This window comes from Coloeus monedula (genome assembly GCF_965178545.1).
Source record: "Coloeus monedula genome assembly, chromosome: 6".
Lineage (NCBI taxonomy): Eukaryota > Metazoa > Chordata > Aves > Passeriformes > Corvidae > Coloeus > Coloeus monedula.
Window position 1 is genome coordinate 49,669,260 of NC_138786.1, and position 130,237 is coordinate 49,799,496.

At 42.6% G+C, this 130,237-nt stretch overlaps 3 protein-coding genes across 15 annotated transcripts; 1 reads left to right on the forward strand and 2 right to left on the reverse strand.

Moving 5' to 3' along the window:
* Positions 1-13,661: 13,661 nt before the first annotated feature.
* Positions 13,662-14,531, forward strand: FAM181A (family with sequence similarity 181 member A; the record flags this gene model as incomplete). Its single annotated transcript, XM_082283262.1, has 1 exon — positions 13,662-14,531. One exon carries the CDS (start codon positions 13,662-13,664, stop codon positions 14,529-14,531), a length of 870 nt encoding a protein of 289 aa, XP_082139388.1.
* Positions 14,532-16,573: 2,042 nt separating this feature from the next.
* Positions 16,574-64,834, reverse strand: ASB2 (ankyrin repeat and SOCS box containing 2). Of its 12 annotated transcripts, XM_082284228.1 has the most exons (16): positions 64,046-64,130; positions 60,247-60,301; positions 59,714-59,825; positions 58,983-59,105; positions 57,344-57,442; positions 56,585-56,696; positions 48,604-48,931; positions 42,465-42,729; positions 40,774-40,869; positions 36,303-36,469; positions 35,494-35,649; positions 33,344-33,589; positions 30,935-31,106; positions 25,630-26,191; positions 21,781-21,934; positions 16,574-21,041 (listed from the first exon to the last, which is right to left on the reverse strand). In XM_082284228.1, the coding sequence occupies exons 7-16, from the start codon at positions 48,746-48,748 to the stop codon at positions 20,905-20,907; spliced, it is 2,100 nt and encodes a 699-aa protein (XP_082140354.1). In that variant the 5' UTR covers positions 48,749-48,931; positions 56,585-56,696; positions 57,344-57,442; positions 58,983-59,105; positions 59,714-59,825; positions 60,247-60,301; positions 64,046-64,130; the 3' UTR covers positions 16,574-20,904. The 12 variants fall into 12 exon arrangements, 11 of the variants coding, with proteins under 11 accessions (XP_082140354.1, XP_082140355.1, XP_082140357.1 ...); XR_014226537.1 differs by lacking the exons at positions 57,344-57,442; positions 58,983-59,105 and having other exon boundaries at positions 16,574-18,824; positions 19,201-21,041; XM_082284229.1 differs by lacking the exon at positions 58,983-59,105.
* An 18,495-nt stretch (positions 64,835-83,329) lies between these two features.
* DDX24 (DEAD-box helicase 24) lies at positions 83,330-98,759 on the reverse strand. 2 transcript variants are annotated; one of them, XM_082283070.1, is made up of 10 exons: positions 98,665-98,759; positions 98,586-98,624; positions 97,437-98,173; positions 94,094-94,471; positions 92,272-92,425; positions 91,390-91,905; positions 89,210-89,285; positions 88,448-88,636; positions 85,924-86,053; positions 83,330-84,461 (listed from the first exon to the last, which is right to left on the reverse strand). In XM_082283070.1, the coding sequence occupies exons 3-10, from the start codon at positions 98,164-98,166 to the stop codon at positions 84,238-84,240; spliced, it is 2,397 nt and encodes a 798-aa protein (XP_082139196.1). In that variant the 5' UTR covers positions 98,167-98,173; positions 98,586-98,624; positions 98,665-98,759; the 3' UTR covers positions 83,330-84,237. The 2 variants fall into 2 exon arrangements, with proteins under 2 accessions (XP_082139196.1, XP_082139197.1); XM_082283071.1 differs by having other exon boundaries at positions 83,330-84,457; positions 85,920-86,053.
* Positions 98,760-130,237: the final 31,478 nt, after the last annotated feature.

Sequence of the window (130,237 nt, forward strand, 5' to 3'; positions counted from 1 at the left end):
GCAGGGGTACTACACAATAAGGAGATTTAAGAATCACACAGTTGCAGATACCTCCAGGTTTATTTTTTTTCCTCTCACTTGCTCAGGCTGTGGTTCCTGTGTTTACATGGTAGCTGTCAAGGACTACATGAGACAACATGCTGTGCAGCAACACTGCATGAGCACGGCCTGCATTTGATGTTTCTGTGAGGGCTCATGGCAGAGTCTGGATCTGAACATCTCCCAAATCAGTGGGTTTCTGAGCTGCTCCCTCAGGTCACATACAGGTTCCTGTGGACAGCTGTGGCATTGCTCCGGCTTGCAAAGCTCCTGCTTCAGGCACAGAGAGAACAGCCCCCTCAGCCACAGCTGGGCTGTCAGCATGAGTAAGGCAGGCTGGGTTTGAGCCTCCCGGGATAGAGAAAGGACCTCATGCTCACCTGCCCCAAATCTACTCTTTAAGCAGGAGTAAAGAAAAAAGATGACTTAGCCATTGTGGTGCTCTCCTTTTCCTGGGCCATTTTGGCATGAAAAGCTACTTAATTGGTTTACTTTGCACTGACTACAGCAATGTTGGTAGTTGCCAAAGAGCCTGCTGAGCAAATAATGATGGCTCCTAGCTCTTCCTTTCTCTGACAACCTCCCATTGGAAACAGGGCTGGCTGGCTGCAGTAGCAGCAACATTGCTGAGTCAAGACCCTGAAGTAATCCTTACTAAAGGGAATTCTAACATGAGGGCATCTATCCCTCTGTTTCTCCATGCTGAAGCAATATAAAACTACCCTCCACTCAGTCCCTTTTGTATGTGTACCTGTTGTGTTTGACTCACTAAGGCAGATGAAGTGACCCTACAGACAAATTTTGGGCTACACAATCAGTTCTCGCGAGTCTTATTGGCCATTGTTCCTTTGAGAGAGTTGCAGCACTGGGGCTGGGCTGTGGGCTAACTATGCTCTCAGGGCTTTTCAGGTCAGATGATGTAGGAATATACACCATTAACTTCCTTCCTCAACAATAAAGTTCCCTATTGTCTCCATATGGGATCAGCCTCCAGAGAGATGTGCAACAGGGAGAGTTGAAATGAGGTGTCTGGCTGAAGTTTGCATTAAACTGTCCCTGGTGCCCCACTGCCCCACGGTCTCCAGAGAGGCACCACTCAGTGGAGAGGAGACAGGTTAACGGCACATTTTGTATTTGTGACCATGTGAGATATATGGGAGGTAAAAAAGCTCTGTCTGGATTTATATGAACAAGACACCCATGGAAATGCTTCAGCATTTTCAAAAAATCCTGATTAAAAAGTTGGCTTCACTTCTAGCTTCAAGCAGGCAAGGACTGCAAATAAGACATCGCCTCTCTCCTCACACTCCTCTATTGAGATAATTTTGCATAAATTAAAATTAATGCATTTTTTCAACTAGGTCAGTGGAATGTAAATGTTCCATTCCAGGGAGGATTATATATGTAACTCAGTTAAGGGATGCACAGCACAGATCAATCCTGCTGCAGTTATCAAAGCTGAGCTGTTTGGAACAGAAAGCAACCAAAGTTTTTCTACCAAACACTTCATTGCAGTATCTGAAGGCTCACGGGGCTGAGGATGGGTATTTGTCTCACTCCTAGGAAATCCTCGTCTTTGACTTTTGTCTGGGTGTCAAATATGTCTTCAAATATGGTCATGAAGTCTGTGTGATAAAGTGGGACAGCAGAAACAGCTCCATCTCAGCGGTTTTAGCTCCACCGGGAACACGCCTCCTGTGTTTGCAAACCAAGCGGTGCAACATGAGACTCAGCAGCAAGTTGAACAAAACTGAATTTGTGCTGCCCCAGGAGCTTGTCTGCTCCAGCCATCAGGCCCGCATCTGGTTGCTGACAGCTGTGTGGTGCCCTTAACCACTGCCTACTTTAATGTCTTAGACCCCATATTCAGTCTGGATGCAGATACTGTGCTACTGAACTAGTGCATCTGAACCCCCTGATGAGGCCTTCAAACAAGCAAGTAAGAAAGAAAGAAAGAAATTTTGTCTCACTCTCTCTGGCTTGGATTTTCTCCTGTGCCACAAATCTGCAAGCACACACACACTCAAGTGTATGAAAATGAATGGCCACCCTGACTTCCAGAAGTGCTGGAGAGAGGCTTCAAAGGTAAGCAGGATGTTACTGCTTTCAGAACTGGACTGGGACTTTGTTTTGATGGGCTTAGTACTGTATATTCTGGTGTAAGGAAAGATGCTGTGACTGAGACCATAATACAACAGCAACTGAAACAAAATCTTCTCCAAAAAATAAAGGGGTTTTTTTCATGATGGATGACACTTGGAATTATGTTAGCTCCCCTTAGAACAATCTAAAGAAATAATAACTCAACCTTTCTGAGTTGCAAATGTCCTTTTATGAGGATCAAAACAAAATTGCTATCAATGCAGAATTGTCCCAAACAAACTTGTAAATAGTAGGTGAAGGGAAATGGGACTTTGTTTTTCATATGGTTTCAGTATATCCTTTCCTTGCCTCTCACTGTATTAAATATCCAGGATGTATTTTCCCATTCCTTCAAATGAAAATGCTCTGGTGATTGTGATTTAAGTCTCTATAGTCCAGAACCTGACCTCAAATGTCAGCCCATGTGGATATTTAAGGAAGTGCACAAGGACAGGGACAGTACACAGTGGTCTGTACTGTTCTGACTTTTGACGATTGATAGTTTCAGGAGTCTTTAAGCTACAGGTTGAAGGTGGATATTTCATCTTAATAATGGTCCTATATAACATGATTTTGTCTAAGTCTTTTTTAAACATATTTGTGCAAGAACAAGTTGCTGTTTTGGCAACAAGTCCCATGGTTTAATGGATCATGTGGAAAATTCCTTCCTTATGGTTTAGATCTACTGTAGGATAATTCAATTTATTACCCCTAATTCTCGCATTGGAGAAACACAAATTAACCTTGTCCTGCTTACCTTCTCCATGCCACTGGTGATTTTATACACGTACATCAAGTCCCCTCAGGTAGTTTTCTTTCAAAGCTGAAAAGGTCCAATTTAGTGTTTCCTGAAAAATACATTGTTACAAAACTCTGATCATCCTTGCTACCTGTTCTGTATCTTTTCAAAAGTTATTAGATCAGTGCTGTAATACTATTTTTGGTTCTACTTTATTGTGTTCCCTCATTCAGCAACTCCTGCTATCCAATTTGCTTTTTGACTGCTGCAGGGCAACAAGTGATGTTTTCAGAGACCTCATACCTTAATTTCAGTTACCCAAGATCTTTCCTAAGTGTTGCTTTCTAGAGACTGTCACTGCACATGTATAAGTAGAGTTATTTTTTTCACTAAGTGCCTTACTTTGTACTTGTCAATATTGAATTTCATCTGGCACTTCACTGTCAGTTGATACTATAAGCTCCTTCTGCAATAGTCAGCTTTAGCTTTGATTATTGTGAATAATTCTGTATCATCTGCAAACTTTGCCAGTATTCACCTGCTTTGTCATGCCACATATAGAGGTGGTGAACAGCACCAATCCCAACATAAACCATTGGACACTCCTTCTGTAAATTTACCACCAGTCCAGGGAAAATGTTGCTTTTTTTACAACTATGTATCACATTACTCACCTTTGTTCCTTGAGATGGTGGTTGGTGTAAGCTCTGCTTTGGTAGCTCAGCAGCTTCATATTTGAGCTCTTTTAGCACACTTAGTTGAATGCCATGTTGTCCTCATTGTTTGGCTCAGGTCAACTTATCCAAGAGGGTCTGCTTTCCAGAGACTGTGCTTCTCTTTGTCCACAGTTGTGCCACCTTGCCATCAAAGCTTCAGCTCTGGGAACAATGCAGGTGTAGTGACTTGTTTACCAGAAATGTCAACCTTTTGCATTTTCCAGCAAAACTAATCCTTAAAAGAAGGGTCCCATACACCTAGATTAAGCTCTTAGGCTGAGGGTGATTCCTCTACCAGCTCATGCATGGGGACTCTTTCAGTATCCAAGAATTAGCATTCTGTTGAGCATGGGAATGCAATGGAGTAGTCTTTTGTATTGTACCAAAGAAGTGGGTTAGGGAGAACTGACTGCTGCTAATCAAAGGTTCACTTATTAGAGTCCATGTGAATAAGTCTGTGTTGACATCTGTATAGTGCACAAAATCTGTGCCATGTGTTCCCCTGAACTGCGATCTGGAGCAACACACATATTATGCTTATACCTCTTCTTGTAAGTGAGAAAGAGACTTCTAGCAGGACAGCCAGTTGCATTTTCACCCTTCCTTTTCCCATTTATTTTCATCACAGGCAGGTCTATTGTCTACAGGTCCTTCTCTGACAAGCAAGTGCAGAGCTTGGCTTCAGTCAGGCTGGCAAACTGGTGAGTCTCTTCTAGTTTACTTTGTGTCATCCTTCTGTGCTGAGACAAACAGCAGTCACTAAGCTCAGGACTGCCAAAGCTGTGCCAAACTGTTGTTTGTATCACTCTCTGCTGTCCTTGAGTGTAGCTCCACAATATGCTTTCATGAAGAAAATAATACAAATTCTGATAAGTATTTAAGTATAAAAGCCTCCTCAGATATAAAAGTCTCATCAGATATACATTGCCAAGGTACAAATCACACTGCAAGTAATAGACATTTAAGCTACTCTCAGAAATAGCTACAAATCTTCTCATTCACCATGAGCTACTGATTATAGAATTTGGTGAGTGAAGCACTACTTAAAAGCACCATCCATCTGGATTCATTTCCCTGGCCCCCGTGATGGATCAGACGAGGTGCCCCAATATCACTATCTCTCATGTGAAGCTCTGCTCATGCCTGGCAGTTGTATGCACAGATCTAGGTTGTGCAACAGTGACACTTTCCTATGTACCAGATTCTTTGAGGGCAGAAAGAAAAAGAGAAAAATAACAAACTTAATATCAGACTTGAAAAAATTAGGTTTTGGACAATGTATTTTTATTGTTATTTGTCATAAACAATTAAACACTATTTTTTTCATTATTAGCATTCTCTGCAAAAGATGGTGGAAAAGATTGTGTTAAGGCCAATAAACATAATTCTTTTTTTGTTTTGGTGTTTTGTTTTTTTTTTTTTTTTACTTCAGCATATTGGTGTTCCAAGTCCTTTACATTCTGCAGGAGCACATACCAAACCCTGCTGCCTCCCATCAACACCCACTATAGGATCCCAGTGGATGTAAACACTGTTATATCCCAGGAAAACAGAGTGCTAATCTGCTCCAAGTACCCAGCTCTTGTATTTTTAATGGAAAACTCATGATGGAACCTAATTTGGTACCTGTAAAAATCCATGTTCATTTAAACTTTGGCTTCAGTTGTAGTAATGAGTCCAGAACACCTAGAGCAAATACTGAGCTCCAGCAGAGACTGATTCTGATCACCAATACTTTGATTAATATTGACTTTGTGATTTGCTCAATTTCTTCACCGCAATATGTTCTGAAGATCCCATTTTCCTCTGACAATCTTCCTGATGCTTTTTGCACGATTGGGCCCGAAGAACTGGACTCAAGCACCTGGACAATGCTGAGCATGCTCAGGCACCACTGAACTGAGGGGGCTCTGAGGCTGCCCAGGATTTTGCTCAGGCGTCTTTGAACCTTTTGCCCGGCAAGGACCTCCTGGACACAGAGGCTCGTTTTTTCACCCGCGGTGGCTTCTCCTACTCTCCTTAGCAGCAGCACCGTGTGGGGAGAGGAGAGCACCTCCCGACCGCAGACCGCATCGCGGTGTGAAAGGGGAGGAGAAGAGGAGAGGAGATTTGTTTTAAGTAACAATTAACCCCTGATGTTGGCTTTTCTGGCCGGAGCAAAGGCTGCTGCTGCCCGGGCCGAGAGCAGCACTGCGATGGAGGCAGGCAGGGAGGCAGGCAGGGAGGTAGGAAAGGAGGAAGGGAGGGAGCTCGGCAGGAGCTCGGCACAGAGCAGGAGCACCGCGCAAATTTGGGGCAGCGCGGCCGGGCCCAGCCGGGCTCCCGCAGCGCCCCCTCGCGGCAGCGCCGCCACACGGCCCCGGCTGGGGCTCCGCAGCGCACCCCGGGACAGGGCACACGGGCGGCCTGACCCGGCTGCTCCCGGCAGCAGCGGCGCACGGCGGACCTTTTCCACAGGTGATGGCCACTTACCTGTCTAAACACAGCTTAGGAATCAAACGCATCACGCTGAGAGGCAGAGCTGGCATACCCACTTAGCCTCAGCGTGCACTTCTGGCACTTGTTTGCATTTCCTGGCACTCACCTCCTATGGACCCTTCTAGGGATTCCCACGGTGACCCTCAGTAGCAGCTGCAGCCCTTGTCACCTTTGCACATTCATTTGAAGCATGAGGTCGATTTTAGAGAAGGACACTTCCAAAACTGGGATGGAGGGATGACATCGAATTTGGTACACGCTGGTTCTACTTCCTTGTGCAACTGCCTGCTGCAAAGGCAGCTGAATTCCCCAAACTATTAATATTGCTAAAGTTACCAATCAAGACAACAGGTAGTGTAGCGAAGATTTAGAGACCTTTAGAGTTTTTTCTAAGTCTTCTGCACGGATAGTTCAGCCCAGCTAGGCTGGATACTGGGTCTTCATCCTAGTATCCCTCCCGTAGGACACTTGGGACTGCAAGAGCTCCCCCGTAGCTTCTGTACTGCAGACCACCAAGAGAGTTTGAAGATCTGGTGAAAAAAGAGGGTCGTAGTTCATCAGCTATTTCTGTCATTACAGATAAGAAAGGAATTTTTATTTTGGTTTGACAATTATGACCCTTGTTATTTCTAACTGTTTATCAACAAAGAGAAACTGAAATAGTAGTTAGTGTTAGCTTTTATTGTCTCTATCAATCCTATGTATGAAATACCTCAAAAAAGTGTGGGTCCAAGGTAAATTTGTGCTGCAAAAACACAGTCTGAGATGGGACTGCTATGCCACAGAAACACAGCTTGTTGCAGCCTCAATGGCTCATTGATGGAAGGAAGAGAAAGAGATCAAAGACACCCTTTTTGCTCAGACATCTCCTGGCTCACCCTTTAGAGGGGATGGCAAAGGGGCTTCAAGCAAAGCTCATCCTCTCTGAACTCCCCCTGTGCTGAGCCAATGCCTGCACACAACTGTGGGTGATGCTCATGCACGAGCCAAACCAAGGCACTTGCTCTGCTCCACACTCCACAGGGTGATTCACCAGTTCTGGTGGGCAGATGCTATGTCTGGAATACAACAAGGGAGGCTGTCAGAAGGAAACGTTAGGGGTAGAACTACACTCTGTGCATTGCTAGATAGATCGCTGCCTGCCTGAAGCCTCATGGTCATCCTGACATGGGGGTCAGCTCAAGGAAGCACTGCCTGGGACTGCCTGCACCTTGTCCAAGTTCCGAGGGCTGCTCAAGAGCAAGTGCAGCCCCAGTTGGGCTGTGGGACAGGGTCGTGCCCTGCGGTAAGGGAATGCACGTGCAGGACGGTCAGGGGTGAGTTTCTGGGCTGAGGAGCCCAGCACTGATTCCAGTGCAGAAACACCCATGTGGAGAAGCCTTGCCCAAGAGAGTAGAGCAGGGAACATAGCTGTGAGCCTGGTCAAAATGTGGGCAGGAGGAGCACTACCCTTCTGATCTGGCATGGCTCTTCTGTGCTGTAAGCTCTAGATCCAGACTCCCTGTCCAGAGCCCATTGTGTATTTCTTATTTTGCAGCTTTTAAGAGTAGGTAGTCACCCTTTCATATGTTCATAATAATGTCTGTATTTTTAAAATTCTTTTTGCAGCACTGTTTCTCATCAACAGATGCACTCTGTAGCATTTGGCATGGAGCTAGTCCTGGTCTTGAAATACTTATTTACTCCAGAATTATGTAAAGAAACCTATATTTGGCCCTGTTGCTTTTTCTCAGTGCATACCTGCCATGTGGGGAGGTAGAATTTAAACCTTCAGAAGGACCAAACCAAGGCCATGCTTTTTTTTAAACATTATCTTATTTACCAGAAAGAGAGGTAGAGAAAGGCAGGAAGGGCTTTGATCATGCCTAATTATGGAGTGTAATATCGGATACATGGATACAATATTGTCACGGGTGCTTTTCCTTCTGCCCAGAAAAACAAAATTCTCCTTAAAGAAACAGCTGTGTCCTGCCTGCAGCCTGCAGAAGAATGGCATTAGTCACGTGCAGTCCAACACGTAGCACAATTGTAAAGTTCTCTCTATGAGACTGACAGGAGCTATTCACATCGGCCCCCTCCACCATCTGCCTGAATGGCAGGCTGTGGGGTAGCAGCAGCCCCCCCGCGCTGTCTCTGCATGGCCTCAACACTTACTGCCTGCTCAAAGTCTGTCCCCAAGTGCAGAAAATCAGGCACTGAAAGCAAAGAGAGGATGTCACTCAGGTCAAAGCAGACTGTCAAGAGGGGAAAAAAAAAGGAGGGTGGGGAAAGAGTCAAAGCTTCATCTGCTGGAGAGCCAGACTGCTGTTCTCCTGGGAGCAGAGGTGTTAGTTTCAACAAGAAGATGTGGAGGGTGAGAAAAGGGAACAACTGGATAGCACAAGAATGGGGAGACATCCCATATTCTCTTTCCATGAGCTTAGAGGACTCAGCTCTGGGGCAGGACCAGGCTGTGTGAGGGTCAGTGCCAGGCAAGAGACATCCCTGCTGCTGTCTGCAGTGCCTGTGTGCTGGAGTGCAGGAAGGGATGCTAAGGCCTTTGGCTGCACCCCTATGCCCACACTGCCAGACATCCCTTTCAAATGAACTTGCAGGTCCTGGAATGGACAAGCTCCTGTCCCAGGCTGGGGCCAGTGTCTAAGCCTGTTTGGGGTCCTGAGCACCATCAGCACCACACCACCTTTCTCCCTCACCCCTCTCCCCTCCACACACTTTGAAGGTCAGACTAGATGGAGGGAGATTCATTTTTAACCTGTGACCTGATTGCCCTTCTCATTTCCAGACAATGTCATTTTTCCTTATGACAGAAATTCCTGCTATCAGTTCCTGAGGTGCATGGCTCAGTTACTGCAATCCTTTCCTCTCCCATTGCATTCACCTTTAAGGTCACCCAGTTCTTGCACTATGATGTTAAATTCATTTTTATGCCATCAGTGCATCATTAACATCTTTCCTCTTCAGTCACTGTCAACATAAAATCTAAAATCAGGATCCCCCAAGGAAGAGCTTTAGTGGCCTTCCTCCATCCCAATACTACTCCTCTCTAGGCCAGTACTTCTGGTTTCACCATGAATCATCATCACCTCTCCTCAGGTTCTTGGCTCTCCTTTTCAAGTGTGAAGGCAAAGCAGAGGCTTAGGAGGCAGCAGGTGAGCGACAACAGATCACACAACTGAATTATCTTTGCTTTTAACTGCCCGCAGTGGACAGGACAAAGAAAAGGAACAATTCACACGTGGCCTATCTGAGATGTCCCAGCTAACTGTCTAACGTTCAAAACAGTTGGAGCTCCGTTTTTTCTTTGCTTCGAAGTGCACACCCATTAGGCTCAACATGGAGATACAGGACTGCAACCCAAATGGGGAAAAATAGTATAAAAAATTTATAAAACAATGGAAATTTATTTTTTGCCTTGCCTTGCCTCCCCTCCCCTTCCCTCAGCAAAACCTCTGTGGAATTTCTAAAGAAAATATTTTGATGTCTGTTAAGAAGCCGTATTTTTCAAATAAAAATCTGATAGATTTACTGGGTTTCTCTTTGTGATTAACAGAGATTGCCTAGTTTTGACACTCATGGGGAAGAGATGAGGATAATGGTGCTTGTCATTCAGATGTGTACTTCAGACAAGCAGATACAGCCACCAAGAGCTGATTTCAGTCCAGGCCTTCCCAGAAAGTACTACGTGATTTTCACAGCTCTGATCCTGATAGCGGGGTGAACCCTGCTGTAACATCTGTTGCTCAGGTTAGGATGGACAAAACCCTTCCTTTCAGTGAAGGAAAAAGAGTTTTGAGAAGTCAAAACAGTGACTTCTGTATCATCTCTGTGCTGCTCGGTTGTTCACTGAGCTGCCTTTTGTTTTACCAGCATGATTTAGGTATTCCTGCTATTTGAAATGCTTGTGTCACTTATGGAGGAGGGATCCTTGGCCCAGTTAATGTTGTGCATTTTGGTTAGTGGGTGTGCTCACATGGTCCAGGATAACCTAATGCTGGAATACTTTTGCTGAATGAGCCCCTCAGCCTGGAAATAAACTTCATGAAATTTTAGTGTAGAAATGACTAAAGATCAACATCGCTCACAATTAGTGACACTTTTAAAAAAACTTCGCAGGTATTTTTGTGCAAGAAAATCTTTCCTCACTTCTTAATTTAGTCTCAAAGGAAAACTTCATTTTAGGAGAGGCCTGGCTGCAATTTTCAAGTGAATGGATCTATTCTTGTGCTTTACTTAAAAAAAGGAGTTAGAAAACTTTACATACCAAAAATTCCCAAGAAGACAGCTGTCAGGAGGTGACATGTCGGATATGAAGTAGCTCTCCAGCTGGTCCCTGTCTGCATGCTGGGAAGGCATGTGGAGACATTTTTTCAATTGCTGTACTAGTTTGACATGTTCACAGTGGAAAATGATGTATCATTCTTGAGCCTTTGCTTGGTGGACACTTCAAAGTGCATTGGATCCTCGTAGAGGAGTGCCCTATTGTTAATTGTTCCTTTCACATGTACATTGGGATGAACATGGCGAGAGCAGCGAGGAACAAAAGGGCTCCGGTGGCCTCTTAGAGAAAACCCTGTGCAGCTCAACCTGAGTCTGACCTTGAAAGGGTGGGTTGCTCTGGTTTTTAAATCCCTCTTGCTGGTTCATTCCCCTCTGGCACCCCACTGTTACCAGCTGCAGGGGAATGGGATGCCGGAGCAGCGAGTGTAGCAAGGCATGGGGAGCTCCTCCATCCCTGCCATGTGTGTCCAAGGAGCCACATCCTGAACGAGTGTCCTTCTGGCAGAAGATGGGCATGGCTGTAGTGTAGGAACTTCAAAAGGGTTTCTGCAGTGACTGTGTTGGAGGTGTGCAGGGCTGTTATCCCCCAGTATGCAGGCAAGTCACATCCACCCTCTTCAATCTAACTGACCCACTAGCCCTCAGTCCCAGAGCACAGCCTAGGGTTCTGGAGCCCCCACGATTGGATGTAGGTCTCATAATACATGGCATGAGTTTCCCCGGCCTCTGAGGACATAGTTCAGTAACATCCTGAGATAATCTCTGACTCACAGGCACCTGTCACATGTCTCCCTATCTCTCCCTTTTTCCACCTTGGGAAACCAACTACCTCTAGTGGGAGCCTGCACCATGAAATGTGGTGTCCCAGGCTGGGTTTGAAAGCTCAAGCACAGAAGGCAGTTTGTTCCTGCAAAGAGAGACATGACCCCTTGGTGTGCATCTCTTTCAATGAGCTAGACAAAACCTCTCCCTGTAGCCTCAGCTGCACAGAAGTGTCTGTGTGGGCCACAAAGACACCAGGAGGAGAGAGGCACACCTGCAAGTAGCAAATCAGCCACTGTGTTACAGCCCACCGTGGTGCCAACAGCTCTGCAGCACATTCTGTTGCAGGACGTCCTGACCCCAGGCTCTCCCTAGACCTGAAACACCTCAGCCTGGGCACCACCACATGTGGCTCAGGCCAGACTGAGAGAAAAGGTGTGAACAGGGATGAGTGCACCAGTACAGTACTTGAGTGCACCAGTACAGGGATCCTGAAGAATCACCCCTGAGACCTCTGCCCAGACTTTCATATAATGGCACAATCTGGATCTTGGCTCCCTCTGATGAAAATTGGATAAATAGAAATAAAGTAACAGTCAGTAAAATACTTGTAAAATGTGGCTGTTTTCATCCGTCAGTGCTCAGGCCTTTGATGCCTCATGTCAGTAAGGTAGATTTTACTTGCAAAATGTCTTGGACTTCAGTCCCTGCTTTCCTCAGCACACATCTGTGTTTGATTCAGAGCTGGCAGCATCTCCTTGATGATGGGTACACAGGTCCTGTGCCCCTATCCAGTCTTCCCATCCCCAGGGTACTGGGGACTGGAGAGCAGGAGCAAAGCTTCTTCAGCTGTGGGAGGCAGCGGGTGCTGGCTGGCATACAGGCTGCTGCCAGCTCTGTGTCATCGGTGCACACCAAGGGCAGCTCTTCTCCTCTCCTCTCCTCTCCCTCCAGCTCTAGGTTTTACTGTGCTTTTAAGTAATCGTCACCCCTTAGGGAAAAGCCTTCGAGAAGGCAGAAGGCTCGCATAACTCTGGATCAGTAAAGGAAGCAGCTCAATTAGCATTTCACACGCCTTTTCTTCCCTCTCTTCTTACCTTCCCTGCAGCGGGCATGCTTTCCCCTTAAAGGATTGTCCTGTTTCTGCTCCTTGCCAGCGTTGGCAGGGTGACAGTAGTCGAGTGTGCAAACTTGTGCTATTGTCCCCAGGCCAGGGGGAGTCATGGAGACCCACTAATATGACACAGGAAAATGTTTGCTGATGGCAATTCTATGGGCTTTGTCTAACTCTTTCTCCATCATGACGACTCGATTTAAGTCTCTAACTGTTTGACTACAGATGCAAGAGTACTATCCAACTCCATCCTTTTGTTCGGGTAGTTTGAATGGGTAATTCAGCTTTTGTGTAACTCAATTGAGGGGGCAAACATAAAGACAAGATTCTTGAGCGCTCAAGCTCCCTTTCCATGGATATCTGCACATCTCTTTAGAGATTTGTTCCTTTCCTACCTTTTTCTGACATCATCCTCCCCTTAAAAAAAAAAAATGCTCTGGTGGGGAACGGTTAGAAGTAGGCTAGTCCAGTCCCCCGTATTATATTGTCCTGTGCCAATGAAGCATGTTTAGTATCAGTCCCCAGACAGCTTTGGAGAATGCAGAGAAAAGGGTGTCTAAACTTTCCTAACTCATCTTCAGCATTTTTGCTTCAGATTGTGTAATTTTTAAATGAAAGGTTTCCATCGAGGTGAAGGGGATAGGGAGAATGGTAGAAATAATGGGGAAATGATTGTATTTATTAGCTGTCTTTCTGCGGCTGTCCCCATGGAGACAATTTGTGATGGCAAAGAATGCAAGGAGGGGAGGCTGATGCCTGATTGGGATGCTTTGTATTTGGCAAAGTGGCTTCTGATTGGCCTGGGAGAGCCCCGAACTCGCTGGAGTCGATATTCATTCAGCTTGCTCAAGTGCTTGCTAAACTGCATCCAAACACTGGCGGGCCCTGGCTGCCTCCACCGAGGTTGGCGGTGTGTAACCTGCCTAACGAGATTAGCGGGGAAGGGGCTCTCCTCTGCAGCGACGCAGCCGCCAGCACCGGTGAGAAAAGCTGCCGCGCGCCGGGTGAGTGTCCGTGCTTGCTTACAGGGCGGCCACCCCGACTGCTGTCCACCTAAGTGCTCTCTAACAAGATTAGGCGCTGAGCTGGCTGGCACTTGTGAGCCGGTCCCCGTGCCGGTGTGTGCTGGGGCAGCAGTGCGGGGCGGTGGGCTGCGGGCACGCGTCCGCTCCGACGGGAGTTGCCCTGCATGGAAGCGAGCTGACGAACGACTTGTTTGCGCGCCTGAGAAGTTTGACATGTCTCCCTACCCTCCCTCCATTTGGTTAGTGCTATTTGAACCAAAGCTTCTTGCTCAAAAATCTGCCCGTCGTGTTTCGCAGGTTTGCCAAGGTTTGTCCGAAGAAGGATTATAAACTTTTAATGGGAAACTCTGCACAGTGCATTCAGTGAGATGGCATCAGACAGCGAGGTAAAAACTCTACTGAACTTCGTTAACCTGGCTTCGAGCGACATCAAAGCGGCTCTGGATAAATCAGCTCCTTGTCGCCGGTCAGTTGACCACAGAAAATACTTGCAGAAGCAGCTCAAGCGGTTTTCTCAGAAGTACTCACGAATCCCACGATGTCACCCCAGCAAACCCCCTGAGTGCGGCTGGCGCAGGGGGGCAGAGGACCGGGCCCGCGGCCCCCAGCCCGAGGCACCAGACTCCGGCCCCCACGGTGGGGTTGCCGCTGAAAAGGTGATGCAGACAGCCGAGGCAGAGGAGACCCTCACCGGGGAACGGGTTTTGCAGGAACAAAAACCCGAGGCTGCCCGACCTGACCAGGTGCCCATGAGGAAGCGCCAGCTCCCCGCCTCCTTCTGGGAAGAGCCACGGCCGGCCCAGAGCCTGACGGGCAGGGCCTTTCCTGCCAGCCCTGAGGGGTTCCAAGCTCCCAGAGACCCTCCTCCCTATGAGGGGAAGAAAAGCAAAAGGAGCCCAGATGCTGCTGGCCAGGAGAGCCCCCCTGACCCTGCGCCACATGCCGGGGAGAAGGACCTTGCCGGGGCCCTCTCAGGCCGGGTGGGTGCTTGGACCTGCTGCCCCTTTCCCTGCCCCGGCCCAGGCGTGTACCAGCCCCCGGGCGCGCTGCCCCCGTCGCCCTTCCCGGGGCTGGGGCTGTGGAGGAAAAGTGCGGCCGCGCTGCCGGCGGAGGTGCCGCATTTCTGCAAGGAGGCCGATGGCCCGGGGCAGAAACTCTACAGGCCCATGGTTCTGAAACCCATCCCCACCAAGCCCGCCATCCCCCCACCCATCTTCAATGTTTTCGGCTATCTTTAGCGGGGCGGGTGTCGGAGTCATGCCGAACACGACAGCTCCTGAGGGGGATTTGAAAGGCCCGGTCAGCCTCCGGGCATGAGCTGCTGGCAGCGCGGAGCGGCAGGAGAAGGAGGCCGGCGCTCGCACCCGTCTGCCTTGTGGGCGGGCTGGAGGGAATTAGTAACTGCTGGGAAGGTACTTGGGCTGCACTCTCCTCTCAGCACACGGGGGTAAATCGGGAATAAACCTTGCGAAGCCGGTGGCATGGAGCATGAGGCACACCAGGTCTCTCATCGAGGGGCATTGTCTGAGCCGCGGCGAGCGGGGCTGCGGGCCGTTCATAGCCGCACACCTCGGAGACCTTCTCCACGTGGGAACATCTTTCTGGGGCTGCCTTGAGGCAGCAGCAGTGAAATGGAATGAATTAAATGCATTCAAAGGGTTTTTGTACTTAAAAGTAATTCCAGAGAAGTCAAGATATTCAGGTCATTTCGTTTTGCATGCAAGAGACTGGAAGGATGGTATTTGAGATAGAAACCACTTGTGATTGATTTAAGCTCTTGTTGTATGTAAATACTGAGAGAATTAAAAGAAAAAAATAAGGAAAGAAAGGAGGTAATTTTATTTTGGTGATTCTGCAAATGCAGTCTGTTTAGTGTTTCCCCACTGGGTAGGCACAGGTTTGATTTGCAACTGGTGGGGGGATATGAGGGCTGAAATCTCTGCCTATTCAGATTGATATAAATCAGAAGTAATTCTTCTGGGGCTAGGATATTAGCTAGTGCTAAACTGGTGCAAATGGAAGTGGGATGAATTTTCACATCAGGAATTGCTCTGCATCAACAGAATAAATGAGGAATTGTATTAGTTTAATACAAAACCATTAGGTGCGATGGAAGAAAAAAGTAAAGAATAGACTGCCTTGATTTCTGGCTGAGAGACATCTTTTATTTTGGCTGATTTTAAGATGTTATCACAAGACCTGTCTGTGAATGTTTTGCCTAGTATTTTCCTATTTTTTTTAACAAATTGTCATTGGAGAATTTAATAGGACGTCTTTTTAAGTTAGGTTTCTCTTAAACCCATGGAGAAAGTGGTATTAAGACACAGAACATGGAATGTGAGAGGTTTAATATTGCAGTTGTATGTATCCATTTGGTTATACTGGAGTAAATCACTGAAGTCAAGAGAAGTATATTTTGGGAGGAAAAAGGGCCAGAGAATGGACACCTGTGATCTCCCAGGGCCTGAACCTGCTGTTGCTGAAGCTAATGGGGACTTCTCCCAGCATTCAATAAAAAGTGGCCTTGATTGATTTGGTCTCTGACTAGCATAGCTCTCTATGACTCCTGATTCTTCTTCAAGGCAAAAACAGAAAACACTTCATTTGAGTGCATTGCAGTCAGTAAAAAGGTTATAATCTGAAGCAATTGTAGAGTATCATTTTGTATCTTCTAATGGCCTTGGTATTATATAACCAGGTTGCACCTTTTATTAGGATATGAACTGCCACTGGGATTAGATCATTTGGTTAGAGTCTGGTGCTGATAATGCCAAGGTTGTGGATTTGATCCCTGTACAGGATTCACTTAAGACTTGGACTTGATGATCCTTGTGGGTGCCTTCCAACTTAGAATATTCTGTGATTTTACTCCCAGGCTACAAGTGGTTTGCTCTTTCCCCAAACCTCACACATCCCACCAGTGTTCACTTTTATGGAAATAATGTCTGTAAGGTGTTAGGAGTGCAAGTCAGAAGTGCAGATGGCTTTCACTGCTTTCACCCTGCTATACGCACTTAATGTATGTATCAAGCCAGTACAGACTATACCTATAGGACAGAGAGCAGGAAATATCTTTGGTAGCACATACCTGCAACTATGTGTGAGGTGTGAGGTGCTAAAGAGCTAATCTAGGGGTTAAAGATGTCAGGTTAGCTCTTGATCCAGAAGTGAAGATAGGAACATACTTAGACGCCTTTCCCTTTTTTTGGAAAAAATCCATGAGGAAACTGTCCCTCTCCAAAAGAAGAATAACAGAAACCAGAGCCATTGAAGTTAAAGGTAGGAGAACAAGGGCTTTTAATTTACAGACCTGTAGGCAAGGAAGTTTTTTTACATGGAAATGGGGGACTTTTCTCACATCAGTAGCTCTGTGTCACTGCTGTAATCCAGATGCAGCCAGATGCTGAACTCTGTCTCAGTACTATCAATGCAGAGTGGCCTCCTTGGTATTGGTCTGGATTTCCATCTGGGTGGCTAGACCACGTCTTGGAATGAATTAGTGGTATTGCAGTGGTTGCTGTCCTCAAGTGTTACTGCTTGATTTCAGAAGGGAATTTTCAAAGTGCTGTGGATCACACCAGAGTAAGTATTTCTATAAAAATTAAAATACTTGGCAAAGTGGATAGCCTCTGTATAAATTTTATTTCTGAAGAAGTCCAGAGAAAGAAGAGAATTAAAACCAAGTTTCTATCTTTTGAATATTAAATTCCTAGTTTTCTTTTTTTCCTTCTTTTAAAGTCTTTCTTATTTGAATGTATATTGCTGCACATTTTCCATGTAGTAGAATAGTGTGTTTTAAAGTTATGATGAAGGATTGAAACAGGCCATTCTAAATGACCTGACTCAAATATTTATGCTCCTACACTCAGATGTAAAGTAATGTTACTTTTTCAAAATCCTTTGTGACATGGAAGCTCCCCCTCCCCAGCCTTAGGCAGGCAGTGGCCCTTGCTGGGGCTTTGAACTGGAGCAGCAGTGAAGTAAAACACAAACGAACAGAAGACAATTGTTAAGTATATTCAAAATCCCTGAATGGGGATGTGTGAGACTTTCCAAAAGGTTTGCAAATAATAGCAACTCTGTCTCCTCTCTAGCAATACTCACTGTTCTCTCATCCCTGAGATTAACATCAGAATTATTAATTGTTCAAGCTTGGTTTGATTCAGAATTTTCCTGGATAGTTTTGTGTTTGGCTGGTCAATGTTTGATGTTGCTATTCAGGACAGCTGATAGTCCTTCAGAATCTACTTGTTTATTCATACTTTGTTTGAAAGATGGAAACATAACATTTGAGAGCTGCTATTTACTAGAACAATGCAGATTTAAACTTTTAAAAACACAATAGCTTTTATAAATAATGGGAAGGGAGAGGTAAATGAAAAAATTTTCATACAAAATGAAATAAAAAATTCAAAAAAGTGCACAAGAACATCAAGTGAATTGCACATGTTGCAGTAAAAAAAGTACAGTAACCTGGTCATGAAATATTCCTAGAACATTTCACATAAAGTCATCATCTCTGAAGGAGTCTATCTATCACACTCAGCAAAAGAAGCCATTTCACCTTGCGCTAGAATTACTGATCTGCTTACAAAGCCTGCCTTGCCTGGGTTTTGGAGTATTTTTCTTTTCACAGTAACTTCTAGATAGATGCATTAAAGGCACATTGAATTGGTGCAGATTCAGTATTGTGCACAAAATAGTATGTCAGTGACAGGAGTGGACAGGTAGTGGGCTCCATTTCAGTGCAAATAAAAGTAAACTGAGTGTGTGAAGGTTGGCTTTAAAGATCAAGCAGAAAGGACTTAATAACATTGTAATTACCAGATTCCCCCTTTAACAGGTACACTCTTCTCAGCTCAGTTTCTGTGCACAGCATGCACTTATCCTTCCCACAGCTGTCTTATGTTCCTATCAGATCAGTGCTCTCTGGCTCAGTGACTCCTGTTCAGGACAGATGGTTGACAGCAATCAGGACATGGGTCTCCCAATAGGAATGAAGCTCTCTTGGTTGAAAGGAGAAATGGGCTTTCCGTATTTGTCCCATTCAAACCCAGTTTCAGCTTCTCCAAGGACATAAGAAGAAATTGCTACTTGCCAGACTTTTGTGGACACAAGAATGTTGTCTCAGGGGAAATTCCCAGTTTGGGATAGCTTATGAAATCCCACTTCTGGAATTATATGCGTACTTGGTGATCATGAATCCTTCTACCTGCCAGGGCTGCCACTGCACACCAAACAAACACTGAAGTGGTCTCCACCAAGCTCTGTCCATCACCCTCTACAACTCTGCTTTGTTACACTTATTTGATTTCAAGGACTTGTGAATTACATCAATGTAAGACCCAGACCTTCGTTGTTCAGCCCCAGAAAGTGAGAGATGCATGAACTCCATGGTGATTTTCAATTTCTCCAGGTGCTGCTTACCAATACAGGGCCTTCACTGGCAGAGCTGATATAGCGATTTCCTGCTCCCCATCCTTTTCTCTCCATCCAGTGTTCTTCTAACCTGAACCAGTTCCCTGTTCACACTGCAGGAGACAAGGGAGTAGATCTTAAACTGGCAGTAAAGGAAGTTACTGGATGACTTCGACAGTGGAGGAATCTCACCTGACTTTCCAAAGCTTTACAAGAAGATCAGTGTTCAGTGTGAACTGAAACTGTGGTTTTTCAATTTTTGCATTTATAAAGGGGACAGCAGTGGACAGAGTAAGCAATCCTGTAACCAATCCTTTTTCTGCTCCCATCCTGTCCCACAAGTGATGAACACATTTCACACAAAGTCATCACAGTCTGTGTGCCCAGACAGATTGTATTACTTGTATTTGTGCAACACACTTTAGTCCTGTGTTAAGGTATAAAACTCCACACAAATAAAACTCAGTGCAATGTATTTTCCCTACTTACATTTCTATCATATTCCATGGATGGTATGCAGACCAACAAACAAAACCAGATTTGTAAGGTCTTTGGTGGGGACTCCAAGCAGACCATGGTGCACAGCTCCTCTGTCACCTAAGGCAAGGAGATACTTCTAGCATAAGATCTGCAAAGATGTAGTTCCAAGCTTAGTTTCTTCCATACTTTCTTAGGTGCCTAGTGAGGAACAAAGCACTCATCAAAGCAGTTCAGCAAGTCACACCTGTCAAGTGAGCTGTAGTCACTGCCAATAACTGTTCATGGGTTCCTTGGCCTCCCCAGCTGTGAGGGAATGTGACTTGTTAAAAACTTCAATAAAAGAATTTCACGGACAATTATAGTGGTTCAGCAGATAGATGGTGACTTGTTAAGCTGCCATAAATCAGTTGTGGATCTGAGCTGTAAATAGGTGACCTAATTTTCAAAGAAACAGAGATAATAACTTTCATCAGTGTCAAAGGAAGCTAACAGATACTTCAAACTTCCAGAGTCAGAATATTCAGGGCTAAATTCTGAGATTTATATTCTGCCTCAGTAATATCTGATACTGAATATGATCCCCCTGGTTTAAGCGGAACGACACCTGGTGCAAGCAACTTGGCATTGTTAGGCACATGAGCAAGGATTTGGAAACCTAAGTCTGGGTATTCATTTTCATAAATTTTGAAGTTTGACTTCCATAATTTTGAAATAATTTCTCTTACTTTCAATCATGGTATTGTTATAGCCACAGAGGTCCAAGGAGGTCGGAGAGGCTGGGTCTTGTAGCGATAAGATCTTCTGGGGGAGGAAGAGAATAAGTTGGTTCAGCAGTGTTGCCTCTCCACATCACTCTCCGTTCCTGCTCCTCTAGGGCTTTGTTCTGTTCTGACACCAGCTTCATGAAAGCATAAACCTACTGTTTACAGTGCAGCTACTTCTAATTTACACAAAAAAAAAAGAGCTCAGGGTTGCTTTCAAATCCCCAGTCTAGGAAATTCTCTCAAGCAGAATTTCACTTGCTTCCTATTGCAAATATAATACAGAATGAACTGCATTCACTATGTGCAAATAATTCTTCCATCCTCCTTAAATAAACCTTTTCTTGACTTTTAAAGGATTCAGCATTTCTGGACTTAATCTATTAAAGAGTTCTGAGATTTGCATATTCAGAAATCAAGTACTCAATAAGAAAGGTACAAAAAAAGAAGTAAAAGTGTTAGCAAGGTGATGTCAAAATATCAGGGAATTAGCAACCAACACACTTAGAAGAAATCCTAACAATAGAACAGAAACTACAATAAAAATCTCAGTCAGTGAAGGTAATGTGACTGTTTTCCCAAGTACGTTAATTCTTGACAAGTTCTGAATTGTGACCACAGCAAAGATGCTAAGCTTCAGGATGTTCCTCACTGATACTTGCTTCAGCACTACTCATTTGTCAGTGTTGGCTTTCATTTCTTCCTCTTTGCAGACTAAGGTCTGAGGTGGATTGTATGTCTTTTCTCCTGAAAAACCTAACAACAGTCTCCTATGTTAGCTGTCTGCTCCATTTTCTTCTCACTCATGCTTCAAAGGCACATTTCTCTTAGATTAGTCACGGGAGGGTGCTTGACCAAGCCAGCAGCAATTCCTCCCTGGTGTGCACCTGTGCCATGGTGGTGACGCCCGGTGCCACGCTGGGAAGCTGCTGCATATCCAGTGTGCTTGGGGTCACTGTGAGTAATCGTGCTGTAGGTACCGGATCAGTCTGTCTGGCAGAGGCAGGGTGTCAAGGAGTTTAATGCGGTTTCTTCCAACCAGGCTCCGTACCTTGATGCGGCAAAGATGGGAAAGAGGTCGTGGAGGTTCTGAAAGACAGGAGGGTCAGAAACATGAGCAGAAGAGGTTTTAACCTGAGGGACTTGAGCTCAGCTTGAGCAGGACAGTGTCAGGAAAATGGGAAAAGGAAGAATGAAGAAAGGGTTTTTTTTCTGTAATGAAGGGATAATGTGTCTGGGATTGGTGGCAGATCATCTGTTCTGAGGCATGCCATGGGGAAGGAAGTGGGGCTGGAAGATGGGGTGCTGTACCCCATATCAGCCATAGCAATGGGCTTTCTGGGAGGATTTAAACAAGCCACTTCAAAGTATTCAGCCTTCCCACTGGAAATAACTGCAATAGGTACCAAATATAGCTTGGTGGCAGAACACTGATTCTGATAATATCTATGAAAGACTTTTTCCTGAGGGAAAGGATATTAGGAGAGTGCAATATTAATAAAGGCTTTAAAGGCCACTGGTGCCTGCTAGGCTGCTGTGGAGATGGCTGGGCTTCCCACCTGTCCTGATCTGACTGCACCCCTGGTACATCCAAATGGGCCTTTCTGCACTGCAGTGCTCATTCCCAGTGGGTCAGATCTATGGCTGGTGTGCATTTCACACCACAGAGCCAGTGACACCCCAGAAATTTCTGACCCTCATACCTGGTCAGTCACAGCAGGGAAATCCTTTCAAGTTTATGGCATGAATACTAAGAGGAGATGGTGACTGAGGTTTTGAATCCAACAGTGGGACTATTTGTGCCAGATTCCCTTCTGAGAGACCATACCTGCTTTTTCTTTAATGACAGCCCAGTCCTCATAGCTGTCAATATGCTCCTTGAGCCGGGAACAGAGCTGCACATTACCCACATAATCCAGAAGAACATCGATGATCGGCCCAGCCCAGCGACTTATCTCTGGAGTAGACACCATTTCACAAAACTTCAAGGAAAAACAGATTGACAACCGTCAGTGGGACATAAATGCTGTTGTGGAAACGGCAACAATTGCAATAGCCCTGACAGCTATGATCCCTTCTACCAGCTGTGAGGACAATCACCAGTTTCCCTTCAGAAAACTTCAACTGAAGCCTGTTCTTTTCCAGCTGAGGTAGAACCCCCTCTTTGCAATTACAGGATGTCAAATCCCTGGTGAAGGCCTAGCTCTGGAACATGGAATAATGTTGAATTGTTTACAAGTCCAAAGATCCTACTTCCACAGAAATGCAGTGGCAGAGGAACTTTGCCCCAAGCCAGTCAGGGGCTGCTGAAAGGTCCATGCAGTCTAGGGCCCTGTGACCTAGCATGCTGAGTCCTTTCCCTTCCTCGGAGGGTCTCTGTGGGGCAAAAAGGAATCGTAGGGAAAGAGGGAGGTTCAGAAGGGCGCAGCACCTTCTGCTTCTTGTGAACCTGCTAGTATCTGCAGCTTTGGGGGACCAAACACTTAACTAGAAACAAGCCTGGAGAAATCTCTGCACAGATGAATCCCAGGCCATTTTACTCACTCATGTGAGAATTATCCTGGGCCTTATAGAGGGGCACGTTCCTTACTCAGTCCTGGATTGTGCAACTTTTCTATTGTCCCCAGTGCAAGCTGCAGAGTACCCAGATCCATTGCATGGAGGGTTGCTTGGAGATACTGAAGAACAGACTTAAGGACCTGACTTTGTGCAGTCCCATTTAAAAAAAATCTGCTCACTTTAATCTAAATATATATATAATACCAGTCAGTTTCATCTGTTTCTCTTAGAGTTCTGTATATGAGGAAGATATCTGTGGATGTAATCTGCATGTAAGCAGTCAGGAAGTTTAACAGGAATTAAATCATGCTCTGTGGATAAGAACTCAGGCCCATGGCTGAACCCTATTGAATGATGGTGGCTGGAGCACCATCCATCAACTTAGTCACTCACACTGTCTGCAAGCACCCTCCAAGTCCACACCAAACATGAAAGGAAATGCACCAGCTTAAAGCTCTCTCAGTTTAAGCTCCTGTAACTAGATCAAATTTGATTATACATGCAGGAGTCCTTACTCAAAATCATTCAACTCTTGTGTGGATACTCTTACTCAGAAGAAAAATTATATTAGTTCACTTAGTAAAGAATAGAGCTGTAGAATATAAGGTTATTTTGTTCAAGGTGAGAGCATTCACAGAGGTGTTTACGACTCTTCTGACTCTTATTTTTCACTGAACATCACCATGTAATGTTTCCCAGCACAACTAGAGACAGTAATGTCAGAAGGATCACAGTGAACAACCTACAGTTTCCTACCTGGGCTGCTTATAGGAAGTTCAGTTTTGTCTATCTGGCCGTCACTCTCCAGTGCATGTGTCACTGCCCTGCAGTTACCCGTGGGATGCACAGACTGGGCATCTGCACTACCACCTCCTTGCAGTAACTGCTTTATTAGAGTTGAAATGAAGACACGTGTAGGGCAATAAAACACTGGATCTTACTTGATCTCTTTTTGTCTCCACCAGAGCCCTTGCCTGCCTTTTTCTCTCTTCCTTGTTCACAAGCTCAGCTTACAAAAACAACTTCTGGAATAAACACGTTTCAAAACACATTGCAGGGAAATAAGCACAGCAAAATGAAAATAATGCAAAACTGCGACAACAGGCAGTGGGATTGACTCAGGGACAAGGTGGCTCTGAGCCTGCATTCTCGGCAGAAACCCGAATGCCCTCTCGTGGCAGCATGGTACTGCTGTCCCCACCTTCCTGGGATCAACAGCAGTTCTGGAAATGTTGAAGGAGTCAGCAACCATTTTTCTGTGTTCACTTTCTCCAGGACACATTAATTTTGTAGCATCAGTGATGATTTATATTTGTGCATTTTCCAAATCCAGTTACAGTAGTTCATAGTCTTTATAAAGACTTTATTCAGATTTATTATCCTTACGTAATCTTACACAAGAAAATAGAAAGTGAACATCCTTTGTGTGGAGAAGGCTGTAGTTTCATAACATCCTCTGTACTTCAGAATATAAACCTTATCATAAATACATATCATGAAGCTACCACACAAGTCTCACTTTTATTAGCCAAAACCCTAGCAGTAAAAGCAAATTAAAAACAATATTAGAGGGAAGAGATTACTTTTTTTTCTGTGTGCATCTGTCCTCACTGCTTTCTCTCTGGGCACAGATAAAATTTGATACAGCTTTTGCTATCTCTACCTCATGTGATGTGACCATTGAGGCACTGACCCTTTGCGAGTGACCTAATGTTTTCTTAGGCAATAGTTTCAGGTGAGATCCAGAAGGAACTGGTTTTGAGTGGCTAGGATACTGTAGAGGGCTACAGACAAACCCTCTCTACTTGTCTTGGAATTCCATCTCTCTGTTCACTCGATGTGCTACCATATCACAGATCAAGAACTAGAGATGATATATTTTATAAACTTTTCTTTGACAAAAAATATGGTATCCTGGAGGAATTTTGTTGTGACAAAGACTCTTGAGGGTAAAGCCCTCTTTAGGATAAGAGATTATTGTGATGGACTCTTAAAATTCTCTCTATAAGATTTTCTTTTTGGTTTTTTCCCCCAGGTATGTTACTGGAGAGTAAAGTCTTTTGGAAGACAGGACTGATAAAAAAAGGTCAAGATTTCCTAGGATCTTTTAATGTTTTCCTTTATTCTTTCCACCACCAAAGAACATATCTTGGTAACCACACCTTCGGGATTCTTCTAAATCCCTCAAAGCTACACTTAAACTAGATAGAAGCTGATTTATTTCTTCCCTGATTCTTTGCAAGATAGAAAGACTGCCATGCTGAGATTTCGTTTTTGTGTAGCTTGTTGAAAGGCAGCAGATTTTGAGTGGAGCATTAGGTTTTGAGATACACTGGAAGGAGAGAACATACAGAAATCAGAAAAAAAGTGTAATTTGAGATTCTGCAAAGTCCTTTAAGGGAGTCAGAGTCCAATTTCAGCCCAATGGAAGCTTAGCCCAGCTGCATTTTAGAAACGACTGCAAAGATATGTGTATAAAAAGCAGGTATCTAAAGACTGTAAGTGGCTTTGAAAATATGAAATCATGGACCTAAATCTCCTAATCTCTTGTGAAAACTTCAAATATAATTCAGTCCTGTAGCTAATGTAATAATTTATGCTCTCTTTCCATGACTGCTTATCCAGTAGACTCAGAAATTGCAGTTGTTTACATTCACTAGTTTACCCTCATAGAGTGAAGCACTAGACTGTTTTAATGTAACCAGTGGCTAACATTCTGTATCAGACAAACCAAATCCTAGAGGGCAAGTTACAAAAGAAGGTTTCTACCACCCGTATGCTATCATCCATATGTTTGTCAGGAAAATATGCCTCACTCCTGGCACCTCAGGTCCAGAGGAAAAGAGCATTGTAGAACTCTCAGTAAGTCTACCAGGATGGCTACAATTCACTGTACATTCAAGCTATGGCCACAGTGGCTGTTGCCTACATTCCTGCTATCATTGGACTCAAACTTGGAATGTTTGCAGACTCATACTGAGCCTTTTTTCTGTAAATAAAGTAGAGATAGTGGCATTTTCTCTCACAAAAAAGGTGGAAGAAAAAGTACACTTGTTGTCAAAATCCACTGGTAGGAGATGTCCTCAGAAGTCCTGTAGGTAGATTAGGCAGTGCTTACCTGTACTACAGTTGGCTCCCTGGTCAGCTGAGGATCATTAAGTCTTTCCCGCCTGTAATTTAATGCTGGGTGTGGGCCATTTCCGTACTGACACTCAAAGCAGGAACCTGCATCACAGCCCAGATCCAGAAGATACTTCAGCACAGAAAGGTACTTCATTGAAAACATGATGGTAGCTGGGAATGTGGTGGGATGACTTGATATATAGGCATCAATGTTTGCTCCATGGTCAAGAAGCAGTTTCATGGTCTTCAGGCAGCCATGGCGGATGGAGATGAGTAATGGGTTAATGAGGTCAACATTGGGGTTGGCTCCAGCTTGCAGCAGCAGCTCTGTGGCGTAGATATTGTTGTTAAAAACAGCAAAATAGAGCGGGGTGGTGCGTCTGTCCTCATAAAGGCAGGACCGTTCATCAGAGAGGGCTGTGTTGACCTCGTAGCCAGCATCTATCAGCTCTTCCAAGATGTCGTCATTGTTACGTTCGGCTGCTAAGTGCAGGGGGCTGATGCCACTACGCTTGACACGGGTGCGGCTGGTCACAGGGATCAGCATGGAGACAATCCTGCCAGGAGAAGACTCAGTGAGCAGCAGTGAGCTCTAGGGGATCTACAACCCTACAGCAAATCATAGCTTTATGATTGTACCTGTGAAGCAGAGCCCGCTAACTCGGGCACAGGAACAACTCAGGGAAAACAGAACACAAACCTCAAACCTGTCAGCAACTCCCTGTGCAACTACCTAGCCAAAAATGTGACTTGTGTGACCTTCCCCTTTCATGGAGGAACACATTTTTTTAAGATTATCACTCAGTTTCTATGATGTAATGGCAGCTACAGGGGCAGTTACAGTGGAAGAGACAACATGCTGGCACTCACCCACCCTGTTGTAACTTCTCTTAGGTTCCACAGCCCAAATGGCAGACAGCCAGCCAGGAACTACCAGATTTTCTGCACCTTCATCATCATGCTGTGGGTAGGACTGAAGGAAAAGGCTCACCACCTCCAGCCTGGGGTGCCAGCAGAGAGAATGTATCTCCCCACCTTCACAGGCTTTGCTTTACTGCTCAGCAGAGAAGGGTGCCAACACAAAGGCTGGCAGGTCCTGTGGGTCACAGCCACAGTAATAGGCTTGACATCAGATGGGGGTGAAACCCCATCTCTACAGGACTGAGCTAGGATAAACTACAGGTTTGGTTCCCAGGCTTTCCCTATTAGATTTTACAATTCAGTTATTACCCTGCATTGATCCCTGTCCTGAAGGCCTTCACTGTGTGGTGTTTGGCTGTGGCAAATCCATGGAGCTACCAGCGTCCATCCCAGATCATGGGGAGCCAAAAAGACAATTAGTAAAAGGGAGAAAAAGAAGTAAAAATATTTTCCAGGCTGGTTTCTATGTTTCAGCAGAGGGAGGAAAATATACAGGCAAGTCCTAAACCCCAGTAAATGAGGGATTGCTATTGGAAAGTGTGGTGTGGCCTTAAACACAACAACATAAATCAAGCTGCTCTAATTTGTAATATGAGTTTCAAATATATGATGCACAGGAGCCCTGCAGTCGCAAATCCATAATCACTTTTATGTCTGCATAGGTCTCTTTGGAGCTGCATGGCCAATCCCGTAGGTTAAACCTTGATTTCCTGCTCATAAAGTTGGGTGATTTAGCCAAGGCCCTAGGTCGATGCTGTAGATATAGACAAATCACCTTAAGCTACTTTCAGAAAGAGCCTAGAGACCATCCAACCTGAATTTGCCTGCTGTCTCAAGAGTTGCCTACACTCCCTGTGTAACATCTGTGGAGAGAGGGATATCTTAAATAGGAACTTGTGTGAGCTGGGAAGCCAAGCACACCCTCTCCTCTTCTTTCCCTCCCATGCAGACTACTCTACCTAGCAGTCAACAGCTCTGGTGACACAAAAACATGCAAAGCTCAGTTTCCTACCATGTAGTGTGTCTCCTTTAAAATGCTGCGTATCTTCAGCTTGACTGCAATGGCTGGTCCCAACACTGGGCCATCAGACGTATATTTACATAATGAACTAAGCCAGTAAAACGTTTGTCTGTGATGATCTTGTGATCCTGTGAAAGACTGAGCCTCCAACACTCCCAGGAGCTGAAATAAGGGTTGAAGATGCACAGCACTTTACAGGATTATGTTCCTATTTACATGATGGACTATTGATGTCTCCAAGTTACTTCTACATCTCATTTTTAAACAAAAAGGCTTTTTAAATTATGTAAATATGTTGGGAAATTAAGCACTTTTTTTTCTCCAAGCAGTTGCACTAATTTTCCAGCACTGTGACACTTGCCAGGGAGCAGGAGGTTTGGGTGCTGGTGAGCTGGCAACTTCCCACCCTCAGCAAATGTTCTGTAAGTGCCTAATAACAAAAAGGGCACAGAGCACTGTGAGGACACTACGCCAAGTACCAGCATTAGTCATCCCATGATCAAATGTTTTGAAGATTTAAGGGTCTGTTTTGTTCTTTCCCTCCAGCATATGTGTTTCAGCCAGCTTTTCACATCTGAGTTAAAGAGGCACTGCATCATTTCTGTCTGCAAGGGGAACCTGAACCTCACTGCAGGGGTGCTGCACTGAGGCTCTGCATTCAAATGCTGCAGTGTCCTAGAACTCAGTACAGTCCCTGTACCCCACATTTATTTTTGTATGACAAGCAGGAAGCATCAAGTTTTTATCAGTTTAATCAAGTGTAACTTGAACCTGTGTCTCTTTCTCGCCCTCCAAAGTGGGTCAGTTCAGTAATATGGTGCCTTTGGAGCCTTTCCTGTTTCTCTAGAGGTAGAATGCTACTACCTAGAGGTAGAATGCTACTCAAGTGAAGGCAGCCAAGGCCAGACAAGTCAGACCACGTCCCATGATGAGCTTCATGTACAGTTTTTAAATAGTGCCAAGATTCCCCTTATCCCTGACACCTGCTTCTGTGTTTTCTATTTGTTAGAGGTTATATGGAGGAGGCAGAGCATCCTTAGTGTGAGCATGCCAAGAGTTTACTGACTTGCATTTACTTAATAAATCTGCCCATGCTTCACAAAGTCTTCCCTTCTCAACATCTCAGTTCTAAGGGAGAAAGAGTTAAGTGACTGCTTGCGATTGTACTACAGCTTATGAGATGACCCTTATGAATTTCAGGTCAGTATTGACAAGGTGTCATTTAAAACAAACGAACACCAAGCAACAAGAGTTGACAGTTGAGCCCTGGGACCACATTCTTGGCTTTTTGATGGTAGGGAGCCTTCGTGCTCTGGCAAATAGTAGAAGTGTGGAATTCCTGCAGAGTTACGTACTAAATCTGCAGGAATACAGAGGTCACCGTGCAGGGTGTTATTTTACTGAATACCAAAGGAATTAAGAATGATCAGCCAAATGGCCTAAAGTTTTGTCATTTAGATAAACATTTATAAGAGAATATATTTTTCTTTTGTCTTTCTTTCCTACTTAGTTTGCAGCAGTTGTGCACAAAATTTGTGCTCAGTCTTTTACAAGTGAAGGAATGCAGAGTTTGAACTAAATTCTGCTCTCATTTGTGCTGCTGGCTGTTGGGAATAATAGATATGAGCCCTGAATCAGGCCCTTGCTTTCATAACCCAGGAGTGAACTCAGGTTGTGGAGTTTCCATGTAAATTTCTTTTCAGAGCGGAGTGTGGGACTACTGAGGGGAGGGAAAGATTCAGAGAGCTAGCCCGTACTCTATATACAAATTGGATTCAGATCAACTTACTGTAATTTCAGATGAACTTTTTAGAAAGTGAACGACTGGAGGTGAGTTCTGTTTCTTGCACAAGAAAATGACTTTATAACTCAAACCCTGGAGAAAATTTTGAGTCATACTTGTTAGTCAGTGCAAGGTATTCATGTACATGATATAAGTGTATAAAGCTGTTACATAAGTTGACACTGAGCTGCCCTCTAGAATACACAACTTGCACAAGGAATCAGGCCTACTCCAACTACAGAAAATTATATATCCTCAGGTCTATCAAAGTGATTTGAGAAGCTTAATTGGCATTCCCAAGCACATGTAAATGCTAGAATGAAAAACATTATGGGAAGGTGTAGTGATGTTAAAAACTTATTCCTCAGAAATATGTAGGAATCCACTTGAGCAGTTCTCTGCAAAGATAGCTGTACTGTCCAGAAACAGTCACTGCAGTTGGACAGACACTCTCATTTGCTATTGTAGAAGTATTTTGATGGAAACTGTGATAGTCAGAAGAGTCCTCTATAGTCACCAAAGGGGTCTGTTACTGCAGTGAAATATTAGTTGTGGGTCACTCACTCTTCCAGCAGTGAGGGGCTAAAAGCAGGAACTAAAACTTGCTCCAGGATCAGAAGTAAGTGTTGTGAAGTTCAGGCTCAGAAGCATGCTGCAATGTCCCGGGTTACTACTTACATGACAGTGCAACATCCCATCCCCAGACAGCAACTTCTAAATTGATATTCTTTATCACAAACTATAGTTTGTTGCTTTCCTAGAAAAACCTTAATTTCAGAGGACTGTGAATTCTACCCGATTCCTGCTTATTTTTTCCACTCTTTACTTTTCTCCCTCTTTAAAATATATGCTCAGCTCTATCCCAAACACATTTAACTTCGGAAAGAAAGCAGTGGGTCTGTTACAATTAAGAGTTATTTAATCACTCATTAATAAAATATATTTTCTAGACCATGAGAAATTCTTGTCCTACTTTTCTGAAGCCTTTCAATTTCCTGAAAGGCTTCTGAAAGGAGGGATAACAGAACTGGACACCATATTCTAGAAACGGTCTCACTAATGCCCTAGAGATTCACTTAACCACTTCCTGCTGTAAGCAACTGAATTATTGTTATTAAAACCTGAACACATTAGAGACAAATCCAACATCTGCTTGTGCGGAAGAATCACAATGGGCCCATGTAGGAAAATGATTGCTAACTGCTGCAAAAGCTATTAAGGACTAACACTCCCCACCAATACTTTTTCTATTATAATTCAAGGGTGTTTTAAGAACTTCAGTTTAATCCACTTCCAAGATACATGATGTTAGTTAGCTGTAATATGTGATGTCTTGGTAAAATTACAGGAATCTTTCGCCCCACATTCCTGCTCACCCCATCTCATCCCAACCTCCAAACGCTCTTTGGTGTATAGTTTCTAGCCTGAGCTCTGCAAGCAGAAAGCCCACCTCTCAGCTGGTATCTGCCTTGCTCACAATGCTCAGAATTAGATCTGGGACGTTATATTCTCCTTTTTTTAAGGACTTTGGATTCTTGTCTAAAAGATGAAAGCAGGAAGCTAACTAAAACTTACTCGCAAATCCCCTTTTTGGCTGCTATGTGAAGAGGTAACAGGCCGTCCTTATTGGCTTTGTTAGCATCTGCTCCTTGGGACAAAAGAAACTCCACAATAGGTACGTGTCCATTTTTACAGGCTTCATAAAGAGCAGAGGCATTATCACTGGCTTGTGTATTTATATCAGCACCTAGGAAGGAAGAAAACCTTTTAGCACCAAAAGGTTAAAATTAGATGGGAGGAACATACTTTGAATGAACACTTTTATTTCCATGACAATGGAGCTATGAAATGTGAATACAGTCATATCAGAGGTGGTACAGTCATGTCAGTTATACACCTTTATGTCATACATTTACATTGGCTTATAATATGATGGGAATTTTATGAGGGACAGTTTATCATGGGTCGCAACCATTAAGTCCCAGTCATGAATCCACACTCCATTCAGCTGCAGCTCAAAGGTAAAAAAATTTTAAAATGGGCTGTTCTTTATAGGGCATGGCCTTCCCTTCAAAAGCAGTAATGCCATTAATATTTATGTGTTTACACTGTGTATATATGCTATTCCTGAGAAGGAGTTTGGACTAGAGTATCTCAATAGGTGGTCTCCAAAATTCTATGGATATCTATTTATGCTATATATTTATTTGTATTTATCATTTATACTCTGTATATTCACACTGTAAGTACAGTTATAGTATTTATACTCTTTTTTAATTTTAGCATGTATCCAGGGTAAAATAATACTCTATAAAATAACATCTGCTTGGTGCTGATCAACAATTCTAAACAGGTTTTATTGGGGTGTGCCTTAATCAATGAATATTGCATTTCAAAACTCAGCACCTGAGGCCATATTTCTTTGTTTCATGAGGGCTGGAGTTGGGCTTCAAATGGTAAGTTTTACTACAAAAAAAGATAAATATTAACAATAAACTACTAGATTATTTAGGAATTTTTTTCTTGAACTCTAATGTGTGTTTGGCTTAATAAATAACATGCAAGTGGAAACCGAGACAATACTTTTTTGCCATAAACAATTTGGAATCTAGATTTTTCTGTTGTGGATATTTAAGGCCCTTAAGCCTGGGTTTTGACTGTCATATACCATGACATGGTGTCCTCAGGAAGGCTGATCTATGTGTATCCTAAATGGGAATGATAGTTCACTGGAGTTTTGCTTCTAAACTCCAGTGAAGAAACCAATCAGTCTTCTGTTTGATCATGAAATCTCCCTGCCAATGAGAACATTTCCCTGAGCTCTCACCCTCAGCTGAAACATCTGTGTTGTGTTTGGCCTTTTGAAGATGTTGTAGCTGCAAACATTAGGAGAATTACAGTGACAAAACATAACACAGGACTATGTTCCTAATGAGAAAGAAACCCTTTTTATAATGAATATTGCTCATTGTAAACAATGAATGATATCATTCCTGGGGTTCTAAGAAGAGCTTTTCAGGGCTTGAAACAATTGGACAGTTTTATTGGTTTTTTCCTTGTGTATTTTTCTCAAAATTGGACTTTAAGGAAATCTTAATATCTATCTAATTTGAAACACAAATCACATTCTGGCTTAGTTTCTTAAGTCGTAGGTGGCATGATGGACTAACTGGTCATACAAAACTCACTTGACAAGATTAGCTGGGCAGCAGAACACATTTTTTGTTTCCCAACTCTCATATCTTTCTTAATAATATTAATTTTTTCAAAAGTTTTTCTTATCTTCATCATTGGTAAGCTCTAGTTTTGCAAGTGCAGGACCCAGATCTTACCTACAGTGAAGATATTAGTCCATTGTGAAACTATAATATGCCTCAGAATAGTAGTGATATTGTGCTTATTGTAAAGCTGTTTTACATGAGTGGAGCAGTAAAAGATAGGTTTAGTGTAAATTAGATTCAAATTCACTCTATGTTTTACTCATAGGGAGAGTAAGTCTGCTTCTATTTGATATAAACCCATCAACTCTACAGTAGTACTTTATCTGTTTTCAGAGGACACATTATGAAGAGAACAGCTCACCTTGCCCATCACTGTGCATGTTCATGACCAGGTGGGGTTAGCTAAAGTTCGACTTCTGCCATCTATTGCACCTACAGCTGTCTTTTATGACTGACTGGATTTCAGGCAACATGTGTGCAGCAATATGGGTTTAGAAAGCTGTTAGGAGAGGCAGTCAGACAGCACTGCATTACTTCCCAAAGTAGGTGACTGTGAATGAATGCCGAAGAAGCACATGCCTCTGAACCATGTACTTCGTGCTCTGTGAAAGACCCTACCCAGTTCCACCATCAGGAGCAACAGACTTTTAGTGCCTCTGCAGGCTAGGCCTGGCCTCCAGAGACAGAAAAACTGTCAGGGAGAATTACTGGGAAACTGAATTATTAAGAATTAAATGAATAGAGGCATGTAAGCCGTACTCACCACATCTTGCAAGGTATCTCAAAGCTTCCAATTGCCCACTCTCAGCTGCCACAAATAAAGAAGTGATTCCGTAGGCATTTGCTGACTCAATCTTGGCACCCCCTTTCACAAGGATATCAATAATCTCCAGGTCATTTCGGGAGACAGCTTCATGGAGAGCGGTCCAGCCTCGATTGCAACGATGGTTGGTATCTGCATTGTACTGCACCAGGAGTCTTGCAGCCTCTGCATTCTTGCGCTCACAAGCTGTTTTGGAAAAAAGGGAAGAGACTAGGACAGGCTCTTGAAAATATTCTGGGTGTTGTGTATCAGTTTCATGTAGCCCAAAGCAATTTAATACAAGTAGGCCATAGCAAGACCAAAGATCCTTTTAGGTGTATATGAGGGCCAAGGCTGCTGCCAAGTGATGCTGTCTGAGACTCAGAAAGGATGTGGCAGTGAAGCCAGTCTTCAGCTGAGACCTGGCTAAGTGTCCTGTGCAGGGGTTGTGCCAAGTCTGGTACTGGGGGGAATCCGGCCCAGCACATGTGTACCAACAGAAAACCATGGAGATACAGTGAGGTGATAAGGTGCAGGAAATAATTTATGAAGAACAAATGTGTTACAGAAATCATGTGACCTGAACACTTTCTTTCCAAATTCTGTGCAAACTGACTCTTTATCTTGCCATGGACTGCAGATAAAGCTCCATACAGACAAGAAAATAAAAAAACTCAAACCAACAATTGTGTAAGTCAGTAACACTTTCTCAGCCTGAAAAAATTTATAGTTAAGGACCATCCTGAGCTAAAGATAGTTTCTTAATAGTTTTGTTGATTTTTATTCTACCAATTCATCCCATAGTTTTTTGAATCCCAAATCATGAGGCTTCCCACCTTAGTGGTGGGAGTCCAACCTAAAGGTACGTAGGATGAATAGCTACATTGAAAAACCCCAATTAGCATTTGTTGTATAATGTACAGAAGAGAGGTCAGCACATTTCATAGCAATTAGTTTTTTCTTTGAAATAATAGTGTCATTTTCTCACAGAGGTCACCTTTTGGTTTCAATTCTTCCCTTGTGATAGCTCCATGGTGTTCTCCCCCAGGAGGACAGGGGAGACATACACTCATATGTACTGAAAACAACTATGTAATTAGACCCTTCTGTAATTATCTATCCATAGCTCTGCAGAGTTCAATTTGCTTACATATGAAGGATGATTATTTTATGACAGGTTTTTTAACTCGTTTTTTTGTTGCTGTTGAGGATAGACTAGAAGATACTGCACCAAGGCTAGCCTGTTCTTACTAACAGATCTTGTCTGGCTAAAGGATGTTTTCATATCATTGTTGCTGTCATTATTATTACTATGAGCACTACTACTGCTGTGTGTTTACTGCACAGCTGAACAACTTTTCCCATGTCAACTAAAAACCAGAATTTTAAAGCAAAAGCATTTTAAAAGCAGCTCTAATGCTATGTATCCAAATCTTGCTGTTTTAACCAGTATTATGTGTTTTTAATGTTTTAGAGTGCTAAAAACTGTTATGGAAGGAGCGAAGGGGGTTGGACATGAATGTGTTAGAGATCATCTTCTCTGAATGTTTGTGATATCATGGATGTATTGCTAGTCTGCTAAAAGAAGAAAGTGTTCTCTCCAATGAGCAGCAAAGTAATAAGTCTGTGTTAAATACTTTATCTACCTCATTGAATTGTTTATAGTTTTATGACTCTCCCATACCACACAGCCTGGCCTGACCCCCACAGTATATGAATCACTGGCATGTCTACAGTTACTGTACTTGCACATCTAACACCTACTTAGGTCCTACTGTTTAGCAAAGCATACATAGTCCTTCACTGCCCAGCTTTCTGTAAGTTTGGGACATGGTGCAGACAGCCCATGCTTAGGGCCCCACTGAGTATCTCACCCCTCAGCACCCCATCAGAGCCTGCACCCTGCAGGACAGCCTCTGTTCCTGTCTGTGTTGCAGATGAGAAGAAAAGCCATGGCATAGCAGGTCAGACATAGGAGATAGAGGACTACCACAGGGAAGTAGAAAACAGGAGCTAATCACTGACTTTTAGCGCCTCATCACAAGTGATCCTGCAGTTCTGCCTTGGTGGTGCCAGAAGAGCTCGGCATCCCTGGAAAAGCAGCTACTGACCTTTGTAGAGTGGTGTTTCTCTGGCCTTGTTGGAGATGTCAGGCTCAGCCCCAGCCTGCAGCAGGGTGAGCAGGCAGTCCAGGTTGCCCCGGCTGGTGGCCAGGTAGAGAGCTGTCTCCTCATTGAGGGTGCGCTGGTCGATGGTGCCGGGGTATGCTGTGAAGGAATGGTGAGCTCAGAGTCATTGTGGCATGTAATGCACCATCACCCTTCTAAATCCTTGAGGGCTTAAGTAAGTTTTTGTTGTTTATTTCTTTTCCTTTTCCATAAGCAGTCTAAGTTAGGAATATACTATAATGTTACTTTAACTCAGACTGAGTATCTAAATCTGTCTTCAGTTTAGATTAAAATGCTCAGCTTTGGCCGCTAGTGATGCAGAAAGGCGTTGAGCAACTGCTCTTCAGCAGCAGTTTGAAAACAAACTACAGTAATTAACCACTTTCAAGCACCAGCAAAGAGATGCTGGGTTGGATCTTCCCCCAGGGGAAAGTGGCATTATTCCTGTCAGCTACAGCAGCTAAGCAGCCCACAACAGCAGAGAGCTCAGCTTCAAGGCCTTAGCATGAGAAAGCCAGGGCTTGGCAGGATCTAACCCGTGTCACTTTCTCCCAAATATCCTAACTTTTTAGAGGCTTCAGTCTGGAAACCTACTTTCCAAGAGAAGGTGAAATTAATATACAGGCAGGGAGGTTGGAAAGAAGCTTCATACACAGCCCCAGGCCAGGATTAAAATACTGCTAATTTGGCCTTTTAGTTTATTCATTTTCTTCTTTTCCCTTTTGTAATTAGTTAGTTTTAGCTTTACTGACCTTTTTGCAGCAGGCTCAGGCAGCCCACTTGGCCATAGTATGCAGCTTCATGGAGGGGTATCCAGCCATCCTTATTAGGTACAGAAAGGTTTTTTCCTGATTTCATCATGTTGCATACTGCTTTTTCATCTCCATTCTTGATTGCTGCCACTACAGGGTCAATTTCTCTTTAAAACAAGATTAAAACTTGGTTATTGTTTCCTTCATTACTGAGAAGCTTTCTGCAGCGACATCACTGTTTTATTTGGCCGAAATAGTGAACCCCTGCAGTCTGTATAGCAAATATTTGTACCGTGAGACACCGTAGGGCCTGTAAAGGTAAAATTTGTCTTCTCTGATTTTGTCATTGTCAGCAGATCAGAAGAATCACTGTCTGGAGGAACTGATCTCTCTCCTCAGAGTGTAAGGAAAGTGTAGGTGTAACTAATATCTGGCATAAATACTTATATTTTAGACATTGGAAGTTGTGGAAGACTGGCTCTGACATTGCTCTATACACTGTGGAGTGTCCATGACTGATAATTTCATCACCTTGCTGTTCCATGTTGCATGGTGCTTCCATATGAGATCTTTTAAATAAGATCAACTTTGAAGAAAATTACCCCTATTCATCCTTGAAGAAATTTTTAGATTTGATTTGCATGTGGCTTTAACAGAAACTATCAATAAATCTTACTCTTGTATTTTGAAGATACTTTATATTTCCTCTCACAATCCTGTTTTCAGAATTTAGCCAGTGCATTTATGAAGAAGGGAGAGCTCTGATTAGACCATGTGAACTGGGGTGTTGGTCTTGGCTCTCCTTTCTTCATCCAGGGAAGACTGAAAAAAATCCACCTACCCTCTGCCAAGCATGCATTCCTCACACTCTGGGCAGCAACCCACTTCTCCGAGCTCTCTGAGTGTTTGCAGAGCAGAGCTGACCTGGGCACACCAATCCTACTGCAGTGACAGCGACAGCTTCTGTGAGTCTCCCCACACAGCGGGAGTCCCAACACTGCCTGACAGTCACTGTGCCCTGTGCCAGCAGTACCTGAACAGGACCTGCCACCCTCCTTCCACCCATTCTGAGGCTGCTGGTAGCACGGCCGAGGTAGGGAGCTGGGGAGCTCGGACCCAGCAGCCAAAGCAGGCAGGACCCTTGCCCATGGTGGGCAGTAGCTCTGTGCATGTTGGTGGGCTGTGCCTTCCAGTGTTGGCATCTGCTTGGGCTCCAGCTGAGCTGTGCTGGGATAAGGCAGCCGCAGCTTTGTTATTGTGATGCACTAAATGACTAAGATTCAGCACAGCCAACACTGCAGAGGAAGAAGCACTTTACCAATTCTAGGGGCGACTTGCAAAAAATGAACGTGGGCTATAGTTTCAGAGACAGAAAACAAGAAGTTGCAGAAAACGCTGGAGCCTTTGTGGTTTGAACTAGCTCTACAGAGAAAAACTTGCAGTTGTGAAGTCAGAGACTGCAGGGTGCATGTTGAACTATTAGCACTGCCAGGGCAGGAATACAGCATGTGATGGAGGTCATGCAGGCCAGTGATGATGGGAACAACAAGAAACTTCAGTTATGACAGGAAGAAAGTCTAAAATACCACAACAGAGTGAGATCAGAGACAGAAAAATATGGACAGGTCAGCACAGGAGTCTTCAGAAAGCAGTATACTGGTGCAACCTGTGCATTTAGTGGGAGTTACAGGAGGAGCACTGAACTCCATTACCTTGTAGGGGCTGGACAGACCAACAGTCTGAAACTCACACAGGCCTCACTAATTTCTGTTTGCCAAAAGGTACACAATCTATGCCATAAACACTGATACTAGCAGTAAAAGAAGGCACCAAGCTGCTTTTCAGGACCTGGAGTGGAACAGGTGATCTCAACACTTGTGCCAGGGCATGGGAAAAGACACCATTTCCCAGGCGAAATAGTACTTGGTGCCACTTGCTCCTTCTCTATAGCTGGAAGCAGTGATTTCATGACAGTAGGGTCACAAAAATAGCAACACTGGAATGAGGAGTGATATGGGACACAAGGCCAGGCATTTTGCCTGAGAAGATAACAGCTAGAACAGGCAGCTGCTGTCCTGGCCACAGCCCTCCCAGGAGGAATCGACTGACATTGTGATAACTGCTGGCCAGATGTCCCAGGGACGCTGCTGTACCTCCATACTGCTTAGAGTACCCTGGGGACTAAAGCTGAGATTCCTAATTGTGTACATACAATAGATTTTTGTGCAGGTGTTTGAGCATTTTGTTGAAGTCTGCTGACAGCAACTATTGGCATTTTTGGCTGGGAGGGGAGGTGGAGGTGGGGGATCTTCATCTTTCAACACCTCTGGCACAAGGCTGCTGAAACCATCTGTTGTTTTGTGCAAAGACTCATGTTACACATGTAGGGCTGTGACCTCAGGATTTGGGCACATGATATAATTACTGGTGCTTAATGAATTACTGCATGCCAGGTGGGCCATGGCAGAAGTCTGCTCATGGGGCTGGCTCACAGCAAATGCAAGGTAAATCACATTATCTGAGACCTCAGGGAAAGCAGGAGGGTACCTTGGATCTGTGCTAGGGTTAAAAATGCGTGAAGAATCAGTTACTATTCTGCTTAAGCCCTCAGATGTTGAATGAAGCAAACTTCTGTTGGGTTCCTTGACCTTAAATGATTCCTGAGTAAGATGAGGGGGTTTGCTGGACCAGGCTGCAGATGCTTTAGCCAAGAAAATTCCAGATCAGAACAGAAAGTTTAATGAATGTCCATGTGAAATCCTTGTTTTCTGCCTGGCTTATAGTTGGCTGTTATAAAAACCCATCACATTCTGCTGCCTGGATTTCATCAGATATAGAAAATACAAGTATTAAAACTATGGAGGAAGTCTGAAGATATGATGAAAACCTTATAGGCAATTCAAAAGAATTACTGCATTTCAAAGACCAGTAGGCAAGATAATAAATACCCCTTGCAGATGAGATAGATGGTGAGGTCAATTCTGAGTGCTGAAGAATAGGTTCAGTGGAGCATAGAAATGTTCAAGAAGCTCCTTCTTTTCCTGGCAGCCTGGAGAGTTGCGGGCAGGATGAAGGAACAACACTTCCCCAGGTGAAGTCAAATACCATCCCTGCCTAGCTATGAGACTAGGGCTATAAAACAGTCATGCCATCATGCTCTCCTAGGACTTCCCAGCTATCTTTTTGCTCTACCTGACAGCTGAGGTGGGCTAGTTTATCAGCCTTCTTGTAGACTGAACTCTATTGAGCTACCTGGTGGAGAAGAACAGCCTGCCCTCAAGACTTCTGCTGCACCCAACACATCAGAGGCATGCAAGCTGTGCAGAGCACTTAAGTAAGAGGATGCAATTTCAGTGTGGTCAAGGAAAGCTGGCAGATGACAGGGATAAGGCAGGCTTCATGTTGTAGCAGGAAGAGGTTTTCACAATGGTAGGGAGTGCAATGCCAGTGGAGGGCCAGGTACAGAGCCTGGATCAGCCAGGATGCAGGGGGAAGTGGGGGAGATTGTAAAGCTGGGTGAGAGGTGAAAGGAAGAAGAGTGGTGGAAGGGTAGTCACTGTGCCTGTGCTTCCAGGGAGGGACTTGTAAGATGCATTAAACAAGATTTGAACTGGGTAGATAGAATAGGCGGGAAGTTTCTTTTCTGCAGGACACAGGGAAGTGCTGGCTGTAACGCTTTTCTCTTGTCATCTGGTAGCTAAGGGCAGGTGCATGTATCTATTCTGCCCTGCACAGAGGTGTAATAAACCCACCATGGTCCAGACATTTCCAATACACACAGGCACTGGGACAGAGCTTGGGCCACTGTCTGCTTTTCTCATCCATGGCTATGTTGAACTAAGCTTATTTGCAGCCTCTGCCAACAGCAAAACATGGCCAGGAGGACCAGTCAGTCAAGCCAGTTTCCTCCTTGGACAAGTAAGCCCTCCTCAGTGTGGCTGGACTGCACACGTATGGCTGGTAACAGGCATGGCATCTTGGGAGACATTTTTCCCCCTACTTTTTCGCGTTGCTGAGCCCTGAACTTAATACCAATGTAGTTACTATCAGCACCTGCCTCCCTCATCTATCCTGATCGTAAGTGAGCCAGCCTATATAAATTAACCACAGTGCAGTCATCTCTTTCTGTTGTCCTTGTCACCTCAAAGCTTCTGAGTGACCCAGAGTCCCCAGGACATGAGCACTGGGGGGACAGAGAGAGAAGAAGAAGGAGAAGAGAACAAGGGAGATTTGAGGTGTGTCACCTGCAAGAGCATGGGCATGGTCTGGGGCAGCGGGGAGGTTGGAAGGAAGAACAGGAGTGCAACGAGGGTGAGGTGCAGGTGTCAGCGAGACCTCCTCCAGATGAACACCACCATTTCCCCCCACCAGGCACCATCACCACCCAGAAGAGATGTCTCAAGGAGAGAGTGGGTAGCAAGGCTTGTTTTGACCGCAGGGGAAAGCAGGAGAGGGAGAGGGAGACACTTACACGGACTGGGACGTGCTGCTGTCGTGCCTTCGCCTGACCCCCCAGGCTGCCCCCGAGCTGGATGGCTGAGCACGGCCTGTCTGCTGGGCCGCCAATCTGGAGTGGCGATGACAAGAATGAAATAAGGAGAAATACTCCGAATAGGAGAAACAAGTCATGCTGAGGCAGAGACAGAGACACACATCCACAGAGACGGAGCGAGAAAGCCTGCCGGTCAGGGCTTTGAATAAAAGCAGATGGCCACGGCTTGCTCTGCACTGGATTCAGCTGCTCACTCAGCTCGAGTTTATTTTTGGCCCTCTGAGGAAGCGTCAGGGGATTCAAATGACCATATAAGACAACAGTGTGGTTAACCCTACCACCACCACCACACAGGAAGCAGGCACAAAGAGAGGTGAGGTTACATTCATCACCTCCAAAGTGCCAAGCAGGTGGGTCAGGGTGGGGGCAGCGGAGGACCCAGAGCCACTGGATGTCAGCTCCTTTTCCAGCTTGGCTCTCCCAGGTGGCAGAAGAGTTCAGCAATGCTACAGATTTGGTGCTACAAGCTTCAAAGGTTTTCCCTTTGGTGAGAGGTCATACACTCCTGGGCTGGGTTAATGCACAGAACTGCTAATGCTGCTTTTTACCAAAATAGCAGGTGTTGAAGGACCTCCAACAAGGTCGGGAAGCCCTTATTCTCCCCTACCAAATGGCCAGGGAAGCCCTTATTCTCCCCTACATCGGGTCTCTACAGGAGAGCTGACTGTACAAATGCACAGTAACCACACCGAGAAACCACAGCCTTTGGGAGCAGGACTGCTGGCAGCACAGCATCCCGATTCCACAGCTATGCTCATGCTTGCTGCTCATCAAATTGTCCCCAGCTTCCCAGCCTTGGAAACCAAACAGGTTTGTTTCATTACCACAGGCGGTAATGAGCAAGGCATCAGAGGGTGGTGGAGTTACGAAAAAGGAGGAGGAACAGAACTTTTGTAGCTCTCAGTTTATTAAAAAAGGGAAAATTAAAGTAACTTAAAAGATTAAAAGGATATTTTTCCTTGTTTTGGAGGTGACTTTGGAATCTATTCCCTTCCTCCTTGAGAAACCTCTCTAAAATGAAAGGGGAACAACATCTGGGTTTGAAGCTGTCGGCAGGTCTCTGTGACCACAGCTCAGCATTGCAGGGGAGGGGGATGCTGCCACGATTTGGTGTCTGGAGCTGCTCTTGGCTAAGAGTGGCATGCTTGAAGTCAGACTGATCTGAAATAACCACATCCTCTAAAAGCTGAAGTATTTAACAGGTAGTCAGCTCACACTGTTTTATATACATATTTTTTGTGCCTCTCTTATGTTTTCTCATAACAAATGCTTTGCTCCCTCTCTGGCAAAACTTGGCATACAGTGGGGGAAAGGAGCAGCTGGCCTTGGGAGGGCTTCTGTTGTTCAGGAAACCTTGTGGCTGTACCCCTTTATTTGTTTTATTTGTTGCTTAAAATGGACAACATGAAGCAAATTCTCCTCTTGCTGCGAGCACGTAAATTGTTGACGTCACTGGATTTATAGCAGACTCCGGCTTTGACACTAATGACAGACTCGCAGAGGAGCCGCCTGGCACAGCTAATTAGAGAGCACGTGCACTGACAGGGAGCCTGGTTTTCCTTCCTGGGCAGGGCTCTCTGGGGGAGCAGCTCAGGCTGGCACTCGCTTACCTTTGCCAGGGGTAGATGCGGTAGGGAGGGTTGTGGGGGCTGGCACAGCTCGGGGCAGCCACCTCACCAGCACGGGCCACCATTGACTTCTGGGGGCTCTGGGCCGCTGGCTGACCTGCTGCATCCTCTTCCAAGCTCTGCTGGATGGCCATCTTTATAAGCTCATCTTCACTCAGGCTGCTGTACAGACTGTACTCCTCGCAGCCTATTGTTTGTCTTTGAGTGTTTGCTGCCGTTGTAGCCATTTTTATAATTCTTTGCTTCCCTGTAAAAGGAAATTGTGGCCATCAAAATCTGGAAAAAAACTCAACTATTGTGTGCTGTCATTCAGGTGTGCCTCTTAACTAGACTGACCAGAAAATCCTTCAGAAATCCTTCACCAGGGAGAGAACATTATCAGCTAAAATCTGCATGTAAACTTAATGAACTAACTCCTTTCAATTACACAGAAATAACTGGTTTAGCTGGTGTTTAAAAAAGGGGGAGTTGCTGCAAGCAAGGCAAGTTTTTATCTGCTTATTCCGGTTACCACATCTCAAGAGAAAAATAGGTAAAGGAAATCCCCTTAAGATTAAAGAGATACATTTTTGAAATTTATTTGGGAGAACACCAATGGATGTCTCTTTTTACTGGTTTTCTTTCTTGCTGTAATTGCAGGAAATTAAGGGAAGAGGTTTGTCTCTTTGCTGGTTCTCTGTAAGGACAGGTTCTCCACCATGAAGTGCAGAGAGGCTTTGTAATTTTTTCCACCTTATCTGGTGATCTCTCAAGCAACATGCAAAGCTATGCTTTGAAGCGACTTTGTTTCACTCAGTGAGGAGAGCAACACCACACTGCTCTGTTTCACTTCTGATTTTTTGCTTTTTCACAGAACAAAGTTCAAGGTCATGAGCGAGATGGAAATGAGAGAAGGGGGAATTGGGCACACTCAGCAATCACAGAATGACTGTGAACCACCACTGCAGGACTCTAAAAGGCAAAGACAAGTCAAGATACTGCAGAATTTCCAGCAGTGTTAGGGGAAGTACTAATGCCATGAATGGTACAATGCTCTAGCAGGATCTCATTCGGATGCCAGAGAGCACTCTGGCCATCAGTATTCAAGAGCCAAGGGTTTCTTTTTGGGAGGAAGTGGAAAAGCTTGCCTCTCTTAAGAAGATAACAGCCAGCGCAGAATAGGTTTGATTTTATAAGCTCTGAGCGAGAGCTGTGTAAAATAACGGGGAGACTGGGATGAGGAGCAATGGGAACAAGCTGCTCAGGAGGACATGGACGTGACAGGGGAGGACAGGGACCTAGCAGGAGGGGACTGTGGAGGCATGTCCCCCAGGTGCAGAGAGGCGAGGGGCTGCCTGGGTGTACCAGTGGGGTTGCTGAAAAAGCTGCCTGCTCCCACCCTGTGGCTGCCAGTCCCTGTCCCATCAATGCCACAGCAAGGTTGGTCTCCAGCTCCACACAGCCCTGCTCTGCCCAGGATCAGGTCTTACTGATCTGGGCCAGCCGGTAGAGCCATGAGTATGAGGACAGCAGAACCACCCAGCTTCCCACTGCTCAGGATCTGCCTCCGCAGGAGCCTCAGGGGAGCTGTCAGCTCCCTTTCCCTGTACTGCTGCTCTCTCCTCCGAGTGCCCGGGTCAGCCTGGTTTCCTGGGCACTCACACTGACACCAATGGCAGAGGGGTCCAGCAGGCCACAAGCCTCACACCAGGAAAGCGCCCTGCTGTAGCAGCTCTTGCTGCTCTGTGCACAGCCAAGAGACAGTCCTGACCTGGAGGAAATGGCAGCTCCCCAAATACAATTTGAAGACATTGCAAGAGCTTGAATCAATCAAGTCACTTAAAATCTTGGATTTAGGGTTTTCACTTCAGACATGGTGATATCTCCCACATCAACAGCCACCTCAGGCTCTAAACCCACTCCAGAAGAAGTGGAAACACTTCAGGGTAAAGGGAAGCCCAGCAGATTTCAGATTGACATCATGACTTTTAACAACAAAGAATATATTTTACAGCCATGAAAAATGCCAAAATAAAACCTTCAATTGCTGTAAATAATACAACCCAGTTTTGGTGGGGTTTTTTTCTCTCTCTCTATTTTTTTCTTTATTTTCAGCCAGATGTCTCATGGCTGCTGTTGCTTCCCTTCTCCAGGGGGTGCCTCAGCTCCGCTGTGACCCTCACTATCCCGAAGATCCAAGCCCAGGCGTCACAGCGCTGATAGCTTCCCTGTGCCCCCGCTGCTCCGGTACCTGCCTTTGGCTGCTCTCCAGCCAGCAGCTGGCTGAGAACCATGACACAGCTTCGTTTGTCCAGCAGCTGCTGCTGCTCTCTGGCTTGCTCAGCCCCTGGCATGGTGGGCAGTACTTACATAGTCGCTCAGCCTAGGAACTCACGTAGTAGCTGCAGATGTGTGGAATCCACGGGCTGGAGCTGGAAGGCTCGTCTGCAGCATCCAGCACTGCAATGCCTGACTGTAGGGACCTGGCCCCAGTGGTGACTCAGAAACCTAAACAAACCCGTCAGCAGAGAGGGCAGGATCTGATCTTAAGCTCCTAATGGAGGTGATGCACAATGAATCCTTGGAGAAGGCAAGAATGGAGATGAAACTGCTCCTCTCTGAGGGCAACCCACACCAGTGCAGCCTGGGACACGGACCCATACTCTGCATCCTCCCCAGTCCCATTGCCAGCATCCTTATGGCAGTGAATCCATCGCCACTGTGCTTCTGAGCTGGGTGTTGCAGTGCCTTCTGTGGCAGCCTGGGCTTTAAGGACGGTACAGGAGACCTCTGCCAACGTGACTCCACACCCTGGCACAGAGGATCTAACTGATATCGCTCCTTCACCACATCCCAAATGGATCTAGGTATAAAGGCTGCTTCTGGACCTTCTTCCCCTCCCTCCTTTTGTTTCACACATTCTTAAGGCAAAGGGAGCAAAAGGGAAGATTTTAAATTTGTGGGGATAACTCCTATTTCATCCTCTTATCCTTTGTAGGGGTTAACTGGGTCCAACCCACTAACAGAGAAAAGGGAGAACCTCTCCTGCATGTTGGTGAGCCTCACTAATCTAAATATTTTGACAGGAATTCCACAGAGTGCAGAAACAACAGTGCTGGCTGCAGCTCCCATCACTGACTCATGCTGCAGGGAGAAACTTCATGGGGCTCAAAATAGAGAAAGCTTTCAGTTCTGCTCATGGCACTGCACAAACACTATGAAGGTGTGGGGGTCACATCCTGGGGCTGCAGGAGTTTTTGGGTCCTTACTGAGAGCCAGGGACAGCCTTGGCTGCCCTGAACCCCTGCAGAGAGTGTTCTAGTTGGGCTTGAAGCTCTTCCTGCATCCCCCTCTGGTCTCCACTTGCTCAGACAAGTGTGTATGTGCAGTTTGCCTGTGTGCTGTGACTGAGTGTGGCAGGAGGCAGGGCACGTGCCTTCTTCCCCACAGCCCCCTGCAGAACAGAGCACAGCAGAGCCACCACCCTCCCCTTCCACCTGAGGATGCTTTTGTTTGAAGCTGCAGGAGCACAGGACAGGGGCACTGGTCTGAGTTATGTCTGTAAGAAGCCACAGTGAGCCAGCTGAGCTGCAACAACAGGCTGAGCACATGCCCTTGGCTAGAGGCTAATGCAACACAGCCTGATTCAGTTTACCCTTCTTTCCCTGAGGCCAAGCTCAGTGGCATCACCTGGGAGTGCCCTTGCTCAGTTGATACAGCAGGGCTAAGTTTACCCCATCTGAGGCCATCAGTGAACTGCCAACCACAGACTTAAGAAAGTCACTAGGCTAATGTGCTATAAGCTAAATATTTTCCACCTTCTGTAATGAAGGTGTGAAAAAAAATCAATCTTTGTTGCTAGAAATGCTTGAACTAGTTTGGATTAGTAAGACCTGGCCAAAATGGTCTTTCTAAATGCAGCTTGAATCTGTTTCCTTGCTCTAAGCCAGTTTACTGTAGGTTTAAAATATTGGAATTAGATTTAAAAGTTAAATGCTGCTTTTATTCTTCATCCTAACTTTAAGTTTTGGGGGGATATTTTAACGTTTGGCTGTACTCTGCATTACTCCAGCAGCCCAAGAGCCCATCCTCACAGGCAGGTAGCGCACAGCATCTTCTAGAACAGCAGAACCTGATTTTTAAAGCTGTGGGTATAGTGCCTTTATTATTCCTTAGAGAGTGCTTTGCTTTCAGGTCTGGGTGGCTTCACTAGTGATCTCTCTTGGCAGAGACATGTCTTGGGATTCTGCTGTCTGTGCTGCCATTTAGTAGCTCAGTCTGACAAGATCTTCTGTAAACTAAACTTACCACCATTTCCACATAGAGTCTGGTCCTGATTTTAATTTTGTCATCCAGATTTGAGTGAGAGTTTTTTAATTCAGATGTAGTAATCAGGTCTGTGCCATACAGAGGCAACTTAGCTGCATCCAGTGACCAGAAGGTAAGGCTGGAAATAAAATACTTGTGCAAGGACCATGCTGCCACCTTCTAATCTGTGTTAAGGAGCAGCTGTACCTGGTAGATCTCTGAAACCAAAGGTACTGCTCACAAGGGGGAGGACTAGTAATCACCTACATGATGGCAAAAGCCAGAGACGAACACAATTAGGTTGCTATTACATTCGGACTACAAGCTCTGTCAATATACAGTGATTAGGAGAATGGGCTTTTGATCCCTGATGCAACATAAATAAACAAGGATTACGGCTGGCTTTGAACATGCAGAACCGTGCAATTCAATGCCATTAGCATCTGAAACAACTGGTCCCCGTTGATAGCACTTCTTTAAAGAAAAGCTTAGTGAGGCTGCCTGTCCCTCCTCAATAGACCCCAGGCAGCAGAATTAGCAGAATTACTTATTTCTGTCAGAGAAGGATGGCAGGTGAGTGACAAGGCCATTAAGGGAACAGAGCCAGACTTTGCCTGTCTTTGCGCTGAGTTTATCCCAGTCAGCTTGTAACTGAATACAGAACCATGTATAGCTCAGGGTGTTATAAACCACATTTGTAAAAACATAACCAGTCTTTGGAGGCTGCAAAAGAGAGAAAAGAGGAGCAGCTTCATCATTTTGCCTTTTGCAAGGAATGGTTGAGCCCCTGCTTCTGCAGATCCATGTTTGCCTTTCCATGTGTTTGTCTTTACTTCTGAAAGCAGCAGGAGCACACATGGGGGAAGGAATACACAGCTGGATGTCTTCACAGCAAACTGAGCCTCTTCTTCGGTTCTTACTGTGGCATCTTTCAGGACAGATCCTCTGCAGGCAATGGAAACCAGACCAACTTGCAGCACTTGAAGTGCTCACATTTTAGGTCAGTTTCCTGATAAACTTTTGCAGTTTTCCAAGGGTATTATATTGGATAACTACTGCAAGGAAGCAAGTGATTTTGCAAAACCAGAAAGATTTCAGTGCCCATCAGATCTGCCAGAGCTGAGACATCAGAAGGATGACACCTCATGCTGTCAGGCTGCGGCAACAGGCAAGGATCCTTTGTAGTGACAGCTTATGCAAACCACTCAAGTTCTAGCCCAGTGCTGAAGGAGCAAAGCCAGGCTTCTCGAAGGAATCCTCTGAGCAAACAAATCCCCTTGCTCAGACCCAGCTGTCAAAACAGGTCACCTATCAGTATGGCATATGCCCTGATGCCACCAAATCATGATTCTGTGCAAATTCTTTACTAGAAATCATACACCTGCAAGCTTTTATTTCTTCTCAGAACGTATTCATCCACACAGCAATCAGTGCAATATTAGCTTCATGTCAAACCAACTAGAAATTTAGAAATTAATGATTTGCTGATGTCATTTTTCTCCTTCACACTGTGCCTTGCATGCTACATTCTACCTTAGTATGTTGTAGCTATAGCATTGATTTCTGAGCAAGATACTCTAGGGACAAAGATACAAGCATCACCTGCAGGCAAAAGAAAAATGAGGAAATGACAGAGCTACTGTTCTGCTTATCACCAGACAGTGTTTTATGGCATATTTGAAAAAAACCCAAAGCCCAAAACAAACAAAAGCAAGTCTCAAGGCTGTGTTAGGGTGTTAGATTACAAACTGCTGTAGGAATAAATATTTGCATAGACATAATGAACAGAGAGATTGAAAGTACTATAAGTTCAAAACATGCATATTGGCATTACCTTTTTGTTCTGAAATAAAAGGGTAATAATAGTGCTGAAATGGGTTATCTTCTTGGTTAAGTCTTAATTCAGAAAATCCTCGCTGGTATTTGTCTCCCTGCTTTGCCGGGATGTTTCGATCAACTGCAGGACAGCTTTGAAACATGCTCGCTTTGAAGCCTGGAGTTTATTTCTGGATCACCCCATGATCAGCGAATACAAGCCAAAATATAAGTTGTTCCCAATCTCAGATTTCCTGTTTGAAGATGCACAGCAGAAACTTGTACCAATCCTAAAGTTCTTCTTTGTTGCATTATCTGAAGAACTTCACTTCATCAACATCCTGTAGCTAAATGACACAAAGTTGACCTTTCTATTACATCATTATTTATTGTCCCTGACAAGTAGACCATATATGGATATGTTTTTGGAACCTAAAGAAGAAAAAAAATTGCCATATAATTTTGAAGTAAAATATACTGGCCTGGAGAGTTTTATTTGCCTGGGGAGAAGTGATCTGCATTTACTTTTGTTTTAGCTGATACTTATTAAACAAAACAGCCAAACATTACATGGGTATTTACTGATGTGTTAGAGTTGTTCATACATTTTTAAGACTGCAAGTTTGAGACTTCAGGATTCCAAAAGATGACAACAGCACTTGTGAACCTGTTCCAAGTAGTATTTTTAAGAGCTTACTCGTGGAAAAGGACTGCTCCCATACCACCTAAATGTGAACAACAGATTCTCTCTCAGACTCCTCAAGGCCATAAATGTGAGATGGTACCCATCTTCCCCATCTTCTGGAAGAGGGCAAGCTGGCTGAGGAGTTAGCACTGATCCAGGGATGAGTTAGAAGAAAAGAGTTGGGCACATATAGAAGAACTGACTTGAACTTGAATTGTCTGGATCATGGGAATAATAATAATACTCACTTTGGGAAGGTTTACATGTGTTTATCCAGCTAATACAATGAATGAAGGAAAACTGTAATAGGATATCAAAATTATGCCTATGCATTTTCCTTCAGCTCCTGTTTAACTCATTCCCTTGGCAAAACATTGCATATATGGAGAATAAAGCCTAGATGGAAGTAGGTCTGGAATCCTTTCTGAATACCTTGTGGAGGCTCAGGTTCGCTGTAGGCACCCTGTCAATGCATGAACACCCCCATCTAAGGCTTAGCAAGAACAGTCTTGAAGCAAAAAAATGTAGCAAGACCATATCATCCACTAATACATGATTCCTTTCAGCTCAGCTGCTTTGGTTTTATTCTTTCAGGACCAGCATCATTCCCTCTCCATGCTTGCTCCTGAATCCATCTCGCTCCAGCATGACATGATGGTGAGTACATGGCACATCTTTCTTCCCTGCTGTCTGAAAAGCTATCTGCCCCTCATACCTAGTGCTATGACTGCTTTGTCCAAAGTTAAGGTCATTCAGCAGTAACTGTGACAGACAAAGGAGCCCTGGATGTCATCACCAGGAGTGTGAGAAACTCTTATGCCCTTGACAAGATGTCAGCCAAACCTCTGTGACTTTTAAACAACACCCAGCACTTTTTTCCTTGATACTATTTCAAGATTGTAACTAGCCTTGGCTTAAAACCAGGAGTATCTCCCACATTTAACCCTTCTGCTTGCTTTTTGGGAATCTCTCATCCTTGATCACTGAACTCAAGAAAAAATTGCTGATACTGTGATGCAGATTCATGCTTTGCAAAGGCAAAGGTGTCTAAGTCTTCCAGGATGGCCTGTTTGATTATGACAAAGACATTGGGGCTCAAGGTGCCATCGGCTCTGAGCATTGCAGGTGGCTCCCCATGCCATCATGGCAAGCACACTGCAATTCCCTTCCCTCCCATGTTCCTGGGCTTCCTTGCAGAGCTCTGTGTGCCCTTTATGTATTTGAAGCCGCTGTGAATGTTGATTCACCATTTTCCAATAAAAGCACAGGACTCTGCTTCAGAAGATCTATTTTCAGATACCATTAACTCTCCCTTTTGTCTTGAGTAAATCATTTAACTCCTCTGTGTATCATTTTCTACATTAGTGAAGTGGAAATAATCAAATGCATTAACTTTGAGAACAGTCCAAAATTCCTTGCAGATGGGAAGCCAACAGGACTACTTATATGGATAGAGACTGCTGAATAAGACCTTACTTAATTACTATCTGTGAAATCCTCAGAGGAAGACCTCATATAAGTTTGAATTTTAATTACAGAAATAATACTACTCAGAAATGAAATCATACATTTGGGGATTGATTTTTTTTCCCAATAAAACAATATTGTGGCTTTATTACAACATATCCAAAGCACAATAATAACAATCATGATTTATTAGCATTGCATCAGATTGCCTAATATTTCCCCTGGGGCATGCAAAGTTACAGATCTGCATTTTCAGCTTAACCCTGAGGCATTTCAATAGATTACAAATGTCACCTGCAAAAACAAATATGTAAATTTACACTATTTTCTGGGACATTTCAAACTCAGACACTGCATGTTAGATCCATTTGCTGTCTCTAAATAGAAGTGATGGAAATGGCCAACTCATGCTGATGGGGGAGTCAGCTAGGGTCTCTCAAACAGGACACAGTAAAAGAGATTTGAGTCTGGGAGGAGAAAAGAGGATGACCATGTGAAAACCAATGGCGAAATAATCAGCAAGATTGTTTTCTTCCTCATATTTCCTCAAAATAGCCAGCAGAAGCCAGGTTAGGAAAGCAAATTTAAAATTTCTTTCCTTTGTCTCTACTTCCATTATTTGAAGTAAGTAGCCCATCATCACTACTAAGCCCTTCAGCTCTACTAAACTACACAGCTGAATCTGGCAGCTGAGGCTGGAGGAAAAAACAAAGTTCATTTGTGCATCCCAGGCGACTGGTGAGCTTGTGACTGACTCATTCTGTGTGCAGAGCTGCCACAGATGTGCCTTCACGTGATGAAGTGCAGGTGAGAATGGACATTAGCACAAACTGTCTACCTGTATCTACCAATGGTGACTAACTCTACTGCATCCAAACACTTGGCATATATGTGGCTGTTCTGAAAGGAAGAAAATACTGACTAGTTCTGAACAGTTCCTGGACAGAAAATCCTCATAATACTTTGCCCCAGGACAGCATATCTCTTTGTGCACCAATTACCTGTAACTGTTGTCTTGTTACTTAGATCTGGTCTCAACTTTTTTACTGCAGAAAGACAGCAAGATATTTTGAGTGACATATTTCCCTGAGAGCACAGAGCTAGAGTACACATCCTTTACCATGATATTCAGTGAGCAGAGCTTTGCATTCAGTGTTGCCATGCTGTGCTTCCATCAGACTGTCCCAAAGATTAAATGTGAGCACAAGAACCACAAGCACCTCCCCTGTGCCTCCTGCTACTCAACCCACGTTAAAATAACAAGAATATAGAAACTCCCACAAGAGAAGATGGTTTCAATTTCCTTTGCAAGAACTAATGATTGCTTTGGCCACAATACCTTGAGAGAGGCAAGGAGCCAGAAGCACTTCTATGGGAAAAGGTGCAGGATGTCACACATGCCCAGGGGTAACGAATATGATATACATTACTCCTTACTAACTTTGCTGCCTAAATACTTCTTTGCTGGAAAGATGTAGCTGTTTTGAGATCACTCTACCAAGATTATAATTCCCCTTTCAGGAGGAATTTATCCCACTTCAATGGCTGCTGACACAGACCCTGAGTCAGGGTGGCCTTTGGCTCAGTGTATGACTTCCACCTCTGCACAGTGGCTCCTCACAGAAAATTTTTCCCTTTCAAACCAAATCAAAATGAAGTCCTCACTCCTCTGGAAATATGACATGATCCTAGTATCCAGGTCCTAAGACCCATTTCACATATCCGATGACTCAGCCCCGCCAGTGAGCTTTGTAAGAGCGTGCAGCTACTACAGTCAATGCCACTCTGCAAATGTCACCATAAGGTCACATCCACTGACTCAACCTGAAAGAAGAATCAGTCAGAGGGAACATGAAAATCTAATATGAAGTGAACACAACCCAAAGCCTATATAAACAAATACATGCTCCTTGGAGGAAGAGGGAAATCATAAACATTATCATTTAGTTCTCTTTGCTGTGCAAATATCATTTATCTTATGTTAAAATGTATGTTAGTAAGAATTCTAATGAAAGACTCGCCTTTACCTTGACCTTTACAAAATCCACAAAATTCAGAGATATTGCTGCAATCCCAGTGCTCTGAGGCTCCTTCAGGGGAGCAGGAGGATAAGAATGGCAACCTGAGACACAAGCTGCAGTGAATAGCAAAGGTCCTGGGAAAAAGAGTGTCTCCAACTTCATGAAATATGAAACCAATTTTTATGGAAAACAACTTTTTCACAGGTTTTTAAAAGGAGTCCTTGGATATATGCAATGGCTGTTTACCTCTCCATTCAGTCTCTTAGGATAGTTTATTAACAAATCTCTCTTGAAGCTTTTCTGTGGTACTCTCTAATTCCTTTCAGACTGGTTTGTTTCGAACTACTGTGCCTGCTGTATGCAATAAAACTTATTGGATTCCTCTCCTTCCCTTCTTGCAACAACATGAGAGGCTTTCTGCATATGGATCTGTCTTTGCTTTACTCTTGCCACAGATAAACAGACCTTAAAAAACAAAAAAATGTTCATACCTAAATTCAGCATCTTGCAGTAATGTCCATAACTTTTACCACAAGGAAGTTCAAGGAGTTACAGCTCCCTATATGTTTGGTAAGAAGCTAAGGCAGGTGCTAGCAGAGCAGCAAGGCAGAGCAGGACCCTCCTGTGCACAGCCCCAGGGGAGAGGTGCGTGCGTTGGGCTATGGAAAGATGGGCTCCCGCCTGGCTTGGGATGAATGCTGGAGGTTGCTTCTGACCAACCCAGCTGGAAGTGAGTTTGCTGCCATGGGGCTCAGAAACTGAAAGCAAGAGGACAGGTTGTCCTCCACATTGATCCTGTTATGCTGGCCCAGAGATGAGGTGGGACACGGTTGGTTGCTGTGCAGACAAGAGCAGCAGAAGCTCCAGAACAGGCTGTGCTAAAGGACACTGCACCACCACCTCTATTTACCCAGTGCTGCTTTTGTGTGCTGTCAAACTCCTGTGTAATGAATATGGTACCTGAAGCCCTGGTCAAACGAACTGTCCTTTATCTTGCCATGGAGAAAGCTTCCTTGTCCTGCACTGACTGAGCACGCAACAAGAGAGGAGCAGAGGTTTATGCCTCCTTTAAGTTCAAATCACAAAGCAACAGGTTTGATTCACAAGGCTGACATTTAATTATTTGCCCTACATCTCAGGTTAAATTTAGAGCTAAATTTAGGACAAGTGTCTGGACAGAATGTCATGACACCAGTGTATATCTGTTGCACAACATGCCATATGAACATGTAATGTTCAACTCGGTTAAAAATAACTGTACACTTACCTAACTCAGCAGACTTCTGTACTTTGTCTACTGAACTGGTAAGCAAACAGTGCAATAGTAAGAGTCACAAGCATACTGCAGAAAGAGCTATTACAAGAACTAAAAGCAAGAAGACACAAAAAATATTTTCCTGTTTCTGTTCTTTGTTGCTTTTTTTTTTCAAGTAGTAAGTGCTGTTTCATAGTAATATGACAGTCCAGATAATAAAAATTTATGTAAATAAGTAAATTAGAGTCAAATTGGGAAGAGTTTTTCCCCCACTGAAGTGAGAAATCACTCATTCCTTAAGAGCAGAGTTAAATTCTTTCACAGTAAAAAAGTAGCTTGCTATGTACATGGGCTACATAGCACCAATTGATGAGGCCAAATCAGGTAGATCCAGATATCCAAACTAAACATCATTATCTTTCTTGAGCTGTGTTTGGAGATCACAGCTCCAAGAAAAACCATGCCTGGTTTACAAGTGTCAAAACCACAAAGTGAGATGGAAAATCTGTTTAACACCTTTATGCATAAGATGAGAACAGCAGAACAGCACAGATGAGGGTTGGAGTAAAGAGCTGAACTTCAGCCAAGCTGCTTTGATGTTGCTGAGAGCTGTAACAATAACCAGAATGTATTTTCTGTACTTGAGCTGCAGCCATGCTTCGGTTCTTTGGCATTTATCTAGACACACCTTACTGATAGGGACAGGTTAGGGTGTTTTCACCAGGCCTTGTTTGGTGGGGCTGCAGGTGCCTCAGCCATGTGTGGGTGATGGCCATCACAGCTGAGATCTCCTCTGGTTACAGGAGCTGGCAGCCTCCGTGGCTCTTTGCTGAGGAAACATCCTTATAGGGCCCCAGCTCCACCCTGGAGATACAGGCTGGCAGAGGGCAGGTCACCAGGATGAGACAAAATGCTGAATGCTGCTGACCACCAAATGGAGAGGCCAATAGCTGTGCTAATCAGCTGGTTATCACTGAGAGCACCAGGGCAGCGTGCAGGCTGCTGAGCAAGCACTGGGGGAGTGCCTGTGGCAGCTCAGCAAGGAGAGGGTTTTGTTTCAAGGCGATACAAGTGGGATACAGACAGTTCCCTGGGTCACTAGGCTAAAGCTGGTCCAGCCCAGATGGAGGGGGCTGGTACTTGATAGTTGCCCAGGAGCTGGTGGGAGCCTGTGCAGGCTCAGTCTGGGAACAGCCTGATCAATCACATCGTGGGCTGCAGTGGGTACTGTCTGGTCTCTCCAGACAAAACTCTCACCCTCAGGTGGGACAGTCCTTTGGGACCAGAGCAAGGAACAACACCATGTCAGTGTAGGGAAAGGTATCCATCTGCTTTAGGCTTCTTCTCTGGATACCAAAGCACAGGCATGCCAGCACAGCACCTTTCAAAAGTGCTTAAATCATGTTCATCATTTTTGACTTTAATGAGTGATTTCCTTTTGACGTGAGATTGTGAGACAAGATAAGGTGTCTTAAACTATTCACGCTATATATGAGTGAAGAGGGTGCATGCAGGATGTCAAAGATATTTTCCCTGAAATGCTGCAAAGACTGAGTCATTTCTTGGTTGGCACGTTCTATTGTTCGTGAAAATGGTTTTGCTTTCTCTGCCAATTGTACATCATGTCTGTCACATCAGTTGTGGTCACTATTACGTGTCATCGATTAACCTCTGATATAATCTTATTTTCTGTGGCTTGGCGCCTAAAAATTAATCAGGTCAGTGGTCAGCTTAAGTGGACCCTCTAGGCTGACCCTAGCAATGGTAGTTTGGGAGCATTTGCAAGAAACTTTGGTGAGGATAAATAGTTCTCCTCAGAGACATCATGCAAGTTCATGACAACTGGTTTAAATCTTCAACACATGGCACTTTGCAACCTTTCCAAATATTTATTTGATTATTTACTCCTTAATAGTCTTGTTTTCCTATAACACTGAACCCAAATATGAATCTTCCTAAATTATTTATCTCCCTTACTTTTTGAAGCAACAAGTCCCAGAGCCTCAAATAGCACATTCCCCTGCTATTGAATGACATACTGCTGACAACCTCTTGCTGTGCACCAGTGAAGACGTACACGTGGCTGGAACACAGGAGCAGGGATCTCACTCCCTGACTGTGGGTCAGGCCCGAGGGGAAAGCCAGGCTGCAAACACCAGCTCAGATCTGAGTCACACGGAAACGACACTGGGGCACGCTGGAAACACGGAGCTCAGGTTGCACAGGAAACTGTGGTTAGCTTTAAAACACAGCCAAAGTAAAAAAAATCTGAAACCTCATACATGCACCAAGACTTCACTTTTTCAGGCAGCAGTACTTATTGAATGTGCCAGGAGACTCATTGGGGCAGCCTGTGCAGCACATGGCAGCAGCAGAGCTTGAGACACGTTTGTGTCTGGCAAGAACCAAAACACTGCTTCCTATCTCAAAAAAAAAAAGTGATTGATAGTGTAAATTTTCACTAGTTCTATGAAACATCTGTGGTTATGAGTTCATTGCTTAGGATAAGAAGAGGAATGGAGTGTTTCATAGTATTTTTATTTTTTAAAGAGGAGGAAAAAGGAGGATTTACCAGAAACCACTGTAGTAAGTGAAGGGTGTTGTCCTCATTACTGATCTTTGTAATCACAATCCATACCACATGTTTGGCCTGAGGATCAGTTGATTTCGGCTCTGCATCACATCTGTGTAACAAAGCACAGAAACTAATATTTGTTTCATGGTAGGCTCAGGTATATTGCTTCAGCACCATGGAAGCTGATGGAGTCACACCAGAGTGAGGACAAAGCCATCAGCCAAAACGCCTGAAGGTCTCATAATACAATAGAAGTAACACACATAAATATGCAAAGAAATAATAGATCAACCAGGCATTACCAACCTTTCTTTCCCTAGGGTAATTGTATTTTGTTATTTATGAAAAACTATTATTGTCTCTTCTGACCTATCAACAGACACATGAATAAGGACTCTCTCTCTTTGTATGTATATGTGCATATGAACAGATATTTTACTAGAAATCTGCTGTACTTGGGTAAAGACTGAAGTCCTTTACCTGAGATATCCATAACAGGTACAAATTAGTGTGGCAAGAGAATAGCTGGGGAAAATAATGTGGAAGATATGAGCTTTCTCCAGCTTTCTTACTATAAAGAAATTGTTCGTATAGTTAAAACTCTACTTCCAGACAATTTCCATCTGTCCTTACTGGAAAACTGACAAACAAGGGCAGGGAACATAGATTTTTGCATTTATTTATGTAAAGAACAAGCAGATCCCTAGGTACTATAAATCAATACTTTCCTGATTATTTTAGTGGAACTGTACTTACTTTTTTCCAAAGTAAGTGGTGCTCGGCCAAGGAGCACAAGAATCACTTCAGGGAGAGGCAGATGTTTCATCAAGAGATTTTTAAAACTGTGCCTCAGATCTGCGAAATCACATGACACATAAGTGGTGCACACTGACTTGCAATATGAAATTCTCATGACACATTAACACTTTTTCTTTTTGAGCTCCTGATCAATACCCTATGTTGGATAAGAAACAGGCAATAAGACTTCAAGCTCTTCGGAGGTGAGTAAAAAACTCTTTGCTGATCCCATATGGTTCAGGGTAATTTACTGACATCCACAAGTGCAAATACACCTGGAAAGGACCTGATGCACAAAGTCCACCACTCTCTCTAAGCCAGGCATCAATGAAATATAAAAAACAGGTGTGCATTCTGCAGGTGGTTAGGCTGAATTGCAGCAAGCAGGAAAATGAGTTAATTGTAGGGAGTATATGTTTCTGTTTCTCTACCATCTGGAGCGCACAGATCAGGATTCTGTACTGGCAAAGCCTCCTCAGGAAAAGATCATCAGAAAGGTTAGCAGCACAGTATGCATATTATCAGAGAACCAAATAAAATTACATCAAAATAAAGCTACTATTCCAGATAACTAAAATAACATCAACCAGATATAAGCATGGGACTCTACACCTCTTGCTTGTTTTATGTGGGAAAAACAGACTTGTGTACCTCTGCACATGCTGCAGTAAATATGCACAATGGCACCACAGATGCAAAGAGAGACTAGGAGCTGTGTGAAAAAAGGACAGCAGCGAGAAAGTCAAACACCTGAAAAATCAAAGAAATATAACCCCAGCCCTCCAATTCTACTTTTAGCATTTGTATTTTGAAGCTATCCTCTGAACTGATTATATTGAATTTTTTGCAGTTGATTTAGAAGCTTTCAGGCTGAAAATTCCCGCCTCCCCCCCAAGGTCTTACACTCAGCAAGGAAGGGACATTTTCCCAGGTAAGTGTGTTAGCATGACTTGGCAGATCTCTGCATGCAAAAGAAATATTTGCCAGGGTAGGCCTTGAGTTTCGTGGTCACCTGGCCACCATCTTTGCCTGAACATGGCTAAGGCTGCTGGGGGAACAGGGTCTGTGGCTGTGGCCAGGAATGTGGCTCCCTGCAGCTCCCCTCTGCTCAGCAGAATGATTGAGTAGTAACTTTCCTGTACATATAAAGCCCTCTATCTGCACACTCTATCTGTAAACCTAGTGTTGTACCTTTATGGGTGGCATCTCAGAACAGAAAAGCAAACTGGGCTAATGTCAGTAGGCACTGACTGAAGTTAAATCTGTTTTGCAACATGGGGAAGGGAGATTGTAGAAGACAGAGAGGTGATTCATCATTGCAAAATCAGAATTTATAGAAAATAATATGGAATCAATAAAAATAAAAAGAGAGAACAACACCATGCATAATAGGACACATATGTGGACAACTGGTTGAGTCAGCCCCAGAAAAGCTTAGGACAGGTCTGGGAAACTGAGTATGTGCAGCTGCTGCTCATGCATTGAGTCCATCTAATCTATCCCTCAGCTATAATGTGCCCACCACTGTGGTATCTACTTACACACCACAGAGCTGTGGCAAATACATGATTGATGTGCTCTAAGCTGCTGCACAAACCTTCTTCCTGTCTGCTTACATTGAGCTGACTTGTCCATCAGCCTTCTCAAAATGGGGCAAAAGGTTCAAGAGGCACAGTCCATCCCACGTGTGTTGGCAGCAGTTCTTTCCAATAGAGTATCTCTTCAAAAGAATCAGCAATATACCAGACATGCCCATTAGTTTTGCACATTTCAAGACCATTCTCTTGCAGTTTGCCTTCAAAGACATTCATCCCCAGTAATAAAACATTCCAGACTTCCAAACTTTATAACTATGAAAAACATCAAATGCGTAAGATCACATTTTGTACGGCACTAATCCTGGAACAGATTCTGTGCCCACTGGAAAATCTGTAGCTGGGCCCATATCTCATTTTCCTTCTTGTAAACACTGTGAGACCAGGTACTTTCTCAGGAATTCCAACAGCCATGTCCATTGAATTAATCTCTGCAGTGGTGGTGGGACAAACATTTCATTTGAAGAAAATCTTCAGGAGCTGTTTAGCATCCATCCATACTGAAAGATCCATTCCAAAGATCGTCACACTGAATTATGCTAATAAATACATCTCAGTCTTGCCTATCTTGACCTGGGCTTGCAGATTTATAAAATTTCAAATCTTTGGAGTTAAACAGTGAAGTTAAAGCGAAGTGCAATACAAAGGTTGTCATGTTGACAATTTCTGTGTTGAGTCCTCCTGTTGGAAACCTCACCTTTCTCCATTGAGCAATATGATGCCATGTACTTACCCTGGGTGCAATCCTAAAGTATAATCTTTGCACCAACTTGTCAGGAAGCTGGACAGGTGTGTTTTATATTCCCTCAGTCTGTATTTAGTCTACTTTGTCCTCATAAGGAGCCCTGCTCACAAAGATATATATTTTTATAAAAATACCCATTCATTTTTTATGCAGAACATCTCAAAGTAAAGGCATCTCTGTAAACACTCAGACCAAAACCCCTTTGGTACTGAAACCACTGATGCCAGAGCAATGGAAGAGATTCTTTTCTTTGTCTCAACACAACCTTTGCTCATCTTTGCTACCATGCACTACCAAGCAGAGCTGTGTGGTTGTATGCCATGACAATGCACCACATATCATTGCTATTATCAGGATCACAGAATCATGAATCACAGAATAGTCTGAGTTGGAAGAGACTCACAAGGGTCATCAAGTCCAACTCTTAAGTGAATGGCCCATATAGAATCCAAAACCTTGGCATTATTTAGCACCATGCTCTGAACAACTGAGCTAATCTGTATTAGGAAAAAAAATCTTACCACTGCAAGCTGGTATTTCTCATGCCAGGTCTGATTCCAGCAGCAAATTCTTGATCTGTTTCCAAACATGAAGTGTAATCTTTATTTAAAAAGCAAAATCTATTAAAAGACATCAGATTTCATTTACATTTCCATTTAACTTAATATTGAACCTAAAAGATATGTTGAAATAACAAAAAATACTGAAATGACCTTGCTTCATAAAATAAAATTTTCCAAATCCTGTAATTGCTTCTGAAACTAATCAAGCTATATAAAATCAGAATATTCAACTTCCCCTGTCATCAATTCAGAATTTTTTAAAGATCTTTTCAAGCCATCACTGCATTCAGTATGCTCAGGACAAATGTACTAGAGACAAGTAGATGCATCCTGCCCTCTTCTCTTCTAACTAACATGATTATAACACCAACAAATGCAAACAATTCCCTTTTGATTTGCATCAGCTTATACTTGGCCAAAGAATTAAATAATGATGTCTCAACAGAAAATCTGTGACTAGGAATATCATCGAAAGAAAAGGCGGTGCCTCATTCACCTGTTAAATAAAGCATTTCATTTCTCTTGTGCCAGAATCAAGCTTTTAATTTTCATAAGTTTTTTGAAGACTAACAGTGGGAAAAGGAAATGAGGCAGCACAAACTACCAAGCAGAAATAAAATTGAACAAAATGACAGAGGGAGAGAAAAATAAACTAGTAGCAGAGCTTGAAAAATGGGGAGTCGGGTAGGGCTAAGCTCACGCTGCCACAATATCAGACGGTAACACAGGGCTGCCTCTGACTGCACACGGTCTCATGCAACCTGCTGCATCTCTGTTCTTTCATCCATTCACTTAGTAAAATAAATTACCACGATAGAGCAGTATTGGTAATAGGAGAAAGCTACTAAAAGGGTCTCATTGCATCTTTAGGTCTTGTCCCTTGCTGTTGTTAGTAAACATTATGCACAATCCTCATTCAGAATAGAATGAGATCCATCGAAAAGAAGCAAGGAAATACAGGCTAAACACATTAAGAGGCTGCAAGAACTGCTGGGCTGTACAAGACAAATGCCGATTTAAACCCAAAGGGGACTTGAAATTTGGGAGCTCAGGTTCCTTCTGCAGTCAGCGGGAATTAACCTCTGTTATCTAGCCTATTTATCAATAAAGCAGCTGTCTAAAAAACGTGGGTAATGGAGCACTGTCTCCTCATCCTTTAGTCATTATTAAAATACAGTGGCTCTTGACCATGGTGAGAAGCCCTCCAGGTTTAACCCCCAGGACATCAGCTGGTGATCAGCCACTTCTGATGGGGCTCAGGGATGAGCAGTGAATGAAGCTGCTCATCCTGAGCAGTGCTGGGCATGTGGTGACACAGGGCCTGCAGCTCTCTGGAGGCTCTTGATGCCTGTGGGAGAGTGCTAAGTGATTTAGGCACACCCAGCATTAGAGAGTTTTCAAGAGGCTGTAACTTGCAAGGACAGGATGCAAAAAGTGTCCAACATGGCTCTAGCCCCAGCTCCTGTTACACCCAGTAATATACTGTTCAAAACCTCTTTCCACTGATTACAAGGTTTTTTTCTAATTGACTCATGGTCCTTATTTATTTTGCTGCCAACTCTGTCCTTTAGCTCAGCTGTCTCTCCATTCTCCCTGATGATATGCCCTTGCTTTATTTATAGAAAGCACTGGTATCCACTCTGGGATACTTTCTCCATAGCAGTGAGCCAGCCCAGTTCCTGTTGTTCCAGCCAGGCTCTCAGCTCCCCTGCTCTGCTCAGATCTCCCTACTGCACCTGTCCTGAGTTGGCCTTTTGGGCACACTGCATGCAGTATTTGGGAGTAGATCTCATAAATGTCTAGTACCACAGGACATTAATACTTGCTATTATTAAGTATTATGGTTATTAGCATTCTTATTATTTCAGGAGACCACTGGGAGGCTCAACTGTCAGAACTTCTGGATTTCCCCCTCAAAGGATAGTTGTTTGATATATTCCTTCAACATCATGGACATTCTCTTCACAAGGCCTAACACAATTAAAAGCTCCTTTGACACAAAAATCTTTCACTCTTACTGTTTGAACTAGAATTGTCTTGTGCGTTTCTCCATTTTCTTTGCAACAGCTAGAGAGGAAAGTTGCTAAATGCAAAGTATATGAAGGTTTCCTGCTGAAAAACAGTGACAAATTGCCTGTCAGTGTTACTCTAAGGCACCTGCTGTCTCCTTTACTGTAATAACAGCAACAGGCACTGCTCAGTTTGCTCCTGGGTCTGCTTACCAGCAATCAGCTGTGCAGGGCTGTGCTGGGGTGCACCTGGCAGCTGATGGCAGGAGCAGCAGGGAGAGTCTCAGACCCATTTAATGGGTTGAGCCGCTGTGCGTGGTCAGCACGGTCAAGGGGCAGGTAGAGGGTGAGAGAGACAGATCCCTTCAATAACAGCAGCAGCCCAGTTTGACCCTGGGATCTGCATTGCCTCATGGCTGGGAGCTAGGAGCACCAACTCCTCCAGCTGATACCAACACAAGGGGCAGAATCTTCAGCTTACCAATAACTCTGTGCTTGGGAAGAGAGTAAGTCAAGATTGCACAGTGGAGCTCAGCAGCATCAGCGCAATTAATTGATGATGTCCACTCAAGAGTTGGGTTGGACCAAGATGACATGAAGCTGCTGAAAGGATTCACAAAGTGTGTGGTCATTTCTGCCTTGCTGAGCTTGCTTTTGAAGGTGGGGTCTAAAGCATGCCTCTTGCACAGGAAGCTTTTAGACCTGCAACTCCATCCATTTACCACAGGTACTAGGTCTGCTGAGCCTGCAGAAGTGGGCAGTCATGCTTGGACTGCTACACCGCATTATTCCTGCAAGCACAGACTGGACCTAAAGTGACTATAAGCACCCTGAGCCTCCTGAACCCCTTGTTTGCCATTTCCATCATTGGCTGTTCTGTTTTTCCCTAGCTCCACACAACCATAAAACACTCAGGTGGGCCAACCTGAAGAAAACTGCCGGGACAAATTGCAACCTATATATGGCCTTGCTTGGCACTTTTGTCAGACCACACAGGCACATCCTCAGGCCCCAGGACTTGGGTTTTGACTTTGGTTGGATTCCCTCCCTCCAGGTGACTGTGAATCTTGCCCTGAAATGTCTCCACAGCACATGCTTGCATGGGAGCAACGTGGATGGGAGACAGCCCTGAAATTCTACTTCTGCCCTTTTGTGAATGACACAGTCTGATTATCTCCACTTCTTTATTAGGGGATTAGGGCTGCCGTAGAAGAGGCTCCAGACTGTTTTATAGCTCAGTGTTTTTCAGCAAATTGGTTGTGACCCCTGTAGCCCCATGCAAGAGGGTTGTGATATGTTGAAACTTTTATTACACTATAAAATGAAAACAGTCCTGCTCCCTGACCCCCTTCCCACCATGTCTAAGGCCAACTATGCTCTGTCAGCTTCTCCAAACAAGCAAATCAGTCCAACACGCTTTGATTTTTTTTTTCTCTTGCTTTTAAAACAAGTATACTGCGGTCAGGGGAATATTTATTTTAGAATGAGGGGGCCACCACCATCCAGTGGAGGCTGTTAAACATAGATCCAGCTTGCAGAAGGCTTGTTGGGCATAGATAAACCCATTTGTGTCTTAATGCTGTACCTACATACTTAGGTGATTTTCTTTTAAATAAACTCCCTGTTGTGTTGTTTACATACAGGTAAAAGACCTGTCTATCATTACCAAACTCCCTAATCCTGTTGAACTACACAACCTTAGAGAAGATATATTAAATACATCTTTTTAAATCCATCTTAAACCCTACCTGAATCCTTTCTAGCAGTCCAGGTCTTCAGGTTTCCAGACCAGTCTTAATCTGGAGTGATAATTTTGCACCAAAAGCTTTATCAGCCAGAGCTATTTAGCACATAGTCAGGTGTTAAGCTTATAAATAGTTTATCTCTTGGCAATGTTTAGTCCTTGAGCTAAGAAAAGTCACTGCCTTGCTTTCACTGTCAGGTCAACTGTTTGAACGAGTGGCCTATTTAAAGGACTCAGAAGTACTCATGCAGACATTAAAAAAAACCCAAAACAACAAAAAACCTCAACCTATGAAAAACAAGCCAAAATCCAAACCAAACAGCTTTTCTTAAAAGCCCGTTTCACTCGTTGGTGTGATGTCTCACACTGGATTGATTTCTTTGTTGGATCACTATTGAGTCCCACTGTATTCATTCTCTATTAATGGCGCAACACTTTACTTGATGGAGAGCTTTCCTTCTTTCTGTCCTTATCACCATGATCTACAGAAATTAAATTCCCTAAGACTAGAAGTTTAAAGCCTTCAGTAAAAGTTGTATGAAGTCCCATTCATTTTCCTGACAAAATTTTGACATGAAATCACTTTATGTGCCTTGTTTTCTTACCTTTCATATTCTCTGAGTAGAACAGGGTTGTTTCCTTTTGTCAGACTTTCAGCAGCACAGGCACTTCACTTAATTTTCTCACCTCTCAATCTGGCTCATGCTTTGGACTCAGCAGTTTAAGCAGCATTTTCCCTGTTCAGGTGTGAGTGGGAAAGAAGACAGCATGTTTTTTTGCCTTGGGAGTCTATTTCAAGTCTCTTCAAAGTAGCAGGGAAACCTGCAGTTGCACCTGAAAATGCGAAACTCCCACATTTAAAACCTGACAAGCACAAATCACTCCCAATTTCCAATTTTGGAATTCTTCACTATTGAGATGACCTTCAGATGTGGTAGAGGAGAGCAAACTGAGAGCTGAGACACAAGTGTTCCTAATTAACCATTTTGAATCTCTTTCCACTACTAGATGCACTCCCCAAAAGTGACATTAGGTTGTTATGCAGAGGTCCTGGTCCCTCGTGGACTTTGTAAGGTGCATTCATTTCCTAAGAGGTCCATAAGAATCCTGCAGGAAGAAGTCTGTACATCAGTAGGATTTGGCTCCTACCATGCCACAAAAGGACCATAGTGTATGTGATAGATGGTAGGTGGCACCTCTATCCACTTTGTGGTTCATTTCCCTTTGTCCTTTACCGATTACTCAGAACTTGTTTGGGAACCCAGGATATGATCTATCATCAGGAAACACAAGACTCACCTACAAACCAGATCTTGAGAAAGAATTTATTCATCCAGTCAGATGACCACAAAAATAAACCAGCATGACCCTGCAGCCACGCTATGGGAACATGATACCATAAAAATGGTAATGTTATTAAGCAGGTTATTTATGGTTTATAGGGTGGTATTTAGGTCAAGTCACACCATCTAAAAATCAAATGCTTCATGGTGCTGAATTTCATCTTGCAAGAATTCTTTAGACTCACATGTAACAGCTGAACAGGGGAACATTTCTTCAGCTATTGCTGACCATAAATATAAAATATATCTCCCTCATTTGAACAGGGAAGAAGAAAATCCCTTTTGTCAATTGAGCGGTGTCAGTGGCCATGCACAGTCTGGATACCCTCCCTCTTGGAATCTCTCATGGATATCAAGTGGGTTCCTGGAAGGTGGCCAAGTGCAATCCAGGCCACAGTGATACACAAACATGGTGACTGAAGCCTATTTTTGACACGTGTTTACAAAATGTTGCTACTGAGGCTGATTTCTATGATTAAACAAATACGATATTTTTGGTTCAATCAATCATCCTTATTCATTATTTTAATTGGGATGAATTGAGAAACTATGCTCTCGCTGGGAGAGAAAGCAGCCCCAAAAAGCCTGTCTCCTCATATTACTGCCCTGGATCTGATCATTACTCCAGGCCAGGTCCCAGGGAGGCTCCAGTGGTGCCCATTGGGCATGGGCTATGTCCGGGTGGCACTAATCTCATCACTGAGTGCTGATGCCAGAGCTGCTCGAGGTTTACCTCGGTACTGACAGTGAGAGAAGGAGCTGGTCCTGCCAGCAAGGACAGAGCTGCACAGAGCAGAGCCTTGGTGCTTGTGGAGCAGCCCAGCCTATGTTTGTCTCCGCCCAGCCCCAGAAGCAGGATTGGCAAATTTGCAAAGACTCTTGGAGTCACTAAGAAAGCTATTTGGTAACTGGAAGCCACCAGAGCTGGCAGTTGCTCTGCAAATGAGAGGCACAATGGTGGGTCAGCTTTCTGCTCTCTTCATCCAGATGCTGATGAGTGAGTTTCCCACTCCAGAGGAAGGGCAGCATCTTGTGGAAGAAAACAAAGAGCTGGAGTTACACACCACCCAAGAGAAAGGTCATTTCAGACAGCAGGTGAGCAGGTTGCACAAGGCCAGCGAGAGTCACAGGGAGGAAATGGGAACAGGGACAAAAGCATCAGTGTCATTGGCTAGCTGCCAGAAGAAAGAGAGGATCTCCCAAAGGGATCTGTACTGGGCTGAAGCCCTGCTCTGTCAGCATGGGAAGAATGGCATTTTCTGGGAATTTGGCAATCCTCAACTCACTGCAGGGAGCAGAAATTCACGCAGGGCTTTTGTGCCGGGACAGAACTAGGTAGCAAGTCAGACTACTGCCAGATACCCCATCATATGCACCCCTGGTAAAGGAGGTGGGATTTTCAACAGGCCTGAGTATGAGGCAGGTAAGTAACAAACTTTGAGTATGGCATGTCTGTGGCACTCTGCCATGAGGACTATACACACTCCCATGTCACCTAAACCCCTGGGGAATTGCCCTGCTCACCAAAGCACCCTGGCAACTGCAGTCCCCCTCAGACTGGCAGCATTGCTGATGACAGCAGGACTACAAACAGCCAGCAACAAGGAGCCCCAAACTGTCTCTCAGCTCCACCAGCGAAGCTACGAAGAGACTAGGAAAATGTGACATCATGCCATGCTTCAAGTTCCTCACAAAGAGCAGTATTTCTCCGCCTATCACTTTTTCTCTGAAAATTAATAGATACATTAAACAATGGAAATACTGGGGGAAATGTGCTAGAAAGGGCTACATATCACCAGCAGCACATGCACCTATGCATGTGTGGTGTGCACATTGCACAAACCATGTTACCAGTCTCATCTTGCTGCCAGTCTGCAACACTAACAATGCTGGTGGATTCAGCTCCTATTAGGTGATCTGACAACAGACAGGTCATAAATCCAGGGCAGGGAGACTTGAAACTTTTTGGCCAAGATATGTCACAACATGATCTTCGAAACTGATTTTTCAGGATTCAGCCCCTGGGAATGTAAACCTAGGGAACGGAGTATTGTTGGAGAAAGCCATGGAACATGCAATCTGCTTGAATAAATAAATCCACTTGGAGACTGCCTAAGTTTAGCTGTATATGGACATTTCTAGAAAGTGAAAACTGCCGTGGTTTTTCCATTAGTATTTCAAGAGTTTTCTCCAGCCTTTTCCAAAGCCCTATAATAAAGGGGTTTAACAGAATAATCCTGTCTTAACACAGAGATAACAGAGACACAGAGAAGTGCTTGGTCAGAGGTAAGGGACAAGAATAGCATCCAGACAGTTCCCAAGATGTGACCCCTTTGGGTCTAACTCTGAACCTTGCATCAGGTCTCTCAACCTTCAGTTGAAATCCTGGCCCTACTGAGACAAGACAAATTATTTTACCTTGCAAAAATAAAGAGGAAGGAGGAAATCAGTTCACCTTGATAGTCTCAAATCTCAGACTGTGGACCTAGTCTGTATCTACATGCATTTCTTAGCAAGGGCAAGAAATCCTGAAGGTTGGATATGATAATAACAATAAATAATCCAAGTACTGGCCAGGACTAGTTAATAGTGTACATAAACAGACTCCTCCACTTACTCTGATTCACTCTGCCTGCATTCCTGGCTACAGCACATGCCTGCAAGGCACAGCACAGCCCCATGACAATGCTATGGTGAGGGCACAGGCTGAAGAGAGTAGAACCGTAACTCAAATCCTGTAGATTAGGAGGGCACTTAGAGCAATTAATGGTTTCCTGCAGAGGAATCCTCTCCTTTTCATCACTAGAATTTACTTCTGAGAAGATTTATATCATACACTTAGTGACACAGACAGATGAATCTGGAATGTTGTCATTTGATGTTGGAGACCAGACTCAGTGCAAGATGCTACCAAGAAGGCACAAAACAAGTTACCAGTGGGTAGTGATGGAATAATACAATTGGGTGAGAAAAAGTAGAAAGCATTCACACAGCACTCTTTTAGATGAATGTACTGCTGCTTTTAAAATTGAGAACCTCAGCATTAGGCTAGCTGGTTTTCTTAACTAATTCTTCTAATGTTCTTTTTAATTTCTTTTCCCTGCATATCCAACTTGGTAGAAGTAGATTAACTGCTGCATAATGGAAACACACTGGTAATAGAAAATATTGACATTACACTGATCATGATGGGAATCAATGGGACTAATGTACGTTTTGGTGCACTCTGATTCAGGGTATCCACTTTGAAATTAGTGCAAGACCCCTCCTTTTAGTTCCTTCTAAAGGTGTTATTGGAATCACTCACAGTGACAATACCATATTATGGTACTTCAGAATCTTCTCAGGGTGAGGCCAGTGGGGTTCAGAGGTTTTTGGCCTCTGTTTCCCTACACTAGCTCCTCACTAGCTCACTTTTCCCATCAGATTTACACTAGTCCCTTGAAACTTCCCCTGAACCTGGAGCTGAACAAGCCTGCGCTGAAACTGGCCCTCACCCTGTCTCCCCAGTTCCCACAGTGCCCTTCCCAGTCCATTATTCAAAGGCTGAGACAACCCAGTAGCTCCAAGAGCACCAGAAGCCAGAAGAGGAGAGTGGGGTGCAATTCTCTTTTGCTAGTCCTCCTTCCTACACTCCCTCCTTGATGACAATCCCAGTCTGGCAGGCTCCTCATTGCAGGGGTGGTAGAGGAGGGCATCAGGAACAGAGGCTCTCCAGGGCCAGAACATGTGAATAGCAATGGAGAAACAAGAAAGGGAAAGATGCAAACCCAGAATCACTGATCTCAATGCAGTACTTTGGTACTGGCCAGTAACACAGGCTGTGTTGTATTATCACCACATGCATCACTCTGTATGAGAAATTATTCACTACCTATGAAACACAGGGGCTCTGCTGACTTATGCTTGGTGAATACCTTACCCAGGATTTCCAGTGACATAACAGCATGTTCCATTCAGTTTTCCTGCAAGCTGCCAAATCTGTACAGTAGGGCAAGCCTGCTAGAAAACCCTACCAAACTGGAAAGGAAGCATCTGACACTGCTTTGCACCAGGCTGCAGGGAACCAAACCCTTGAGTTCTCCCTCACACCATTCTAAACAGAAGAGCTGGTTGGTGAAGTTTTGCTTCCTAAGAGTCATGGAATTAGACACTCCTAAGTGACTCACCAGCAGATGAAGCTGGAGGCACTCATTGCAGGCAGCATAAAGTTCTTTCAGATCTAGCATCAAACCCCTTGTCTTTTGTCTCAGTCCAAAGGTAGCATCAGCCTTAATAGCACTGGCATCAAACCACTTGTCAAGACCAGCCCTCCTTGAGTCACAAAAAATTATCCCCAGCTAGTAAAAGCCCTGTGGGACAGCAGCTGAGAACAGTTCATGCCCCATGCTCATTGCCAAATTCAACAAAGAGTGGTACTGGTGCCAAGGATGCCAACTTTTAGGACAGGTAGGCAAGTGGCAGTAAGAGCTCCCACTGGCACCTTGGCTGGCAGGTGTGGAGCTGTGTCCAGAGCAGAGAGTGCAGATTCACACATGCTCTCCAAAACGTCCCACCACTGTGCTGCAGGTCCTCCTCCCCTCTCACCTCATGAATCCTGAGCTGCTCAATGCATAGCTGCAGAAGCAGGGCTTGCAACTGCCTCCACCTTGCTCTTGCCCAGGCACTGCCATGAGATGTCATTTTGCCTCTCAGCCTAATGACAAGGCCCTGGGTAGGCACTTGTGGTGAGAGGCTTTTGTCTCTGGTCCCCCCCATGCTCTCCAGTGGGCGTGTGGTAAAGATAGCTCTTCATCCAAAGCATGGGATAGTGGGCTGGGTGGAACTGGGCTGCCCACTGGACTGCACTGAATGATGTATTGAACAAAATTTCTTCTGATCACACAGAGGATGAAAGTAACACCTTTTCTCCTGTTGTACCACAGCCCCATGTCCAGTCAGTCCATTGTAAATTAATAACAATTGCTTCTTTCAAAAAAGTGTGATGTAGCAGTTAATTAATTCATAGAATGAAATGGAATGAGTTGGAAGGGACATTAAAGATCATCTAGTTTCAACCTCCTGTGCCAGAGGCAGGGATGCCTTCCACTTCACCAGGCTGGTCAAGGTGTCATCCAACCTGGCCTTGAACACTTCCAGGGATGGGGCATCCACAACTTCTCTGGGCAACCTGTGCCAGTGCCTCACCACCCTCACAGGGATTAATTTCTGCTCTATATCTAATCTAGTCCTGGCCTCTTTCAGTTTCAAGCCATTGTCCTATCCCTTGTAAAAAGCTCCTCTCCAGCTTTTTTGAGCCCGTTTAGGTACTGGAAGGTGCTATAAGGTCTCCCCAGAGCCTTCTCTTCTCCAGGCTGAACAACCCCAATTCTTTCAGCCTGTCTTCCCAGGAGAGGTGCTCTAGTCCTCCTGATCAGCTTTGTGTCCCTCCTCCTGTTGGACACCGCTCCAACAGGTCTATGTCCTTCTGATGTTGGGGCCCCCAGAGCTGGTTGCAGTACTGCAGGTAGGGTCTCAAGAGAATGGAGTAGAGAGGGGGAGTCACCTCTCTCAACCCAACTCAGTCATCCCAGATTCTGTTAAGTTCCACTTTTCAGATTTTTGAATGATTTTATGATACCACAGTTACTACATATAGTGCTGCTGTATGGATAAAGACCCAGAATGAACCAGTACTCCTGTGGTTTGTACAGGTATAAATAAAACCCATACAAATCACTGAAACCACGTCACCTGTGCTTATTTGGAGAAGGACATGGATTTTCTTTTGGTGTCGAAGGCTCAATTCAATGGTATTTGGAAGCTGATATTATTTGATAAGTAGGAGTTACCAAAGCACAGTTCACAGCTTAGAAACCTTTAAAAAACATCCCCTTTATAACAACTGTCTATACAACCAACCAGGACAAAGTCAGGAGATCAATCTGCCACAAATTAAGTACTACAGTAAAATAAAAAAGAAAGTAAGAATGTGTTTAAAGACCTGAGTAAGACAAGTGTTCCTGTTGCTGATGTGTTAAGAGACATGATTGAAGAACAGTTTGTGCATGTGAAACATGACCCTGGTAACTCTGTCCAGTTCAGTCAGCTGAGGGACAGCGTGATTTGCTGGGAAGGGACAAGCAGTGCCACAGAGCTCTGCAAGATTTCATTTACCAGGGAGAGAGAGCATCACATCTTATGTGATCAGCTTAACTAGGACTAAAAAAGCAGGATTTAAAAGTGACTGCATGCTTCCTGTATGGCTGCCTCTGTCCTTCTCCTGGCCCCCTCTCTTTGCTTGGAGTGTCCTCACCCAGAACTGCTTCATGGGTCTCTCCTCTCATGTTTATCAGTGTGCAGAAGAGGGGACAAAGCATCAGGCACATGGAAAAGGTTGTTGTACACCAGTCCAGGAGTGAATCTTATTAATTCATTAACTGTTAATAGGCACCGCTAATGCTGAAACTGCTTCTGAGATGTAAACAAGATTTTCTGAAACTGTGGGGTTTGATAGAAAATGAAACTGGCCCTTGAGATACTACAACAGTTATGTAAATACCTGGAAAATGAAAGTCACAGGGTCTGTAGACTAGAGCTGCACTTTGCTCCCTGTATCCTTCAGCTTTCCTAGAGGCCAGGATCACCCTCTCTCTGGCAAATAGCAAGGCCAGCACCTCCCAGGAAAAGGAAGCTGAGGGGTCCCCTCAGGATCTCAGTGCTAAGACAAGAATGACAGCTGCAAATGTAAAATGTGACTTCTCAGCAGCATGACAGCTCCTGTTTTGACTGCAGTCTTTCATATTTTCAGAAATTAAATCAGAATTTTCCACTGAATGAAATGTTCTATTTCAGCAATATTTTCCCTGGCTTTCCCTCTTCTACCACAATGCTTGGAAGGATTAAAATTAAAACTCTAAGCTGCCACATAAAATTTTTTATTTTCTTTTTTTTTTCTTTAGGCCACACTAAGTCCTTTTTCTATAAGAAAAACAAATGTTTGGAGCTGCTGTGGTCTTTCTTTCTGTGACAGACCTGCAGAGGCAGAATGGTGCCCGTGCCCAGTCCACCATGACACAGTTCCTCTGGTGGAAATCAGGAGCTCTGACAGTTAAGTGAACAAAACTCAGAAATGTCTCATTCTCCTCTTTGCACCTTTCTTTAACCTGTGCAGTGTAAAATGCAATGGAATTGCACTGGCCCGAAGCAGCTCTGGGTGATGTGCAGTGGCAGCCAGAGGCTCCTATTCCTCACCTACTGTTCCCCACCACTTTCCTCCAGCTCCCATCAAGATTCCTGCTTTCCGCTGCTCACCATTGCCTGCTCCAGGGATGTGATTTAATCTAGCCCAGGTCATTACCCACTTGAGCCAATTGGGATTCAGCTGTTCCAGCTTCTTGGAGGAAGCCCAACAGAGGGTAAAAATGTCATCTCTGGGTCATGCCTGTGAATTGCCCCACTGCACCCCATTGCATGCACCCAGATCCCCATGGCCCTGCTGCTGCCCCACAAAGATCTACACACAGCTAACCAGTTTAAATGGAGAGCTGGTCTCAGACTGTGAGAGCATCACAATTAGGAGTCTGCAGAGTGTAAGTACCAATGATTGAAGCATCTGAGTTTGATTTCCAGAAGAGAAACCCAGAAGAAGTGTCTGCTGAGACTATTTATGAACAAAAGTGAGGAGAGTTAAACAGTCCTTGTTTCAGGCAGGAGGCAAATGGGGAAGACAATCCAGAACTGCTGTGTCTTGACAGCTTTGAGACAGTAACTGGGTTTGTCCATCTGATTACAAAATGCCAGTCCTTGCTGTCTAGACCCACATCTGCTTGCTTCACACCACTGTTTGGCTCAGAAGTTTTCCAGTTTCCTTCAGCCTGCCTCACTGGGTAGGACATAAAGGACAACTGTGATCACTGTCATTCCCAGGACTAAACATACCCAGAACGACATGAGGGCACACGAACAAATGGCTGAAAGATTCTGTGGACTTACATGAGGTAAACTCTAGTCTTCATCTCTGTTGCTGAGACAAATGAGTTACCAAAAAACCCGCAGGTTTGGGCCAAGTAAAAGGGGCAGTGCAGATATCCAGTGCTCCTCATTTCACTCATGAACCAAAAGGAGGGAGATTTACAGACGCATAAGCCTGTCCAGGGACACCTCTCCCAGCGGCTAATGGAGCAGAGGGAATTACGCGGGTGGCTCACCATGACCCTGGTCACAGTCCCTTACGCCTCCTCGGCTGCAGAGGCCCAGGGCTGGCTCCCGGGGAGGGAGGGAGGATGCGGGAGGCACAGCCCGGGCTGGCTCCTGCTCTCCCAGCGCCCCGGTGCAGCCAGCGCCTGCTCCGCCCCGCTGCCGAAATGTCCCTGGAGCGGCCCCTGCTGCGATGAAGGCAGGGGGGGCTGAGGTGGCTGCTTGCTAATGAGTTCAGCTGGCTCAAGAGCTCTATTGCATCCATAGGCACGCGATCATTGTGACACTGAACACCAGGGAGAGATGAACGCTGGCCTGTTATTTCACAGAATCATGGACCAGTTTGGGTAAGAAGAGATCTTAAAGATCATCTTGTTCCAGCCCCCCTGCCATCGACAAGGACTCATCCCATTAGACCAGATTGCTTAAAGCCCTGTCCATTCTGGCCTTGAACACTTCCAGTGGTGGGGCATCCACAACTTCTCTGGGCAACCTGTTCCAGTGCCTCACCACCCCGATAGGAACGAATTTCTTCCTAATAGCTAATCTAAAATTTCTTGTAGGGCCCATTAGGTACTGGTCTAGTGGACGGTGTACTTGCCATGGCAGGAGGGCAGGAACTAGATGATCGCTAAGGTCCCTTCCAACCCAAGCAATTCTGTGATCCTACATTTTCACCTAAAAGCCAATCATACTCCACAACACAGGAGAGAAAAAAGTCAACCCCACGACCCCAAAAACCAGCCCTGAATAATCCACCCCCCCCCAATCTATCAATTTCATTTAGCCTGAATTTTGCTATTAATGGTTTAAACAACATGCCAGAGTTTTGAATTCTTTTTCCAATCCAATAGAATAGAGCATTTTACCTGGCATCGCATCTGCATGGCTTCAGAAGACACAAAAAGGCTTAAGGATTACAGAACAGTCCTTTGATGTTTGCAGAGGATCAGTACACTCTGAAATACGGAGCCTGCTGCCTCCTGCAGGAGACAGGAGAGTGGCCCAGGCAGGCCTGCCACCTGGCCAAAGAAGCTGTCCATGAGCTCTGCCTGACACCAGAGGCAGAACCAGAGAGTCACCTAGCAAATAAAACTGCAAACAGTGCCGATGTTTTGGTGGGAACCTCAAGAGCATGTCAAAGCTGCTACATGCAGCAGCTTGAGATATCTTTATTGCCACGTGATGCTTTCAGTGTGCCAGACAAACAGCACCAGGCAGCCCAGCCAGACTGCTGTATTTGTGGGCAGAGCAGCTGACCCCGTCCTTACACGGTGAGTAACATGCTAAGCAGAGCACTGCTGCGGCTGCACCTCCAGATGAGGCTGCAGCTCTGCCGTACAAACAGCCGGGTGCATCAGCTGCTGACCAGAAACTGTGTCCTGTGGTGAAACAAGCCAAGGAGCAATGAACAGCTGCAGAAAATGAGACAGAATGTAAGCAAAGGTAATACTTCAAGAAATCAGCAAGACTCCAGGGAACTCTCCTACTTGTCCTACAGCTGTGGTTGGTGGGGCACAATGTAGATCTGAAGCAAACTCAACTCCTGTGAAAATCCCTTCTTTCTCTTTTTCTGTTAGTGCTTTGGTCTGTCCCAAGTCCTGCCCCATTTTGGTTCTCTGTGATGTGGGAGGTACAGGTGGGTGCTGGCAGAAGCCAGCAGCCACCAGCACAAACACAGCCATTGCCAGTGGGAGGGCGATGGGAACAGCAGTCAGTGTTTCAAGGTATGCCAGCTGTCCAGGAGATAAAATGTGGGAGGTTTTGGCAATATAAATAGCTATTGCATTAGTGCTGGATTAACAGGAGAAAGGCCAAGCTTAATCCCTCTCTTAGTGTGCTCCTGCATGCTGGGAAAAGGGCTAAGGAAGAGACGCTTTTCAGAGATGAGCATGCAGACAGGTACAGAGCATTTTGCTTGAAAGAGGAAGACACTGAAGAAAAATACATCACCCAGAGTAGGAATTCCCTAGCATTAGTGTCTTAAATTCAAGCAGCACTTTCCCATTGTGATTTTTGTTTTAAATCATGTTAACGAGGTAACAGATGTTTTTGCTATGAGTATTTATCATCTTTCAGGACCTCTCCTTGTATTCTCAATCACTGCAATGCAACAACACCTGGCAAGATTTGGTTTAATGCAATAACTGAATAAATAAATACAAGGAAGGCTGAAAATATAAAAAGAGAAGAGGGATGGTTATGGTGATAATGCCCAGGGAAGCAAGGCAGAAACGTGGGTGGTAACTACAGGCAGTGGTGAGGGACTTTGAGGTACAAGATCCTGAAGCAGAACTCAGAGGAGAGCAAGGCTCTTCCTTTCCCTCTTGCAAGGAGAAGGCAGGATTCCACAAGGAGAATAACCACTGTTTGTGCAGCAGCATCACTCTGGTTAAGTTTTGTACATGGGACAAAACTGTATGTCCATAAAAGACCTCTGTGCGACACTAGTACAGGAGTTAATCACTGTACCAGCTTTACCCCTCAATGTATCCATTGCTGCAATGTGCTATGCACTTTATAATACAACACCAAAGGGAATTTGTTTACTTTAAATTTCATGCTGGCTAGGGAAAAATGTACTATCAGATTTGCCAGAATGGATAAAACCAGTGGCTAAAGCAGAGAGAAGACCTGTTTACTACTCACAGCAGCAGCAGCCTTTTGAATTTCATGGCTTCCTTTCAAAACCCAAGAAAAGTTTTTGAAGGGTCATGGAATTTTTCTGCAAAGGGCACACAGACACAATGCCTGATACTCACCAGTCACCAGATATTAACAGAGGAAGATACCTGTCTATCCCCTAGACACCATGCAACCTGCTGAACAAACAGGGGTTTAAAATGACAAATGATTTGGCACCCAAACAGGTTCTAATTTAGGGGATGTGAACAACATTTTCTCAGTGCTTGTTAAGCATACAGGAACCTGGTCTGCACCTGTTGGTTCTGGCTGTATTAATAGTACTGGATCAGTAACTAATGAGAGCTGTCAGGAATTAGCATGCACCTCTTATAAAGCTGTCACTCAAATGTAGTTCCCTCCACACACCCTAAGGTATTTAATAAATTTTTCTAAATGAGTGTTTACTTTTCACATTAACTCAGTCGAAAGATTATGCTAATAGCTTAAAAACAAAGCAGACAGGAAGAACATGAAGTTCTAGTAATTGCAAGGTCACAGAAATTTTTTTCTTGAACTGCCTTCTCCCTAAGTCCTCTGCTTTGGCTGCTGTGTAGAGCAAGGCACATTTACCAGCCCTGTGTGTACCTGTATCCTGTCCAATTAGGACACAAATTACCTGTTTCTAATTAGTTCTCTGCTGGGGAAACTGCCATATATACAAGTGCCTGACTTGCTTTTCAGAGCATATAAAATGGTCATAAATATAAGTACACCAAGGAGCAGAAATGTTAATTTATGGCATTGATTGCTTAGCAATGGAATCAGTGCCTGGCTGTTTGCTCTTGCACCATAACTCAGCTCTGGGATTCATCATGAACTCAGTTCTGGTCTCACCATCTGTGTAAGGAACAGTTTAATAAAAATGCAGGAATAACAAGGACAGCTTCCATTGATATACATTAGATAATGTTTCCCAGTCTAGGGTTTTAATTTTTAATTTAGTTTTGGGGTTTTTTTCAAATAACAAGGCATTGCAGTAAAATATGAACGTCATGTAATGGAAACTGCAAATATTTTCTTTATTCGAAGCAGGAAGTTGTCCCTGGCTATGGGTAACACCAAGACTTTTGCGTACAGAAAAGGGCTGGGATAAATGGCGGTACCCTTTTCTAATTAAACAGTTCCTGATAAATGTTTATTTTTGTGCTCACATTGATCATATTTTAAAAAGAAGAAAACAACATGAAATTTCCACTTGATAAACCTGTCCTTGGGTTTTTGTACCCCAAATATCAGGTCTTAATTCCTCCTTTTTTTCTGCCAATAAATCAATGCAATTTTTGTTAACCTTGTGTGGGAAATAGGAAGAAAAAGGTAAGACAGTATCTGGAATCGTGCTTCAAGGCTTAAAGGAAGCCTCATTTTTTTTGGCTAAGGTGTAGTTGAGATGGAACATTGAAGTTTCCTTGTTTCTTCTGGAATCTGTGATGGCACCACTTTTTCCAGCTCACTTTCACCCATCATTCGGTAAACATATACCACGTCCTTATTCCAAACCCGCCGAACGAAGCGGGAGCGGGAGCCGGGCCGCAGCGGGCCCACAGCGCCGCCTCAGGAGCGCGCGCACAGCGCCGCCTCAGGAGCGCGCGCACAGCGCCGCCTCAGGAGCGCGCGCACAGCGCCGCCTCAGGAGCGCGCGCACAGCGCCGCCTCAGGAGCGCGCGCACAGCGCCGCCCCGCGGCTCAGCGCCGAGCGGAGCCTTACCACAGCGCCTCACCGCGGCAGCGGAGAGCGGCAGAGCCGCGCCCCCGGCCGCCCCCCTGCCCTGCGTGGCCCGCATGAGGTAAAACTGATTTTGAAGCAACATGCTACACAAGCATTGTCCCCACAAGCGGCTCAGCACTATGATTGAAAAGAATTTAATTATCTTAAATGAGAATAATGTTATTTTAAAGAGATGTAGTGTTTTGAATCCAGCAACTTTACTGCCTGCTCCCTATGATGAGCCCTGTCATGATTGTGCTAGGGCCGTGTTTCACTCCAAATACACACAGAAAGATCTGCTGGATCAGCTTCTAGGGAACGCAAATCTAACCCTTATCACCAACAGATCTTATGCTATGCGAATGGAAAATGATGTGTGGGCTATGTAGTGGTGAGAAACCTAGAGGTACTTGAAGCAGAACCTCTGCAAGCCTTGATGAATTAACTGCGTTAGCAAGAGCAGCCTGGTGGGGGCATCAGCAGCATTTATTCTAAGTAAGTTTTTGGAGCGTGCCGTGCAATGGGTATGCTATGGAAAGAATGAAGATTCCTTACCTCAGCAAGAAAGTGTATTTCTAGTGGAACTGAAATCTGAATGCTGTTGGAAGCCATTCAGCTTCCAAGGGAAATTGCTGTGTGCACTGTCCAGCTCAAATCAAAGGATCCAGCAAAAGCAGAACAAATACTGAATCGGCAGATAAAGCAACTAAGGCTGCTGTCCAGCAACCTATAATGAGTGTGCCACCATAATAACTTCCTCTGCTGACAGCTGATTAGAGATCAATAATGCAGCCCAAATATATGCAGAGGTTACTCAGGACGAATGGGTTTGATGGGAAAGTTGGGAGGCTGTGAAAGATGAAACTAGAATTTGGACTATTGGGAGATAACCTATTCTACTACCAAGAAAGTATTTAATTACTTTGGCTAGGTGGTTTCATGATAAAATACATGGAGAGATGATAGCAATTGTTAACCAGATTGAAAAAATGTGGGCAGTCCCCAGAATGTATATGACAGTTAAAAGGATTTTGAGTTCTTGTCCCACGTGTTGGAAGTTTTCCAACGCAAAACACAAATGAGAGGTTGAAGGATGATCATAATCGTCTTCCCCATTTTCAAAGACTGCAAAGTGGTTGTGCTGACATGCCTCTTATGAGCACTGGCAATCATGGATCAGCTCTCAGAATGGACAGAAGCTTTTCCCACCAGGAAAACTGTTACTTGGGAGTGGTTAAAGCATCCTTACCAGATATGGAATACCTGAAAACATAGAACCTGCCAGAGGTTCTCACTTTCCTGCAGGAATACTAAACATGTATAAAAGTTTAGGAACACAGTAACAACTACACATTCAGTATCATTCACAGTCCTCAGGAGAGGGGGAAAGAATGAATAGGACTCTCAAAAATAAAATTGCTTGAATTTATAGGCAGGTAGGGTTGAAATGGCCCTTAGGAATAGACCTATGTGATATTAGAAATACTTTGTGCCACCAGCAGAAGTAGTGTTTGGCAGGCATTTAGCTGTATCTGCCTCCTCAGTCCCTGCTATGACCAGTCTCTAAGATGAAGAGGAATGGGTTACCAAATTTATACCAGGGACACAAAAACATCTACAAGAAAAAAAGGCACAAGACAGATGGTTTCAACCACTTTTATTGTTGGATTGTCTTCTACACCTTAAGATACTAGAATGGTTACTGCAGTTCAGGTATTAAACTCTCCCTTGTATAGATGTTTTGGCTCCTTTTGTTTTCTAGAATGCAAGGACAAAGGAGACAATTCCAAGGGAATGAGGTAACTTAAGAAGGCCAGCCCAGCAACAGTGAAAACCAGTAAGAAATCAAGAGATGACTGACCAGATTAAGTGATGAGGTGTGGATTGGGTGATGGGTGGTGTCAGTATCGAAGAGGGGAATGGTCTGGGGAAGGGGTCGCTCTCTGGAGGCACACAGCTGTAACCTGAGAACTAACAAAAGAGGAACTGGAAACCTTCACTTGGACTCGACAACCAGTGGGATCCTAGGGTTGGACCCTATTATGATGGCCAGTGTATGTAAATTCGTAACACTTGTCAGCTTATACTGCTATGGATGTTGCCACGAGGAAAGGAAAAGAAACTTTACTTCTAAAAAAACCACCCACACTAGTGATTAGACTGATATAATTGCATCAATAATAAAAAAATCAGACCTCTAATTAGCCCAGTGTTACTAAGCCCATGTGAACTTTGTAGAGCCTGTTCTGCTTTTCCAAGTCAGGTTTTGTGTTTATGTTCTGTAACTGCAGCTCTTACCTACAGAAATTTGGCAATTTGTACCATCTGAAGTTGGTTGCTCTGGAAACTGGCTACAATTTCTTCCAGTTTCACAGCAAGAGCTGCTGAACTCCAAGGCAAAAAGCATAGCAGCTCTATTCACTTGCTTCCCCAGGCCAATAAACTTGCCACAGGAGTGACAGATTATTTTCCTATTTCTTACTCACTCTGGGAGGCCAATCCCAGGAGAAGCTTATGACTGACTTGAGAAAACACTGAAACCTTGAAATATCTTTCACAAAAAGAAGCTGAAACAGAAAATCTCTCACAAGCCAGAACAGTATCAGACAACATCTGCCTACATCTGCCTAACTGTCAGAAGTGGACTATAGAGGGGACCTACAGAGGGTTACAGAACCAGGACCATTTTCTTAAAGACAGCTCTTCTGTCTTGTGCCTCCCTTCTACTTCCCAAACCTATGACCGCTGACATCATCCTACTTTTCTGCAATGACTGTTGGGTATTACTTACAGATTGTTGCTTGCTGTATTATCAATCTGTTACTAGTCTTTCAATTAATGGTCTTCTGAGCGCCATCCTTCACCAAGCCATTCATCAAACAGTCTGGAATAGCTCAGGCACCCAAAACCACATCCTGCTAGCACAGGACAAAGCAGTGGGAGTTTCAACTCCCAGGAAAGCACCGCTTTCTTACCAGATTTTCCTGCTTGTGTCAGGCTGTGTGAGGTGAGGCTGTCAAATTTGTCCGTTTCCCATCTCTTCTCCCCTCAGGGACCCGTTACAGACTAACTGCAGTAAGGTGTGGTACCGGCCCTCGCTCAGGAGGTGTGAATTACCTCCCCTGTGCCACATGGCCAGCCGTGTGCCTGGGCTGCTGGCATATGGTGAGGCACCACTCCAGCTTCTGCTCTGCTAACTTGTTGTTTTATTAACATAGAGGGGAGGAGAGAAATAAAAGGCATGGGGAATGTCAGGAAACTCTCTTGTCTAATACGTGAGATCTTGTCCAAACGATCTCCTCAGCAGATGCCCTAAACTGCAGGGACTCTTCCTTCTCTTTATAGAGTATGACAGACCAGGAACTCTGTCGCAGGGATGAGGTCAACTGGCCCCATGCTTTCGGAAAATAAAAATGAAGGTTCAGAAGCTATTGTTTCAGTTTTCTGTTTGGCAGTACTGGTTGCTCTGTATCAGCTTGTACCCTACCCCCACTCTGCTGAAGTCATGCTTTTATTAATCTACTTGGAAGTTGCTTTGACAGCTTAAATAGACTTAGTGAGTCCCTTAATTAATGGGTATTTCAGCAGACATAAGCTGCCACAAAACACAAGATTACTTGTTTGAGGCCTCAGTGTAACTGCTGTGCCAGCAGAGCATTAGAGAAGACATTTTATACTACATATTTGATAAATACTAAGATTACACTGGGCATATAGACTTGATGTAAAATTCTTGACGTCTAATTTGCACCAGTAGTACACGTGCAAATCAGAGCTAGAGAAAACATTCTGCCTTACCATTCTCTCTTTCTGCAGTAACTTCATTCACGTAGGACTGGGGCAGCTAAATGGTAGTATCTTTCAGTTATTGGTTTAACAATTTTTTAAAATTAGCTAAAGCAAATATAAGGTTTTTCTTCTAGCTAGAAGACCCAGGGTATCCTAGTAAGATAATGACAAGGTAAAACAGGCAGCCACAAGAGAGCTTCCAGAGCTCTAGACAAGTATTCTTTTTAAGACACCATGATATTTTTAGGGGTCAAACTCTGCTTGAGTTCCTGTGTGAGTGCAGCATCAGTAGATTTAAGCACTGAGAGCTCATGCAGAGCACATCAGAGGCTGCAGAAGAAAACTAGCCCCAGAGCCTGTCCCACAGGCAAATGAACCATTAAGCATTGGAACAGGCTCGCCAGGCAAGTGGTGGAATCACCATCCGTGGAGTGTTCAAAAAATGAGTGGATGTGGCACTTTGCTGTATGTTTTAGTGGGCATGGTGGAATAATTTTGTGACTCTATGAAGGCAGCAAGGAGGGCACAAGTGCCATACTCCATCTTGGGGAGACTTAGCAAGACAGTGGGCTGGGAGTGTGAGAGCAGTGTTGTTAAACACAGGGAAACAGAAGCAGCTGAAAAACTTCATTGCAATGATGGAAATGAAGTAACAACACATTGTCCCTCAATTCAGTTCTCCTCATCATCTCATGGAATGAGAAATTGCCAAAACTCCTACCTCATGCAGATTCAGGCAGGAAGATGCTGAGCTCTATTGCCAGGATCCAGCCTTGATTTTGCTAATGAAATGGAAGAGAAATGCATCATAAGATGCAGAAAAGGCCTTCCTGGTCTTCAAACTCTTCAGGATGCAAAACCAATACAAGTTTTCTTTTCATAATGTAAGAGCCTGATTAAAATGGCACAGAAAAGAAATGAGGGCATGCTTACCTTTGTTCAGTTCCTTTTTTCAGCCTTCCTTACAATGAACCATCATAAAATTGTTTTTATTTTTCAGATGTCACATTAACTCCAGAGATGTGTCTCCTCACGAGTAGGGAAACCATGTCTTCTCGCCCAAAACTTCCCCTTCTGCTCCCAAGGGCATGAGACAAACAGTGCATTGCAAGGAAAGTCTCATACATAATTGATAAGCTCTGTATGCTTATGATTACAATTGTCACAGCTCTTCAGTAATGCATGAAAACAAGAGAAAAGTCCTCCAGAGATGAGGTGCTTCAATTATTTACACAGATGAAGGGATAAAGAGTTTGTTATTCTCACATAACTAGCAAGTGGTTAGAGGGGGCACTCAACTCCACAGACAAATTTCCCTGAGTAGCTGAGTAAATTGGTGCTTCCTATCATGGCAGTGACCCTGGTTCATTCATTCCATACTGTATGAGACACAGAAACTAAGCCTCATCCAGAGCTGGCAGGTGAAGGTTACCTGTCCTCCCACCAAAACAGATTCCACTGTCTTATCTTTTCCCCTCTCCTTGCCTGCTATGTGCAAACAACATTAGCTATGAGGGACTTAGAAATCTCAAGTAACTGAAAACAGACACAGGCTTTGGAGTTTATGGCAGATATAATTTAACAAAAATTCAAAATATATTTCTGATGTATTATTAAAAATAGTTTTAAAAAATATTTGCCCAGACCAGGTTAAAATTATTTAAAAGCATAATTATCATGGAGCAATCTTCAAAAGTGACATTTCAAAACATCATCTCTTCCATTACAGCAAAGATCATGGTTCTAACATGTTTTCAAATACAGGCTTAACTTCAAATATTAAGAAAACACTGAGTAACACCACTTATTCCTCAGAAATCTACACATCTCCAAGGTCAGTCCTGGCCCATTGCCACCTTAACTTTTTTTTGCACATTCAAAATGTATTAACACAGGACTAAGGGAATTAAACCTGGTGGAGAACAGAACAGAGAAATGTTATCAGAGGAGAAAGAAAATTGGGACATTTCCATAACCAGAATTGTAGACTTACTGGTAACATTATCTGTATTTTCTGCCTTTCACACTGAACTGGAGGCAGCAAAAGCCAAACCTCCCACTACCACCAGCTCAGATTGTACTCGCACTGTATATAGCTGACCTTCCCCTGTCCTTCAAAGACACTAAAATTGAAATCAAGTTTTATCCTTAGAGTATGCCCACAGTGAATTCTACCCAGTAACTTTTACCCATCTCACAAAATGGAGTAATTATCAGAACGATGAGAAAACTAATTAACTTCTATTAATACAGAGACTTAAGAAAAAAGTAAGAACATAAAAAAAAACCAAGATCCAAGACAAGATTCAACAGTAACTAACCAGATGTTATCTGAGCCCTTTAAATCAACATTTTGTTTTGTGCCTGCACAACAAATACACAGGCAACATCCTTATACAATCTGTCTTCTAGCTGGGTTCTTCCATAAGCACTGACAGCCTTGATGAGGATAGTCCTTGCTTCTGTCACACTGAATGATCTTGCTGTTATCTAATTTTATTTTATTGATTTCTTCTTCTTGGCTTGCTTTCTGGACACGGCACCTAGAGCTGAAATGCCCACTGATGTCTGAGGCAGGAGTAGTTTTCCAGACTGTGTTGGGTACTTGGTTTTCATAAGGACTTTAAACAGTGGCTGGGACAACATATGTTTCAGTTGTTTTTTCATCCCCTTCAGCATCTTTTGCTTCTGGCTTTCTTCTTGCTCGCTAGCTTTTCTTCCTTGGGGCAGAAATCAAAGACACAGAATGTTACAATAAAAGAAAAACTTGCATTGCAGGTCTTTGTAGTGATAGGGGCAGATGCTAACCCCAGCTTTCTCTCTAACAAGGTCACTCAACTCCCAGTCATCGGTGACACTTTCAGATCACCCAGGCTGTTCACAAGGTAACGAGATCGAGAAGAATCCTGACTACTGAGTAACCATAGTAAAGGCCTGAACTGAGGAAAAATGAAATCAAGGTTGCTGTAAGGTAAAATTGAAAGCACATTACTAAATCTTTTGTAACTGTGTAAGAGGCGCTTCACTTATGGGAGGAATGGCTGAGAGTTTAATTGGTCTCCAACAAGCTACACAAGAATTAGAGACTGAGTACACTTTAAAGCATAAATCTGGCAAGTTTCTGGGTGGCAATTATCAAGTGTTTCACTTGAGAGTCACAACTTACTTGGACTGGATGTGCTGTTTAGAAACCCATTCCAAAGCACAGCATACTCAGATTACATCAAAACAAGAGCGCAGAGTGCTAATTATCTGAAAGCACCCCTGAACAATTTAGACAGAGATGGTTAGTGTTTGCTTGCAGAGTGATTGAGAAACAGCTAGTCCAGCCATGAATAAAGACATTTATCTAAACATGTTTCAAAATTAAGACATTGGCATATTTAGCAGCTAACAGGTTAGATGCAGACTAATCTGAAGTGACTCCTGCAGCAACCCTATTCAGCCCGCCTTCAAAGAACTGGTAGGAAATCATAATTTCAGCTCTCAAAATACAAACACAATGTGGCATTTTACAGTGCATCTAAGCTCTGCAAAACTTCAGGGCATTGAACTAATAGCCACTTGCAGTTGTACAGCCCTACACATTCTCTCAGCCACAGCCTGCAAAATATTTTAAAAATGTAAGAAATTATTTACTTCTAACAAACCACCAAAAACCTCACCAACTTCAATATATGGTCATTTAGCCCACACAACTCAACCTACTTAAGGCTCACATAATATTTGGTGTTCTCTAGCACTTCCTGGGTGTTCCCACACAGAGCTGTCAGGCTCCTGTCCTGATGCCTGACTACAAGGGAGTGGGAGAGAGAAGCAGAAGTGTGGAAACAGCCTTCTCTATGACAAGAGGGGACAAGACTCAATCAGGACATACTGAGCTGCGTAGATTACTCTGAAATGCTTGCCAGAGCTCAACAGTTCTTGTCCTACAACATGTAGACTTGTCTGCGACTTGCCAGAACTGTCACACTTCACTCCCTCAGCTCCAGCACTCTCTGCTGCTCTCTCTGCATCATCCTGAAAACATCTCTAACACCATGTACCAACAACACTCCTTTCCTTCCCCCCCCACTTCTGCCCTGCTGCTTTTGAAGCTTCTCTGCCATGGTGAGGCTTCTTCTGGACACCAGCGCTATGGGACCTACTGAGCATACCCATGGAAAAACATTTTCTACTTGCCCATCAACATGTCATCATCAAGATCAATCTCAAGAGCCTCTGCAGCTTGCTGGAGCCAGGAGTTGTGTTGCTTTGCCCGACTGTTGAAAAATTCTGCCTTCTCAATCTGCCTTGCCAAATTCATCCGTTCCTGCAACAAAAATACATTTAGACATTATGATCAGGTTTAAATGTGGGGTACTTTAGCAGAATAAGTGTTTGAGAGCATGCACTATAATGCAACTGGGGTGCAGAGACACTTTTGCTCCCCATCCATGTTCCAGGAGATGCCCCACCTAATAAACACATAATTATTCACTAGCGTTTTCCTTCTTTAGATCCATGATAGACTCTGACTTCTAAAACACCTCAACTACTAAACATACCTGAATGTTAACTCAACATTCTATGTGAATCATTATAAACACTTGAGAGATATCAAGAGCAAACCATGATTCAGATACCAATCACTTCCAAGTTACATATTTATATAGTACAGCTTGATCTCAGATTTATTAGTCTCAGCAGTTTAAGGGGCAGCCACTACTTTTATCCCACTCTGAAGAAAGTAAACTCCTGCAAGCCATATGGAAGGAATAGGTGTTTTCAGGGATGCACCTGGATCTTGTTTAGGCACAGGACAGACTGTCCTGTCCTTCCCAGCTGCACACAGGTGGAACAAAGATGTCCAGCAAACTTCACCTGACCTGCAGGCTTCCAGCTGGGCCAAACACATAACTAATTCACTGTGGAAAGAAAGTCTGCACTAACAGTAAATAAGACCAACCAGAAGCAAATTCTGCTCTTCGGAATGTGCCTGCAGTTGCATAAAACAAACTCTTGCACTAAGCGGAACAGGCTGGTGCTACACAGTAACAGCAGCAGCCAGGACTGCCAGAATAATTACTACAGAGAGAAAGAGAAGAAATACCACTTGCAGTGGACTACTCATTCAGTCAGTTACTTCTTAGATCATCACAAGAAATTTCAAGTAAGTTTTTCCATCTCTGTAAAATTTAAGTCCTCTGTAAGTCTATCCTGGTTCAACAATTCTTTTCCTCTCAAGTGTGAAACCCCTTCAGACTTCCTGAACTTGAATGAAGGCATGCAAAAGGAGGGAAAGACCATGCCAAAAGGACAGACATAAAGAACCAGCAGCACTATTAGCCCCAACTACAATGACTTTGTGATTAAACCCAGGACAAAGCATAAATAAGACCTGACTGTTCCAAGGGCTTATGAGGCTGGAGTCCTGCAACTACAGTTACAAAGATCTCTTCTGGGGAGAAGAGCACTATTACAGATAAGAGAGATCATTGTGAGATGGCAACAGGAAACAGAAAGTGTAGAAACAGTATTTATTTGCCCATTAATTGACAGAGCATGATAAGAGCCAAGAACTACTCATCAAGAAACACAGAAGGAACCTCTGAAGCAACACTCTCTGAAACAACAGATTTCTTTCAGTAACTAGAAACATTTAGTAGGTGGAAGGGGGCAGTGGGAGAGACAGGGGTGGAAATCAGATTCTCTTCGTTACTACCAAGAGGAGAAAAGAATGAATCTGTGGAAACATTTATTTTATTTCCTTTCCTCTTTCAGACAGCTGCATCTCCTGAAAGAAATACCCTATTTGCAGCAAGCCAGGGTTTTGAAGCTTGCTGTCATTATTCCCAAGGTGAGGATACTGCTGCTGTCACTGGGGTAGACCCTGGGCTCAGTCCAAGCCAGTTAGGTAAGCCTGAATCAGAATACCATGGGGAAGACACCTGCTACATTATCTGACTGCTTGCATTCTTCCCTGTTCTCAGTGACTGTGCAATATTCAGACGTTTCAACCCCAGCTGGATTCCTTTAAAATCCAGTATTTAAATATGTCCCATTTGTACATGATTGACACCACCCAAACTCTGAAGAGAATGCTGAGACATGAAATAGTCTCTTACTCAAGAAGCAGAAAATCTGCAGTGACTAGATGCTTTCTAAACCACATTGCTTTATAAATCCTAACCATTACCCATTTTGTGAGTTAGTGAATGACTGAATCCTCCTTAAAATGGGCAATAACCTATAAAAGGGAAACACAGTTTGACAGGGTTCAGTGGCAGCTGTGGCCTCACAGTACAGGAACTTCTAGAAAAGCAGACAACTCACTACTTCACATGGGAAGAGGCAGGTGAAGACCACTGAACATCCCTGGACCTGCTACTGTTGTCTAGTCTGTTCTTAACATAAGAGCCTTTAAACAATGTACTTAGCAGAGCCACCCCAACTCCACAGCCACAAAACACACTCACTTCCCTATACTGCTGCTGGAAAAACAAGTGATATTTATGTTTGAACACCTTTCTTGTGCCAGTTATTGAGGAGAAATCATAGATATTGCTTAAAAAACCAGAAAGTGTTATTAACTTAATTTTCAAATCCAGGTCCTCAAGAGTAAATTTCATCTGAAACCTGGAAAGAACACCACAGGCAATATCATATCAGTAATACAAGTAAGAAAGCAACTACTCAGGCTGCAAAAAGACTGTTGTTTCTTTACCTTGATAGAAGTCATGCACTTGGTATCAACTGGGAAAAATGGCAGCTCTTCACTCTTCTCCAATGTTTTATAGATTTTCCGAAAATTGATCAAGTCCTCAGGGCCAATCAGCAGCAGGCTGAGGCCTTCACTGGCAGCTCGGGCTGTTCGGCCACTTCTGTGCACGTACAGCTCAGAAGTACGAGGGACCTGCAAGGATTCAGAGAAGCCATGCAGCTGGCCATGGACAGCTACCAGCAGCCTGGCATGCTTTGGACAAGAGGCTGCATACACACAGTACATTGCATGTAATGCTGATGAAAGTAATACAAAAGATGATGTCCTGACACACTTTTTGTTCTCTGATCCAGCATTTTTCCTTGCATAATCTTTTGTGAGTCTCTCCTAACTTCTGACCCTCTATCATTTCATTTGCAAAGCAGGAAAATATTTTATGTGTCCTCAGAGTAGAGTTATATGGCTGAGTCATTTCACACCTTCGGATACCAAAGTTGAGCAAAAAACAAGGAAGATCGTATCTATTATGTCATTTCTGATACATAATCACACATTCATAAAGTACTACCTACTGCAGTCAGTCACTGCAGAAATGAGATCTCTAAGTACAAAGCACCAAGGACAGTTAAATGATTTCATTTCTATACTTGGGACTATACTACACACAGGACCAAGAATTACAGCTTTACAGTGTTCAGGATTTGTATCAGCAAAAACGTATGTCAAACCAAAACAGTAAAAGGAAAAACATTAAAAATACTTAACCTGGTAGTGGATGACATGCTGGACATTAGGAATATCAAGACCACGAGCTGCAACATCTGTTGTCAGGAGGACACAGCTGAGAAGGTGACAAAATTTAATTAACATAAAATTGAAGAGTAAATCATGTACCAAGGAACATAAAATACAGCAACCTAGAATTCTACCATAGCAGTTTAAAGAACAGGTTCATACTGTATTATCTGTAGGACACATGCATTCTGTTTGTCCTTACAGAAATGATACCCAATTTAACTCAAGGGCACTCTTGAAACAATAATTCTTAGAAGTAAAATTAAAAAATGCAAATGTTGCCTTCAGCAGGTCTATTGTGTTTTCAGTAAATAAATACTACCTTGCTGGATTGTGTTTTCCTAAGGATTTCTTCTCAGTTCACAAAAATGCTAGAACAAATTGCTATTTAATGAGGAAGGGGGGGTATGTGCCCCTGCATTACACTTTTCAGTGCACTGTCCAGGTTTTAAAGAATTTCTTTAGCTTGCTATGACCACACAATTAAAAACACAGTTGATCCTCTAGCAGTACAGACATGTTATTAGAAGTTTTACCAGTTGAGGAAAATCACATTTTTCACATTATCTATTTAAATAACAGTTTTTGATGGTGAAATATCTTCTGCCAACTTGCACTCAAATTAAGCTCTCAGTAAATTAAAAGCTAGAAATACAAGGGGTGAGTTCTGTTCTAACAATTACTATTTCTCCTTATCCTTAGACAAGATGAACTACTCAAAGAAGTTGTTCTTTTATATAAGCAGTCTCTACAGAGACAAAAGTCTCCCCAGGATATGGAACAGTTTGTTTCAAAAACATCTCCCAGCAACTGAAATTAGTTCCTTTTAGATAATGGAAATTCGTTGAGATTTTATGGCATTTGACTGCATACTCTATTGCTACAAGGTGCAAAGCAGAAATAGCAAAAGAAAATTCTACAGCTTGCAACCTGCAGAAGACTGTGAGAGATGGTCTCATAGATTTCTTTCTTGCCTTGAAAATCTGCAGTCTCTGAAAACACCTCACCTAACCTATGCAAATGCTATCAATACATTTGCCAAGGGATGCTGCAGCTCCATCACAGCAATTCAACCTCTGCTCTCCATGCCTGAATCTCCTAACAAGGTACAAATTCCCAGACAGCACACAGCAGCTCACAGCAGGACTAAATTGTGAGGCTTCTGGATCATGGAAGTACTGAGACCAAACATCTCGTCCCAAAGGCCACCCCAAAGACACCCCAAAACAATGTTTCCTAAAATGGCAGGACAGGTCTGCTTGGGTAAGCCCTGGCTGCCCACCACTGCTGAAAAGCATAATTGCCCTTTCTTTTGCATTGCTCAAAGATACTTTGACCCTTGGGATGCTAATTTATGTAACTAAACCTGCAAATGAGTAATGAGTGGTTAGTTTTCTGATGGTTTAGGGAGATTCAATAACTTACAGACGATCAAATGAGCTGCAGAGCCAGGACATGGGCAGAGGTGTGCAGGAGACTTCTAAAAACATGTCTGAAAACAGGGCAAGTGACAGCTCTTTCAGCAGCAACGAGCTGCTGGACCACAGGATATTTCAGGCTCCAGTGGACCTCAGGAGGTCTCTAATAAAACCTCCTCTTCAAAGCAGGATGAGCTGCAAGACTGGACCAGGTTGCTCAGGGCTTTTATCCAACTGAGCCTCAAAAAACTCCAAGACAAGCAGCCTATTCCCATGCTCAACTGTCCTCACAGATGAAAAGCCCTTTCTCATATCCAGCCTGATCTTATTTCAACTTGTACCCATTGCCCCTCATTCTCCCATCAAGCACCACTCTGAAAAGCCTGGCACCATCTTCTTGATAACCCTCTTTTATGGTGTCAGAGGGCTGCCATTAGGTCCCCACAAAATACTTTTCCCAGGTAATACAAACAGCCAGTGCCTTCAGCCTCTCCTCTTGCAGAGTCAGTGCTTCTTGAACATCTGGGTGGCCTTCCACTGAACTTGCTCCAGTTCATCACCTCAACTGTGAAACCTCATCCTTAATCGTTAATATCCTGGGCTCATCAACAGGGGACTCACATCCTCAGCTAACTTCCCCAACCTGCTCCTACTCTAACAGTTGTTTCCCCTCCCCACCACCCTTTATGCAATTTCTTTTTTTCTCTACTAGGAAGTTGAAAATCAACTCACCTCTCTCGCTCAGCAAACCTTTCCAGGTTTTTCAGCCTTTGCTTTTGGTGCATGTTGGCGTGCAAAGGAAGAGGATCACAATTTAAGATTGTGAGGAGAGAACTGAGGCGTTTTACACAGTCTATGCTGTTTGCAAAGACCATGGTTCTTCCTGGATACTGGAGAAGAAAGTAATAGAGATAATAGTCCTTCTCATTTGTGTTACAGTGGATTCTGGTTTCTGTCAGAGTCTCAACAGTAGCCTCTTTCCTTGTTAAGTCTATTACTTTGGGTTTGCCCCTTATTCCTACTTTTTCCATTAACAATTCTAGTTTGGTCTTCTTGTCCATCTTTTTAGCATTCTTTTTTTGTAAAACTCTTGTGGGAGTCTGATGGACTAAAGTCAAAGTGGCAGAAAAAACAAAAGTCTGCCGTCGAGGGTTATACTGTGAATCATTTAAGATTTCCAGCAACTGAGACAGCTCTAAGAAGTGACCTTTCTCAACCATTCGGTCTGCTTCATCAATCACAAGGCACCTGTCAAGTAGAAAACACGCAGTAAAAATACACTTGTGCAGCTAAATACAAACCTGATACATTTAAGAACAACTTCTCCTGCTAAACACATAAAGGACGCTATGCATACAAAACTGAAAAGAACACCAGGTATGCTGGAGCAGCTACAGCAGCCTTCTGCACTTCCTTTTGAAAAACCAGTTCTTTACTATTGTTTTTAACTGACATCTTCCTCCATCAAAATAACCAATGTGCATTTCAATAAAACACTGACACAGAAACAGGTGATTTTATGTAGTCTAAATTATTTAACCTGTTAGTAAACCTAATCAGTATGCAGGGCTGCCCAGTTCAGTATCCAGCAGTTATCTGGAAAGGCACTTTTACCTGAGCTGACGAAGATTTGAAAGATGTGGGTGTCTCTCTTTAACTAACTCCCACAGACGGCCTGGGGTTGCAATTACAATTTCTGGCTTTCGATTCAGTACACGTTCTTGCTTCTGTGCAGCCATGCCTCCTACTAGAATTGCAGTCTTAATGCCTAGAACATATAAATAACAGATTTTATTTCACTAATTTACCAGTGAATGTTGTTATATAGATCTACTTCATGAAGTGTTTTAAACACTCTACACTGCAACTTTCAACAAGCATTTTGGCCAGGAAACTTCAGGGGTTTTATGTAACACTGAGCATACAACAATGCACTCAATTTTACAAAAAAATCCTCATTATAGTTACATGCCATGAATTAGTACACGTCTTTCAACAGCATGAAGAATCACATCCATAGCTGTTAGCTTTGTTTACACACATTTCAGAGTCTCATGTTTTCTCGATTGTATTTGCATGAACAAGCACATTCCTGTTAAGAATAACCAGAAGATCCCTTCAAGAGTAAGACTGAGAAATGCTTGTCTTACTAAATAACTGCTCTCGTTTGCTATGGAATAATCAATCCTACCAAGTATGCCTCCACACGATTAATGATTCTTGCACAGCAGCACAGACCTCATTAGCTTTAAGTAGTCTGCTGAAGTATTGAAAGGAGTTTATCTTTGGAAGCAGACTCCACACATGGCTTATTTCACCCTACTTCTTCAAACAATACATGGTAAATTCCATGTTACTCTGCAAGACCCTTCCAGTATCCAAGCTCCCACTGATCTCTCTTCTGGACTACTTGTGGAACACCATGCTTCCAGGAGCAGATTTTTTTCCCAGTGAGTTGAAGGCAATAAAGAAAGTCCACATCAAAACATTTCCTCTCCTGCTGCAGCAACTGTATTATCACTTGGACAGCAGATTTTTACACATAAATAGCACTGCTCCTATCAGAACTGTATGACATAAATTGATTATTTCAGCCTAGCAGTTAAAATAAGCCTTGTAATCAGATGCAGACTGATGAGCACAGCAGGACATACAGACACCAAAGGAAGATGGGCTTAAAAGTAGTGCATTGCACTATATATCCTCTTTAATAAATAAACAATTACTGGTACTGGAGAAGTGGAAAGGATTGGGAAAAACTTGTAATCTTTAACAGTTTCACGTCGTCACTCATTCACTTAACAGACATACTGACTTCTGGTTTGGAAAGGAAAGGAAGAGGGGGGAATTGCTTTTGTCAGGCACGTTAACATTGTCAGGTCAGTAACACTTCTGTGGCTTGACTGCTGCAGGAGGTAAGTCAGACAATACAGCAATGCAGCAATACAAAATGACCATACTTATGGTCATAACTTCTTTTTCTTTTTTAATAGATGGAACAAAATTATACATATACAGTATATACAAAGATTGATATACCTGTCAAAAATGAAATTATTATGCATATAATCAAAATTTTATATATAATGAAATTATTAATTATATATAGCCTACATTACCCAAACCTAGAATAAAGTTAACTGTGGCCAGGTATGTAGTACTGATTCTGTGTTATGAGAGCATGAATCAACACCTATTCGAAGGAAGACACATTTTAAAGTAAAATAGCTCACATTAACTGATTACTTCCACACGCATCTCACTGAAGAATCTTCAAGCATTTCTCCCACATCAGTGACTACAAACTCTAACCCTTCAGAAGCTACACCAATTTTATGATTTTATGGAAGAAAGTGTGGCACACATGCTGGTTCAACACCAATGCCAAGATCCAAACACAGTATAATCTGAGACATGGCCTGTGGGATCTACGTACCTGTAAACTTTGCAACTGCATCAATGTGGTGCTTTACTTGTACAGCTAATTCTCTTGTAGGAGTAAGGACCAGTCCTAAAAGAGGTCTCTTTTTATGGGAGTCAACAGTATGTGTCTCGTCATCGGAATCAAATTCAACATTTTCTAGCACCTTCACACAGCCTGTTGTGAAAGATGTATCATCTTCATCTCCGCTATCTTCAACCTGCTGATGGGTTACTTTTTCTGCTTCATCCTCATTTTCCCATCTTGTTTCATCATGATGCTGATGGGACTCTTTAGAAACACTGTCATTTCTGGTTGTTGAGTTATTTGATTTTTGCCACTGCAGCACAGAGTGAATCATTGGAATTGCAAATGCAAGCGTTTTGCCACTTCCTAAAAAAACAAACAAGAATAATAACACAGACTGACAAGTCATTTATTTGAAAAGATGAGAAAAGCAACAGCCAATCACACACTGTTCTCAAAGCATACCATTGTAACAGATGCAAACCCATGATCTTTAGAAGACCAGAAACTTGCAGCAATAGCATCTTTTCTCCCGTTTCCCTTATACATCTCTTTGACATGACCAATAGCATATTTCCTGGGGAACAGGTATTCTTCCAATCTCTAGCAGGTCAGGCAGATTTATTTCTTCTGAAAGCGTTTTCAAAAAGCTGCAGTTGCAGTCAAGATATTTTTAAGGAACTGCATGCTCATAATGAGAATACCATGCCCTAATTGAAAGTTCTAATCAGTGTTCTCCAAATAAAGGAGTAGCAAATGAGGCCAAGGACAAACTGGAATGCACTTGAAGGATTAGCTTCCATCTTCAATTTATAGTCCTGTATTTACGACCTTCTAAGAAACTGTATTTTGAAATACTCCACTGTCTAATTTCCTGATCTAGCACTGGGTCCTATTTTTATAATCAGAACACATACATTTAATCTAAAAGAAAGAATCCACTTTGGTGAGACGGGGCTTGTCAAAAGGAAGTTTAATTGCAAGACTTCACTGTACCAACTGCAAGTTACATCCCTGCCACATACTCCCTTCTGAACTATCTGTCAGAAATAAAGACATTAGGAAAAGCCCAGCAGCACATCCACCCCAGCCAATTAAGCTTCTCAGATGTAGCAGTTCACTAATCATGAAAGCAGCATCTGGAGTACAAGACACTATTATACCATTCCTGTAACAGGCCACTGCTAGAAAGCAGTCCTTTGGAAATCTAATCTCAATTCCTGTCCATATCACAAAGCTGTAAAGGTTTGCCGAATTTGGCAACACAGAATCTTGCCTATTTAGGGAAGAACCTTAATATGAGATAATAAACAGCTAAGCCCAGTGTCATCATCACGACCAGTGCTGCTGCAAAGTCTCATATCCACTTCTCCACCTTTCTGCATGTCTGTGGGGTCTTTTATGACTTCTGTCTGGACTTGAGGCAGAAAATGTTTATAACCTGTATTTAGAGCACGTATACAGTAAGATGCTGAATTACCAAAACATCTGTTTTTAAGGTGAACAACACTGCTGATCTTGAATTAAATGTAATTCAATTTCACTGGTGCAAATGTCAGTACTGGACCCAGACAGATTATGGCTGTGATAATCAGAACTATTCTGCAGGCATTGGATTCACCCACAAATTATCACCTCACAGGACATGTTATAACACACAAACCACATACCATAGGCAGGCGTGCAAAACCAGAAGGAAAGTATATCTTGGTACTACAGCTCAAGCCAATTCTTGCTCTTTTAAACTGTTTCAGATTGTATCATTTTACATAGATTTAGCTCCTTAACCAGAAACCTCACTAGTTCTACATAGTAATGAACAGAAAGGGTAAGACCCACTGCAAAAACAAGCCTTGGCATTCCCTGCATCTCCACCTGGAACTGCTGCCATATCAAAATCTTGCCGCTCTTCCCAATGTTGCTACCAAAAAAGGAAGATTAATAGTTCTTTAACTTCATACATTCCTCCCTCAGGCCCAATGCTAAGGGGTGCTATAGGATGCAGAAAAAAGGACTAGAGAGTTTCACCCTCTCCCAGCTGCAGCACCTCTTAACAGGCAGTTGTTTACATCTCCCAAGTTTCTACAGAAACACCAACGATCCATTGGACTGTCTAGAGAGAATCTGGATTGCTCTCATGAAAGAATAAATGAGCAAAACACAGTCCTACTACCTCAGGGTTATACAAAATTATAAAGCAACCACACAGCCTGCCACCAACCATGCTTTCCATTCTGCAGTTAGAAAGCAATTTGCTTACCAGCACTGCCAAAATGGCACTTTTTTGCAGTACAAAAGCACCATTTAAATTTTCAGTCCCATTTTCAAAAACATTCCCTGCGGGGCTTTCTAATCTTATTAAAGCTAATAGCATCAACGTAGCTTCTAATTAAAATAAAAATGCAAATGACTGCGTATCGTATTAGTTACTATACCTTCCTGCTTGAGAGTAGTAAATGACTTCACAGAGAAGCAGTGAGATAAAGCAACTGGAACAGATGAAAACAATGTAAAGGAAGCCTTTAAACCAAGGCAGCTTCCAATTGTGCTTCCTATCTCTAGGTGTTTTATGGAAAAAACATTGCAGTGGTAAAGACAAAACTTCAAAGGCAGGAACCGCAAACAAAGTTTGAGGGAGCATAATGTTCTGAGACTTCCTCGCATTAAGTAAACAAGGAGCTATAACAAATTTCATGAAGGCTAGTAATGCTCAAACCATGAGCTGAGCGCAAAATGGAAGTGACTCTACCTCTCAATCATCAATATAATACTCAGTTCAAGCACAAGCAGGGAGAAGGGCTGGTGACAATGTACAGGAAAAGCCAGGGGACAGAGCACAGGGTGGACCCATTTTGCTGTATGACCTGGGTCATATTCACACTTAACACTGTGCCCAGTGTTTATTCACTGCTCCACACTAGTATGAATTATCTCCACAGGAACCTGGTTCTCTGCTGTGCCTCGCCAGGAGCACATGTTTGGCTGCTGCAGAAATGAGCCTGTTTGTTTCATTAATTCTGCCTTTTGCAGAGCATCACTTTCCATTCCCAAAACAGGAAGCACTTCGAGAAACAGGAAAAGAGACTTCTGCCAAAAGCATAAAGACTCATTGAGACTTCAAAGCTTTGCATGCTTTGTAAAGATGGGACGTTCCCATGTTTGTAAGTTACAAAGTTCTAACGCTTTACTAATATGTTGGATACCCAAAAGACAAAAGCTCTTCTCTTATAATACGTAAAAGCTGCTTCTTCTACACATAAAAACTGGGCTACATTTAAAGAAGAGAAACGGGATGCTGCCAGCATACACAATAATTTTAACAGATTTGTACCTGTTTCTGCAGCACCAAGAACATCCATATTATCCCGAATGGCAGAAGGCAAGGCTAAGGCTTGAATAGGAGTTGGAGCACTAAACCCCAGGTAGCTCAAGGCCTGCAGCACTGGCTCAGGTACAAACAGGTCTTTCCATGCAGACACATCAGCTTTTTGATCAGTTGAGGCAGATAAAACTTCTGTTGTCCAATTTTTGACTTTTTTAGAACCAGATACTGATGGAAAGGCTTCCTGTGCTTGAGAAGCCTTGTTTTTAGACACCTTCTTTTTCTTTTTCTTTGGAGTGTCTTTTCTGCTTGACATGCTCTCAGTCACATGTCTGTGGTCTTCCCGATTTGATTCTTCAATTATTTCATTACACTTTGTCTCTTCATCAACCAGCACATCAACTTCTACTGCATTAGGAGTATTGCCTTTATCTGTTTGGCTTCTCAAATCTTTGTTTTTCTTTTTCTTTTTTGGAGGGATGACAGGTTCTTCCACCTCCTCATTGCCTTCTTCTGAAGCACTCTCAGCCCTTCTCTTCTTCTCTTTTACTTTCCCCACTTTGGAAGAACTTACTAGCTTGTACTCTGTAAGTTCCTCCAAGCACACTATATCTCGAAACTCCTCCTCAGCAAATAGATTGGGGTCGATCTGCACGGTTTTCCATTCTCCTACAACTTCAATGCCTTTTTGTTTCAATTTAAAGGAAGACCTAAATCTCCCTCCTTTTCTGACCTTCATTTTTTACCTAAAAAAGAAACCGAAGGAAAAAAGAAAAGAAGGGCTTCAGATCCAAAAAATGAAGACTACCTTGATATTCAAGCAAACGGGAATCTATGGAATAATTATTTTACTTACTTCTAAAATATGCCAATAGCATAACTTAAATATAGCTTTAGGCTAATATAAATACAGCTAAAATATAACTTAATAAACTATAATATAACTAAATACATCAGGCAGGCCAGGCCTACTGCGTCCCTCCTGTAACACCTCCGGAGATATAACTAGAAGCGCTGGATAAATTGCCGCAGGCCGCGCAGCGCTCCCACCCCTGCCCACCCCGGGAACCACCCGCCGGAGCCGCGGCAGGGCCCGGCACGGCCTCCGCAGCCACACGCGGGAGCTCCGGGCACCTACTCCCCCGGCCCAGCGCTTACCGCGCTCCGGAGCCCCGGGACAGAGGGGACCGCAGAGGGGACCGCAGAGGGGACCGCAGAGGGGACCGCAGAGGGGACCACAGAGGGGACCGCAGAGGGACAGAGGGGACTGGAGCGGGACCGCAGGCTCTGCCCAGGCCCGGCCGCTGCCGCTACCGCCCGCCGCGTGTGCTGCCGGGCGCCGCCATTGCCGCGTGACGTCACGCCGCCGCCGCATGACGTCACTCCGCGGCGCCGGGCGGCCGCGGGCCGGTTGTGCGTCCCCGCGCGCCCCATGTCCTGTGAGGAGGCGGCGAAAGGCCTCTGGAATCCCAGCCCCGAAATTGGCAGCTACGGTTGGGTACCACCGGCACTGCTCATTCAGTGAAAAAGATTTGTTATTCACGTCTGCTTGTGTGTTCGTGTGGCCCTGTTTTAAAGACTATTGCTATTATTCTATTTAAGGACTATTACGGGTAAAGTAACGCATTTAGGAGAGAAGTAGCCAATACCTACTGAAAAGCAGCAAACACCACTGAGGTTACAACAAGGTTTTTTTTCCTCTTGTGTGATCACATGCTCTTCGCAGCCACATCTTGCTGTAGGAGGAGGACGTCAAAAATTATATGATAATGGAAGATTTTTTTCTGCTAAAAGGTTGGCTGACATTCAGAAGCACCTCTTGCTATGAGTGATTTAAAACAACGGGAGGTTTCTAGGTGGTAGAGACCAGGACAGTAGGTTAAAGCACAATTACAACAGCAACTGCAGTTATTTCTTCTCTTTGGTATTCGCAGACGTTTCCCGATTTTGTAAGAAGATGGGAAAACAGAGGGTTGTTTTCTCTACCTTTGTTTTTTTCTTTCTTCTTTTTTTTTTTTTTTTTTAATGTTTTAAGGCCAAGGGCAGAAATATGCATATTAAATGTTTTTAAGGACAGTTCCAGGTAATCATCATTAATGAGCTACCAATGCACAACATAGGGAGTTTCTTCCAATTCATATTCCATGAGCAAGACTAAAGAGCATTTGATGCTTGGTCCTCATGTTCTGTATGAGACGAGTTTAAATCAGTGACAGTCAGGAAGTGAGTTCAGGGAGCAGGGTTTTATATGGTACATTTAACACTGTAGCCAACCTTGTTTAAGTAGTACTGAGCTGGAGGCAGCCAACAGTACTGCCTTACTGATGGGAACTGGGGCTGCATCTTCATGCCAGCCTTAATGAAGGGTGTCAGGAGCTTTTATGCATTCCCTCATTAAAAGTACCTTTCCTCCTAGGTTATTTAGATTCAAATTTGTAAGTGACAAAAGAGCTTGTTTGCAATTTTTCCATTTTTTTCTCTCATTTCAGTGCATATTAGCAAAAGCAAATTTGCAAATGCAAAAAACCCCCATTATTCTGAAATTCTGGTGTGGTTGACTTAACACTGATGCTGAATAAAAATACAAAAAAAAAGTGGACAGAAGAGTTCTTAGCTGTTACTCTCAGGTATAATCATATGTCCTTATGTAGTTTCAGAATTTCCAGCTTTGTTCTGAAAGAAATGTTTAACATAGAAATGGCTTGCCAAATTATGTTGAATTACGCTTTTTAATGTGGACATGTTTTTACAGGAGTATTCTGATTTTTTCAGTAAGATTTCATGTGAGGGTGCAGCTGAGTTTTCTTCTTGATCAGTATTGAGCTCTATATACTATTTATAGACTGAGGGACTGAACTACAGGCTCTAAATCTCAATTTGAAAGGAGGGACATGCCTGTCTGTAATAAGCCATGAGCTTCAGAACAGCCTTAGCCACACAGCCATGGTAACTTTCTCCCTGCTGAGTTGGGAACTGGTTGTTCAAGAGGCGTTTGGTTATTTGAGTTGCTTTGAAATGGGATAAACTAAACATTTGCTTAGTATTACGGTGACATTAATCTTTCTGAGCCTTTGTGACCTGAAGGAGGTGCAGCTTTGGTGTGTTGTGACAAGGCTTTGTCAATGAGAAGTTCACCTCCGTGTCCTAACAGAGAGTCAGCTGTTAAACTCCTGATAAACACAGTTCCATTATCGACAGTGCTGAGTGAGCTCTTAGTAAAAATACCAATGACAAATGAAACAGGTCTGCTTTACCCTCCTAGGATTTCTTTAGATCAACAATTAATTAAATACCAGGAAATTGTGAATTGAAGATAATACCCTGTATTAATAAATTAATGAATCATGTCATTTACTTGCATAACTCATGTCAGTCCATACATATTTTATTATTTTATCAATAGTTTCCAAGTTATTTAAGCCAGTAAGTTTGAGAGCCCAAGAGAACTTGAAGGGTTTGATGTCCTTGTTATAGAACTTTACCTGGTAACCGATCCTGTTCTCCCAGCTGTAAATTTACATTCCTGCAGATCAGTAGCCCAGAGATTGTGGTTTGGTCCCTAGAGTGCAGTATTAGATAATAGATATTATATGTTTTTTCAATTAATATTTTAAATTTTTATAAAATATGGAAGACTTCTCCTAAGGTGGGTTAAGCCAAAGATTGTTTCGACCAATACCTTTAATTTTGGGATTCATGCAGCACCCAGTAACAGTTGAAACTGCAAGTGAGCAACTGATGTAGGCTTTCACTTAGTAATCAAATTCTTTGGTTTCCCTCTTTTTTTTTTTTTTTTTTTTTTTGTCTCTTGCAAGAATGTCAGTAGGTGCTTAATTACTGATTCTGATAGCTATTTCTGCTAACAAAAGAATGTCATCATACTGTGATTTATATTAATACTCACGGTGCACTGTGCCCCTGAAAAACATGCAGCTGCTGGCCAGTGGGGGACCTGATGCCTCCTGTGCTTTGCAGACTGTAAAATTTGCTCTTCTCTCTTTTCTGGGATGCAGCCAGACAAGATTTGTTGTCCTGGTCCTGAAGTGGCAAGGTAAAGCCTTGGTTCTCAAGCTTAAGGCCTCTGTTGTCATCTTCAGAAGTTCTGGAATACCATTCTAGGACTGACAAGATTTTATGGCATAGCACCATGAAAAATAGTAACTCTGGGAGTTGGGTTGTTAACTGGAAGAGTGTTTTAGGTTGGATTCCTCTTTCTGTTTTCTGCCGTATTCTGGAATACTTTTCTATATTTCTCCACTTTATTAGTTCTCCATTGTTAAACCTCATTTGAAAATATATACCCCTTTGCCTGTGCTGCCTTTTTTTACTTTTTCTCTGTTTGTTCTTGTAACTTCACAGATGTGTTTCTTATCTCTGTGAAGCCTTTTGTCAGACATCATGCTGCTCCTACAGCTAATGTGTTCATAAAGCCAGGAGAACAAGATAATCTCCAGGTGTGAGATTTAAGAGTACTGGCACGTTTAACTCTAGTAACAGTAGCAAAGACTTGTTTCAAGTACAGATTTATCAAGGGGAAGATTTTTCTGTATGATTGAAGAATAGCAAAAACAACTCCATTTAATATGAGAGAAACATTTGGAATGGTTGCAAATGCAGTCAAATGCAATGGATACTTCAGAATGTATTTTCAAGGGAAGAATGGGAAAGGAAGTTATGAAGATAACAGGAAATTAAATAAAAATCAATATTGGTTAACCAAGGGGAAATGGGAAATCAGGCCATGTCCCTTAAGAGGGTAACTGGTTTTCTGGGCAGAAAAATAAAGTGCATGTAATCTATCTGGACAACATCAAAACATTTTTCATTGGGGAAAAGGGAATAGTACAGAACTTTGAGAGGAAAGAAGATGGCTAAAGAGGAAGGTAAATGCATGTTTCTTTTGGGGGAGCATATTGGTGTGTATATTGATAGATTAATCTATCAGCTATATGGAGTTTACTTGCATTTCTTAAAGTTTTGTGGACTAATCTTATTTAATGAATAACTGTGATACAATATTAAATTTGCTGATGACACAGTTATTAATACAGAGGGGAATTATGATATCAAGGCCGATTGAAAGGACCTCGAGGACCAGAATAATTGGATGAATTGTCTTATACAAAGTACATTCAGCTAAAGCTAATACTGAGAATTTATACCATTAAGATGGGACTTAATTAATTTTAGGTCACTGTGGATGACAGTAGTAATTGACCCCAAGATCAACTGTGAGCTGCCAATGTAGTATATTTGGTAAGATAACTCCTGTACAGAGATTCATTCTTTGCAAGAGGCATTATTACCTGGAAGTTTTTATGTTCAATACTATATTCTGGTCACCTTAATTCAAGAGAGGTGAAGTCAAACTGCAGCAGATGCCAAGGGAACTGCTAGGGTAATCAGGAGAATGAGGAGCCTATTTTAGGGGTGAAAACTAAATTCTGAGCTTAGCTTGTTTAATCAAGGATTAGAGCAGATATGACTGCAGTCTTTAAATACCAGGAAAGGAAGAATAAAGGACACTATGACAAGAAGAAACTTGGTAAACTGGCCAACAGTAATTGTAGGTAGGAAGTCTTAAGTTTCTATGGCAACTAATGAGTAAAGAATACTTGAAGACAAAAAGTTGTTAGTTTTAATATAATATTTGACATGAGTATGACAGACAGTGTTCATGGTTGTCATAGCAAGGAACTGGACTCATCAGCTTCCTCTTATGAATATAGCAGAGCCAGTTTTTACAATAGAAAATCATTCACTTAAACTTTGTAATGTAGTTGGCTATTAGGTCCTACTGCCAGATAAAAAATCATACAGATAGCTGGATGATATGAGGAAAAACAACACTTTCAATTTTCTCTGTTGTTATTCTCTTTGTGCATGTGCTTTTAACTACTTTTGGACAGAGGGTAGCAGATTAGACACTGTAGGAGAACATTACTAGTTCTTAGAGAAAGACAGGGAGAGCACAATGACTGCAATCTTTCAGATTTTATATATTACATAAAGATAAATTTAAGGGTCTTTTCTGTGTTCTCATAAAATAATCTGGTTTTTTAGATCTTATTGGAGGGAACTAAGTTACAGGAAAGAATATGGGAGACCAGGCTACAGATGAAAGCACATTGAATACAATCCAGTGCTTTTCCCTTTTAACCCATTTATTTATATAGCTGTTACAATGAGATGAAATGGCAAAGGAACAATCAAAAATTTTCTGCAAATGACAATAGTGAAATGAAGCAACAGTTTCTTAGCAACGAAGTGGAAAATACGCTAAATAATATATTTTTCCTGCTGAGGTTTGTGTATGCTACATTCCAAGCATTGTTCTGAAGTAGATTCACATTTTTGTGCATGTTTCTTTTATATTAATCGTGTTACAGGTTTGCCTCAACATGGAGATTTTCTGAAGAACCCCTGTTTATGGCTACATCCTTACTTGGAGTACAAATGGAATGAAAACAACCTTGTTTGTAAAGCTAAGGGATTAGATTGAACATCAAAATTGCATTTTTTAAGAGTCTGGTGGACTGTAAAAACCAATTCCAGTCAGAGGTCGCTCATTTGGAAATGGTGAGTGACAGCTGCTGCAGCTTTGGCTGTCAGTGGTGGTGAACAGACAGAATTCTGAATTGAACTTCTGCACAGTTCAGGTGCTGAGTCCTGAGTAGAACTGTAATTACACAGTGCATAGCCTACCTACATTGTGTACATTATGAAACAGTATTTATTTTTCTTTAGCGTATTAAATTAGAGAAAATGGGAAATGAAGAATGATTTCATTTTTTGGGGTTTTTTTCCCCAACATAATTAAAAAATATTTTGCTGAATTTTTCCTTCTTTTTTGGTTTGGCCATTGCATGAGAAAGTCTGGCTCTTAATCAGGAGGGCACACATTTTGCCTGAAAGCATCTCTTGGCATGTCTTTTTGTATCCCCCAAACCAGTTCCTTCATATTTCAGCTGATTCAGGAATTACAGTACATACTGGGACTTCACAAATTTTCAGTATCTCTGTGACTAATTTAATTTACAGGTAGATTCTTCTGGTACGTACAGGTACAGTAAGAACACACAGCTTTTTCAGAGCACTTTCCAGAAGGCAGACACCTAACCGCGGGTAGCAAAGGAGAACTGTCCATCTGTCCAACACCACAAATCACTTCTCCCCAGAATCCTTAAGTTGAGCCAGAGTACCTGAAGAATACTTCAGGTATGAAGTCCTTCCATCTATTTTGTAGTTGGTTTTTTTATTATTATTTTTTTTATTTTATCTTTGCCTGTATTGCATTTAGACCTCATTGCTTTAAAAGGCATGAATAACACTCTCTCTCTTCTTCTGCTAGGTATGGGTGCCATTCTCCCAGGTGCTCTGCAGTTTTCTCCATCAAAGAAGGATTATTTGAAATCAGCCTGGTACTGGCTTTGCAAGGTTACACAGCTCCTCTGTTAGAACGAAGGTTCCAATTCACTCTGGATTTCACTAAAGCAGCATGAAATAGCTCTTGGTTCTAATACAATAGCTATGACAAGGTTAGAATGAAGCTGAGAGTAGAGTTTTATTTGAGAGAAGAGAGGAGTGGAAAAGGGAGGAGCTGAAAGCAGCAGGAGTGGAAGGGAAGTCATACGTGACTTTAATCACAGATGAGAATGAGAGACCACTTGCCTGCAGATTTACTGTCAGAGGGGATTCATGTTTATATATGTGGTTTTGGAACAAAATATGCAAGCTTTATTTTTTCTGTCAAATACATGGGTCAAAATGAGATATGTTTATAGTTAATCTAATTCCTTCTGTGTTTATTCTAGTCCAGTACTATATGTCTAGAAAAAAAAAACTTTTTTAAAAAAATTTGTTCTGCTTTTCACATTTCCAGGATATTTTTAGATCTCTTTGACATATCTACAGATTTTAAAATCAATGGGAATCATGTCTGCTCAGTGTTTCCTGGACTGAGTTAGAAGGACAGTTTTTTAAAGGCAGTAAGGTAGAGATGCTTTTATAAATGTTTACATATTTTTTAAAAACTCTCTTCCTTAGTGGCTTGCGAAGTTTATGTAAAATATACCATGAGAAATCAGCCTAATTGCATATCTAAACTCCATATTTTTCAGTCTTTAAAACTGAATTCTGGAATTCCTTGTTTGAAAACTGCATTGAGTTCCTAGTTCGAGACATGCAAAAGAAAATATCTTTGATCTCATAAGATCGCTAAGATTCATGAGAACTACTTGCAAGGTGAAATAACCACAGATTGGTTGTGAAAGAACTTGCAAAAGGATTTTCCTAACTAACTGTGTTCAGGGTTTCAGTATGTTTTCCTAGTACTTATTATTGGCAGAAGCCTGTATGCTAGGATTCTGAATTTGAGGAGAGAACATTCTTTAAAACTCTTTTATTATTTCCTCTCCTAGAGCTAGTTCCTTAACTACTCCGAGAGGACTTAGGTTCAGTTACAACTATATATTGTATTTACTGTCTAATGATGTTCCCTGGTTAAAAAGATTTTGCAAAGGAGATGTTCAAAATAGTGTTTCTCATTTTAATTCATCATCATGCCTTGAAAACTCCAAATGGTTTTAGTTTTGTATTACATAACACTTTAATTATTTATATATATATATTGGATTAGATTTTCCTGCTAATAATTCATTGTACATTTGAACTTACAATTTGTTGTGCATTTGAAATTAATGGAGATGGTCTAAGTTTTTACTGTTTTACTGGTTTATCTGAGTACAGGATTTGGCCTAACTGGTAGACAGAGAAGCAACACATAGGGACCATGTTTATTTTTTTCTAAATAAAAGCTGAGATACTTGCCAGTCATAGAATAAAAATTAATAAAATTCTGGGCAATATACTACATAGTATCGTATAATCTTTAGGATTTCTGGAATTACTTTTATCAACAACTTAGTCATGTGGGCATTTCGGAAGGATAAAAAAACATTTCACCCCCTCAAATCAGCCCTTGCGTAATTTTTACAGATTTTTTAACTTCTGGTTGGAGTGTGATTGTTTAGTTGTGTTCATATAACAATTGGAAAGGCCACTGTCTAGATGTCTGGTGAATTACCTCAGTAAATGCTGAGTCTAACTGTGTGATGATTCTTGTCCTGTGTGCATTTTACATCACTAACCAAAAGAAGCTCTCTTACTAAGTTTTTTAAGATTATCCATGCTTATTTGTCTATGAATCAGAGGTAAACAGCATACCTTTATTTTGAAAAAAAAATACTCTCCCTTCAACCCCCAAGGCAATCCACATTTGTGAACCAAAATGGTAAAGGCATCCAAGGCCTAACTGCATGTATCAGGAAGACTATCCATATGGAAATCTGTGCTGCTGCTGTGAGTATGAGTGGTGTGTAACCTGGGTCTAGAATATAAAAGGTGAAGAATAAGAATTTATGAAGAGTGTAAGTGGTGTCTTCATCAGAGATTCACAATTTACTGTCAAGAAGTAATTTTTTTTTTTTTTTTTTAACATTAATAGAAAAGCGTTCATTGGGGGAGGACCCTGCTTTGGACTTTTCATTAAAAGCAGCGTTTCTATCAGTTATTCCGGTGTAATTCTGCGTTGACATAGCTGTGAGACAGCGGCGACACTTGGTGGGGGGCCCCAGCACCGCTGGAGAGGAACGTGGCGCCCCACAGGGGAGGGGTCGAGGAGCAATGGACGAGGTGCTGCAGCTGTGGGAGGGGAAGCCCCCGGAGGCCGCAGCCGCCGCCGGGGCGCCGCGCGGTGTTCGCCGCAGGTCAGGGGAGCCCCCGCGCGGGGCCTGGCGCTGAGGGGGCGGCGCCCCCCGCCCGTTCCGCCGCTACCGCGCCCGGCGCTGCCCTGCCCCGCGGAGGCCGCGGTAGCGCCGCGTTGCCCGGAGACCGGCTCGGCGGGGCTGGGGCTGCCCCGGCCGGGGGCTGTGGCGTTCACCCCTGCGCCGCCGGAGAAGGAGCCGGGGAGCCGCGCTGCGGGACGGGGGCGGGGAGCGTCACTGCACCACAGAGACCGTCCCTCCTCCCGGGGCGGGCGGATAGGCGGCACCCGGGTACCGCGGCGGGGCTGTTTCGCTCCGCTTCGCGCCGCGCCCTGCCTCGCCGGTGAGGGGCGAGCCCGCAGCCGAGGGCTCCGCCGTGCCCTTCTGGCGCTCGGGGACACCCCGCTTCCCGCGCCCTCGCTGCGGACAGGGGCGGCCGGCGACGAGGGGAAACTTGGCTCGAAACTCCTGCCCGCCGAGGCACCAGCGGCTGCAGCGGGCTCTCGGGCTGCCGGCGCGGCCCCGCCGCCTGCCCGCCCGGGCCGAGCGGAGAAAGTTTGGCGGCGGGAGGCTGGGCGGGGGCGGCGGCCGGCGGGCGCTGCCGCAGTGTGTGCGCCGAGCCGGGACTGCTGCCGGCGGCGGGAGCGCCCCGGGGCTTCGCTCCTGCCGCCCTCGGTGCGATGTGACGCTCGGGGACAGCGTCGGCTGCCGAAGGCTTTAGTTGTTACATGCGCCCAATAATCTTCTCCAAAATGGATTTTAGTCATAGCAATCTTTTTGGATACATAGAAGACCTGCAGGAACTAACTATTATAGAGAGGCCAGTACGCAGGAGCCTGAAGGTATATACCTTGAAATAGAACGATGCTTTAAAATCCATTTTAAATTGTGTCTGTTTTAATTATGCACAAATAAGTGAATAGACAGTTTATTTATTTTTTTTACAGCACCAGCATACGAAACATTGTTCTCAGTCATTTTACAATCTCGAATTCTAGATAGCAGGGGTTTAATGTTTTCAGTATAAGAATATTAAGATGGGAACAAATCGACTAACTTGGGTCTTTAGATTAATTTATATGCCACTGGTTTAACAGTGATAGTGTCTGACTTGAAACAGTACTTCTCTGACATTCTGTCTTTTCGTGGTGAAAGATTTATTTGATTGAATTTGAAATGTTGGCTAGAGGCTTCATGAATAAATTCAAATTACTCATGAAGCTAGCCGTGTATATGTGGGGAAAAAGGGGTTGTTTTAAGAAGATTAAGACAGTGAAATAGTAAGGTATTGTAAACTCATAATTTCTGTTTCACACTTGACAGACCCCAGAAGAAATAGAAAGATTGACAGTTGATGAAGAACTCAGTGATATTGAAAGGGCTGTTTATCTACTCAGGTATTTCCTAAAACGTTACTGTGAAACATTGCTGACCATCGTGTTTACATACATGTTTTTAGTGTTTTACTCTTCACTCCTTTAATTTTCAGTCTATTAGTAGTTTTTTTTAATATTCAACTATGTTAAGCATATAGGCAAGATAAGAATAGGTACTGTAGTTTAAAAAAAATTATTATTTTTTATTATATATAAAAAGAATTATTATATATTAATGGGGTGTCTGTGTATATGTATAAGCATTTCTGAGCTTTTAATATGGTCCTCACCAGCACAGAGTTGTACTTAATAATTTTTTCCCCTGCAGTTGATTTTGCAAGATTCCCTGAGCGTTAATGTTAACACCAATCATTCAGGGAGTTCGTACTCAGTCTAAGCAAATATTCACTCATGGGCAGTTACCACAGGCTGGTAACAGAGCTGTTCTAGCATCCTGTGTATGTTTGGACTTTCAGAAAAGAAAAACTTGAGAGGTTAGATTTACAGCCCGTAGAAATTACTGTAGAAGATACTGTGTTAATACTTCCCTGTGTTCTATTTTTTTTTGGGTTACCTCCTTCTTGTTGAAAGCATTTATTTGCAGCTACTTGAAAAACTTAAATTTGGTAGTTTAAAATACAGATTTTTCAACTACTGTGTAAGTCATCTTTAAGAGTGCCAGTGTTCTGGGGGATTCTGAGTTGAATATGCATTTTTGAACAATACCTAGCAATTGGAGAACCAGCTGCAACTCCCTCTCAGTTTGCTTATTCTGCTGTTTTAAGTGCTTTTCTAGTCTATGCCTGTGCTCAGTATTTAGAATATATATTCTTGGTGATTTCATTTTCTCTTTTTGGGGTGCGTGGCATTATTTTTAAGTTATCGTTTTTGTCCAGTGATACAGCTTTTGATACTGACTTCTGTTTATGGTTTGCTTTTTTTTTTTTTAAATGCTGAAATTTATGAAATAGAGGATTTTAAAACTTGCTTTGCTCTTAGTTCCTGTACTGAAAGCAGTCTGTTGACTCTAGGGAGATTCAGAGGAAACAGTTTGCATGTGCTGCATATCACAGAAAGGATGCATATCAATTCTGGTTGTTACCTCACAACAACCAGTGTAGGTGATGGTTTTTTTTTTTCTTTTCCAGTGTGGTAGCAAATTTCTTTGCTCTTTTTCCAATTAAAGATGACATTTCCAGCATATATGTCTTAACTAGATCATTGCCTTTTTAAATGGCAAAAGGTTCCACTTAATATCTTTCATCTTATCAATTGCTTTTCAACCTGGCCTTGACCTTCTCCTGACACCTTTATCTGATTTTTTCTACTCTAGCAGCTGTTCTTGAGACATAACATTCTTTTTCTTTTAATGAAGCTTTCATTTTTTTCTCTGCATAGTTCTCATTGCTGAAAGGTACCTTCAACTCTGCTTGATAGGCTTTTTGTAAGGTAATCTTACTGTGCAGGTATGTTAATATAATAATCCAGTGGAAGCTTTTGCTGTTGAATAGCATATTGCTGTCCTTGTACTGAGTGGAGTAAAAGCAGAGTTGAAAAGCTGCCTGTTACCCAGTAGTACCTTTTATATAATGTACAAGAGCATGTACTTCTGACTTGTCAGGAATTTTTAATCTATTTTAATACAATATCCCTGCCTGTTGCTATTTGACAGTAATGTCAGTCCAGTCTTTCTGTGCCTCATTTTCTCACACAGATGCATTATTCACTGTCCTTCAGGTTGTTCCTTATGTGGGACTCTCCTTGATCTTATCCAAAAAGCCACTGCCTTTTCTGAAAATCTATCTATAGAAATAGCTTTGCTGAGATGGAAACAATTTGTTAATGACACCTCTGTTGTATCCCATTTGGAAAGGACGATGTTATCTCCATATACATTAAAAGTGTACAAGAACAATAATAGAAAGCAAATGTCTCACCTTAAATACCTACAGATAACATCAAAATACTACTTCTGTCCCAATGTCTTTTATATTGTCATTTACTTATTGCACCCTAATCTGCAAGTTGAAGATTTTAAATTTACTGAGGTGAGTATCTTCAGTGTTGCTTGTACATTGCAATGGAGCTGATTAATACTGAGTGAAACCTTTGTATGCTACAGCAAAGCTAATATTTACTAAGGATTTTCTGGGAAAGTTCAGGAAGAGTCTTCACATTTTAAAGATTCTGATTCTGAACCAAAAACCTCAACCACTTTCTTCTCTTTTCACATCCTTTCCCTCTAAAACCTGCCTCCAACTTCTCCTCCCCACCCCTTGAACTTGGATTTGCTTATATGCAGAGTTGTTCTATGTTTACTAGATACTTGTTTTTAAAAGATTTCTGCTCTTGTAGTCTTTTACTGTAGTAGGCTGAAAATGGGTACATTGACATCCAAGTTGGAGAGGATAGATTTTTTTTTCCTAGTGACTGATTCTTGCTTGCTGTATATATGAGAAGGTGTTAATTTCCCAGCTCTCAGAGTTTCATCAGTTATTCTTCTCTTTTCACTTCTTGTGTTCTCCACTTCTTGTTTGCCAGTGGTATCGTGGAGTTTCTGGCATGGTCTTTTACTTCTTGGTACTGTAAAGTTAATTGTTTTGCTCATCTAGTATGTATTTGTAACCATCTAAAGATTATTTTGCATTTCCATAGTGTCCTGTCTGTGTCTAGCCGTGATGTATGGTCACAGATTTTGTAAATTTCTGTTCACTGTCGTCTCTTAAGTATGACATAATTATATATCTACAAGTGTTTTTAGCACGTGGTAAGTACATTGACAGATTGATCCTATGTGAGATCTCACTTCCATAGGGACATGATTTCATTGTAATTGGTTTTTTGTTGTTACCTATCATAATTTGGTCTCACATCCTAAAGTGATAATTGCAATTTTGATAATCCTAAAAAGTTAATCTCTCTCTCATTATTTCTAGTGAATGTCTTTGCTTTCTGTCTCCCCTTTTCTGCTAGTACTATTTTTCAGATAACTATGTAATGAGATAAATTGATAAGAAGATCTAGCTAAAGCTGATGATTTTTAGTTGCATTAGTTTTCAGATAAATCAACTCTTTGATTTGCTACATCATGTGGATATAGAAACAGCTCTGCAAGCAAAAGGAGAGGATGTAGTAGCTCTCCTGGTGGCTAGAGTTACTTTAATATGACATGAGCGTAAGTGAACTTCTGCTTTAAATCACTGATGCCCAGAGTACTCAGTTTTATTTAGGTAACATTCTGCAATTAGACTGAACAAGTTCTAATTTAATAAGAATGTGGTAAAAAAGTGGACTGTAATTTCTTTTAATCTTATTTAACCTTGATTCTGGTAGAGGAACCTGGGCTTCCTTAGACCAGACTGTCAGGGATGTTCATGAGCTTCTCATTGAAATCAAATGGGTTTAGGGACTTCTGGAGGGAGAGGCATCTGCGTGTCTTAGATCTGTCTTTTAGAGCTTCAGCCTGTGTGTTTGGTGGTTTCTGGAGGGTGTAACAGGAATCACTGAAGAGTTGTATTCTGCCTGGGCTTTGCATGCTGCTGGCCCAGCAGAAGAACAAGGACAGCAAAATAGCTCTGCATCTCAACCAAGTCAGTGTCAAGATTGATGGCTTATCATAAAACCATCAGCAGCTTAAGAGAAGCTGCCAGACCACACTGAAGCAACTGAATAGTTTGCATTCCACCTCAGGGCATTGTGACCTCTACCAGGACAGTGGCACTAAGCAGCTCAGGGACAATTTTTTTAATTCCTGCTGTGAACTTTTGCCTGTAATCTTAGTTTTCATGTTTTCTGATGCTTGATTCATGTTATTACTTATATTAATTTGTCTTATTGTGGCTCCCTCTTTTATGGTATACAGCCAACAGTAGGTATTGTTAGCTTGATGAGAATCTGGTTCTGGATGCTTACTGGCATGTGCACTGCAGAGTGGTTTGTTTTTGATTTTTTTGATAGATTTCCCTAGGGCTTTTACATTTTTGTGTGTACTATATGATTTTGTATTCAGCTACATTTTGGTTTTTTTTTCATTTGTGTCTGCTTCGTGTTAAAGCTTCCAGACCTTGACATTTGTGTCTTACTCAAAATTACAGGGTAATAAAGAGTTATTAAGCTGGAAGACTGAATTATTCACCTTTTTGAGAACATAGTATACTTTGTTTTTGGAGAGGTCCTATCTGTCAGTGTAGAAAATAACACAATCCCTTTCTAAAACTTTTAACATAGTTTTTGAAGATGCAATAGGTACTCTGTCTAGATTGGAAAGAATTCAATGTCTCTAAGCTTAGGATGACTTAAAAAGACCACAGCAACAACAAGAAAAGTTGTACTTTATTGTAGCAATCCTTCATTAGCTAGAGCATTCTCAAATTCTAAGCATCTTTTAATACATTCTGTGCTGTTAATTGTGAACATCAAAACCACTGCTATTTAAAAGTTTGTGGGTTTTAAATTTTTTGTCTTGTTTTTAGTGGTTGTGTTAGTTTTGGGAAGTTTCATTTTTCTGTAGGTGAAGGCAACTCATCTTTGATTTTAAATGAAAACTTTCATTTACATGTAAATTTAGGAGCTGATTTTCTGCATTGTATCAATTTTTTGGGTGTGTTACATAATCATGAGAACTGGCTACTCTATTCCAGATATACAGTTTATGGTTCTGATGCATACATGGTATACTGAATGATCCAGCTGTAATGCTCAGCATATTGGAAAATAGTTCTGCCATCTGTACTGCCAAGCTGTAAATATTAATGTAAGAAGTATTTCTTCATTTTCCCCATCTTTTATTTTTCAAATTGCAACTTAAATTTTATAAAAGTTTCCTTCTGATTCACTTTGCTAGACAGGTAAACTATTTTCTTGACCTTAAATGTGTTATGCAAATAAATTAATGAGTATAAAATTGATTCTTTCACTTTAGAGTAAAAGGTGTACCTGTAGACTCCTAAAGTGTTGCTCAGTCACATACTTTTATTTAAATTTAGATTTGTGCAAATACTTCTGTTAATCATATTTGCTGAGTTGAAACTGCAGCTGAGGAACCAGCTGTGAACATACAGAGCAGAGTTAATATATTGCTTTGAGAAGCATAAAAAAAAATAGGAGAGAGAAAAATGTACATTTCAGTATTCTTTCTCAGGCTACAGTCAGTGCAGGAAGATGGCAGTGCCAGCCCTCTCCCTACCCTAGTGTTTGTGCTATGTTTGCCCTTTTGCCTGCACAGCACATTTATCTGAGGCAAACCCTGAAAATGATGGTTAGTTTTATTCTGATCGACTGTGTAATCCAGGACTTTGTACACTTTAAAAAAGACCTGTGCCAGCACAAAGGAACTGAATAGCAACATGGGAACAATGCTTGGGAGGGGGTGAAATGCCTTTGAGATTTAGCACTATGTTTGGCTGGCTTACGGTATTTATGAAGTTCTGGTTTCCTGGTGTCTGGTTTCACAGTCAAGTTAAGCTGAAAGAAGCTTTCCTGGTATCAGAGAGGAGCTCTCCTCTTTCCATTATGTGACTGCATGTTACTGGTAAGTTTTGTGTACCAGTGCTAATGCTGTTGCAGCCACGCAATCTCAGTCAGATTAGGGAATGGATGCTAATTCTAACAAGTTTTTCAGATGCTTGCTTCCAGCAAAGTGTGGAACAAAATGCGACTGCTTGTGCTACTATAAATGGGAGCATGAGCAAGAAGTCACAGCTGGTAGATGACTCTCCCATCAATAGCAAACCAGATTTAGTTCTTATTACTCTAATTTTGAATGTGTGCTTTGAATCTGTGAAGTAAAGTACTGGTTGAAATGACCAGAGAATAGAAAGTATCAGCTGTTAAAGAATCATTAAAGTTGGAAGAGACTTCCAAGGGCATTGAGTCCAACCTCTGACTAAACGCCACCGTGTCAAATAAACTATAGCACTAAGTGCCACACCCAGTCATTTTTTGAACACTTCAAGGGATAGAGACTCTACTACTGCTCTGGGAAGCCTTAACTACCCCTTCCTGATCTTCAACTTGACCCTTCCCTGACACAGTTTGAGGCCATTTCCTCTCATCCTGTCACTTGTTGCCTGAGAAAAGAGGCTGATACCCACCTGGCTACAAACCCCTTTCAGGTGGTTGTGGAGAATAGTAAGGTCACCCCTGAGCCACCTCTTCTCCAGGCTAAACAACCCCAGCTCCCTCAGCTGCTCCTCACAAGACTTGTGCTCCAGCTCAAGCTCTGTTGCCCTCAATACTCCAGCACCTCAGTGTCTTTTCTGTTGTGAGGGGCCCAGAATGGATTACAGGATTCGAGGTTTGGCCTCACCAGTGCCAAGTACAGGGGGCCAGTCACTGCCCTGCCCCTCCTGGTCACACTGTTGCTGACCCAGGCCAGGAGGCCATTGGCCTTCTTGGCCACCTGGGCACAGCTGGCTCATGTTCAGCTGCTGTCAACCAGCACCTCCTTTTCCACCAGGCAGCTTTCCAGCTGTTCTGCCGTCAGCCTGTCATGCTGTGTGGGGTTGTTGTGACCCCAGTGCAGGACCTGACATTTGGCCTTGTTGAACCTCATACCAGTGGCCTCAGCCCATTGATCCAGCCTGTCCAGATCTCCTTGCAGACCCTTCCTACCCTCCAGCAGAGTGATGTTCCCACCCAACTTGGTGTCATCTGCAAATTGACCAAGGGTGCCCTTGATCCTCATGTCCAGATCTAATCCTAAGCCCTGGGGAACACCACTGGTGTCCATCTGCCAACTGAACGCAGCACCATTCATCACTGCTCTCTGCGTCCAGCTGTCCAGACAGGTTTTAACCCAGCGAAGAATACACCCATTCAAGCCATAAGCTGTCAGCTTCTCCAGGAAAAGGATGTGGGAAACTGTATGAAAGGTTTTGCTGAAGTCCACGTAGCCTATAGCCATACCCTGCACCACCACTAGGTGGTTCACCTGGTCATAGAAGGGAGATCAGGTCTGCCTGAGGTTTGGAAGTCTGCCTGAGCTGTGATGTGTGAGACCAGGTAGTTCTTCCTTATGTATTGTCAGGTTCTTTTTCTGAAGATGTCAATTATATGTGTGTTTCAGAGCATCTTTGCTCATGACATAATAAGGAGAAACTTGGTGGCTACAAGGTATAGATGTTATTTTTTTAATATCAGACACAGTTGAAAAATCTGTGGGTTTTCTTCTAAAATGTTCTGTTGTCCTGGGAAAACCTTATCATCCTCTCCTAGAAACGTTCAACGTAGGAATATCCAGCTAAATATTGCCCATGTTTCTTTCTTTCTACATGATGGATCCCATACATAAATAGCATGTTGCCCAGCAGGCGAGTGAGTTTCTTTTGGTTTTGTTTAGATAAGCACTGGCATTTAATAAATAAGTTTAACACTTACACAGTTCATTTCAGAGGTCACATAATTAATGTGTAGGTATAATAATTCTTCTTTATATCACCTTCCTTAGAAAGTTCCAAGTGTTTATAGAAACATTTTGTGCTTACAAGGAGCTTTTATCCTCATGCTTGCTCAATATTACTAATTTATGTTTTTATCCTTTGCCTGATTTGGCAAGAGATGATAGTATTGCACTAGGTTTTGTCAGGAACTGGAAATGCCAGTGGAAACTCTATGAGGATGTAGATGGGAAAATGTGATATTTTATGTTAGAATATATCAAAGGTACAGACTCCTCAAAGAGTAGATCAGGCTGTCCATTTATGGCTAGTCTGAATATGCTTTTGCGCTATGGTGCCCGGTAAAATAATGGCTATTGTATGCTAGGGACTGAAACACAAATCTCTAGTCAATTTTCATGGAATCATTGAAGGCTGGGGTCAGAAGGGATCAAAGGTTATCTAATTCCAACCCCCTGCCACAGGCAGAGACACCTTCAACTAGGTCAGTTTGCTCAAGGCCCCATCCAACTTGGCTGTGGATGCTTCCAGGGATGGGAACTCTGAGCAACGTCTTCCAGTGCCTCTCCACCCTCACAGTAAAGAATTTCTTCCTAGTATTTGATTTAAACCTACTCTCAGTTTGAATCCATTTCCCTTTGTCCTATCACTACATGCCCTTGTAAAAAGTCCTTTTTCACCTTTCCTGTAGGACCCCTTTAGGTGCTGTAAGGCTTCTGTAAGAGGCTGCTCTTTTCCAGGCTGAACAACCCTAATTCTCTCAGCCTTTCCTCACAGGGGAGGTGCTCCATCTCTTTAGTTTACTTTGTGGCCCTCCTCTGGACTTGTTCAAACATGTTGATATCTTTTTTCTGCTGAGGGACCTGGACCTGGATGCAGCACTCCAGGTTGGGTCTCATGAGAGCAGAGTAGAGGGGCAGTGTCACATTGCCTTGCTGGCCACGCTGCTTTGGATGCAAAAGCCCAGGATACAGTTGGCTTTCTGGGCTATTGCACAGTGCACATTGCCAGCGCATGTCCAGCGTCTCGCTGACCAGCACCCCCAAGTCCTTCCTAGCAGGGCTGCTCTGATCCGTTTGTCTACTGGCCTGCGTTGGTACCAGGGGTTGCCCCGATCCAGTGACAGCACCTTGCACTTGGTCTTGTTAAACCTCATGATGTTCCAGCAACGCTCAGCTTGGTGTCATTGGCAAACTTGCTGAGGCTGCACTTGATCCTTTTGAGTCATTAATGACGAGACCAAGTGACACTGGTCCCAGTACAGACCTCTGAGGGATACCACTTGTCACTGATGTCAGTTGAGACCACTATCCTCTGAATGTGGACGTCCAACCAATTCCTTATTCACCGAACACGTTTTTCTTGCAAATTCCTTCGGGTGTTTTGCGGACTACTTTGTTATACGCATAGGAAGCCCTTCATGTGTCATGCTGTGATGCTTCTGTGGCCCTGCATTCTGACACCATATGTTGCTGACACAAAGAAGAAACAGCACTTAGTACTGATCCAGCTACTCTTTCCATAAAAGCAGTTTAGTAGCATGCACTGCTACCTGTCCCAAAAAATCGGAGTACTCTGAGACTCTTGAAGAGAATGACTCTTAGTGCTGATACACCACATATTTTTGCATTCAGGGCTGTTTAAAAGCTTTTCAGAATCTCCGCAAGACAAAGTAGATAAAACTCCATTATATATTGGTACACTGTAAACTTCATATGCAGGGAAGTTGTTTTACTGAGGTGAAATTCTGATTGTAATTTAAGGACTTCAGAACTAGGACTGCAGTCTTGGGGCTGTATCTGTGCCTTAGCAGATATGCTATGACAGAAGAAGTTGGAATGAGACAAGAAATAGCTTTGTTGAGATTTAAAATTAATCCTGCTCTCTGGGGTAAACTTGTATAACAGTTAATTTAGCTATTTTTAGAGTTAACTTTAGTAATATTAATGTTTTTGTCCTTGTTCCACCAGCTGGTACTCTAAATGCCAACACTGAGTTACCTGGATTTTGTCAAGCCTTGGAGCCCAAAGCTTTATGTCACAGGAAAAAACCCCAGGATTATTTAATCACTTAGAAATTTTTACACTGGGAAAACACAACGGGAATGTAGACAGTCCTTGAGAATAAGCAACTCAAAGAGATCTGCATTATTGATTGAGAAATTCTCCTGTGTTGGTAGGAGCATCTTATTTAATCTCCTAGGGGCAGCTTTTTGTATAAGAGGAGTTCTCTTTAGTTCTTGAGGACAAACAGGAAGACAAACAAGGAAATTGAAGTGATTTCTATAGCAAGGGTTTCTATTGACATAGTCTGGCAAAACCTATATTGCAGCTAAAGAACCAGCTGTTTTAATTATGCACAATTATAGGACTCTGGACTTGTTCAAACATGTTGATATCCTTGTACCTGAATAAGAAGGTTGCTTCAGATTCCAAAACTGAGGCCAGAAGTGGCATCTCTAGCCAAAGACAGTTATATCCTCGGGCAAAGATTTTTAAAAAAACCCCAGTAATACAAAATTGATGGGAATTGTTCATAACTGAGTTGTTCTTGAAATTCACCCTTTGAGAATTAATGTGTCACTGGCATTCTTATATTTTGATTCTCCTCTCCTTCCCCCCAATGTATCTTTATCTTCCTAGATGAGGTTGGTATGTGTCTTTCCAGTCTGAACTGTAACAGTGTCCTTTGCAGGCTTTGAAAATCAGGGGTCTCCAAACTCATAGGCCTCAGTCTGTTAAAACTAGTTTTACATGGCCATCACATTCACTGCAGTTTGAGGTTGCTCCTCTCTCCATGAATAACCTTGCTATCTCATGGAGACACTCTTTGACAAGATGGAATCTTTCCCTTTGAATGCTAATTCCCTATGGCCTATCCAACCCCGAAAAAGGAAGAAAAATGTCTTTCTGGTTTAAGAGTAATAAATAAACAGAATGAAGAAGGAGACAAAGAATCCCTTGAAATCTTGTGCTTAGATCTCCTGGATACATCTGTCTGAGGCTTTTTTGGCACTGCCTGATACTTTTACACAAGCGGAAGGTACCAGGTGTTTCACATCCATGTTATTAATTGAATGGACTCTTGATGATGCAGGTATTCTTATTTAAATTAATCTATTTAGCTTCTTTTACATTCAAATAAATGTTTCTGCATGTTTATCTTTGCAAAACATTACCCTATGAGGGGTTAATGTTAGGAAATAAAAATACCAGGCTCTAGATATGTCTCTGTATCTTGGTAGCGGTTGTTCCAGCAGCAGTTTTGTTTATTCCATGTTACGTGACTGTGGGTTCTGAGAATGTGTACAACTCTCATGTACAGAGTAGCTGAGTCATTCCTTGTCAGTTGTATCAATTCAGAGCAGGACCAAGGGTAATTGCTGTGCTTTACTGAGCTCCTTAACTGTTGTTGGAAACGCCTTACCCATCTATCCTTACATAGTACCTTTCCTAGCAGACTACAGATAGACAGTACTTCTTAGTCATTGCATAATCCCAAAACTGCTGTTGCTTTGTTTACAGAAACATGTTACACTGTGAATTTAGCCTCAGTGTTTCTATGTAATGCTTACTTTCACGTTCTTCCACTTGTTCTTGAATTTACTATAAGAAAGTCAGATTTAGGCAGTGTGTAAGCAGGGATAGATGAACTGGCATGAATGGAATTGCATAATTTTAAGTGTGTATGAGTCCAAGCTGGGTATAGTAACAAGGTTTGTTGCAGGACTTCAGACTTTTTTTTAAACTGACAGTATATAAATAAAGGTGACCCATATTGCTAAGTCAGTATAATGTATAGTGGTAAAGAAAGACTGCAGTCTTAAAGAGCATAGTCTTACATTCTTTCTAATAGGGAAAAAAGTAGTTTATGCATTCTTCTTGTCCTTATCTGTTTTTCAAGAATCATCTAGTTTAAGAGAACGCTTCTGGCTTTGGAAATAGATCAGTACATCACTTTTTCATTGGGCATTTTTCTCATAAGTTTTTAGAGTCAAATGTCCTATTTGATTTGGAAAAAAAAGAAAGAAATTATTTTTCTTTCACCAATCTATCTTAAATCAGAATGATATAATTAATTTTTTTAAATGGCAAAGCACTGTAACTTTAAATAAAATTATGAAAATTTCCACAGGGTATTATGTGACAGTCTAAGAGAAAAGGTATAAACAGAATATCTTGGAGGACTTGGGTTGTTTTTTTTTTTTTTGTTCTTTTTTTTTGTTTGTTTATGGGAGTAGCTTTGTGTCCAAATTGTCAATTATGCCTCCAGTGAAAATTCCACATTTCTTGAAGTAAAGCCAGTAAATTAATTTAGGTAGGTATCAGTTGGCTTCTCCCTCTCCCCACCCCTGCTGCCTCCCCATGACTGTTGTGGAAAAACAAAGAACAACATTAAGCACTGGAGCCACCAGTTTATGCTATGATTAAAAAAAGTTTTTCAAACCTGCTTGTTTAATTCCAAAACATTTCTCTTTACCAGTTGAAGTACGACAGGAAAGTTGGATTCAAGGTGGATCAAAGCATTTGATAACACAATTGATATTAACAGAGCTGTACAGCAGAAGTGATGTTGCACTCAATAATGCATTTCATTTTGGTTGCAGTAGTTTATGTCTACAAAATGGGATGATTTACTGTTTTTCTGTGCTGCAGGAGAAGTGCAGCTGACCAGCTTGTGGTCAGATTTTCCAAAGTAACTGGCTGTTTTTTTTCCTCCTCTGTAGTGAAATTGCTTGGTAACTTCTGTTACCAAGAGTATGTTGAGAAGTCTCAACTAGGAACAGAAACAAAATGCTTTAAACATGCTAATTGTATTTTTGTTGTTAGTAGGGGTTGATTGTATTGTCTCTTGCAGAATAAACATATGTAAAAGAGAAATGTGAAAGGCATCTGCTTTAATACACTTTTTTACATGGTAATATTACTTACATTTTTGGGCAGGCTTGGAGATAAAAATCCTGTCTTTAAAGTGAGAAACAGAAAAGATGCCATTTTCACTGCTGAAATTGTAACTGAACTTTTTGAGGGGGAGGATTTATGTCCATATTAAATAGCAAAACATGAGTCATTGCCTGATTGCTGCGCACCAAAATTCTTCTGTTATAAACAGTTAATCTCTTTTATGTAATTTCATTTCAAAGCTCAGTATTAGGACACCTATTTCTCTGCCATTTTGGGAAGTAGAAGTCAGTTAGATTCAGGGCAAGATTTAATTTTATTTTTGCTTTTTCCAACTGCAGCAATTGGTCGTCACTAAATCAACAGAGGAAAGAATGATGGCTACTTAAAATTAACCTGCTTCTTTAGTACAGGTTTTGATCCAAGAGTATGTCTATTTCTTCTTATTTTTATCACCATGTAAAGCAAATTTAGGTGTATTTTAAGGATTACTTGTAAATTCTTTTGACCCTTTCATGCTTGTTGTATTGCAAGAAAATACTTACTACAAATGAGTTTGTAATAAATCAGTAGATGCATACTGGTATGCAAAAATCAACTCTAATTGCAGATAAATGCACTTGTGCTTTGATGACTTAAACTGTCCCACCTATTTGAAAATGATGTGTTAGAGGGTAGATAGATCAATAAAATTAATATACAAATCTTTGTATCTTATGTATTTATTGCATACTCTGAGGGTATTAAGTAAAAACTTCTTCAGTGTCTCATCTTACTTTCTTATTAAGTGAAGAAGCTGGTTTTGGTCTTTTTAAATGAACAGTTGGAACATGGCAGTTTCTGGATCTGTTGGGTGTAATGCCCCACACCTGTAAAACCCATGAGCTGAAAAAGATTCTAACTAGACTTTAGTACTTGATAGGTTGTTTGAGATGTTCATGCCTCACTTTACCTGGTTTTTGGCAAAGGATGTGAGTATTTTCCCCCAAATGTTTTTTCTTCCCTTTTATTTTCCTTTTCTTTGCCCTCATTGCTGTGACTGAGAGTTTGCCTTAAGCTCATTATTTTCAGGGGACTACACACTGGATACCAACTGAGATGGTTTGTGAGACATCTGTAAAGACTATGTTGGTCCTATGGAAGTTGTATAGAACTTTGGAGTTCTTTATGCACTAGAATAACATTGATAGCTTAAGTACTGTGGGCTGTGTTTAAGGTAAATTCTGCCAGTAGATATCCATTTTCATGGATGCCTCTTCAGATATCTAATTAAAAGTATTGTTTATGAAAATAATATATTCTGTTAATATTACACCATGAGTTTAGACTAAAAATTTATTGTTCCTAACCTTTTAGTGATCACTTAATTCAATTCTTTTTCAGTAACAAACAAACCACAGGGAGCAGGACCGGGGGGATGGCATGCAAATAGTATTGTATCAATGGATGCTTTTTACCATAATTTTTCTTTTTCCGTGTTACGTTTTCTTCCATAGAATAATGTTGATACCAATGTAATAAATAGATAACCCAGAAATTCTGGTGGTTAACACCGAATATATGCTGTGAGGGATCTATGCAGCTGAGCATATTTGACATGCATTCAAAGGAAGGAGATATTCTTTTCTTCAGAGATTATTCTGGACTAATTTTAGTAAATGTGGGAGGAATTACTGGTAAATGCTTTTATTTATTCTTCCCATTGCAGAATGTCAAACTCTTTCTGGGATAACTGTACCACTAGAAATAAGTTAATATGACTATATGAGGAAAAAATAGTGTAACAAAAGGCTATTTAAGATTATTGTAGTGATTTTGAAGATAGGGAATGTTATGAGGACTATAATTAGCTAAACATAATTGAGTAGTGTTGTGGATTAACCCCAGCCAGCTGCCAAGCCCCACGTAGCCACTCGCTCATTGGGACAGAATCAGAAGGGTAAAAGCTGGAAAACTTGTGGGCTGAGATAAAAACAATTTAACAGGGAAAGTAAAGCCACGCACACAAGCAAAGCGAAGCACTGCTTCCCACCGGCAGGCAGGTGTCCAGCCATCTCCAGGAGAGCAGAGCTCCGTCACGTGTAACGGTGACTTGGAAAGAGAAACATCATCATTACAAATGTTTCCCCCTTCCTCCTTCTTCTCCCCACTTTATATACTGAGCATGATGCCACATGGTCTGGAATATCCCTTTGGTCAGTTTGGGTCACCTGTCCTGGCTGTGTATCCCGCCAGTCTCCCATGCAGCCCCAGTCTCCTCCCTAGCACGGCAGTACGAAAAGCAGAAAAGGCCTTGGCTCTGTGTAAGCCCTGCTCAGCAATAACAAGAACATCTCTTTAGTATCAACACTGTCTCCAGCACAAATCCAAAACACAGCCCTACACCAGCCACTGGGAAGAAAATTAACTCTACCTCAGCCAAAGCCAGCACAGGTAGGCAGGACGATTCCAATGGTGTGCTAATAATGGTTTTAACAAGAATGCAGATATGGGTTAATTGTCTGTATATGTAATGCTTTTTTTTTTCTACTGTTTGAAATTATTCTGTCAGAGAGCTGGAAGTTTGAAATACTTGTGTCACCACTTAAATTTGTTAATGATGTTAATTGTATTACCTAGCTTGGTTGTCCTCTCCAACATGGAACAAATCCTATGTGTTTGAGAGACATGTCTGACTCTTCAATTTAATTAAGTAGCTGAATTTTATCCTACTTTCCAAAGTGAACATAAATCAAGTAAAACACTTTTTTGTTTGACAGAACATGAACCAGGAACAGCTTGAAATTGAAGCAGTTTTTAGTTATTTGTGTATTTACTTCAGAAAGCTGCCTTCAATCTATGGCTGCTTTTGATATATGAGAAAGCAGCACTAGCATCAGCTGTTTGACATTGTATTGCTGATGCATGTAACTGCATCAGTCTAAAGTAGCTGTCCAATATACTTGAAAATATGAATATTACTGCTATGAATACTCCTTGAATAATGAATAGTGTATGAACCAGCAGAGCTTTCCACTTCTGACTTGTCTAAAAGCTAGCTCTTACAAGGAGTAAGTTCACAGTTTTGTGTTCATTTTCTAATTAGTTTTTCTTTTGAGTTGTCAGGGCCTTGGAGTATAACAGCAGTAATTTGATAAAAATTTAATATGAGCTGTTGGAAGTCATTCTGAGCCCACAGTTAGATTTCCTTGGCTGAGAATAAAACTGCTTCTACAGCTAAAACTTCAAATTGTTTCTAAGATTTCAGGTATATTTTTTTGGTGCTCACAATTTTACTCCTCTATTTTTCAAATAAGAACATAGGCTTAGCTTGTATTATTAGATATGATACCTGTCTACTTACACTATCTAGATACCTATACATATATCCATATAAAATATATCTAAGATATATAGATGTGTTTCTCTTGCATATGAGGGAAAATGCTGTGATCAAAAGCTTCAAACCCTCTCTATACCCTTTTTTATTTTTATTTTCCTTGTGGGTTTTCATTCAGTCATTGTACTCATACCCTGTACTTTCATTCTGTACTCAGTGTGATTTATAGTGTCTCTATGGGTTATTCTACATTTGCATTTTCCTTTGGTCCAGTCTCTGTGATTTTGAAAAAGGCTGATCGACTCTTGTACAAAGTATGTTTTATTTACTATTTGTCTTACTGTTAGTAAGATTTTGTTGTTACGGGGCTTATAAGCCTATTCTAAAAAGTTTGAATTTTTTGAAAGACAGGTAAGAAGTTCTACTTGTACTTTAATTCCTAAAAGGCTAGGGTTACTTCAGGCTTTTACCGTGGTCTTCAACTCTTGCATATACAGAAAGGTCTTTTTTATGAAGCCAAGCAGATATAGGCAAAATGACCAGTTAATAGTTTCTTTCCTAATCTTTAATGTGCTTTTCTTAATAGCATGCTGAGGAATTGCAAGTGGGTTTAGCATAGCATAATTTGTCTTTAAATGATTGAAGAGACTCATAGCAAGGGTTGAGGTGAAGTGGCAGCTTCTGTTATAGCTGTCAATAAATCTTGAAAAAATAAACTATTTTTTTAGACCTGTGAGTCAGTTTAAGAAAGGAGAGGTTGCAATGTACAGCTACAGCTTTCTATTTTTTAGAAATTCTCATCAGCTTCCATGACTATTAGATTAGAGTTGCTATGAAAAAAAGAAGTATGGAATTGATACACAATGGAATATGCTATAGTCAGAAAGGTTGAGAAGGCATGATAGAAATACACAGAATAATAAAGTGGGAGCTTTGGGATCTGTTGTTTATAACTCCCCACACACGTAAGACAAACTGAAGAAGACTCTAAGTAGATTTTAGTACTTACTAGGTCATTTAAAGTTTTCCTCTCTGTGTGCTTGAAATATACTGATAGGAAAAATAAGACTGGAGAATGAAAAGAGATCCTGTGTCGAAATTAGACTATAAGAGAAATTTAGGTCAACAGAAGTAATTTATCCTTCTAGATTTCAGTTAGCATCTGTGGTTTTTTATTTTTTTTTCACTTTCAGCGTAGAAAAATTACAGGCCTTGTACTTCTTCAGAGGACTTCTTTTAGCACATAATGCAAGCTGTGAACATGACAAATCTTGTTGAATGTGAAAATTATAAATTCTGGTTCAGTGAATGAGGACTGGCAGAATGAAAGATAATACCAGCTCCTAGCTCATTTTTGCTATATCGTCTAGCAATGGGAAATGGCTGTCTTGATCTTGAAGTAAGAAGACTGTCTTTACTTTTCACATTCAGACTCAAAATAAAAAATGCCAAAATGAATTCTACCCAGAAACCATACAAAATGCAATATGTGTTGTAAGCCCTCTAAGGAAGAAGAAACATTTATCTTCTAGGAGGTTGTAATGTTGATACTGGGGTAATATTTGAAGGGAAAAATGTGTTCCTTTGAGGCTCTTTTTACATTCTTGAAACTTTTCTTGAAATTCAAGGTAGAAAAGCTCAATGTTAACTCATAATAATTAGTGTATAAACTCACAGAAACTGATTATATTAGGAAGAAAGACATTATTGTGTCATTATAATGTGTCTGTTTTGGTTCAGGAACAGAAAGGGATATCTGTATGAGTTAGACATTCTTCTTTCTCTCTTTGACAGATGTTCAGCAAGGAAACAGAAATAAGAGGCTTCAGTTGACCAAACCTATCCTGGTAAACAAGGTTACTATGAATACAAAACTACTGTGCAGCTAAATCTGGGGTTTTGGTTCTTACTTTAATTACATTACGTGTGATGGTACAAGTTCAGATATGTACTAAAATGAGATTAGTTTCTTCTTTTTTTAATTTATAGACCATGTAGATTTTATTCAGATGTGCTCTAAATGATCATGGGCACATATATTTTAAGTAGAAGATGAAAATGAGAAAGTGGTTTTGAAAATTAGATTTTACTAGGAAAGGACTATAATGTCAATTGCAAGGAGATGTTCAGCCTTTGATCTTATTAGGGCTTCCAACTTCTTGAAAATTGTCATTATTATGGAGTTAAATTTTCAGATTAATTTTATTCTCTTATTTTCAGCAAAGTTATAGAAGCCTAAAAATAAAGTTTCTTCTCTTAAAGAAGTCTCCTAAAGTGTCTTCTCTTAATTTACTTTGGATTTTCTGCAGATTTACTTCATTGTAATATACAGATTCAAGACTGTGCTAATAATTATATTGCTCACAATTCTCCATCTTTGTTCAACTGAGGCTCTTAAAGGAAGTTACTTTAACAAAATGACAGATCTTTCCATGGGACTGAGTCTGTTTATAATATACTTGCTACAATAAATGTCAGATAGATGTTCAGGCACTCCTGTTACATAATTTATGTTTAAAGAAGTATAATTGAAATGTAAGCATACCTCACATGACATGAAAAGAAGGTTACTGCTTTACACTAGTGTCAAGAAAGGGTTGTACTTTTACAGAAGAAGTAGATTGTATTTTATCAAAGGAGTATTCACTTTAAAATAAAATGAAAACTAGTCATAAAATGACACATCAATATTCATGATTTCAAGACATTTTTCTAATTTCTAGACTTTTCCCCTTTTTTTACTAAAAGCCTAAAATTATTCAATCAAAAACTAAAAAAAAACCCAAAAAACCCTTGTATAAGTGTTAGTATTGATTAGCAAGAGCAGTACCTAGAAAGCAGTGTAATAGATCTTAAGTCTCTGTCTGCCCATCTGCATAGGAAAGATTGCCATGTAAAAATCTTCACAATATACTAAAGGTGTTTCTCAAATGAAGTTTTATGGGCCACACACTTTAATGTTATTGACAAATATTTATCTGGATTTCTAGTTTGCCTTGGCAACAGTAGATTGTACAGGAGAACAGAAATCCTGGAGGGAGAATTGAATCATTCTAAATCAGGCTAAATCCTGTCAGATACTGAGCTTTTAAACAAATAGGAAATTCAGTCTAGGATTTATGAATCCCAGTCACAGAATAGTTTAGGTGGTTGGGGACCCCGGAAGTAATTTGGTCCAATGCCCTGCTTAAAGCAGAACCAACTTCCACGTCTGATGTCATTTGATGTTAGATAGTGTTGTTGCTCAAGACATTGTCCAGATGAGTTACGAATGTCTCCAAAGATTCCCACAACCTCTGGACACCCTTTTTCAAGTTTGAGTGTTTGTGAATTTCGTTTTCCTAATACCCATTTAGTTACTGAATACTTAATTCTTTTTTTTTTTTTTAATCTTGCTATTCTAATCCCTCACTCATTGAAGTTGCTAAATTTTTACTTCTGTCTTCAACAAATTCAGATTTAGACTAACATAGAATCTTGCACTGAAAACAGTATCACTTAAGGGGTGTTAACAATGTAATTCCCTGCAGCCATTCATCAGAACTTCTGTTTACACCGAGCACAGACTTCAGTGGTGGATTCAACAATGGCTGTTTAACAAATCATTTCTGCTGAAGTAGTACACTTAGCCACAGTGTGAAAGAAAAGCCTCTTCACAAACAGAGCCTCAGTTAGAGTTTGGGTAAACGTTGTACCTTAGTCTTCTTTCCAGTACTGTGGTCTGCTCCTGTAGTCATGTTTTGTAGGCTAGTGTGAATGAAGGAGAGCAAGATGTAGATCTGTCTTTTCTCTTTCAAAATCCTTTGTGGTAATGCTGTCTTGCAGTACATTCAGTGACTAGTCTTCGTTCCTCATGCTGTAGAAGGAGTTGTAGTCCTTCCATCCATTTCCAGATACAAATATTTCTAATTGAGGGACTTTTAAAATTTTCTATGTTCTTATCCTGTAGAATGTGTCTTTAAAAATGCTTTAAAAATTAATGTAAGAAATCTTGTCTTCCTTGAGCTTCATGAAAGTTTGCAAAATTGACAACACCTACCCTGAACATAATCATAGTATAGTTGTGGGAAGGGACCTCTGGAGATCAACTAGTCCACCTCCCTGCTCAAAGTAGTGTCAATTAGAGCAATATATTCAATCTTGTCCTGAACTCAGGATTTTGAATCCTACAGATGGAGGCTGCACCGCTTGTGTGGGCAACTCATTCCAATATTTGAACACTCTGATATCGAAAAATTTGTGGGTTTTTTTAAGATTTATGTTGCATTTCCTGTGTATTGAATTTGTTCCCATTGCTTTGCATCCTGTCACTGGACACTGCTGGGAAGAATCTGCCTCTGTCTTCTTTACTGTCTCGCATCAGAGTTTATACATGTCAGATAAGGCCCCCAAGCTTTCTCTTCTCAAGATTAAAAATCCCTGTTGTCTAAGCATCTGCTCAGATATTGCAATGTACTTGCTGCCGCCTGTCTGTGAGATTCTTGTGTTGAATAGAGAAGAATAATCACCTCCCTTGAGCTGCTGGAGATGCTCTTGAGTGCAGCCCAGGATGCCATCAGCTGCCTTTCCCGCAAGAATGCATTGTTGGCTCCTGGTCAGCTTTGTGTCCACTGGGACCTCCAGGTTCTTTCCTGTCAAGCTATTTCTCAGTTGTCTGGCCCCCAGCATCTGGTGGTGCATGGGGCTGTTCTGCCACAGCTACAGAACTTGCATTTCCTGCTGCTGAGCTTTGTAAGATCCCTGTTGGTTTGTTTCTCCAACTTGTTGAGTCACTAGAGACTCCTGGTCTGTCAATCCCTCCTCCTGGTTTTGTGTCATCTGCATACTGAGAGTCTGCCTTGTCCCCTCACCCAGGCCATTAATGAAAACTTTAAACTGTTGCCCCCAGTAAGGTAAACCATGAGGTAAACCACCCGTGGCTGGCTTCTTTGCCACTAATCACAACCCTTTAGGCTTAATAGTTTGCTCAGTTTTCAGTCCACATCACTTTCCCTTTGTCCAGCTTGTACTTCATCAGTTTATCTATGGGGATATGATGGGAGACAATGTCAACAACCTTGCTAAAATAAGTTAAACAACTTCCACCATCTCAGCCGAGAGTTGTCAGGTTGGCTGGTCAGAATTGATTTCCCCTTGTGCTGGTTTGGTCAAATTTAGAAATATATCCTCTGAGAGAAGGCACAACCACCCCTCCCCCACCAGGTTCAGGAAAAATTAATTTTCCTCAAAGAAAAGTGAAAGAGATAAAAACTTTGTTTACCAAACACACGGGAAAAGGATAATAATGCTAAATAATAAAACCCCTTGCCCTGCTGAGGGAAACCTGGGAAAATTTCAGAGTCATTCCATAGATCTCTCTCCCCCTCCTTGGAGCTAGGACAGGGTGGGCCCACCTCCAGGGCCAAGGCCTTGGTAGAAAGTCCTCCCAATGTATTCTGATGTTGAAACCATCCAACAGAGAGAAAAGGAAAAAAAACAAAGTCCCAGGAAAACAAAAGTTCAACTCTCCAAAAAAAAAAAAAAGCTGAGGAAAAAAAACCTGCCAAAAAGCTGGCTGGAAAGAAAAGCAAGCAGGGTGCTTCCCTTCCCTCCCACTCTCCTGCTGCAGCTGAAAAAAAAGTCTCTATCTCTATGTGACCTTGAACAAGCTGCAAACTGCTTTGAAAAAGTTTTGCTCAGTTTTTCCTTCCCTCTCTCAGGCTCAGTTTAAAGGCATAGAAAGGTACAAAAATTAATTTCTGGGCATAGGGCAGCGATATGGGTTACACATCATAAAGTCACCCCAAGACACCCCTGCACAAATCCAGGCTGACTACTCCCAGGCACTTTTCTGTCCTTCGTATGTTTGTATGTGTGTTCTAGGATTTGCTTCAGTCTCAAGGCATCTCAAATATTATGTGGACTTCATTTTGTGATGGTAGAAGAAACAAGTAAAACCAAATGTAGGGGCTAGAGGGAGAGCCTTAGTGCTGTCCTTGTGCTTGAGAAGTGTTTGAAAAGTGCTTTGCAATGGGTGTTGCAGTTAGACCAGGTCTGGTAATACTGGCCAGCAG

Excerpts from the sequence above, each read along its gene's own strand:
- ASB2 (XM_082284234.1), bottom strand. The coding sequence starts at position 48,748 with ATGTTTCAAAGCTGTCCTGCAGTTGATCGAAACATCCCGGCAAAGCAG. Across the intron at positions 33,590-35,493 it reads AGAAACACCACTCTACAAAG|CTTGTGAGCGCAAGAATGCA; the intron begins GTCAGTAGCTGC and ends TTTCCAAAACAG. Across the intron at positions 21,935-25,629 it reads GGGAGCCAACTGTAGTACAG|TTTTGTGAAATGGTGTCTAC; the intron begins GTAAGCACTGCC and ends TTTTCCTTGAAG.
- DDX24 (XM_082283070.1), bottom strand. The coding sequence starts at position 98,166 with ATGAAGGTCAGAAAAGGAGGGAGATTTAGGTCTTCCTTTAAATTGAAA. Across the intron at positions 92,426-94,093 it reads TGCAGTTGCAAAGTTTACAG|GCATTAAGACTGCAATTCTA; the intron begins GTACGTAGATCC and ends TATATGTTCTAG. Across the intron at positions 89,286-91,389 it reads AGGTTTGCTGAGCGAGAGAG|CTGTGTCCTCCTGACAACAG; the intron begins GTGAGTTGATTT and ends TCACCTTCTCAG.